The sequence below is a fragment of the Nuphar pumila genome, chromosome 5 (assembly GCF_984573655.1).
Source record: "Nuphar pumila chromosome 5, dmNupPumi1.hap1.1, whole genome shotgun sequence".
NCBI classification, from domain to species: Eukaryota; Viridiplantae; Streptophyta; class Magnoliopsida; order Nymphaeales; family Nymphaeaceae; genus Nuphar; species Nuphar pumila.
Genome location: NC_143253.1, coordinates 5,414,105 through 5,519,932, shown reverse-complemented (window position 1 = coordinate 5,519,932; position 105,828 = coordinate 5,414,105). Strand labels below are relative to the sequence as shown.

Here is a 105,828-nt window from a genome sequence, read left to right as displayed (position 1 = left end):
TTGCATCCAAAATTCAGGAAAGCAACAAGTGCTTCGCCGGAAACCTGTTATTACTCAAAATTTGTTTTTTTTTCTTTTGGATGATAGCAGAAAACTGCCTCACTCATTCTAGAGCTCATTGATGTAACAATCCCAAGTCCCCCCCTTATCCACCAAGACACGTTTGGAGTGTTGGTGAATGACCCTCTACCGATGGATTGAAGAAACAAGCACGAAAAAAACAAAAGGAGAAAACAACCATACACGAAAACAAAGATTTTATGTGGTTCGGCAAAAACTGCCTATGTCCCACTGGCGGAGCCAGGGGTGGGCGGTTGCCCACCCCAGAATTATGCGTCCATGTGTGTTTTCTTCTGACGATGGTAGTGCTAATCTTTTCCCTTAATTTTTTTCACCTTATTGAATTGTGTAAAAACCGCAGAAGAGACGGGTTATTAGTTTGTGGGAGTTGGAGTTCTCTCTTGTGAATATTCAACGAAGATCTGTGTGTTTTTCCCCAGCTTCTGCTTTTGTCATTTGTTCTTTGTGAAATCGTGTAACCTACGTTTATGGGTAACCTAGCTCCACTCATCCCTATATGATCCTCTGTGGTCGTAACTCCCTCTGGGATCTCATTGGTACTAAGTTGTTTTGATCAATCTGGCCCTATCGATGGGTTCAGCACGGTTGATTTAATAGAAGACAATCTTTTGGTAGTGTTCTTTAACAAAAAAAATATGATTTTCAATTTATTTTGACAGTGTTATTTAACAAAAAAAACCATGTTTTTATTAATGGTTATTGATTTTTGAATCAGCAAAAAGTCCTGCACATAAGTCGGATTCTGTCTATTCAAATGCCTATCTTGACTAAATGGATGATGTAGATCACATACACAGGGTCCAATTTGATGAAAACAACTTGCATCAGTGAGGTCCTAATGACAGGAATGGTGATATGGATGACTGGAACGTAAATGTGGTTATGGGTGCCATGCAAAACACTGTTTGCTTCACTAAATGGAGGAAAAGAGGGATTAAATGTGTTGTTATAGCCTGGCCACGGGCAGGCGGATGCCATGAAGGCCCTCAGAATGATGAAACCAGATGGTACCATCAACTTGATGGCCATCTCCTTCTCCAGTCAGGGAGGCCGCTTCTAGAAGAGCATGTCAGATCTAACACGCACAACCAAAATTTCTTCTGACGATGGGTGGACGAAAAAATTCTAGCTCCGTCACTGGTCCGAATAAATGAATCGTCCCCGAGACCCGAAGTCTGCCCACCCAACAAAAAACTTCCGGTTCCGCCACTGCTATGTCCACAATCAAATTGAGCCTTTTTTTTTATTGTGATGCAAAATACAGTACAAAGAGTTTAGAGTAAAATTACAAAAATACTCTCCAAAAAATCCTTCAAAAATTTAAGATTTATATTCATGTAGGAAACATGCTCTACACTCCTCCAACATGAAGATGAGAGAGGATCTAAGTTACCAATTTCATGTTTTTTTCAACTACATTGGGAACCAATTACATCCAAACTTGAAGACAGCATCAAGGCTTCCCTTTATAGAACTGAACAAATTATGTGGATATTGATTTTTTATTTAATATATAGGACACGAGGATACGTATTTTTTAATACATAATTTGGAACAAAATATGATGAAATTCAATTTTTAATTATATAGTAAATATTAAAACTCAAATTATTAAGTAAATATAAAAATCATAAATAATAATAATAAAAAATGTTTTAATACTAAAAATTGCTAATATGAATTGTGATATAGTGTGTCATGTGTCGTGTCACCATGCCATGATGTATGCCCCAAACATGTTATCCTATTGTGTTCCCATGACACAAGCAAGGATGAGTGCCTCTAAGCCAAATAATGAATAATGTTCCCTTTTAATTAATTACATTTGTCATTTACTTGCAATTTAATGCAGGAACAGGAACGAGCAGTCCGAACCTAGGATGGATAGGTGGATCTTTTTTTTTTTCAGATTGTTGGATTCAGTTTGGATATCAGATACATTTAAAATACACCATAGGAATAGGGTTTTATTTAGTTTCTCTTAAATATTTACTACGTGGGTTTGTAAATGATTGGTTGATGAATGAAATTTTGAGTATTTTCTTTCAATTTAATTGTTATTTTTTTATTAAATTTGAGTTTTCATAGTTTAATTTCGTAGTTGTAATTGGTAAAAGTAGATTTTCTTCACAATCTCTCAAAAATTAGCCTACTTTTTAAAAATTGTTTTTGCATCCTAAATAGGGGTGGCAATGGGTCGGGTTTGACCCAGACCTAAACCATATCAAACCCTGTAGGATCAAGGTTTGGTGATAAATAAGAAGGTCCGATTAGAATCCGGGTCGCACCTGAAGGACCTGATTAATACATGGAGTTGAGTATGGTTTGTGAAATTTCATACTAGACCTAGGCCTGACCCTGGTAGTTATGATCAAGATTCATAATTTTTTATTGTCCAGAATTTTATAAAAAATATTATTTTATTGGTTCTAGTTCATGTAATCTTTATAGGATCTGGGTTTGGTTTCTGTTGTGGTGGGTCCATTTGGACCCGGGTATGGACCCGATACCATCATCTCAAATTAGGTCTGGGTTTGGTTTCACTTGAGTCTGAACCAAACCTGACCCACTGACACTCCTAATCCTAAAGAATTGTATGCCATTGATATTCACTTTATAAATCTTACTTTGGATTTATGTACAACTTACTTTTTATAAGAAATTGAATTGGCTTTCTAAAATACTTTAATAAGTGAATATCATGTGATTGAACCAAACTTATCATTCCTTTGCATCGTTTTCAACAGTGTTCGAACAATAGTATTTTTTTTCAAAAGTCCTTTGTTCACCAACATTGTTTTCATCTCTCTCTCTCTCTGCATGTCTGTTGCGCATGCACGTACAGAATCCCGTGTTTGTCAAGTACTTACTCCCCACATTCTCAAAACGCCCAATCTGATTGTCTTTTCCCAAGCTTTTATCTTTTTTTTTCTCACATGTTCTGACAAAAAATCAATGCCATTATCTTGGATATATCAGTATATTCTTATTATTCGACATATCCTGCAAAAGGATTTTTGTTCTTGATTTGCAGATCGGGTACTCATCTTTTGTTATCAGTACCATTCGTGTCCACCAAGTTTGGTTCACTGTGATTCATCCTAAATCTTTGGCCCTTTTCTTTTCAATCAAACTGGTTTTTTTGTTATAGATTCTACGATTTGCTCTTAGTTCTAAAAGTTGTGTATTTCTTTCTTGGTATTACAGATCACTGACAGCAAGCGTTGCTCTCAGTCCAATAAATAATATTTCTCTTTTTTGTCTTTTAAGTATTTTTAAAAGATAAAAAAAGAGTATTCCTTTTTTCTTCTGTGGATTGATCTAACAAACTCTTATCCTATCTTAGATAGATACGGGTACGATCCGACGTAAGACTCAAGCTAAACATAAGAGTTTAATTTTTTTTTACAAATAGGATATGGTGACAAATAATTTTTTCTTTTTTTATTCGATAAAAAAAATATTTTTTTATTTTTCAATATATTAAAATGCATTTTTAATGAATTACTATTAACAAGTTTTAAAATAATGTTTGTACGTGTAGTGTATCGGACTCATATCACCCATGACACACCCTACGTGAGATATAGATCTTATCAAGTCTATTTTTTGAAAGGCAAGCTGGGGTTAGGCAGACCCTCATCAGTTATTATTCAAACGGACCATTGAGGTTTGAACCTGCAACGTCCCAAACAGAAGGAGACGTGCACTGACAGCTCCTACCAACAACGACGGAGCCCTTATCAAGTCTCTGATGACACTTTGATGCCAGAAATGAGATTTACTTTTTCTCTTTTCAGTGGGAGAATGCAGTACCTTTTAAGATTGAGAGAGGTGAGCATATTTGTGATGTTGGAAAATGCTCGTTTTCATACGAAAAGGAATCACTTTCTTGATTTCGAAACATGGACAATCAGTTGTGATGTATACATCTTGGAGAAGGATCTGTTGGTTTCAGATCTTGGTATAACCAAATTCAACCTGTGTTTTATTAAATAAAGTCGGGATTTGGCTTAAATTTTGAATCAATTATCACACGTCTAAACACATTGTATTTAGATATGATACATAATGGATTTTGGTCTGTCTTAAAATATCAAAATGGAGTTAGGATTTAACCCATTTGGGTTCAAATGCAAGATCCAATCTAATTTGTAATTTTGAAACTGGTTGAACCTAACATTTCATAGTACAAACACAAACATAAGAAATTGAATCCTACCCTGTTTTTATACAGTGGAAAACAATAATAATTCTTAGTATTCAAAATGATGCAGTTCAGTTTCATGAGGGATTCACTTGTGTTCCAATGGAATTCTGATGCCATACATTCAAGTTCTTCAAAAAACAAACAGGACAATTCTGAATTTGGTGGAATTGTGATGACAATTGATATTCTACCCAACAACAGTTATTCAAAGTTCTTCATATTTTTTTTTTTTTTTTGATATTTACACGGAGAAACCACCCTCAAGATCAGAGACCTAGCTGTGCTAGGTCTGCCTGCTGTACTTCCTATCACTATCTTGGCAGCTTTAGACTCTGTGGGCTTTACCCCTTGCCCACAAAGTGTCTCTTCAGCTTGCACGATGAGTGAAGTTCATGGGATTGGAACCTAGACTGCCACCTAGCGGCCTAGGCCACCTCCATCCCACTACGCCAAGCCCCTTCAGGGCAAGTTGTCCATAAACTGGGACAACATAACGGATACCAGTGGATGGAGACACTGTTGATGTTCCAAGCGTACTCTATAGGGTTCCCAAGCAGATGTAGGTACCCCTATTTGTAGGGTACCCTAACCCTACCAATTTTATTGAAATGAAAGTTGGCAAGAAGTAAAGGAGAAGAAACATGATCTTTATTTGCTTGATGTAGCATGTTTCTGTTTCAGCTTTGATACTATGAAATCTCACCGCTCACTGTGCCTGGGCCAAACAACTCGTGTACCATCCATCTTTAAAAACAGGAGGAATTAGTCATAACCTGACAAATATCGCAAAATTTTTCAGTATGTTAATGGAGAAACATGATAGGTTGGTAAACGTTTAAAACGCTGATAAAATCATTGATATTTTTTGGAAGGAAGATAAAATCATGCCTTGAATGAATATATCGGGATCATATTATGAGAACTGAACATATTAAGCTAAGCCTCATTTCTCCTTCTGCCCCGTTCTGACCTATAGGTTTTAAGTATTTTATGATAGATCTGAACCGTTAGATGTGTTTAGCATGATCGATTTAGTGAGAATAGACTCTTGAATCATTTTTTTTTTTTATAAAAATACATGTTTTTATGAGCCTACAAAAATTGATACCTTCATAGCCATTGATTTTGGATCACTTGAAAAACCTGTATACAGGTCAGATTCCGACGACCCAAAAGCCGGTTCCCACTAAACAAAACTTATACATCACATCTACACGTGCAAAAAAAATACTTAAAACTAATTTTTTTGAATGGGCCTAATGAGATCTAACGAAAAAGGGGCCTAAAAAAACGCATTATTCTATTATATATATATATATATACACGTTAAGATTGAGAACCTGAGAATTTTTTTTTTTATAAAACCTGACATGGTTGGGTTATTACAGACCTGATAGGATCCAGTTGGCACGGGCTCAGTTCACTTAATTAAAGGTCCCACTCGTCTTCACACTATCCAAGGATATGGATTCACCTCTTATCTGTTAACAAACAGGCAGGCAAGCCAAGACCTCTTAACCCTAGTTGGCTGGGCCACTACATTGATTACGGGTTGGGTCTGGCCATGGTGGAGTCCGTTAAGTCTTAGCAAGGGCAGAATCAGACCCGATGCATACGCTAAAACCATAATGCATTATAGATTGCTTCATCTTAAACAGATCACCCTGGTGGACCCTGCCCACTGTTGACCATTTTGGATCCATAACCGGTTCCGTAGTGGTGCATTTACCATCTGGTCGTTTTCGGACTCTCGACCCACTTAAGTTTATCCTGAGGTGGACCAATTGGAGATCCATCCGCTAACTCACCAACTAATGCCCAGAAGTCAGTCTTAGATTGATGGTGCTGAAACTCATATCGGGTCTGCTAAGGGCTCTTAATTTCGGACCCCAAACTCGGGACTGCTCCAGTTTTATCGTGTTGGCCAAGTCAACACGCACCTCCCAATGGGGTCCCGAACCTAGGGATGTCAATGGGTCGGATATTATGCGATATCTGACCTGAATCCTTATCCGATTAGTCGGTTTTGGTAGCCCGAAGTTTTATATTGAAATTCCAGTCTAGAACCGACTAAATCAAAATCTGAATGCAAGTAAATGCCAGGGTTTAATCTAGTTGGTTCTGGATTCATTTTAGCTGATTCCATCAAATCCCGAATCCGAATTCAAATCCAATTATATCAGACTCCAGTAATGCCTAGATCCGACCCGTTTAGCTGATCGCATCCGACTCCGAAGCCAAGCCAATCGTTGTTCGTGAAATGACTAAAATACCCAAGCCACTGTAAGAACTTCAAAGGTCACTACCGTCAAAGGCTTTCGGGAATCGAGGTCTGACCGAAGCAAAAAAGTTCCCATAAGTCATGAAAAGACACTCCTGCCAGGTGTGTACGACACGTTTTAGTACACGTGTCAGCTTGACGAAGGTACCACGTATCAAAATGAGACTCCAGGGACTCTGAGCCCCGGAAAGAGAGCGGCTGGTTTTACCAAAAGTGGGGACAGGAATCACATCATGCACAGAGACCGGACTCGCTGACACCGTTTTCGACGCCTTGACCACGCTACCGCGTCTGTCATCAAAAAGCCACCAACCCTCAACAAATTAAAAAGAGGCTAAAAAGCCTATAATGCAATAAAATAAATAAATAAATAAATAAATCATTTAAATCAGTTTTTTTTTTATAACACAAAGAAACCACACTCGGCACACTAGCTCAGCCTACTATACATGCGGTTGTTGTGCCAACAATGTAAAATTCTGAGGCTAGGAGTCCTACCCTTGAGCTTATTATACCCATTGGCTCGCGCAAAGAGTGATGTGCCCTACGAGAATCGAACCTTGACTGCCCGTCTAGCAGCTAAACCCCCACCCAACTAAGCAAACCCTTTTGGGGCTCATTTAAGCCAGTTGTTACTCTTAATTTAAAAAATCAGTCTCACATTTTTTTATTTCTTGAAATGAGACTTTATTTTCCTAAAACTACCAAACGGAGACCTACGTTAACTCAGGTTAAAACACAAGTCAAAATTGCTATAACAATCTTCATAATCAAATGTTTTGAAAACCAAGAAAAGATTAATGTTTTTGAAGATGGTAGGTGTTGACGGTTGACCTGAGGTGACTATTTGGTAGTTTTGACGAAACACATGGCGTCTTTTTAAAATTTTTAAAAAGGTTTGACCATCTTTTTAATTAAGGGTAAAAAGTGGCCTCTCGAATGAAATTTTGTTATAAAAATATGAGACAAGTATTTGAAATATTCTTTTTATGATAAATCGGAGATAAGTTGCTGATTTTTTTCCTTACGAGGGAAGTACAATTGGTTGACTCGTGCCTTGTTTCGTTGATGTACTATTTAAATTATTTTTTCAAACATTAATGAATATAGTGTTCGGGGTAAACTTAAGAAGATATGGATGAAGGTGATAAGAAAGGATATGAATGCTTTGAACCTCATCGAGAACATGACATTGGATAGAAATGAATGGAGGAGAAGGATTCATGTGGAAGACCCATAATGATTTTCTTTGTTGGTTCATATTGCCGACCCCAATTGTTTTGGGATGAAGGCTTAGTTGTAGTTGTTGTTGTAATTGTAATGAATATAGTGTTCAAATCATTTTTTAAAAATATTCAAACACATGAGATGGCTATTGACAAATCACGGGCCATTCAAGCTCCGATCACCTTTTTACGAGACGAGAACAAAGCCCCAAAACCTAACCTAGGCTCCGTCCACCCAAGCGAGGCTTGACCATTAGGGCCTAGCACCCTTGGCCTTCCTCTAGCTACAAGTTAAGCTTCATATATACGTCAACTCAAAAAACAAATAACACCATCTTGATGCAATTAAGCCCAAATAACATCATCTTGGTGCAATTAAGCCATTCAAGCTAGCTCTACGATAAACCACGACGGTTAACATATGAAACCTTGCAACTCAAGTTTTATAATCTCATGTGAAAACCTAATTAAGCAAGGAGACTACTTCTGACTTTTTTATGCATAATTAATATGTTCGTCAACCCCAAATAAATAATTCCATTTTGGTGCAATTAAGCGAAAATAACATCATCTTGGTGCAATTAAGTCATTCAAGCTCTACACTAAACCATGACCGTTAAAGATATGAAACCTTTCAACTCAAGTTTCTAATCTCATGTGAAAACCTAATTAAGCAAGGAGACACTTTATGCATCATTAATATGAAGGTCAACTCCAAACAAATAATACGATTTTAGTGCAATTAAGCCAAAATAACATCGTCTTGGTGCAATTAAACCATTCAAGCTTTACACTAAACCATGACGGTTAAGATATAACTCAAGTTTTCTAATCTCATGTGAAGAAGAAAGAAAAGTTAATAATCTAGTTTGCAGTTAACTTGGGTATTGTACTAAAAGTTAGTGCCATCCACGTCATTTAATCAGAAAAAGTTTAGGAGGTTGATTGTATTAATCAAAGTTCTGGTGGGGTTCATGTAATAACTAATTAATTAGCTGTTTTTTTGCAAATTTACAGAAAAAAAAACCAGAAAGAGGAGAAAGAGAGGGTGTCGATAAAATCAACGATTTGTAAGGGTGGGGATGTAGTTGGGGTGAAGGAAGCGGGCCACTCCGTCCTTCCACACCACATGTGATGGCTTCCCTGCCTCTGGGGCCTCATTCGGATGAGGGGTTGAAGGCTGCGCCCGCCCTCCCGGAGATGGCCGACGTCAAGGTAAAACCTCTCCCTCCGTCCCCTTTTTCCGGCGGCTTCGGCGTTTCCTTAGTCCATTTTCCGGGGACCTTCCCGTTGCTTGATCCGACAGGTTTAGATCTTATCCTAGGGTTTTTCAGCTCTGGAATGCCGGTTCCCGTAGAGATTAGAGTTCGACTTTCGGCTTTTTTCTTGAGTGTTTTTTCTTTTTATTTTCTTTTTCTTTTAGGACGATCGATGCGTTTGGCTCGCGAGATTTAGGTTTCTCCGTGGGCTTTTGAGGGTTTCTTGGGAGTTCTTTGCCGGTTTCCGGCTGTCCATCCGATTTTGCGTTGGTTCTCCATCAATCTGGGCCGGCGGTTGATGTTTCTTGCTCTAATCTTATCGTTTTCTTGCTGGAACGTTGCTTTTCTGGTTAGAATATCTCGGTTTCTTGTTGAAATCCGCCCATCTTTTGTTTCTACATTCATATTTTCGGTTCTGCATGTTACGTTGGCCTGATTCTGCATTGAACGTCTGTATTTATCTTGCTTTTTCTGTCGATCTTTAGTGTTTTCCGCTGGAAGTAGGCCCTTTGGTCGTCGTTCGTCTAGATCCTGCTTTTTGTCTTGGTCATCTTCCATATCCTAGACAGATCAATGTTACTGGCTGGGAATCTGGCGACGCTACATTTTCCAGAGAGTGTTCTCCTCTGCCTGATGGGGATCTGATGGATTTAGTGCTTTTCCAGTCGCTTTAGGTTATAATCGAAGGTTACAGTTTCGCGCATTCTAAGTTTTATTTCGTTCTCTCCATTTTTTTTTGTTTTAGGCGTATCTATGCGGCACTCTTGTAGTTGTCCGGCGGAGTCGTTGCTCCCTTTCCTTTTTTGTGTTATTGAGATCTTTGGGGAAGGTCGATCTACTATTCTAGGTGGCTCAGTTGCTCTTTGTTAATGCTAGGGTTTCTATTGGTTTGTTAGTGAATTTTTGTTCTGTTTTTAAGGGGTTTAGTATGCTTTGGTCTTGCTCCTGTTTATCCTAAGGATAGATTTTTAGTTCACTCTTCCCGATTTTTTTCTTGTTCTTGTGCATCGGTCCTCTTTGTGAGATTTACTGTATGTTTGAGTGCTAGCTCCTTTATTACGTCCCCTCATATTGTGTTCTTATGCTAATATTTTGTTCTTTAGCTTGAGCTTGGTTGTGTCATTGTTTCCTAAAAATGTTGCTATATTAAGATCTAAAGAAATATCTTTGATCCCTGATCAGCCACTTTGTTTCTTTTCCACTACGACCCTTTTGTATTAATTGACTTTTGTTAATGTTATTTTTGAAACACAGGATTTATCGGCTTCAATGTCTGTTGTGGAGGGGAATGACGCTGGCACCGGTCATATCATTTCCACAACTATTGGAGGCAAAAATGGTGAAATGAAACGGGTTAGTTTTAGTGGTTGTGCTCTCATAAAATTTCCTTTCCTTTATCTCTTTTTGCGTGATAATTAAATAATGATTTGTATGGTTATTGAACAGTGAATTGTAGCATGGTAGAAGCTTGATGGTTGCTGTTCACTAATACGGTTTTCCTATGCTCTTTGCCCTCAATAATAGGCATACTTGTAATAGAAAAATTGATTGATGCCGAACCTTCTGGATTGTTTGTGTTTGGTTGTAATTTTGGTTTTTATTACAAAAGTGGCTTATCTGGCTGTTAAATTAAATTGTAATATTTGTGAGCTTGATGGCTTCTGTTCATTGTCTTGCATGAGGCATGTGGCCTGCGGCCCATCATAATGGGTTGGGTTAAAACTAATATGATATTTGGCTTTCTGGATCATTTGTAATTTGTTGTTCTTTCAGTCATTGTCTTGTCTTGTTCATTTGGCCCTTCATAATGTGTTACTGAACTGATTTTCGTTTTATGGATAATTTGTAATTAGTTATTATCTTGGTTTCTACTTGAAAAGTGTCTGGTTTCATGAACGTTATTCTTGTCAGTTGATGAATCTTTCTGGCTTAAAACTTGCTAATCTTAGCATGGGGTCCATTTGTATTGATTAATTGATCATGTTTTGGCTTTTGGGATCCACTTTCCTGATAAAATTATTATCATCATTATTGTTATTGATATCATTCATTATTGTTATCATCATCATCATCATCATCATCTTTGTTATGGATATTATTATTATTATTGTATTACTGCTATTATGCTATGTGAATCATATCTTTTGCATGCTTAAACTTTAAAGCTGATAGGTACTTGAATCAATGTTTTGCAACTCTGATTAATTGTTCTTGCCCTTGCTGCTGTATATTCCATTGGCTGAACCGATGAATTAAATTATAGACATGCATGGTTCTGTTTTTCTTATCTTCCACAGATGATGTTATTCTTGTATATTCTGCTAATGTTGAAGGGTGACTAATTTGTTTGATTCTCTCATATTCCAGACTATCAGTTACATGGCAGAACGAGTTGTTGGGACTGGATCTTTTGGCATTGTCTTTCAGGTATTAAAAAATGATCAGTTTGTCCTACTTTAACGCCAGCTAGAACATTTTGCGAGTGATGCGATTCATGTCCAGGCAAAATGCTTGGAGACTGGAGAGACTGTGGCTATAAAGAAGGTCTTGCAAGATAGGCGGTACAAGAACCGTGAGTTACAGCTGATGCGCTCAATGGATCATCCTAATGTTGTTTCTTTAAAGCATTGTTTCTTCTCTACAACAAACAATAATGAGCTATTTCTAAATCTGGTTATGGAATACATCCCTGAAACTGTCTATCGAGTGCTCCGGCATTACAGTAACATGAACCAAAGAATGCCACTTATATATGTGAAACTATACACTTATCAGGTATGCTGACCTGTCTTTTTTTAGTTCTTGTCCTGCTATGTTACTGGATTCTTTTTTTTATTTTTTATTGACTGGTGTCTTTTACTCCAGATATTTAGGTCACTGGCTTATATACACAATGGTGCTGGGGTTTGTCACAGGGATGTTAAACCCCAAAATCTTCTGGTATATATTTTTGGATGTTACCTATTCTGACTTGATTTATGCTTAGTGAAGTGAATAATCTTTTCTTTCTTTTCCCCCCTCCTTTGACTATCTTGAAACATCTGCAGGTTGATCCTCTTACCCACCAGGTTAAGCTTTGTGACTTTGGAAGTGCTAAAGTTCTGGTAATTTCTTCCTTCTATTTTATTTTTGCCCTGTACTTTTTGCTGCTGTATCAGCTGGGACCTTCATCACATGCTTTAATTCATCTTTTACATAGAGTGGGTCTCTAAGATCAACCCCATGTAGATGGGACAAGCCATGTCATTGATAATAATTAATGACAGTACCATAGTAGGTTTCCTATGTTGTCTTTGCTTGCATTAACTGTGGCATATTTAAATGCATGATCTGCATGTGGTCATACATATTATGCACATGTTTCCTTGCATGTGCCTATCTCTTTTCATATGTTGTTAGTAAATAATAATCCAGATGAGATTTTCTCTTACGTCACCCTTTCGTTATGATCTCATAGTAAATGGTCTGTGAAGATGCACGTCAAAATGAAATGCATGATGCTTTTTTCTTTTTGTGTACCAAATTCTGTTGTACACTTGTCCTCTGTTTATTCAGAGAGGTCTCCTCTCTTCTGTGGTATAGATGAATGTGTGCTGTAAATATGGCTTCCAAGAGTTTTTTTGTTTGTTGTCGAGGTCCATTGGATACCACTAACTTTATTTGGTTCATGCATGCATTCACATGTTTGTATGGGACTGTATTCTATGCGTGGGACTTGTCCTGATGAACTGTTATGGGTACTCTTTTACTACCTGGAATTTTGCAGTATATGTGCCTTTAAATGTTAGAATTGAATAAATACACAAGTTGAATGCCAAAACCTGGATAGTTACTGATCATATGCAGTTTTAAGTAATGGCCATCTTTGCATAATTTAGCTACTAGGGGCTTCTTAAAATGCTATTGTCTCTTTTGAATTTGGACCTTGTTGAAGTGTCGGCTTTTGTAGATTAATAGATATTCCAAAATTTTTAGTTTTGCTTGCATCTAAGAGAATATTTTGCTTGTTAAGTACATTGTATGTTGTCTTCACGCATTAATCTCAAATTTCTATTTCTTGTTTGACAATTCACATTCTTGAAAAAGTTGACTCATGTGGCCATGGTTCTTGATCTGCATATCAGGTAAGAGGTGAAGCTAACATCTCATATATTTGTTCCCGTTACTATCGAGCTCCAGAACTCATATTCGGAGCTACAGAGTATACCACTTCCATTGATATATGGTCAGCTGGATGTGTTTTAGCCGAGTTACTTCTTGGACAGGTTAGTCAATGTCTTGTTTATTTTTTGCTTCCTGACATTATATATCTGCATTTTGACAGTTTTATTTGAATTTTCTCTGTTTAGCCACTGTTTCCTGGAGAAAGTGCAGTAGACCAGCTTGTTGAGATCATTAAGGTAGCTATTCATATTTTGTACATTAACAATCTGTCTTCCTTATACTCTATAAGTCAGACTGAGTCATCAAAACTTGTTCAGGTGCTTGGCACACCAACCCGTGAGGAAATTAGGTGCATGAACCCTAATTATACGGAGTTCAGATTTCCACAGATAAAAGCACACCCTTGGCACAAGGTATGATCATCCATTTGCATGACCTTGCTTCTCACTGAATTAGTGGGAAAGTTTCAAACATTAGCATAGATTGAACAAAGGGGTTGCTGGTCAAATATTCTTCGTGTTAAAGACAAATTATATTGAAACAGCTAAGATGTGGTGTTTTAGTAGTTGAGTTTAGTTGGTTGAAACTTGTATTCAGCTCATATTTTTGTACTGCATGCGTGCGTGCGTCGTGCATCATGCATCATGCTTGTGTGAATGCGAGCTTGCTGGCGAAAGAACATGCCTGGTGTTCTTAACAAATAATGCCCCACTTGCTGCTAAAACCTTTTTCTTGTTGAGTGTGTTTTAGTGTATATAACATCTAAAGTTTGATCCATGCCTCAACTTCACTTGGATTCAACGCAGCATCCTTGCTTTGAGCTTGAGAACTAGATCAGGCTTGTCCCATTTGCCTTTCTCTGGAGCTCAAATGGCCTCTATGAGATGCAAACTAGAGTTGCTTGAGTTGCTTTTGAGTGTCTGAGCTTGTTTGGCGATACTACAAATACGTAACTGTTCTTGGGTGATGTGGCTATGTTTTTTATGCAATTTCAACTTTTTAATCAACTGATCTTATGTTGGAATTTTCAGTATGTTTCTTGTGTTGTTTGTGTTAGGTTTTCCACAAACGGATGCCACCGGAGGCAATAGATCTGACTTCACGTCTTCTTCAATATTCCCCCAATTTCCGCTGCACTGCTGTGAGTTCAGTTACTTTTGGTTTTGTTACTTTGACAAGGTTGGATTTGGAAACTCTCTTTGCTAAATAGAAGGGTTGCTTCTCATAGCAAAAACATATTTATTTCCATATTTGTTGAATCCATTGTGGATTTTGCTGTGTAGCATGTAATGGAAACCAAAGTTGAATCCTTATATTTTGATTTGTGGAGTCAAATTGGGCATTTCTATAGAAAAGTTGTTAAATCAAGCTTGAGAAATTTTGATACATCAGCAGCATAAATTGCTGCATATCTCTGTATTTTCATTTTTCTGGTCCAAACATTTAATATCCAGTTTTTTCTTGATTTATGTACTATTGTAAATCTTTCCGTCTTGTTCTTTTCCAGGTGGATTCTTTTTCTGAATGCCCTCTATTATTTAGTTGAAACTTTAATGAGATGGTGTTAAATACTCCTTTTTGTATTTGCTGTAAAGCCGTTTCTTTTGATAGGACTGCATTCTTTGTTTGTGCTGCAGCTAGAAGCATGTGCCCATCCCTTCTTTGATGAGCTTCGGGAGCACAGTGCACGCTTACCAAATGGACGTCCCTTACCTCCACTATTTAACTTCAAGCAGGAGGTATGTCTTCCTTGGTTCTGGTGGTTTTTTCCTCTCTTGGATATTCAACTTTTGTTATCCTTTTGGTTTTTTTTTGCCTCTCAGTGTTTTGCATATTTATTTTTAGTTCTCTTTTCTTTCACCAACCATATTTGGTGTTTAATTTGAAAATTCCAACTGGCTCCTGTATTCTTCTGAATACTTGAAGTTTCTCTTTGTTAAGGTTTCCTCGAGCTTGTGACGTGCTTACATGCTATTTTGAATTAACTATTCTAAATCTCAGTTCTAGTCATCCAATTTTAAAATTATTTGGTAATTAGAAATAAGTTCTGGTACAATCTGAAATGCTCCTGAAGGTTTTGACAAGCTAGGTCTATGAGGCACTGTAATATGCTCATTTATAAGGCTGAATGAAGTGTCATGGTCTTGTTTAGCTTTCTATTTTTATTTTTTACTTGTATCTGGTGCATCTTCTGTGTGGGCTTTAATTAGTTGTCTGAAGTGCTTTATAGTTGCTCAAACACCTGTTTTGGCATGCACTTTAACTGGTTGTCAGAAGTATTTTTTGAAACAGTTTTATTTTTTTCTCAATAGTTTTTTAGTCTATTCAGTTTTGAACATGATAGTGGTTTATCTTATAATTTGAGAGGGACGTGTAGGAATTGTTTGATCTCCAGTTTATTGGGGTAAAGTAAGTCCTTTGTTTTTGAGGGAAACAAAATTTAAACGCATTTTTCAATCAGTTAACACAACCAATGTTAGTATAATTAAAATTCAATGTGATAAACCCTCTGTATGTGTGTGTATGTGTTATTTTGGAGGGAAACAAAAATTCAAACACATTTGTCAATCAGTTGAATGAATGGTTTAGATAGCACATACACACACATTCCAAATTAAAATTCAGTGTGATAAACCCTCTGTATGTGTGTGTATGTGTTTAAATGTTTTGGAATTAAACACGGCCAAGAATGAATGATTTAGATAGCCAGCAACCAAAGTAGATAGAGTTGAACCATGTGGGATCCAATCCAAGCCCTTCAAAGACTAGGACTATCCAACCTGTTGGACTACTTTGACACGAGTCAACTTTACTAAAAGAACGACTTTTGCTTACTGATATCTCAAAGAGGAAGAACCAAAAGAAAAAAAGAAAACAGTTGTAAATTCAACAGCTTCCAAATAAGGCCGGTGACAAAGACAATACATGTTTAGAATGTTATGCAGGGGCATTTTCTTAAACATTTCACGGAAATATAGTCACATGTAATTTTTGCTTAATTTAACCTACGGACAGATACAATATAAACATACATAAAAGTCTCTGTGTGTGTGTGTGTGAGAGAGAGAAGGGATCATCATGCCACCTTTTTGTTATGTGTGTGTATGTGTTATTTTGGAGGGAAACAAAAATTCAAACACATTTGTCAATCAGTTGAATGAATGGTTTAGATAGCACATACACACACATTCCAAATTAAAATTCAGTGTGATAAACCCTCTGTATGTGTGTGTATGTGTTTAAATGTTTTGGAATTAAACACGGCCAAGAATGAATGATTTAGATAGCCAGCAACCAAAGTAGATAGAGTTGAACCATGTGGGATCCAATCCAAGCCCTTCAAAGACTAGGACTATCCAACCTGTTGGACTACTTTGACACGAGTCAACTTTACTAAAAGAACGACTTTTGCTTACTGATATCTCAAAGAGGAAGAACCAAAAGAAAAAAAGAAAACAGTTGTAAATTCAACAGCTTCCAAATAAGGCCGGTGACAAAGACAATACATGTTTAGAATGTTATGCAGGGGCATTTTCTTAAACATTTCACGGAAATATAGTCACATGTAATTTTTGCTTAATTTAACCTACAGACAGATACAATATAAACACACATAAAAGTCTCTGTGTGTGTGTGTGTGAGAGAGAGAAGGGATCATCATGCCACCTTTTTGTTAGGTCGGGCATCAGGACCTTACAAAAATCACAGTTGCAATTGTTTCTTGATTGATCCGTATGCGTTTAACAATGCTTATTTAGTAAAACATGCTTTGGACAGAATTGTTCTAATGAAAACATATATTTTATCATAGAGTTTTGGTGCACTATAGAAAAAGCAGTAGTTACTGGACAATTTTATCACCTAAACGACCTAGACACTTCAGGAAAACAGTCACATGTATATTTTGCTTAATTTAAACCTATGTGTCTATCATTTGATTATTTACTAAAAATTATCATTCGCATAGAATCAATTTGACCAAAAAATTTATTTTTCTTAAGTTCTAGTGCAATATGAGCGGCTATTTTTTATTGCCCAAAAAAAACATTTATAAAAAGTGCCTCACCTAAAGTATGTCTTTTACCAAGTTAAATAGTATAAAGTACATTTACAAGTTCAAATTAGGGAAACACTCATGCATATGCTTTTTCGAAGACGTTTAGGAGATAAGATTATTTAGCCGCCCCCCCCCCCCCCCCCCCCCCCCCCCCCCAACACAACACACACACACAGGGTCTAACATCGAATTAGTCATAGTAAAGTTGGTCGTGTAAACTGATTGACAAATGTGTTTGAATTTTTGTTTCCCTCCAAAATAACACATACACACACATACAGAGGGTTTATCACATTGAATTTTAATTATACTAACGTTGGTTGTGTTAACTGATTGAAAAATGTGTTAAGTTTTGTTTCCCTCAAAAACAAAGGACTTTACCTGTAATTTTTTGTTGCAGTTGAATGGTGCTTCTCAAGAGCTCATCGAAAAGCTTCTTCCTGAGCATGTGAGGAGACAATCTGGCTTGAATTTCCTGCACCCAACTGGCACATAGACACCCAGATGCGACCATGCTGTTTCATGTCCACGGAGGCTGGAGGAGGTCTTCACGGCTATTGCTTATTTTTTTTTTCGTTCGTTAGGCGCCAGCTTCCCCTGTACAACAAAGTTTAACCATGGGCAGCCCTTGGGTTTGTAGCATGGTCCACACATCCGGAGCTTGTCTGACAAGGTGTGACCTTTGTATATTGCTCTGATCAGAAAAGATTATCTGATCGGAAAGTCGCATGTATAACAAGGTGGACAAAGAGAAAATGGTAGCTTTGGAGTTGAAAAGGACCTGTTTTTTCTGGCAAGACCTCCATAGGGGGGGAATCGGTAATCGAGGTTTGCGTTCTTTTTCCATAATTATGACCTTTGAGTTAGTGGTAGTCCCAAATCGGTTTTGAAAGTTGGCCCTCTTGATCGATTTGTGTACATGTTTTTTTCGCCTGATTTTTTAAGCTGAAGAAGCAGAAAAAATAAAGGGTTGCCCTTAGCTAATTTTTAGTTCAGAAATTGAAGCCTACTTAGAGGTATATTTGTGGGAAACGAAATACAAGTTATTTTACTTTTATTTTCATTTGCTCTGGTCTTCGTTGCCCCTGGATGCTGCATTTTATGCTGACCACCCATCGAAGGATCTTGTAGATCGTTGGTCCAAGTGGGACCCTAGTGAATCTTTTCTATGTGATTGCAACTTGCATGTTATATGCCACTGGAAAGAAGTGGGGCATCGAGCAGGCTGGCTGACCCACTTGACTTCCGTCTTTGCCGTATCTACCAACTCCTGAGCAATAAGTTAGCCCAAGGCGAAGAGCATCCTGGAAACCCACCCTGGAGGGACTCGAAAAAAGATCATGTGCAATGTGATTGCACACTTTTAGTGTGCCTCTGCACCTAATCACCCTTCATTTTGGATACGGCCTGTCAGCTGTGGGGCCCAAAAAATGATGGAGGGCAACCAGGTGTAGCGGCACACAAAGTGTGCGATCACATTGCACATGATCCTCTCTCGAGTCTGATTGTGATTGTGCTGTTCCTCTGTTTGACGCCGACACCCAATCTAAAGCCTGTCTGAACTAACTTGGTTGTGATCTAAAGGCCATCAATCCTGCATTTATTGTTGCACACCCAAGTCCGGTCTAGATACTCACCCAGGTCTGGCTGAAATCCTAGGGGGTCCAACTCGCATTTGACTTGGATAGGTCAGCGTCACTTAGGTCTTTGACTGACGCACTCGCATGTGAATGTGTGGATGGCTAACGTTTCCTTTTTCGTGGTATGTATATCAGACCTCTGGTCGCTTTCCTCTCTATTCTTGCTTTGATTAGGTGTGTCAATGTTGATCCGGTATCTTTGGCTTTTATTCTCCATGATTCCTTTACTTAGATGTGGATGCCACCCAATCCGTTTCTTACTAATCAATCTGTCGTAGAAGGGTCATAAGAAAGAGAGAGAGATTTCTTGCTGAAGTTGTTTATGCACGGTATCTCTTAGAGGGAGTTATCAAGATGGAATCCCTAAAATTTCCTTCATGTTTTGTTTGTAAATCAGGATGGAACGGCTACAATTTCTTTGGTTGCTTCCATCGCGGTTCAACATTCGAGATCTCCCATCCCATATTTGGGAATGTACCTTTCTACCTCAGATGAGCAATTGACCATGGTTTCTGAGCATATCTTTGGGTTCAAGGACATCCTCTTCCCATCCCATATTTAGGAACGTACTTGTCTAAAAACAGAGGGAAAGAATGCATATGGCATGCAGTAAAGGACAGGATCACAAAGAAAATGCACTCCTGTGACTCGAATTACCTATCCTTTCAAGCCCGCATCACTCGTGGTCTTAACCACGCTACCTCAACATATGTTATCAATCTACAAGATTCTCAAAAAACCACTTGAAAGAATCACCAGGTCCACTCTGGAATTCCTTTGGAAAGGGCACAACACCCCTTTTGTTAGGTTGGGATCTCATCACGCAGCCCTTAGACTTTGGAGACCTGGGCATTAGTGATATCGGCCTGCTCAACAGAACCCTCAAGACAAAGTGGTGGTGGTGCTTGTGCATAGTAGACAAGATGTGGACCTCATTACCAACGGGGGCGCCGCTTGTCAGCTAGTGCGTCACCTTGTGTTGGGACGTTGCAGGTTCAAAACCCAATGGTATAGTTGTGTAACTGGTAGGGATCTGCCTAACCCCAGCTTGCCTTTCGAAAAACCATAAGATTGTGGGACCTCATTGTTAAAACGTAAATACAAGCTCAGCCCCTCTCCCCGTTGTTGGACTTGGCTCAAATAGATCGAAATCAAGCTCTCTCCCCTTTGGAGGGACTGGGTCACTGTCATCGAAGATTTTAAATCCCTTATGGAGATCAGATTAGGTACAGGTGATAAATCTAGCTTCTGGTTAGACATGTGGACTGGTCAGTCCTCTCTAGCTGATTCCTTTCCTACTCTTTATTGTGCTGCAAAGAACAAAGATGATTCTGTTTTGGAGTGTTGCAACGGTAGCAATGAATGGTCTATGCAGTTCTCAAGAGACCTCTCATGATCAGAGCGACAACGGCAGCTTCTTCAGCAATCTCTGCAAGGCACGACTCTTACATCTCATCATCTGGGAAGCCAGCAAAGATGGGATTTTCTCGGTGGCCTCCTTCATTAGAGCCTTCAGCCAAGCTGGTCCTAATTAAGCCTTTCCCTCACCAATCTATATGGGCTTTTGGTCCTTAGCCTAGAGCCAAGGCTTTCGCTTGAAAATGTCACCGTGTGAGGATGGGGGGGGTGGATTGGCGCGCCTCACCTCACCCCGTTTGGACTGGGGATGAAGGCAAGGATGGAGGTTAAAATCAAAACCCGTGTGAGGATGGAGGCGAGGATGGACTTACGCTATCCCCTGCCCTGCCCCGATCCCCGCCTTTCTCCGCTCCACCTCGCCCCGTCCCCAATCCTTCTTTAGGGATGGCAATGGACTGAGGGTAAAACAAGGCCCCACCCTGCCTCGCCCTGTTTGGACCGGGGATTGAGGACATGAAATGGGGATGGAGGTTAAAATCAAAACCTGTACGAGCATGGACAGCAGGATTTTGAGACAGGGTGGAGACCTTGTCCATTGCCCCCGCCCCTGTCCACTGCCATCCCTACTCCCAAATGGCCCGGTTAATGCTTTCCCTGGGTGGGTGAGTCTCGTCTTGGTCCTACCCATTAAATAATTTCATTCTTTACCTTTTTCTCTGATGCTGCTGCTGTTCTATTATCTGGTGAGTAGAGCCCATGTCAAATTTGGCAGAAGTGATTCTTTGCCTAAATAAAGATGAAGGGAGAATTACATACTGGGACAAGATGATCAATTTGATTCTTAAGCATCTGTAAGCAAAATTTGAAGCATGAAAGGGACACAGTCACCTTAAATTCATATGAGGTCTCTTCCTACTGTTCGTGAGGAGGATCCTAACCAGCTGGAATATGAACACAGACATGAAGTATGTAGAAGATCCGTTTGGGAGTAACACAACTTGGAAAACAACAATTTAAATGTAATATTTAGTAGCATCAGTCAATGGAAGAATGGAAAATCCATCACCTTAAAACAACTAGGGCTGGGAAAACGAGATGAGCCGCTCGTGGCTCGACCTATGTTGGGCTTGTAAGGAGCTCATTCGAACTTGTGAAATAGCCTATGCAAGCTGAATACAAACAACCAATGTTAATTAATAATATATATGTTTTACATATATTTTATACCATGGAGAGTGATTAATTTCAATAACGTACCATGTACCTTGCATGTGAAAACGATTTGGATAATGTTGACGATGGTACTCTCCAGATATTTTTGATGGTTTAACAACTTACCACATAATAAATGAAAGGTGCAGGTGTCTTAATAGAGAGTCCGGATCCAGTACAATCACATGGCCTTGGGCCCCATAACTGACAGGCCCGTCCTAAAGATGGAGGGTGATCTGGTGCATAATACACAAATATTTGTGCAATCATATCGCACCTGATGTTTTCCAAAGCAGGTTATATGTCCCCCCCGACAGGGCAGTTAGCTACATCTCATGTTCGGGGGTCCCAAAGAGCACCACGTATGTAAGCATGTGCATCTCGTATCCCCATGTTTGTCAGCATTAATTAGCATTGGAGTTTGATGCGATTGCAAAGACTTAAGTACCCTCTCCTCCATTGGTGCAAAAAAAAAATGACGATTCTTGAAAAGGAGTGGTTGTGAAGATTTAAGTGCCCCGAAGATGATTATTTAAGACCCAGTCTCTGCACTGCAGGATTATCTGAGAAAGAAATCTCCCCTGGAGGAGGCCATGAACATCAACCCTCTCACACTCTCTCTCTCCCTTCTCTTTCTGCTTCTATGCACATCCAACAGAAGATCTTACATTGCTCCATCAAGCACCGGCTGACCTGCATATTGACTGTTGTGGAGTCTGATTCAGAGTTTTTACCCTTACAGGAGGAGGGTTTGGGGGCTCCTCCCAGCGTGGGTAGCATCATTCAACTAAATGAGTTGTAGATCCTGATTCAGAGTTTTTACCCTTACAGGAGGAGGGTTTGGGGGCTCCTCCCAGCGTGGGTAGCATCATTCAACTAAATGAATTGTGAAGCCTGATTCAGAGTTTTTGCCCTTACAGGAGAGGGGTCTGGGGGGGCTCCTCCCAACGTGTGTAGCATCATTCAACTTAAAGAGTTGTGGAGTCTGATTCAGAGTTTTTTCCCTTACAGAAAGGGGGGTCTGAGGGCTCCTCCCAGCGTGGATAGCATCATTCAACTTGATGAGTTGTGGAGTCTGATTCAGAGTTTTTGCCCTTATAGGAAGAGGGTTTGGGGGCTCCTCCCAGCGTGGATAACATCGTTCAACTTGATTCATTGTGGAGCTTGATTTAGAGTTTTTGCCCTTATAGGAGGGTTTGGGGGCTCCTCCCAGCGTGGGTAGCATCGTTCAACTTGATTCGTTGTGGAGCCTGATTTAGAGTTTTTGCCCTTACAGGAGGGGGGTCCGGGGGCTCCCCCCGGCACGGGTCCTGGGTGTCGTGGTCAAAAAATGCACAGGGTATCGTGGCGAGAAAGACATATTTTTGTTCCAAGCAAGGTTGAAAGAAATCAATGGAAAATCCAACAAGGAGCATGCCAGAATCAAGATGTGGATGTCAAGCGAGAATGATGTTGTGCAACTAAAATAACACAAAATAATAAGGGTCTGGCTTTTAGTTAAAATGAGGAATGAAATAAAAATAGAAATCGCTGAAAATTTACAGAAATACACTAGACTCAATAACGAAGACACCACCTTTTACGGATTTGGAATATGACCTTCGGTTAAAGAGATATGACCCTGACAAGTTTGTCCTAATTCAGGTAGCGATTTGCTTACTGAATAACACTACAAATCACTATATTGATTTGCGGAAGACACTAAAAATTGCTATAGCGATTTGCGGAAGACACTACAAATCGCTATAGCGATTTACAAAAGACACTACAAATCGCTATAGCGATTTGTAGTATCTTCCACAAATCGCTATAGCGATTTGTAGTGTCTTCCGCAAATCACTATAGCGTTTCGTTGGAGATCTGAAAATACTGCAAATTGTTGTAGGAAAAACTCTAAATCAGGCACAGAAGTAGAGAGAGAAGGGAGAGAGAGTGAGATGGTTGATGTTCATGGCCTTCTCCAGGGAGAACTCTTTGCCTCCCTTGATTTCTTCTCTAGAGAGAGAGAGAGAGAGAGAGAGAGAGAGAGAGAGAGAGAGTTTTATAATGTTTTACGGAGAAGGAAGAAGAATAAGATGGCGATGGAGCAATGTAGGATCGTTTGTTGGATGTGCACAGAAGTAGAGAGAGAAGGGAGAGGGAGTGAGAGGGTTGATGTTCATGGCCTTCTCCAGGGAGAACTCTTTGCCTCCCTTGATTTCTTCTCTAGAGAGAGAGTTTTATAATGTTTTACGGAGAAGGAAGAAGAAGAAGATGGCGATGGAGCAATGTAGGATCGTCTGTTGGATGTGCACAGAAGTAGAGAGAGAAGGGAGAGAGAGTGAGAGGGTTGATATTCATGGCCTTCTTCAGGGAGAACTCTTTGTCTCCCTTGATTTCTTCTCTAGAGAGAGAGAGGGTTTTACAGTATTTTACGGAGAAAGAAGAAGAAGACTTTGAAGAGTCAACATCATCCTCGACTTTCTGGATGGAGGACATGTTTGTCCTTTTTTTGAACTGTTTATTTTTTTTTTTGAATAAAAGGCATTTTTGTCATTTTCTCAAACCATCACTTTATTAGAAGAATAGCAAGAAAGAGTACTTAAGTCTTTGCAACAACACCAGAGTCCGATGCAAAGTTATGTCAACATACACGGGAATAAGAGCCCCATGTGCTTGTATACGTGGTGCTCATTCAAAGCCCCGAACACAAACGTGGGATTCAGTGAATCATCGGGGGCAAACATACACCACCCTCTCGATGTTTTCACCTTAATGGAAGGGTTCCTCAGATTGTTGGCAGAGAAAAATTAATTAAAAAAAAAACTCAAATTGCTTAGTTTGTCCAGGTTGGGGCAGGCATGTAAATCTGGGAATCACGCCTGAAAAGTTTATGATAATATGCAAACACACACTTAAACTGTCAGATTTTCCCCCGATCAACGCTCCAGACTCGATGTTCGTGCTAAATATGCGAGGGCGTGCTCATGTGTTCGATACTGAGTATCAAAAATTAAGAAACCACCATCCGTGTAGTTCACCGGTTCCACCGACAGAGAGAGAGAGAGAGAGAGAGAGAGAGAGAGAGAGAGAGAGAGAGAGAGATGTGCACGTTGGAGAAGCGTGGCCGGGTGTGGGTGCTCACCCTGGCCGGAGAAGCCGAGCACCGGCTGAGCCCAGGCGTCCTGGACGCGATCCAGTCGGCCCTCGACCGGGTCCGGTCTGAATCCTCATCGGGATTGGCGCTAGTCACCGCCAGCACCGGAAAGTTCTTCTCCAACGGCTTCGACCTCGCCTGGGCCCGGTCCGGTCCGGAGGGCTCAGGCTCCTTCCGTGATCGCCTCGACCTGATGATCGAGAAGCACCGATCCGTCGTCTCATCGCTCGTCTCCCTCCCGATTCCGACGATCGCCGCCATCACCGGCCACGCCGCGGCCGCCGGGTTCATGCTGGCCCTCGCGCACGACTACGTCGTGATGAGGAAGGATCGCGGGTTCCTCTACATGAGTGAGCTCGACATCGGGCTCACGTTCGTCGACTACATGATGGCGCTCATCCGGGCGAAGTCGCCGTCTCCGGCCGTTCTCCGGGACATCGTGTTGAGGTCGCGGAGGTTCACGGCCGGAGAGGCCGCGGACGCTGGGATCGTCCACGTTACGGCGGAGGATTCGAACGAGGCGGTGGCGGAGGCGGTCCGGCTCGCGGAGGAGCTCGCCAGGCGCGGTTGGGACGGGAACGTCTACTCCTCGATCCGGATGGCCGCGTTCCCGGAGCTCGCCGGAGTCCTAAGCCTGGTCAACGGTAGCGGGACGAAAGTAAACTCCCGACTTTGAACGGTTAAGATTTGACTTTATAATAACGAAATTGCCCTTGCTTGCTTGGTGCTCCTTCTCCATATACTTTTGTTAGAGTGTTACATTGTGGAGTATGGATGCTGGAACACGCAATGTATGGTTATAGTTTTCTTGCATATATATATATATATATATATATATATATATATATATATATATATATATATATATATATATATATATATATAAGGTAAGTGCTTAAAGATTAGGTGCTATCGATACATTTTAATGTTTTTTTTTCTCTTTCCAGGTTCATTTACCAGGAATTCACACCTGAATCATGTGTTTTTATGAAAAAAATGATAATCGGATTCTAAAAAATTTATTACAGATTTTAGACGGTTGATTTTTTGGACCTAACCATGTGTAGGAATCGAACACTTCAAAGCGATGTTATTAAAAAACACATCTCAAGACCCAAAAAGTGCATCTCGCCTCAAGGCAAGATGCTTTATGCCTTAAGGTGTATGGGTAAAACGCAAAAGCCTCGAGATGTGCGCCTCATATGCCTTGAGGCGCATGCCTCGAGGTGAGGTGTGCCTCAAGATGAGGCACATATGCCTCGTTAGTTTTGGTCAAATGAGGGTCAAAACCTTCATTTGACCAAAAATTAGGGCTTAAACATAAAGGGGTCGGGGGGCCTTTATGTTTAAGCCCCTCATTTTTTTCTCACCCCACTCTCTTTCTATTTTTTTCTCACAGCAGTCTCTCTCTCAGCTCTCACAACATTCTCTCTCGTGGTAGAGCCCCGAAACAGGTACGCTCTCTCTCGTTTCTAGTTTTTTTCTCTTTCTCTCTCGTTCTCCTCTTCTTCTTATCTCTTTTCATTCTTAGCACATTTACACGTCTTCCTTATGCTGCTTAAGCAGTAAAAATGAGTCAGTTGATTAATGAAATACAAATTAGTATGCACTATTGAATATTTACTTTGCAGATTACTACAATTTATATAGTATGGATTCAATGATTGATGAATATTATTGTGTTGTATGACTGACTATTTGTTTGTTTATTCTTTTGAAACCATTATCATAGTTTAAACCTTTTTTTTTGGGTAACTTTCATACTCATGCTTACCCCTAAGCTATTCAAGAGCATTGCTTGTATCATCACGGTTTATGCTTTAGACTCGCATTTTTGACCTGTCCTGGGTCAAGGCTTGTAGACTGGCAGTCTTCAGACTTGCATTTTTGCCAGTCTGTGACAAAATTTTGACCTATTGGTGGACTTAAAACATTTTTTTCTATTAGCATTCTTTATCATTGTAGTTGATCTATCATCTTGCATTGGCTGCTGGTTGCGTCTGACTTAGCCTAAGCTATGACTTTATCATATGTACGATGGGGCACAACTGGGTTATGGCTAATAACCTCATATTAGTTAGGGATGCTAATAAACATTTGGCCTAATTAATATCTGCGTGACTTGGTGTATCTGCACACAAAATGTTAAAGTATTTAAGATTTTTTACATTTAATAAATCGTGAGTGTGATAGTTGATTGAGTATAATTCAACATCCCTATAGATTAGATATTAGTTTCAGATAATCATGAGAGCTCTTGTTTGGACCACGAGTGGAATATGTATTGTCATTAGGCTGCTTTTAAAATGACTTTGTTTGTGTTGCCATGCATGTCCATTCTCTTTCAAGACCTAAATCTTGATAATGAATGCAAGTGCAATGCCGACCATGTCTCTGATGGGAAAACTCGTTGCAGAAAAAGTTTGAATCAATTAGCCTTATTCCATTTAACTCTTTTGACTTGACTTAGTTCACATTTTTTGGTTAAACAAGATCTTGTGCACTTATTGGTTTCTCATATACACAAGCATGTGTGCATTCATTATTGAGATTGCAACTGCTATTAGTTTATTGTTTGTTTGTGCATTTGTTGACTATTGAATTATTGAATCATAAAATGCAGCAAAATCTTTTTTTGTTATTTTGAATGTGTCTTTTATCAAAGAATGGTACTTGTAATCAAATTTTTGTGTGTTAATATATATTTTCTGATATGCATTTTTGCAGTTGAACAATGAGAAAATATGTAGGATGGGATCATAGAGCTAAAGTTCCAAATCCCACTAAAGATCTCAAACTCGTATGATATGTAATTTGTAATCACTGTCATAAACACACTACATGAGACATCTATAGGTTAAAGCATCACTTAGTTGACATAAAACATGGTGTAAGTATGTGCGAAGCGGTTCCACCTGATGTGAAAATATTTTTTCAGAATCATCTAAGAGATCAGAAACAAAAAAAATAAGAGAAAGAACAAAACAAGTTGAATATCAGGAGGAGTGTTTATTTTGGATCATCAACAGACGATAATATGAATAAAGAAACCAGTGGATCATGGAGTGATGCAAAAACAAACATAGGTGGTCCTATAAACCTCTTTGTGAACAAAGAAGTACAACAAACCACAATAAACACTGCTTTCAAAAGGGATGAAAGAAAAAATGTATGTCGTGCCGTTGGTAGATTTTTTTATTCAAATGCCTTATCATTTAATCTTTGCAACAATCAATATTTTGGTGCAATGATAGAAACTATTGTAAATTATGGGTGAGGGTTCAAACCACCTTCTTATCACGAGATAAGAATGCGGATTTTGAAGGACGAGGTAGATTATACTCACAAAATTTCAAAAGAGTTCAAAAAGGAATGACCAAAGGTTGGTTGCAGCATTATGATAGATGGTTGAACAAATAAAAAATGAAGAAAAATAATTTTCTTGTGAACAACTCATCTGAGACAGTATTTTTTAAGTCTGTTGACATCAGCGACATAGAAAAAACTGGTACAAATTTGTGTAAGTTGTTTGAAGAAGTTGCTAAAGAAGTTGGTTAAAGTAATGTGGTATAATTCATTATAGATAATGCACCAAATTATGTGGCAGCTGAGAATATGTTAACAATAGGGAAAACATATTTTTGCACGCCATGTGCGGTGTATTGCTTGGATCTTATGTTATAAGATATTGGAAAGATAATAATTTTTAAAGATACAGTGAAAAAGACAAAAAAAATTATAAGATATATTTATAGTCATGCATGGGTATTAAATTTGATGAGAAAGTTCATAAAGAAGAAAGAACTTCTACGCCCAGCCGTCACTCGTTTTGCCACAACACATCTCACGCTTCATAATATTGGATGTTATAAGAAAGAGTTGAAGTCGATGTTCTTATCTTCAAATTTTAGATCATCTAATTACTGTAAGAAATTTGATGCTAAGAACATTTCTTATATTGTTCTTAATGATCATAAGTTTTGGGCTGCCATATCATATGCAATTAAAGCTACATTGCCTCTCATGAAAGTCATTAGTTGATGCAGATGAACCCGCTATGTAATTTTTGTACGAGGCAATGAATAGAGCAAAGGAGAAAATTGCTTCAAACCTTGACAAGGTTGAAAGAAAATATAAATCTATTTGGGATATCATTGATAGACAATGAGACTTGCAACTTCATAAGCCTTTGCATGCAACTGCCTATTATTTAAATCCATATTTTTATTATGCTGATAACTTCAATCCAGATGAAAAAGTTATGAGTGACTTTTATGATTGTATTGAAAAATTGGTTTATGATCAAATGTTTGGTTGAAAATTACAACACAAGTCGATGCATTTAAAAAGACAAAGAGGTTGTTTGGTAGAGAGACTGTTGTTACAACAAAACAGATTAAAAAGTCTTGGTAAGTTTGCAATTATGTTGTTTGTTAATTATGACATTCTTAATGTTTTTATCAAATTTTTATTGTTTTATTTGAATGCAGCTGATTGGTGGAGTTCATTTGGGCACAAAATTCCTAAGTTGATGAATTTTGCAATTTGAATTCTAAGTTTGACATGCAGTGCATCGGGCTGTGAGAGGAACTGAAATACTTTCTCATTGGTTTGTGATTTTGTATTTTATTTTTGAAATACATTTTTATAAGTATAATTATCTTATAATTGATTATCAATGATTTGAAATTATAGGTGTATACAAAACAGAGAATTAGACTTGAACAAGAGAAGATGAATATATTGGTTTTTGTAATGTACAATATAAAATTAAGAGAGAGAAATATGAGGAGGAGGGCTACCAAAGACCCTATATGTCTAGATCATATAGACTCAAACGATGAGTGGATTGTGGAGAAAGAAGATTCAGTGTTGCCTAGTGATCTCAATTGGTTGGAGAATTCATGGTTGGATCCGAACTTCGACATAAATGCCATTTTGGATGTGCCTATTGAAAAAGTTACTTCATCTCATGATTCACAAATTGGTTCTAGGCAAGACAGGTCTTCAAGAGATCGAGGTAAAGCTAAATTCCTTTTACCTTGCTATGAATATAAATATATATTTTTAATTACATAAAATAGGTATTTAATACATAATTTTTTATGGCAGAAAAAAGAAAAGAAAAAGAAGTGACCGAGGATGTGGAAGAAAAAAGTGCAGATGATGAAGAGTCACAAAATGAAGATGAAGGAGAACCTATTTATATGAATTCCTCAGATGATGACATTGAAGACTTAGATATTGATGATAACGAGACACAAGAAGAGCTTAGGCCCTAATTCATATCATAGACTTATGACCATTTATATGTTTTTTAGGTCTTTCAATTGCAATTGTGAATGTTAACACTCTCATTTTGAAGAATTTTGGACAAATATATTAACATTTGGTTGTTAATGCTAAGATGCATTTTGTTGTTAATGTTAATTTTTTATTTAATGAATGCTCATGTTTTATTTTTTAGATGCTTACACAGATCAAGTTCTTGCATTAATGTTACTTTTACATGTTAATCTCATATTTTTTCAGTATTTATTTGAGTTTTTTTATTTTCTATTGGTTGTTGCTTCATCAATAAAGTTTTTTATTTATTTATAATTTTAGATATTATTTATAGTTTTTTTAAGTTAATTTTTTTTTAGGCTTACGCTTTACACCTTGAGGCTTACGCAAATTTTGGTAGAGCACCTCACTACGCCTCAATGCTTTTCACAACATTGCTTCAAAGAGTTGATCCCTATAAATTCAAGTAAGTAGATCACATCTATATGATCAGAATTTAAAAACAAAATAAAAAACTAAAAAATCATGAAGCAAGCACCCTCTCTCTCTCTCTCTCTCTCTCTCTCTCTATATATATATATATATATATATATATATATATATATATATATATATATATATATATATATATATATATAATGCTGGTGTTTTTACAACCATTTGTTTTTTAATCATTTAAAAACCCAGCATGCAAGTCAGCATCCAGCAATTGAAATGCGGCAAATTTCACCCAAAAACAAAGGCAAGCGTGATGTAGGAAATCTTTTATGTTCTGCCCACCCATTACCACGATTCCCAAACAAAGCTTTAAACTAGGGCCCCACTAAAATGAAATGCTACAATATACTTTTAGATCATTCTAGTGGGTGGTAGTTAGTAATCAAATAATTGTTTCAGGCAAGTTGTAAATTAGTAATCAAATAATTGTTTCAGGCTTGTAAATGTCACCAAGTTGGCCAGACGTCACAAGTTCAAAACCCAACTTGTAAATGTCACCAAGTTGACCAGACGTCACAAGTTCAAAACCCATGGGTGGCGTTCCTGGCGCAAGGTTGAGTTCGAATTATCCAAAATAATAATAATTGTTTTGATAAAAAGTCCCTGATGTAGGACCCTCGTCCACAAGTTGAAAATACTACAAAAGGCCCCACAGCATGCTTTATATCTTGCAGAAAATAGAACCAGGGTCACAACTCACTAAGGCTCTATTGCTAAAACCTAAGCCACAAATATCACTGATATTCTGAAAATAACCTGATAAAACCATGTTATTTTCAAAGGCTGATATGATGCTGAAAAAACATGGTATTTGTTTGAAATATCTCTTATTTTAAAATATCACATTTTTATCATAAAATTAAAGTGATACAAACAGATTTGTGGTACTGTTAATGTTCATTTACACTTTTATATATCTATTTTACATTTTATATATAGCTGAACAATAGGTACTCAGCTTGAACAATAGGTACTGAGCAAGCCGAACCACTCGTAGCTTGACTAATGTTTGTCTCGTAAAGAGTGCCTTTTAACTCGTAAAATATGCCCGGCAAGATGAACAATAGGTACTCAGCTCGGTTCGACCCGTATAATCACTGTTAGTTGTTAAAAAATATATATATAAGCATGTTAGTTGTTAGAATCTTATTTCTTTCTGCTCTAAACCAATGATTTTTTTCTATAAGCATGTTAGTTCGAACTTGGCCCATATTGTAACGACCTGAACCGGGACCTCTCAAGCTCGAGGTTCATGGACATTAATTTAAAAAAAAAAATTACCAAACAACCTCAAAAATCATGCCAGATATTTTTTTATAGAAAGGTCTCGTTATCAATGTTGAAACATTTATTCATCATTAACCATCCAACTTTATCAAAAGTTCAATATTCAGATTACATGTCCAAAAATAAAAGTGTAGAAATAAAAGCAAAGTACTTCCAGTATATCAATGTCCACAAGTAGCTTGTCCATGAGCCACGTTCCTTAATCTACAACAACTCATAAACCTACAGTATAACTAAGCTGAGATGAGTCTAAAGCTCAGTAAGTTCACATCTACACATAAGACACGACTATTACAACTGTAGTGAGCTCTAAACTTATATTCTTAGTTTAGTTATCTAACTAAGCACACATGTTTATATATTTTAACCCTCTTTGCTGTTTCTCTTTCCTCATTTTCAAATTAAACATTCTCAATATTGTACTCTACACTAATCAGTTATTTCAAAAATAGCTTCCTAAGGCGTAGCAACCCATGTAGACAACTCGAGAGTATACAGTGTTGGCTATACATATGAACCACTCACAACATGGTTATACATATAAACCACTCACAACATTATAGTTTAAATTGGTTCAGACTATAAACTCATAATCGCTACAGTTTTGCTCACCAACTGCAAGCTGAAGAACAAAAAATGCTTATAGGTAGCTAACCGATGAGCCTGAGAGACTATACCTGCCCTTAAGGTATTCGAGAGACTATACCTACCCCCAAGGTTTATAATTCAAGCTACATTTCATGTTATATCTTATATGTGTCTAACATGCAATGCTTTTAATCCCTAAGGGTTACCTAGGAATTTCTCAAAAAATTTGAATACAACCAAGGTACTCACACCTCAAATAAAGCCCTAGACCATGTCCTTCTTAGTAGAGTTATTTATCAACATCTGTATTGTTAACTTATGTGCATTATTCATTTCATTTCCTTTCCTTTTCTGCGTTAGTGTATTGTATAATATCAAATGTATGTTCACTAATAAACACTCAACATGCAATCACAAACACAAACCACAGTTTTAGGGATAACAATCCATCACAGAAGCACAATATAAATTCATCACGTCGCGACACTTACAATAACCCTCCCAAGGTATAATCATGACATTCACAGAATAAATCATATTTTAAGAACCCTAAAACTTTAATTTTCATTCTCAAAGCTCAGCAATCCATTTTTCACAACATATTACATGTATTCAAACATTATTCTTATTTTCATAACAAGCACATTTATAATACATGTCATATCATCTGTTAAGATTTACATGACATCATCAAATACAGAAAATAAACAAGTAATATATATTACAATACCACAATCCTCATGCATTGTATTGAAAACATCATCAACATAGATTGCTAATTATGTAACTCAGACGATCTATTCATATACATGAAATAATCTGCATACTTATAAAACACATAGAATCACTTAATAATACATTTAGGAACAAGAATGTATTTTATTTATCTAGGGAGTTATTTGCAAATGTTCACTTACTTTGAATTGCCCAAATCTCAAACTAAAATCGTTCTTAGTCTTCCTGCAATCCCTAATTTGAAATGAGCAAAAATCTCAACAATTACTAAAATATAATTGAAGTCTTTGCTTATGTAAAATTACAAAAATACCCTTAAGCCTCCTTACCAAACTTTGATCTCAAACTCTCAAAGTTTGCCATCTTGCCATATGCTAATGAATCATTCTCGAAGAGAGAAATTCAGGAGTTAAAAAATCATTCAAATATGATATCAGAGTAAAGAGTGCTCGATTTACTAAATAGGAATAACAAGGGCAAAATGGTTTTTTTACTTCTCAAACGGTTCTAGATTTATTGAACCTAACCCAGACACAGTTCGACTTGGGCTCAACCAAAACTAAACTCAAATGAATACAATCCCTAGTCTTTTCTCATATTTAAACAGACTAGATCCAGTCTCATATGTTTGGGTCCAACTTAACCTGAAATTGAGATCCATACTCTATTTTCTATACTAGATTCAGATCCAAATCTTTTTTAGTTTGGATCCCATACTTGGACAAGGATCCAGTTTCTATATCGAATATGACTGAACTGGATTCGATTTATTTTGAGTTTGGTTCCTAACAGACCTAAATCCGATCTAATATAGATTTGGATCTGAACTAAACCCAACCCCTATATATATATAGATCTAGATATGATCCAAATAATGACCCAAACTCATCTTCTAATAGTAGAAAACTGAGACAGCTACTGTCTCAAATTTCTTCATAATATATATTACTCAATATATATATATATACACCCATACTCAGTTCGAATCTCACTCAGACCGAACATGTCTGCTCCTAACTTGGTCTGGGTTTGCATCCTGAGAATCTTGACTACCTCGGTTCTAAAAAATCCTCATGTGAGCCCAGCTCGGTCAAGGTTTGGTCCCTTAGTGAGCTGACGACTCTCGATCTCACCCCTATAGACTTGACTTCGTCTTGATGAACCCAGACCGAGTCGGTCTATCTCATAAATCAAGACAAGGAGTTTGACTCCTTGTCTCGTCTGTCTATGTTAATCGACACAACGAGCTATAACTATTTGTCTCGCCCGAAATATGGTCAGACTCGGTTTGAGTCGGCTTGCACATCAAACTAAGATAGGGTGTTTTAGCCCAAAATATGGTCAGACTCCTTGTCCCGTTTCGGTTCGAGTATGCACAAACCAAGTTGATCTAATTAATCCCTAGGCTCAAGGTAGAGAACTTGATCTATCTATCTCACCCATAGGCGACCAAACTCGGTTTGACACTACAAGAAAAATGTTAATTAACGACGAAAATTTACGACAGATTTTTTTTATCACAATTTAGCGACGGATTAGCTAGAGAAAACTAGCCATCACTAAAATTGGAATTAAACATAGGATTAGCGACAAATTTTTTTTATCACAAACACCAACACCGTCGCTAATTAGCGAGGGATTAGAGACAGATTATATTCCATCGAAAACTGCATCGTAACTTAGCGACAGATGAGCGATAGAATTTTTCCATCGCTATTCCGTCTCTAAGTAGCGATGGTGTTTGCGACAAAATTTTTTCGTCGCTAATTTTCGATGTTAGCCCTTCTAACGTACGAAATTCTCTCTCTCTCTCTGATTACCCCCAAACCCTAACCCTCTGTCGCTCGCCCCTTGGACTCCGATGACCCTCCCTGCATTCGGCGACCTTCCTTGCCACCGACAACCCATGCTGAAGCCACCCCGCCACTGCTCCCTTCCCTGAGCCCCGATCCTCGCCTCAACGGAGGCCACCCCCAAATCGGGTTCTCTGTCACCGTCGCCCCCGCTCTCCGGCGAACCACTGATAGCTCTCTCCGGAGACCTCGTGTAACGCTCTGAAATTTTAACCCAGATTTGTGTGATTTTTTTTATAACAATAACAGTGGAAAGAATAACCAATGTAGGGTTAAGCATTTCAGAACATCACATATGAGAGAAAACTCAACACAGGTATTTCATTACATTATGCAATGAACATTTTAAATTACCATATCCCAAGGAATCACTGGAACAGTAAATCAACAGTCACGATCCGATGCCTCATCCCGCAACCGCTCATAAATGTACTCGTTTACCTGAAAATGGTAAAAATTATAGGAATTAGACTACCACGTCTAAGCAGGAATTTTGTACTGATAGTGCAAGTATATCGTGAATTGAGTGTGCAGTATGATTGTCATGGTTGATTTTTAATGTATATCAAGACAGGTAAGCACTATGTAACAAAGATCTAAATTCATGTACATGAGCAGATAAACAGTTATATAACCATAACAACTATGCCACATTAATATGCAATTGAGCAATTATTTAGCAATAACAAATATGCAACATGGATAAGCAATTGTATAACTATAACAACTATGCCACATTAATATGCCATTGATCAATTATTTAGCAATAACAAATATGCAACGTTGATAAGCAGGTGAGGTATGCCACAGTCAATGAAATAACATGTACACTTTCAGATAACAATTTAATTACCTCGTATCCACCAAATTAAGAGTTTTACTAATTTACAAATTGATAATATGAAGCATCTTAAATACAACTTACATATGTCTCTCTAGTGTCTCCACTAATCGTGAACCTAACTCATCTAAATGATGTTTAATTATTTTATCCCGTGGGTACACACGGGCACATGTGACCATCTCAGAAGAGAACGTTCGAAGGTATATTATTCCAGGTAATTTATTAACCCGAACATTCTAACGGAGACTAAATCCCCAAGGGAGCGACCAACAGCCGAGAGAATCTCCCAATGGCTCAACTCAAGACGGGATGCATCCCTAACTTCTGCAGAAGATGTGGAACTACCACCTAGGACACATAGGTAGTCCTGGTCCCTAACTCCGAGGACGGAGACCCACGGACCGCTTCACGCTCGTAACACAATACAAGTCCTCGAAGTTTTGTACCACCTACCCTCTCCAAGGTAAGCCTCAGAAACTTGTTTCATTATTTAGTTATTGTTCCGAAGTTCAGGGTATTTCCCTACTTCCTCTTACTACCTTAGCAGTTGATCACAACCTTAGTAATTTTACCAAGGTTTATAAACCAGTCTCAATCATTTATAGTATTGATTTCATAAACCCACTTAAAGTGTTTTAATGCCTTTAAACCAGTCAAGCACACAATATTTACACTTAAGTTTTCATCATTCGATTGCCATACCATAAGCTAATAGTCTAAGTATCCGCATTGGGTAATCCAGTCATATATTGCCCTCTTAGGCAAAGCTCATATCCATATAACACTAAATACCATCATACGTTTGGAACCCAGCTAGCAACCTCATTCCTTAAGTACATTTAACCTACTGCATACAAACAATTCAAATCGTACACTTTCTGACAAGAAGCAGTGCAGTTTAAAACACGTGGTAATTCAGGTAAATCAATCACAGTACCGGAGAAAAATGCAACTTCAAGAACTCTATAAAGTCCAACCCACAAAAGGGTACAACACATTGAACCGCACACGTTGTTTACCTGAGTAAACATGAATTGGCTAGAGAATATAGAGCAGTACATTTAAGAGAAGCAAGCACAATAAAGAAACAACATACATCAAATTACCTAAACATAAACAAATGGGCATAATATAGAGTGCATACAAATAGTTTCAAATCATGCATTTTCTGACAAATTATATATATCCATTTCTTTATGCCCAGCTAATATCTACTTGAATAGCCATTAATCTGTTCTAGAAATGTGTTAAATATCAAGTTGGTATGCAGCCCATCATGTGTTTGAATGCCCACGAAATGACCAACCATACTGACATCAAGTTACTATGCAGTTTCTCATGATCACCGAATATTCTCACAATAGGCAGCAACATCAGATCCATGTGCAAATTCATATTAAACAGCATACCCTATTTAACCGAATTTTAAAATCAAAAGAAATGTAGTACCACATGCATTTGACTGTCCAATATAAGGTGTAGTTAAGTACAGAAAATTTTAGGAAATATCGATAAAAAATCTAATACCACTGTATCAGACAATACACGATCCGTAATCATTCATACAGAAAATAAGATGGAATCTGATAACTACTCAGACATGTGCATATCCTCATTCCATCCATGAACTGGAGCAGTTTCTATGTACAATTTACATCAACTGACACAATCGGCTGTCAAGAATTATCATAAGGATGCTCTTGTTTGTCAGAATGCAACTGACACATTCGGCTAACAGTAAAGAACTTAATATGCTTATGTACAGTTTAAAAGAAACAGATGCAAGATCCAAAAATAGGGCTCTAACATAATATGATGTGTTCACCAAATGGAATTAGATACATACGGCTAACAGTAAAGAACTTAAACATGCTTATGTACGATTAAAAGAAATGGATGCAAGATCAGAAACAAGAATTTAACAAGATAAACCCCTCTCCCCAAACGAGGTGAGTAGCTATTGCCGAATTAGGGTTTATCAAGAAAACCCCCAAATCGATTTGATCTGAGGATTTACAGTCTATCAAGAAAACCCCCAAATCGATTTGATTTGGGGATTTGTGGTTTAAAAAGAAAACCCTCAAATCGATTTGATTTGGGGATTTATGTTTTAAGATTAGGCACGCAAACATCTGCCCTACCCAAGGCTATCGTTAGCCTTACCGGCAACCCCAAGCCACGGTGTTGGATCCTCATACACCCAAGAAAGAATTGGAATCTCGTACATGCGATAATAACCGAGATTTCCCTTGACCGACCCAACCCCAACATGATTCAGTCCACACCCAACCACCTCAGAGACAGAATCCTACCTGTTTTGCGGCGAATGAAGAAGGAGATGGTTGATGCCTGAAGATGCGCAAAGATGGTCGCCAACGACAGAATCCGCAGGCTTTAACGGCAGAGGTGGGCCAATGTTGTCGACGTTGATGGCTTTCAGCAGGTGCACAGGGTCATCGACGACGAGGAGAAGGGGCTCCAGCGAGGGAGGGAAGAGTCGAGAGGGAGGCGAGCGAGGTGGGTTAGGCGAGGTCCTCTCCTCCCTGTTTCGCTTCTGGCTGTTGGTTTTTCTTTACAAGAATTCTGCCAGGCATGATTCTTATATGCGATGTTTTATAATTATCGCACCGGGTTCGGGTCCGAACCGTGACCCGAAATGCCAGATTTGTTCTATCGTGGATCCGGGTCGATTCTCGGATGCTGGATCCACAAGGAACGTGTATCCGGGCCTGAATTGAATGGTGGATCCACAGGTTGGATCTATTTGGGTCCAACATGGGTCCAAACCCCAATTACCCAAATCTTTTTAATTACAACACTTTTTAAATTATTCTTTTATTAAACCTTATTATTACGTATATACCCTTAATACCCATATATATATATATATATATATATATATATATATATATATATATATATATATATATATATATATATATATATATATATATATATATATATATATATATATATATATATATATATCCTTTTGGATCCGGATAACGGATCCCGGACCCAGTATGAATAAAAAAATCACTCAAATTTTACGATTATTACACCTCGTCGGCCACCTCCCGTTCTTTTCCCTTGATCGCTCTCTCTCTGTCACCCCTTTCTCGTCGTATTCCGGCCACCCAACGCCGGCACCACCTTTCTCCTCTCTCCTTCCCTCTTGCTTGTCTGTCGATGTTGTTGCCAACACCGACACTGATGACCTCCTCCCCCAGGTACGTCTCCTCCCTTCCATTCTTCTTTTCCCTCATCTCTCTCTCGTTCTGGCCTCTATTACCCAGCGGGCCGGCGGAAGGGGTCGGGACCCCCCCCCCATTTTTTTTCTTCTTGGTCCGACAGGGGCCATTTGCCCCTGCCCCTCTTTTAATTCCCTGTAGGGGCGAATACCCCTACCCCTCTTTTATTTCTAGTAGGGGCCGATGCCCTTGCCCCTCTTTTATTTTCGGTAGGGGATGATGCCCCTGCCGCTCTCTTGCCCCGCCCTTTCTCTCACCCTTGCTTGCTTGATATAACCTCAGCCTCTGCCTTGCTCTGCAGCCGACTCGCGACTGGATCCCCTTCACCGATGAGTCTGTCAGTATATCACCTCTCTCTCTCTCTCTCTCTGCCAGGCGATGACGGAGCCCCTGCCGCCTCTTAATGAGTTGCAACTTTTGTCGTATATAAATGTGCTTTGTAGGTGCGTAGCTGAGCTAATTGCACGATGTTTAGTACTAAGCATCACATGCGACTAAAAATACAATGCAAAAAGAAATAAAAAAAATGCAAAGGCAATAGCATGCAAATCGGGTAAATACTCTTGGTGAGTAAGTGATACAAGCACATCACAGGTTATTTAATTTCTTGGATGCAACATTTTTCTGTTCACACTCACTTAGTTGTGGATATCTAGAACTGCTTTGATGGAGTTTAGAGATCATGTTGAGCATGATTTTAATATATAAAAATAAAAGTGCTCTTATTTTTGGAGTTCGAATTCCGTGCTAGTCATGGTAGTAGTTAGCGGGATATTGGAGTGTGTTTGTTGCATGTACATGTTTGACATTGTTTTGATATAAATGATTTGAATGTATTACAATGTTTGATGTAACTGTATTCATGCTTGCATGAAGTTAATTTCAATTTGATTATGCCTTCTATGTAAAATTATATCATGAAAACATGGTTCAAATAAATGTATTGTGTTATGAATAGGTTTGCACATAAAAATGAATGATAAGTTATCAATGTTTTAAACATGCTTCAAATGAATGGTTTTGTACATGAAAATATTAAGTTATCAATACATGCATCATAGTTCTTGTGATTGAATGCCATTATATATATATATATATATATATATATATATATATATATGTGTGTGTGTGTGTGTGTGTGTGATATATATTAAATCATTACATCCATCATGAATGCATGATAAATTAAATATTTTTTCATCATAACATTCTTATGATTCTCTTTTAATTGGTTAGGATAGTATCTGTAACATCCGTCGCCCAAAATGGCTGTAAATCATGAGTGAATCTATCGTAGGATAGTTGACAATGAGGTATCACATGAATCTATGGATGATGTTGACAGTTTTATTGAATTTGCAATGACAAGTGTCAGTACAGTGGATCCCACAAGTCGAATCAGGTGCCCTTGCACGATGTGTAAGAACAATCAATTTGTAGAACCTCATGTCATTAGACATCACCTGTACAGAAAGGGTTTTGTGAGTAATTATCAGAATTGAACGCTTCATGGTGAAGAATTTTGGAATAATTTTGACACATAGGTGGATGTGGTGCACGATAATTCATATGTGGATTTGATATTTGATGCCACTGGACCAGAACTAGGTTTTGCTATGGATTCTAGTGATGTACAAACTGGGGTAGAGGAAGAAGCAACAAACAATGCAACTAGTAGATTTTATGATTTACTTAGAGATGCTGATGAGCCATTTTGGAATGGTTGCGAGAGTCACACTATCTTGTCTGCAGTTCTTTAACTAATGAATTTGAAGTCCGAGTATAATTTGAGATAATAATGTTTTGACCGTTTGTGCTCTATTGTGAAGAGTATGTTGCTGAAAGATGAGAAATTGCTATAAAATTTTTATCGTTCGAAGGTTATGGTCAACGCTTTAGGTATAGGGTATCAAAAGATAGATGCTTGTCTAAATCTCTGCATGTTGTATTTCAAAGATCAAGAAAATATCAGATCATGTTTGTCTTGTGGGCATCCTCGGTTCAAGCCAAAGATAAGAGGCAATGGTAGCACGAGGTCAAAAGAAGTGTCATACAAGTCGCTTCGAATCTCACCACGAGATTGCAACAATTGTATATGTCTTCGAGAACATCTAAACACATGAGATGACATGCAAATAAAGTTCGACATGATGAAAAAAAGATCATGCATCCTGTTGACGCGAAAGCTTGAAAGTACTTTGATCGTACTCGTCAAACCTTCGCAATAGAAGTAAGAAATGTTAGACTAGGTTTATATACAGATGAATTTAATCCATTTGGGGGTAGATCAACTCCATACTCGTGTTGGCCAGTATTTGTCATCCCATACAACCTTCCTCCAAGCTTGTGTATGAAGCATCAAAATCTTTTCTTGTCTCTATTTATCCCAGGTCCAACATCTCTAGGCCAAAATCTTGATGTATATTTAAGGCCATTGATTCATGAACTGAAAATACTGTGGGATGACAGTGTTTTCACGTATGATGCCCATAATAAAACTTCAATATGAAGGTTGTTGTTCTATAGACAATCAGTGACTTCCCTGCATATGGTATGTTATGTAACGCCCCAAAATTTCGACTTGTGATTTCGAAAACCTTTTAAAGATTTAAAGTTTTAATATTTAAAAAACGACAGCGGAAGACATTTAGAAAGGAACACAAGTCAACAATCTTGGGTACGTTAGCTGGAAAACCATCATTCACATGTACACCAACTTAAAGGAATTTAAGTAATAAGGCAATAGATTAAAAATCTGCAGTTTATTACAAAATGAACATTTTATTCCAAAGTTCAATAAATCTAAGAAAACTCCAAAAAGACCCAGAGCCAAGCCATCAACAGAAAGAATATGAATCTTGATCCATGTTGCACCACGTCATCGGCCGCCAGTGAAGTCCTACTCCTCACCTGCTCATGAAATGGGTCAATTTCATAACAAACTAGTAGGTGCACGAACAGATAAGTAGAATGAAAATAAAATAGGACATTCATGAGATAAGCAGTTATGATATTGTAGTCTATTCTAACAAATGTAATAAGTGAAAGAGCTGTTAGTTGAAGCAGTGCAAGTCTTAGTCATCTACAACTATTCATGAAGATATTCCTTAAGTTCTGATATTAACTGGCCTGTGGGTACGCACAGATGCGAAACGTAGAAACAGCCGAGACCGATCCGGAGGTTTATTATGTCAGGTATTTTCATTAACCCGAATGGCTGACTGAGTCCGCTACAAGGGGACGGTCGGTGACCAAGAGAGTAAATCCCCAAAGGCATTCGTGGCCCATGGATGCATCCAACTTCTGCAGAAGTGCCTGGGAGTTACCACCTAGGATAATTTATAGTAATCCCAATTCCCCTAACTCTGATGACTGGGGAAAACCGAGTCTTTTGCCCGTGGGGTGGTTGTTAACAACCTGTCCATCGGAGTCTTCGTACCATCCATCCTCTCCCTTGATGAACCGTGAAAATCGGATGAGTACGACGAGGGTTTCTTAACCGCCGCCCCATCCTACATGCTCTGGTCCATTAGACCCACTCGAGCATCTTGCCTGTGAAAGCGAAAAGTCACCATTTATGTGATCTCAGCATTGTGCTAATTGCACTCATCGAGGTTGCTACAACCTCATCATCCCACAATCGTAACCCACATGGGGCGTACTTGTCCAAAAGTACGATCGTACCTTCCTAAAGGTACAACTACGATCAGAGGGCAACATAATGTTTTATGATTCTTTTGGTTCCTACATGACATGTTTTGCTTTTCTGAGCAATTGGCCTGTGTAGGCCGATATTATCACATCAAAATCAATAAAGTGTAGATTTCACACTTCAATATACTCCATGATCTTACACAGAATTCATACCGTACCAGACTTAAGGTTCAGTTACAATAGCAATTGCAGTGGTTTTGAGTCTATTCACAAAGTCTGTCTTTAAGTATGCAGTTTCAAAGGAATAAGCATGCATAATAGACAATTATGAGTTAAGCAATCCTACACGTAAACAGGCATGCCAAGTAAACTACTTGATTCTTTCTAGAATGAGTCTACCCAAAGAATTTACATTATGCAATTTCAAAAGAATCACAAAGAGTAAAACTTTGACCAACCAATACTTCTTCAGATACGCAAGTATGCAAAATAACTATTATATCTCAGAAGTCTTATTTTATTTTGTTCATACATACTATTTGTGCGACTTTTCCCTATCTCGGGATGTCGTGCAGCTGCGTGCGTCTACGCGTGTAGAAGATACGAGGCTCAGGCCACGAAGCCAGAGCGGAGGGTCCGATGCGAGGTCTGCAACAGTGCTACGCTAATTATTATGCGGAGAAAATAGAAGAAAACAAGCCTGCCTACAGGAAAAGAGAGCGGCACCAGGGTGTGCCCCTGCTGGCCGAAATCAGAAAAATGACAAGAGCGAGCCCTTGCCTGCAGACAGCCGTGGGGTGACAGGGCTGAGCCCTCTGTAAAAAACACCAAGGCAGCAGGGGGGTCAGCCCTTGTCAATCGCAAAGAAGCGGCAGGGGCTGAGCCCCTGCCCGCAACAGCCAAGTGGCAGGGCATGAGCCCCTGCCTGCAAAAATGAATGTGGCAGGGGCTGAGCCCCTGCCAGAACAGCCAAAGTTGCAGGGTGACGACCCCCTGCACAGTGAATAAGAAATGGCAGGGGTCTCGGCCCCTGCCTGCCACAAAAGAATGGTAAGGGCCTTGGCCCTTACTTGACGAGAATGGGGAAATGGCAGGGGCCCCAGCCCCTGCCTATCGAAAAAGTGGGGAATGGCAGGGCCCCAGCCCCTGCCTGAAGAATTAAGGGACGGCAGGGGCCTTGACCCTTGTCAGAAACACCTACGAATGGCAGGGGTCTCGACCCCTGCCTGGCAAAAATCATGGAGCCGCAGGGGTGTCCGGCCCCCTACGTGCCGAGGGTCAAGAGCAACAGGGGGGGGGGGTATTCCCTGCCCTCCAAGAGGCCAAGAGGCGGCAGGGGAAATCCCCTGCATGCCGGAGAATAGAAAATGGCAGGGGCATTGCCCCTGCCTACCGGAGATCGAGAGGCGGCAGGGGCTAACCCCTGCCAGAGAGAGAGAGAGTGTTCGGGGGTGACAGCGGGCAGCCGACCTCTTGTCGGATTCCCTATCACCCCCAGAGGTGGGGGAGTGTCGCAGGGCCATTGGTGCCCTGCCGGTACTCCGACGCACCCCCAGAGGGAAGAGGGGACGACAGGGGCCTTGCAGGCCACCTGTCGGCCCTCCGATGATTACCGGAGAGGCGGGAGGGCACGACAGGTGCTGTGCGCCGCCTGCCGGCCTCCCGACGAGGTGACAGAGAGGGGGGTGAGGAAGAGAAGAGGGAGGATGGCATACCTGGGAGCGGTGGCCGGCGTCGGCGACGTGCGCAGCAGGGAGGAGACCGACGCGGAGGGGGGGGGGGCGAGGGCTGCGAGAGGGAGGCGTGACTCCCCTCGCCCTCCAACCTCTCTCTTAAAGGCGCAGGGGGGGCACCGGAAGGGGAAACCCCTGGTGGGTTTCCCTAATCTTCCCGCAAGCGAAGGGGGAGAAGGGGGGTGGGTTGCGGCGCCCGAAAGCTCGGGTTAGGTAAAACCCTAATAAAAAAGGGGCCCGGGTCGGGTCCGGACCCGACCCGGCCCGGGTCCAATTTTTTTTTTTAAATGGGGTTTTACATCCTACCCCTCTTAAAAGAATTTCGTCCGCGAAATATTTATTACCTTGAAGAATAAAAAATACAGGTCAGGATATTGTTCCCTAATATCGCTCTCAGGTTCCCAAGTACACTCGTCAATTCCATGATGTTGCCACCGAACCTTTACAAAGGAAATGGTCTTTGATCTTAACACTTGGTCACGACGGTCGACGATCTCCACTGGTCTTTCTTCGAATGTCAAGTCCCCTCTAATGTCCACATCATCATAATGAATGATGTGCGATGGATCGTGAACATACTTACGTGAAAAACATTATGGATCTGAGCATACTGCGGAGGTAACGCCACGCGGTAAGCTGCTTCTCCAATCCGCTCCAGGATTTCGAACGGTCCGACGTATCTGGGACTTAGCTTTCCCTTCTTCCCGAACCGAAATACGCTCTTCGTCGGAGATACTTTAACAAAAACCATCTCGCCAATATCGAAAGTAAGCTCTCGTCGGCGTCTATCTGCATAGCTTTTCTGCCGACTCTGAGCGGTACGGAGTCGTTCTCGAATCATCTGCACTCGTTGAGTATAGTGTTGCAAAACTATAGGTGCCTCCAAACTTCGTTCGCCAACCTCGTCCCAGTAAACAGGTGATCGACATGGCCTCCCATACAAAGCTTCGTATGGGGCCATCCCAATGCTCGCATGATAGCTATTGTTATACGCGAATTCCGCCAAACTGATGTGGGAATCCCACTCTCCCTTCCAGTCCATCATACAGGCTCGAAGCATGTCTTTCAAGGTCTGAATCGTACGTTCCGACTGCCCGTCAGTCTGAGGGTGAAACGCAGTGCTGAACTTCAACTTTGTGCCTAACGCCAACTGAAGTTGTCCCCAAAACCTTGAAGTGAATCTAGGATCACGATCGGAGATAATCGAGACTGGAACGCCGTGCAATCTCACAATCTCTCTAACATAGAGATCAGCGAGACTATCCAACGATTGGTTGAGACAGATAGGTAGGAAGTGAGCCGACTTGGTGAGTCTATCGACGATCACCCAAATTGCGTCATGCTTTCTCCGCGTCCTCGGAAGACCGACTAGGAAGTCCATGGTAACATCTTCCCACTTCCATAGAGGGATCTCTATCTGCTACATGACCCCACCGGGTCTCTGGTGCTCGATCTTGGTTTGCTGATACGTTAAACACTTCAAGACATACTCAGCTATGTCTCGCTTCATACCGTTCCACCAATAACTGCGTTGTAGGTCCTTGAACATCTTCGTGCTACCAGGGTGAATTGTGTACCTAGACTTGTGGGCTTCTGCCAAAATTTCATCTCGAAGGACCAGGTCGTCAGGAACCCAAAGGCGCTCCTTCAACCAAATACTTCCATCCTCCTTCAGACGAAAAGGTGTATCTGCCAGTATCGCTTGAGCCTTCCACTTCTCGTAGCGTGCATCAGTTTTCTGCCCATTGATGATTCTCGCTAGCAGCTCTGGTTGAGCAACAAGGTGAGATAAGCCGATTGAACCCTAAGTGATCGCGAAAGGTTCCCATGAGGCTAGGTCTTCGACCAACCTCCATCCAGCAAATAAGGCATTAATCAAAACTTCTGGTGCTTTGCGGCTGAGGGTGTCAGCCACTACGTTCGCCTTTCCTGGGTGGTATGAGAGGGTGAAGTCGTAATCCTTGAGGAATTCAAGCCAACGCCGTTGTCTCATGTTCAATTCTTTCTGCGAGAATAGATACTTAAGACTCTTATGATCGGTGAATGCTTCAAATTGCTCCCCATACAAGTAATGTCGCCATATCTTCAGTGCGAACACCACCGCAGCTAACTCTAAATCGTGAGTTGGGTAGTTCTTTTCGTGAATTTTAAGTTGTCGAGAGGCGTATGCGATCACTTTCCCATTCTGCATCAGCACGGCCCCTAGGCCTGACCCAGAGGCATCAGTATAAATCACGAATCCGCCCTTACCAGAAGGTAAGGTCAAAATAGGAGCACTGGTAAGTCGCTCCTTCAATAACTGAAAACTCGCCTCGCACTTCTCGTCCCATAAGAATTTAGTCTCTTTCTTCAGCAACTTCGTCAGAGGTGACGCAATTTTAGAAAAATCCTGAATGAATCTTCTGTAGTAACCCGCTAGTCCAAGGAAACTTCTGATATCACGTGCGTTCTTTGGTTGCTGCCAACTAAGTACAGCCTCCACCTTAGCAGGGTCCACGGACACTCCTTCTTTAGAAATAACGTGTCCCAGAAACATGACTTCCTCGAGCCAGAATTCACATTTAGAGAACTTGGCATACATACGTTCCTTACGCAAGGTTTCCAACACAATTGTTAGGTGCTCCCGATGTTGCTCTCGACTTTCTGAGTACACCAAGATGTCGTCGATGAACACGATCACGAAGGTGTCCAAAAATGGCTTGAACACCCTATTCATTAAGTCCATAAAAGCTGCAGGGGCATTGGTCAGTCCGAACGGCATGACTGTGAACTCGTAATGTCCGTATCTCGCCCGAAAGGCCATCTTAGGAATATCCTCATTTCTAATTCTGAGTTGATGGTATCCAGACCTAAGATCGATTTTCGAGAAAACCTTAGCCTTCTGCAACTGATCGAACAAGTCTTCGATACGCGGCAAAGGGTACTTGTTTTTTATCGTGGCCTGGTTGAGCATTCGATAGTCGATGCATAAACGCAAAGTCCCGTCCTTCTTCTTCACGAAGAGCACAGGAGCTCCCCAAGGAGAAATGCTGGGGCGAATGAATCCCTGATCCAACAACTCTTGCAACTGCTTCTTCAGCTCCTCAAGCTCAGCTGACGCCATTCTGTAGGGTGCTTTAGAGATTGGCGTCGTACCTGGTAGCAATTCAATATTGAATTCTACCTCACGAGACGGAGGAAGTCCCAACAGCTCTTTAGGAAAAACGTCGGGATAATCGCGAACAACATCCAGCTCACCGATGTGAAAAGGCATTGGATCTGACTAGATAACACTAACCAAAAAGGCAGTGCATCCCTTCCGCAAGAAGTTATGTGCCTTAAGCGCTAAGATCATCCGGCTTGCTCGAACCGGTCTGGGAATTCTGAATTCTACTCTCGAAGATATGAAGCATCTACCTACTCTGATAGACAGCCTAAAATGCTAAAAACCACGAAATGATATGATTTGAATGCTAAAATTTAAAGAAAGTAATAAAAAGGGTGGATTTTGCCTATGGACCCGAACCAAATGCAATGCTTAATATGATAATGCAAGATTTACATTATGAAAACTTCTGATATTTTGCAGACTGCTAAAGGACCCGAAATGGAACATTTTTGGTTTTTACAGATTCGGGATTTGAGCCATGGTGAGTTCGGTAACATGAATTTGGTTCTGATGGAGGTAAAAATCGACCTAATCTAATATAAAATGCTAAATAAATAGAAAACAGCCATGGAAATTTCTAATATTTAACAGAGATACTCACGACACCTATATGGACAACTTTCATGTTCATGACTTTGTCATTTGATCAACATAAGCACAGATAAAAATATAACTTTTTCTGCCTAAATCAATAGGACAGACGAATGTGACAAAACAGAGGACTGACAAGAAAAATCCGAGACAGGTATCGCAGCTGTTCTAAAAATCACAAGCCTCCAAATGCAAACAGAGGACATCTCGGACATAACTTTCACTTTTTACAGTTTCGGATTTGGAGCAACACACAAAGAGAACCCGTATCCCTAAGTCAATCCAAAATCTCAGAGGCCCAAATCAGGCTCTGACACGTGTCCCAAACTCTCGGATTTTGTCAGATATTAAAAACAAAATCAGAAAAATCTGATAAAATCAGGTTAAAAACTAGACATCCTCCCAAGTTCAGAACATCTTTATGATCAAAAATCGGATCTCCCATGAGTGAGATCTCGATTTTACAAGTCAGAAAAGATATTTTAAAATGCATCCCGAGTAGTAAAACCCGCCTTACCTTTTTGAACGTTTACCATAGTAAACGAACTCAAATGCTTCCGAGCCTGGAGGTGATAAAACGATATTGCCATCAAGGCAAAATATCTTGGCATGATACTTGTACAACCAATCCATGCCTAGGATGACGTCAAATTCTGTCATCTCAAGCAGGATAGCACAAGCAGGCAAGTGCCGCTCTGCCACCACTACATCCAATTCAGGTATGTAAGTGGTGCAAATTGTGTTCTTCCCAACGGGGTTATACACGTCTAGAGCGTTATCAAGTGGTTTTATAGTTATGTGCAATTGCTTTACAATTTTTTCTGAAACAAACGAGTGTGTAGCACCACAATCAAAGAGTGCAAAAGCTGCTTGACCAGCAACAAGAATGGTACCTTGAACGAGATCCCCTTTGGTCAATTGATCGACCGTGGTTGCATAAACTCGACTCGGCTCCCTGACACTGCTTGGTTGTGCTCGTTGTTGCTGCTAATGAGGTGGTCGAGGAGGCTGAGATACGCTGCCGGTTCGCTTGAGGTCATCAGCTGCTTTCTTCCGGTAGTCGCGTATGAAATGGCCCATCTTGCCACAGTACAGGCATCCGCCAGTGTCCCGCGGACAAGATTGTCCCACGTGTGGCCTCTTGCACCTGGGGCAGTTATCGCCAGACGGTTGCCTGGACGGTGGATGGCCCTGCTGTCATTGGCGCTTTGCCGGAGGGAACTGTTTCTTCCCTCCCTCAGTCTTCACTGGAAATGGTGGTTGTTGCCCTGGCCCACCGGGAAAGGTCTTCTTCTAGTCACCACCGGACGCGGTTGACTTCTTGGCTTGCACACTTTTTGAACGCTCCCAATCCTCGTTCAGTAAGGTGGCTGCTGCTACCGCTGCAGAAAAAGACGCGGGCATACTGGTGAGAACCCTATGCCTGAGTCCTTCCTTCAGTCCGCGAATGAACTTTCCGGCCCGCTCATGATCATCCTCGAATAGGTGAAAATAATAGCGCTCCAACCGTTGAAATTTGGCGATATATTCGTTCAGGCTTAAGCTGCCTTGGCACAACTCCAAAAATTCCACCTTCTTCTTTTCCCTCGCATGAGGAGGGAAATAGTTTTCGAGGAAAACCCTTCGGAAGGCCTCCCACGGAATCACCTCAGCACCCGGAAACTGCACCTCCCGCGTAGTGTCCCACCACTCGCGAGCGTCGTCCTTCAATCGAAAGGACCCGAACATCGTCTTCTTATCATCATGGACAGACAACACTTGGAACACTCGCTCCACCTCTTTAACCCAACTCTCCGCCAAGTCAGGATCAACCTTGCCAGAGAAAGTAGGAGGGTCCAGCTTCAAAAAAATTTCATAGGTGGCGGTTGGTGCATTCCCAACAAGGGAACCCGGATCCTGATGGGGGCGACCCTGGTTACGAATCGCCTCAGCTAAGGAGTTGAGGGTATCCATCATGAATCCCCTCTGCTCACGCAAATCATCGGCCATGCTGTGGCTTGAGTTTCCCGCCATCCTTAAAAAGCAACCAAGATTAACGTCAAAATACTGAAGACGTACAAGTAGACATAAGTATAGAAGCAAAGGCAAAAACATAGATCTTTATTACGAAAGTCAAATATTTAGAATCCAGCTGTGCTGGTACATAAGCAAAGTTCTATTCTGTAATTATAAATGAGTTCACAGACTCCAACAAAACTGGGTGAGAGCTACTTCCCCTTAGGGATGGCTAGAGTACTTCCTAAGATATTCCCTTCTATTGCCTGTGCGCCTGAATCTGCGCTTAGGGGTGAAGGGAAGTGGCTCCTCGTAGGAGGGCTCCTGCCCGTAAAGGGGCATCGCCGGAGTATATTCCAGTGAGCCAAGACTATAATCTGAAGAATCCGTCGCAGATGTGTATGTGGGTGATACACCGCCCACTGGGTCTGTCGGAAATGGCGGTTGCTCGCCTGCAGTCAAAATTGCGATCTTGTTGTCATGCTCGGCCTTGTGGAGGCAAGCATCCACGGTGTGCCCAGTTTCTCCGCAGAAACCGCACTCCTCTGCTAACTCAGGGAGAACAAAATCTCCCGATGACTCCAGTGGTGTCTGATGGTGCACCCGAATGTGTGAAGGCGCAAAACCACCTTCTCGAGCATGCACTTCAGCCCACGTTGCTGCCAAGGGTATCTGGTAGGCGATTGGTAGTGGGCAGCCTTGCTCATCCGTAAAAACGGGTAGAGGAGGGCGGTTAGCCTAGTAACCAGCCCCGAACATCTCATGTCCGCCCCTCTCCCTTACGAAACGTTCATGTACTCTACGCGTGCTCCTACCGCGACCACCACTAGAACCAGTAAACGGATCCATCTATCCAACGATACTACGAATAAAACAAGAATATAATTTAGTCTAGACATGCTATAAAACATCAAAGACTTACTTACAGCGCGATGGGATACTCAATAATCAAGATTTCACCTCTTTCTGATCTGGCTCTGATACCAAGTTGTAACGCTCCAAAATTTCGACTTGTGATTTCGAAAACCTTTCAAAGATTTAAAGTTTTACCATTTAAAAAACGACAGCGGAAGACATTTATAAAGGAACACAAGTCAACAATCTTGGGTACGTTAGCTGGAAAACCATCATTCACATGTACACCAACTTAAATGAATTTAAGTAATAAGGCAATAGATTAAAAATCTGCAATTTATTACAAAATGAGCATTTTATTCCAAAGTTCAATAAATCTAAGAAAACTCCAAAAAGACCAAGAGCCAAGCCATCAGCAGAAAGAAGATGAATCTTGATCCATGTTTCACCACGCCATCGGCCGCCAGTGAAGTCCTACTCCTCACCTGCCCATGAAATGGGTCAATTTCATAACAAACTACTAGGTGCACGAACAGATAAGTAGAATGAAAATAAAATAGGACATTCGTGAGATAAGCAGTTATGATATTGTAGTCTATTCTAACAAATGTAATAAGTGAAAGAGCTGTTAGTTGAAGCAATGCAAGTCTCAGTCATCTACAACTATTCATGAAGATATTCCTTAAGTTCTGATATTAACTGGCCTGTGGGTACGCACAGACGCGAAACGTAGAAACACCCGAGACCGATCCGGGGGTTTATTATGTCAGGTGTTTTCATTAACCCGGATGGCTGACTGAGTCCGCTCCTAAGGGGACGGTCGGTGACCAAGAGAGTAAATCCCCAAAGGCATTCGTGGCCCATGGATGCATCCAACTTCTGCAGAAGTGCCTGAGAGTTACCACCTAGGATAATTTATAGTAATCCCAATTCCCCTAACTCCGATGACTGGGGAAAACCGAGTCTTTTGCCCGTGGGGTGGTTGTTAACAACCTGTCCATCAGAGTCTTTTTACCATCCATCCTCTCCCTTGATGATCCGTGAAGATCGGATGGGTACGACGAGGGTTTCTTAACCGCCGCCCCATCCTACATGCTCTGGTCCATTAGACCCACTCGAGCATCTTGCCTGTGAAGGCGAAAAGTCACCATTTATGTGATCTCAGCATTGTGCTAATTGCACTCATCGAGGTTGCTACAACCTCATCATCCCACCATCGTAACCCACATGGGACGTACTTGTTCAAAAGTACGATCGTACCTTCCTAAAGGTACAACTACGATGAGAGGGCAACATACTGTTTTATAATTCTTTTGGTTCTTACATGACATGTTTTGCTTTTCTGAGCAATTGGCCTGTGGAGACCGATATTATCACATCAAAATCAATAAAGTGTAGATTTCACACTTTAATATACTCCATGATCTTACACAGAATTCATACCGTACCAGACTTAAGGTTCAGTTACAATAGCAATTGCAGTGGTTTTGAGTCTATTCACAAAGTGTGTCTTTAAGTATGCAGTTTCAAAGGAATAAGCATGCATAATAGACAATTATGAGTTAATCAATCCTACACGTAAATAGGCATGCCAAGTAAACTACTTGATTCTTTCTAGAATGAGTCTACCCAAAGAATTTACATTATGCAATTTCAAAAGAATCACAAAGAGTAAAACTTTGACCAACCAATACTTCTTCAGATACGCAAGTATGAAAAATAACTATTATATCTCAGAAGTCTTATTTTATTTTGTTCATACATACTATTCGTGCGACTTTCCCCTACCTCGAGATGTCGTGCAGCTGCGTGCGTCTACGCGTGTAGATGATATGAGGCTCAGGCCGCGGAGCCAGAGCGGGGGGTCCGATGCGAGGTCTGCAACAGTGCTACACTAATTATTATGCGAAGAAAATAGAAGAAAACAAGCCTGCCTACAGGAAAAGAGAGAGGCAGCAGGGGTGTGCCCCTGCTGGCCGAAATAAAAAAAACGACAAAAGCGAGCCCTTGCATGCAGACAGCCGTGGGGTGACAGGGCTGAGCCCTCTGTCAAAAACACCAAGGCGGCAGGGGGGTCAGCACCTGTCAATCGCAAAGAAGCGGTAGGGGCTGAGCCCCTGCCGGCCAAATAAATGTGGCACCAGAATGCTAAAGTGGCAGGGGCTGAGCCCCTGCCTGCAAAAATGAATATGGCAGGGGCTGAGCCCCTGCACAACAAATAAGAAATGGCAGGGGTCACGGCCCCTGCCTGCCACAAAAAGAATGGTAAGGGCCTTGGCCCTTACCTGACGAGAATGGGGAAATGGCAGGGGCCCCAGCCCTTGCCTGTCAAAAAAGTGGGGAATGGCAGGGCCCCAGCCCCTGCCTGAAGAATTAAGGGACGGCAGGGGCCTCGACCCCTGCCAGAAACACCTACGAATGGCAGGGGTCTCGACCCCTGCCTGGCAAAAATCATGGAGCCGCAGGGGTGTCCGGCCCCCTGCGTGCCGAGGGTCAAGAGCAGCAGGGGGGGGGGGTATTCCCTGCCCTCCAAGAGGCCAAGAGGCGGCAGGGGAAAGCCCCTGCATGCCGGAGAATAGAAAACGACAGGGGCATTGCCCCTGCCTACCGGAGATCGAGAGGCGGCAGGGGCTAACCCCTGCCAGAGAGAGAGAGAGTGTTCGGGGGTGACAGGGGGCAGCCGACCTTCTGTCGGATTCCCTATCACCCCCGGAGGTGGGGGAGTGTCGCAGGGCCATTGATGCCCTGCCGGCACTCCGGCGCACCCCTAGAGGGAAGAGGGGACGACAGGGGCCTTGCAGGCCACCTGTCGGCCCTCCGATGATTACCGATGAGGCGGGTGGGCACGGCAGGGGCTGTGCGCCGCCTGCCGGCCTCCCGGTGAGGTGACAGAGAGGGGGGTGAGGAAGAGAAGAGGGAGGAGAAGAGAAGAGGGAGGATGGCGTACCTGGGAGCGGTGGTCGGCGTCGGCGACGTGCGCAGCAGGGAGGAGACCGGCGCGGAGGGGGGGGGGGCGAGGGCTGCGAGAGGGAGGCGTGACTCCCCTCGCCCTCCAACCTCTCTCTTAAAGGCGCAGGGGGGGCACCGGAAGGGGAAACCCCTGGTGGGTTTCCCTAATCTTCCCGCAAGCGAAGGGGGGTGGATTGCGGCGCCCGAAAGCTCGGGTGAGCTCGGGTTAGGTAAAACCCTAATAAAAAAGGGGCCCAGATCGGGTCCGGACCCGACCCGGCCCGGGTCCAATTTTTTTTCTTTTTTTTTAAATAGGGTTTTAGATGTTATCTGATTGGAGCACACATGGGAGGTTGGCATGTCTGTACTGCATGAAGGATATAAAATCTTTTAGATTGACGCATGGAAGGAAGTCATGTTGGTTTGATTGTTACCATCGATTTCTACCTAGTGACCATCCGTTCCGACGATAAAGGAATATATTCCGAGCAGGGACAACTGTAATGGAAGGTCCACCTATAAGGTTGTCTGACATAGAGATTTTAAGTCGATTACGATACTTTCCATATGGAGTGACAGATGCCCGTAGTCCAACGCCCTTCCTTGGATTTGGGAAGGATCACAATTGGATAAAGAAATCTATATTTTGGGAACTACCATATTGGTCGACCTTATTGATACGGCATAATTTGGAAGTGATGCATGTGGAGAAAAATATGTTTGATAACGTGTTCAATACATTAATGAATATCAAAGAAAAAATGAAGGATAATCTGAAGGCCCATATGGATTTAAAAGTAATATGTAAAAGACCATAATTGGAACTCAAAGAGTACAATGAAAAAGTACTGAAACCAAAGGCAAGGTACGTGCTTGGTCCAGATCAAGTAAAGCAGGTATGTAAATGATTGAGACAGTTGAGATTTTCAGATAGATACGTCTCTAACTTTGCTCGGGCTGTAAAAAAAGATGAGGGACAATTATGTAGGTTGAAGAGCCATGATTGTCATATCATTATGCAACGGTTAATTCCCCTAGTATTCCATGATATGTTAGACAAACCTATATAGGCGGTATTATTCGAGTTGAGTAGATTTTTTAAAACATTGTGCGCATCGGAAGTTGTAGTAACTGAGGTAAATAATCTCAAGGATTATATCATCACTACTATTTTTCAGCTAGAGAAAATATTTCTGCCAGCATTTTTCGATGTTATGGAACATGTGATCATACATTTGCCATAGAAACTTAGGGTTGGTGGTCCTGTGCAATATCGGTAGATGTACCCATTTGAAAGGTATTTTTTTTTATATTTTTCTCTTCAATGCTATTGGAAAATTTTCGTATTACGAGATATATATTATTGACAGATGCATGTTTGACCTCAAAAAAAAGGTTCAGAATAAAGCAAGAGTGGAGGGTTCGATTTGTGAGGCGTACACTTTAGAAGAGATTTTAAATTTCTCATTTATGTACTTTAAACCTCACATTCCAATACGTTACACTTGCCCATCTCGTAATGATGATGGTGAACAATTTATTGTAACTGACAAACTGTCGATATTTCAACCACTTGAGCATGCCTTTGGTAGTTGCCAGTCAAGACTCTTGGAAGATCGAGAGCAAGACGCATCACAAATCTATATCCTTTTTAATTGCTCAGCGATCAACCCCTACATCAAGTAAGTATACTTAATATGTAACACTCAGTTCTATACGTGCATACATGGTTCGATAATATAAATATTTGTTAAGTGCAGACGATTTGATCTGGAGTTGCGAAGAGAACTTCCACATCTTACTGATTCAGAAGTACAGAAAAAACATGAAAATAAGTTTGTGGCATGATTGAAAGAGTTGGTAAGGACACTGACATACATTCTTTTCTTGTAAACAACAATAAATTACTTAATTGGTCGTGATCACAGCCATTGTTTATGCTTGTAGGTTCGCTATGGTGATGTTAATGACCAAGGAATATGTGATTTACAAAATGGTCTGACCAAAGTTATGCAATGTTACAACGGATACATCGTAAATAGTTACCGATTTCATACAAAAGACTACAGTGTAAACAAGTCAACGATGAATAGTAGCGTGTGTGTCAAGGGTAGTAGCTATGGTGAAAATGAAAATGACTACTACGGTGTTATAGAAAAAATAATGGAGTTGACTTACTTTGGCATAAATAATAGAGTAACTTTATTAAAGTGTCATTGGTTTGATCCCACAACAACAAGAGTCGACAAAGCCTCAGGCATTGTAGAAGTGAATCATAAATCAAGGTTTTGAACATATGAACCATTCATATTAGCCTCACAAGCTCAATAAGTTTACTATACTTCATATCCGAATACAAGAAAGTCAGATAGAAATGAATGATGAGCAGTTTGCAAGGTGAAGTCTAAACTATACCCCGAGTATGATCAATTATAAGAAGACAAGATTGTTGAAGATGGTTATTACTATCAATTAGATGATATGTATGACTTTGCTTCTGGTAACGATGTCGCACATGGTATGCATGTCATATCTCCATTGCCGATAACACACATATGGAAGAATGCGATCCAAATGATATACCAAGTGGATGGGCGCCCAATAAAGAAGAAAAATAAGAGGATGAAGAGGAGGAGGAGAAAAAAGAAGAATATGAAAGTCAAACAAGTGATGAGAAAGCATACTTGAGATAGTGAAATACATCTTGTAATATATATCATATGTTTGAATGTATTGCAATCTTTTAGAGTTGTGTAACTGATCCAATTATATTGTAAGTTAAGGATAAGTTATCTATAATTAGCAAGTGATGTCATATCTTATGTTTTAATGTATTGCAATATTTGATGTGAATGATTTGAATGTATTACAATGATTTGAATGATTTGAATGTATTGCATAAAGTTATTTTTGATTTGATTGTGTATCCATGAAGATATAGAGTTGTATAACTGATCCAAATAAAATTTTTATTTGTTAGAATATGGTTCATGGATGTTATAGTGGTCGATCATCCAGTGGTAGTCAGTCTCAGCCTTCATCTTCATGGGTTGCTTTGATAAGTATATCATTTAACTAATTATATACTTGATTAGTTTAAATGTGCATTGTGTAAATTTCTAACTCATTTTTCTATAAATGATGTTTCACCTGCACATAACCCACCTACACCAACTATTCATACACGTTACAAGACAACGCTGGATGCAGGGTCTTCTCAGTCTGACACACGATGACTCATTCAAATAGTGTATATCGATAATCGACTGTAAGTATTTCAGTTTCACTTATCCAATACTTATCTTATAAATAGTGTATATCGATAGTTAATGTGTAACAATTCATGTGCAGTGCGATGTTCGAGCCATAAGAAGTAATATGAAAGATTAGACAATCACTAGTTGAAAATCTACCAGGACCGATCGCTCAATAAAAAGAGTACCCGAAGGAGGTGTTGGAATAATTGTGGTCTTCATTCATGGTATACAATCATTTATCATAGCTAATGTGTTTCATATTTAATTTTTTGTTATAGTCATGTCTACTAACTTTCTAAAATTGTTTGTAGGCTTCGAATCGCTTCGCGACTGTGATGGAGGAGAAGGACGTGAAGCGGGTGTGACAGAAGTTAGGCTGTCAGTCGATTTGCAAACATGATGCACAATATGAAGACTGCAATAATAAAAGCATATGGTGGGATAGATGATCCACTGCAGTGGAAGGGCCATGACCCTCCTACTATCAGGTGAGATTTTTGGGATGCAATGTGCGACAAGTGGGTGGGGCATGAATTTCGAAACCGCTCAGCAAAGGCTGCATAAAACTGAGTGAAGATGCACGATGTCCATCTACACACAGGTGGATCTAGGACTTTTGGGAGCCACTTGAAGGAAATGGTAACTCATTAATATATATTGTCAAATTTATAAGTATTGTTGCATACTTTTTAAATGATTTTTTTATCATTTAACATCTCAGAAAGCAAAAAAAGGAGGCATTGTGCCTTACAAGGATGTGTTTGTTGAAACACATAAACGTAAGAGCACAAGAGAGTTCGTATCAGAAAAGGCAACAACGACAACAATATATATTTATTATATTAATTAACATTGTAATATACAAGTTACCATGAACATTGTAATTGTTAATTATTAATCCATACTGTAATCATTACTTTGTAGGAGTCATACGAGCAACAGATGGTAGAGCGATTTGGCGATAACTTCACTCAGCATCTGCCTTTTGATCATGCAGTATGGGTGACTGCAACCGATGATCCCAAAAAGGGTCGTGTGTTTAGGTTTGAAAGTAATATGAACACCACACCAGTCGTTGCCTCCTCCAGCCAGGGCTCTCAAAGTTCTCCCGCCAACATCAACTCTAAGCGTCTGATTGACCCTACTAATTCTTGGGATGGTGTCCGTCAGCTTGTTAAGGACACAATGCGTGACTATTTATATGAAGCAATTTTTGACGTTGTCCGTAATGAGTTGTGCAGCTTTTTTTGGAACAGGGAAATTTTGTCTGCAACTGCCTGTCAGGTATGAAAGTTTCATGTCATTTGTTTCATGTCGATAGATTTCAAGCAAGTATATGCATAAATGCATCACATATGAATATGATTTCATCACTATGAAAGTTTTTGACTGCCTTATAACACATATATGCATGATTGAATCACTATAAAAATTTTTTGACAACATTAGAACACATATATAAGTACGATTTCATCACTATGAAATTGTTTGACTGCCTTAGAACACATATATGCATGATTGAATTACTATGAGAGTTTTTTGACAACATTATAACACATATAAGCATGATTTCATCACTATGAAAGTTTTCAACTGCCTTATAACACATATATGCATGATTGAATCACTATGAAAGTTTTTTGACAATATTAGAACACATATATGCATGATTGAATCATTATGAAAGTTTTTTGACAACCTTTGAACACATATATGCATGATTGAATCACTAGGAGAGTTTTTTGAAAACATTAGAACACATATAAGCATGATTTTATTACTATGAAAGTTTTTGACAACCTTAGAACACAAATATGCATGCTTGAAGCACTATGAGAGTTTTTTGACAATATTAGAACACATATAAGCATGATTTCATCACTATGAAAGTTTTTGACTGCCTTATAACTCATATATGCATGATTGAATCACTATGAAAGTTTTTTCATAACATTAGAACACATATAAGCATGATTTCATCACAATGAAAGTTTTTTGACTGCCTTATAACACATATATGCATGATTGAATCACTATGAAAGTTTTTTCACAACCTTTGAACACATATATGCATTATTTCATCACTATGAAAGTTTTTGACAACCTTAGAACACAAAGATTCATGCTTAAAGCACTATGAGAGTTTTTTGAAAGCATTAGAATACATATAAGCATGATTTCATCACTATGAAAGTTTTTGACTGCCTTATAACACATATATGCATAATTGAATCACTATGAAAGTTTTGTCACAACAATAGAACATATATAAGCATGATTCCATCACTATGAAAGTTTTTTTATTGCGGTTTAACACATATATAAGCATGATTTCATCACTATGAAATTGTTTGACTGCCTTAGAACTCATATATGCATGCTTAAATCACTATGAAAAATTTTTGACAACATTAGAACACATATATGCATAATTGAATTACTATGAGGGTTTTTGACAACATTAGAACACTTATAAGCATGATTGTGATACAAAAGACATTTATTTGACAACCTTATAACCCATATATGCATGTTTGAATCACTATGATATTTTTTTGACAACCTTAGAACACATATCTGCATGATTGAATCACTATGGATTTTTTTCTGTCAGTCTTAGAAGACATATCTGAATTTTGTTAATGTCCTTCACTTTATTGCTAGCTAGTCTATGTGTAATTCATTCATGTTACTTTGATTGACTTAGATTATGTGCATTGCATATAATTTATTTCATTATATTTTGTTTATCAATACTAACCTTTTTTTTCTCTTGTAGGATGCTAGAGATAATCAGCGTAGATGAGCTGATAGAGGCCTGGATGAAGGGGCAGATCGAGACAATGAAGAAGATGATGCTCAGAATTTTGGCGATAATTAGATTCATGTGTTGAATTTATTGTACCTTCTTATTGTTTCAAAAGAAACTCTTTGTAAATGTTCACTTGTAAATAATTAGAACTTGGCGAAGATTATAGTGGATCGATAAATTGTTTCAACTACTTTGTATATGTATTTTTTATGTGTACTTTATTTTTTATACACAGGATATATAAATTGTATAACGAGAAAATTTTTCTCGATATTTATATTTCAAACAATTTTTTTTTTTAGTTTTGCTATGGATTAGCGACGGATAGTATCCGTCGCTAATTAGTACCGGCCTCCAATTTAGCGACGGATTAGGAACGAATATTTATCCATCGCAAAACTAAATTGGTCGATGTTTTGAGATGGATTGTAATCCGTCGCAATTCCGTCACTACAATAGAGATGAAATTAGCGACAAATTACAATCCGTCGCAAAACCAAATCCCTGTGAATTAGTGACGGCCTTATAACGGATCATGGCATTCGCCAATCCGTCACAAATTAGCGACGAAAGTAGCGACAAATATTCTTCATCGCTAATTAGCGACTAAGAATTTGACATGAAAGTTATCCGTTGCTAGTTCATCGCTAAACTGTTTAGCGATGGATTAGCGATAAATTACGTCTGTCACTAATGCGCAGATTTTTTGTAGTTTTAGAAACCTAGATCAATTTGGTCTTATCCATGAGCCGAGACAAAGAGTTCCCACATAACCCCCTCATTAACGAGGGAGCTCTCCCTCCCACACGACTCAGCACATGGGAAGAGGAAGAGCCCTCTTAATGGAGTCGCTTCCTCTCTCCCACTTTGGGAAGAGAAAGGGACTCTCCCTTGTGGTGACCTAGCCAAACTGAGTGGCTCGAGCCCACCAAGCTTAGCTCAGTACGGGTTTTACACATAACTTGGGCTCATTATGAGCTCGAACTTGCTTAGCTCGCCACAAGAATAAGTCAAGCTTGAACACTTCAAGCTCGGCTGGTTCAGCTTGTTTACCAGCCCTTAGCATGGGACATTATTGGTTCCGTGCTCCCAGGGTTGTCCTGTGTGTACTGCTGCTGGAACGCTTTGTCCCAGCGGCGGGATTTGTCAGCATATCAATCACGCCGTTAGGGTGCGTTTGCATCATATAGAAAGAGATTCCATGTGGCTTTCAGCGCTGAGTCTCCCACCAACTGAAAGGGAGTCCGACCTACCCTTTGTTGCTGCAACATTTCAAGCTATAATTTTTTCTTTCCAAAAACATTGACTTCTCTTTTGTTAATTACAAACATGTCCTTAGTAATGGAGAGCAGATCAAGTCATATTTTATGTAACAAATCGTCTATTATATTGGGACCCACTGTGCATCTCACTTGAGAACGATGAGTGGCCTCACATTCCCATAAATTGAGATGTGCGGTGGGGATTGAATATAACCGTAGAATCAGTCATAGACAACGTCGCATGATCTGTCAACAACCATTGGCCTAACTCATTAAGGTTCAACTTGACTCAAACCGGACCAGTCAACCGGCTTGTGGCCCACGAAAGATCTGGTCATATTGTACATTGTATTCAATAGTAACCTGTCAATAGTAAGGACGCAAATCTCCTTTAAAAAAAACAGTAAGGATGGAAATGGGTCAGATCCAAGATGAAGGTTTTGCAATTTTTGGTAATTCCAATCCGAATCCACAAATATTTAAATATCGGATCCGAACCATTTGCATCACTAATCAATAGGACAGATAGCCAAAAAGACAAATAGACACAAGTGGGACCTACTCATGTTTTTCTTTAAACACAAACAACTGGTCTAAGCTGAGCATGAGCCAGGGTTTTAACTGTTTGAATATCTGATGTTCCAATGCTACCTTACTATTTGTTGTGCTGACATTTCAAAGTCACCTAACATGTACTACGACCAATGTCACAAATATTGTAAATGTCTTGTAAATTTCAATGATTGATATACTATCTGAAAAATATGATATTTTCAGAATATCACCCATTTTGAAATTGTCACATTTTTATTGTGATGTTATTGTAAAAAAACTTATTTTTTTAATTATTTATGTTTTTATTCAGACTATGTCTTTTGTATTATATATATATATATAATTTTCTTCATATTTTTCAAAAAAGAAAGAATTATGTTTGGAGTGGATTTCAAATTTTAGACTCGTTTGAAAAACACGTAGGTTATGGAGAAATAGGACTCTCAAAGCCGACTCCATGCAGTTGGGATAAGGCTTTATGATGATGATGATGCAAAAAATATAATTTCATAGGTAAGAAAAAATATACTTGAACACATTCATATCTGACCACTTTTTGGACCCGACCCAAATGGTTATATGCACTTTATACCCAAACTAGTTTGCACTCGGTTTATATATAAAACCCATTTCATATCCAACCCTAACCATTTTGGACTCGATCCATGACATGAATTGACCTCAAACCCGATCGATTATAGACAAAATGGTTTTTTCTTAAAAAAAATAGACAAAGTGGGTTTTTCCTAAAAAAAAAAGAGACAAAATGGCATTATACCCCAAATTGCCACCTACCTTTTTATATATCCATCACCAGCATTGATCCAGTTATTATCATGGTTAAAGTGAACAACAATCTTTAGGAATAATTATTCAAGAACTTATTGATTTTGATTGGTTTTGATTGATTTTTTTTTATTTTAACGTGATATATTTAATTAATCAGTATTCAAGTAATGTTTTTTTTTTCTAAATTTTGACATATTTTAGAGTAATGGTTATTATATTTTTTCAATTTGCAAATGTTCATAGGAGAGTTTTGTTAGCGTACATCCCTGTTAAGGGATACTATATAACCAGATTAAAAGCAAGTATGTTCAAGACTTCACCCTCTTATACCCACCACGATTTATACCTGAACTCTTTAACCTCATATGGGTCTACAACTTTAATTTTATACATACTTGAACCCAAACCCGAATCAAATTGAGTCAAGCTCATGTTTAACTTTTGGACTTGATTAAAAAGGAGCTTATGTAAAACCAAACCTATTTATACCTGACCCAACTTATACCCTAACCCATTAACCAATGCAGCCCTACAATTCTTGTACCCAACACAAATCCAAATCAAATTGAGTAGAGGGTGGAGTCCAATTTTTAAATCCATTTTAAAGATGAAACTAACAAAACCCAACCCGAACTGACCCAGTGACACCCCTACCTACTTGAGAGACAAGGTAGCAAAACACGATGATCAGTCACCAACGGGGGCTCCACTTGTCTGGCAGGAGCAGTTAGTGCACGTCAAAAAGTCAAGCCTGGCCGCTTGATGCTGCTAAATTTTCAAATTTTTAAGAGACTTCGACTACGGAACTGAGCTGGTAAACGAGCTTGAAGTGTTTAAGCTTGGCTCATTATTGTGGTGAGCCGAGCCAAGTTCGAGCTCATAATAAGCTCAAGCTAACGAGCCAAGTTCGAGCTGGCTTGTTTACAGAGAAAATACATTGTTTTAGGGTTGAAAGAAATAAGATTACAAAAAATGAATTTAGAGCTAAAAGTAATAAGATTTTACCATTATACATTTTTAAAAAAAAATCAGATAGTTCAATTATATGTTTTATATACATGATGTAAAATATATTTAAAATGTTTTTTACTACTTAACAAGCTTGTACGAGCCGGGCTGAACATCTATTATTCATGTTCAGCTTAGCGAGATTATTGTAAGGGTGTGAACCAACTCTTTATAAATAGGGATGGCAGTAGACCAAGGGAAAATGGGGGCCCGCCCCCACCTCACCCCGATTGGACCAGGGATGAAGGACATGAAACGGAGATGGAGGCTGAGATGAAGGACACGAAATGGAGATGGAGGTAGAGAAGGTTAAAATCAAAACCCCTATGGGATGAAGGTGGGAATGGACTTACACTTTCTCGTGCCCCACGCTGCCCCGTCTTGTATCCAATCTCCGTTAGTAAAATAACTAAAATACCTTTGAGAATGATAGTGGACCGGGGCGAAAGGGGGCCTGCCTCACCCCGTTTGGACTGAAGATGGGGAACATGAATCAGGGATGAAAGCAGGAATGAAGGTTAAAATCAAAATCCATGAAGAGATGAAGGGCAAAATTTTGAGACAGGATGGGGTGGAGTCCTTGTCCCTCCTCGGTCCCGGTCCACTGCCATCCCTATTTATTAGGGGTGGCAAAATCTGACACGACCCGCCAACCCGCTTCTTAGCCAGGTTCGGGTTTGACTTAAATGGGTTTGTGTCGTAAACGGGTTGACCCGCCTAACCCGTTTATTAAACGGGTCGGGTTTGTGTTAGGGGTATGCCAACCCGGCTGACCCGTTTAATAAACGGGTTAGGCGGGCGGGTCAACCCGCTTACCCGAACCTGCCCGCCAACCCGTTTACCCGACCCCGACCCGCCCGCCAACCTGTTTACCTATTTACTCGAAGCCGACCCGCCAACCCGTTTACCCGAACCTGACCCGTCAACCTGTTTAGCCGACCCGGCCCGTTTATTAAACGGGTTAACTGTATCATGTCGGGTTACCCGTTTAATAAATGGGTCAGATTCGTGTTTGCCACAGCCGACCCGTTTAATAAACGGGTCGGGTTCGTGTTGAGGTATGCTAACCCGCCGACCCGACCCACCAACCCGACCCGATTGCCACCCCTACTGTTTATAAACCGAACATGAGGTGAGACACTAGCAGCTCGGCTTGTTTCACCGCCCGAAATAAAAGGACTTCAAAATTCAAATTGACGTCAAGACTTAATTTTACAACTCACCACTGGGTCAAGGAACAGTTTTCAAATTCACATATGGAAACCACCCGTGGTTTTCCTTGCTCCAGCGAGGGTTCCACGTCATAAAAAAATCACATATGGAAAGAACAATTAGGGTAAGTTCAAGTAATCTAGTAAAGGGCAAAAAAGTAAAAGACTCCAACTACGGCATCAAAGCCGTCTATTCTCATGTCCAACGGTCCAGATTTTCATGTCATCAGAGCTGTACAAGTTACACGGCCTTCAGACAAATTTTTTTCCTTGTAGCTTGAGTCACAAATGGCGTGTCCTTAGTGACACGATAAGACACGATCGAACACGTGATCAGGACACCGACACGTATAGACAATATTCTAATATTATTTTATTATTTTTCGTGTTTTAAGGTTTCATTTCAATAAAAAATGTATTTTTACAATAATATATAAAAAACTAACTTTTATATATTAAAAAATAAAAAAACTCGTGTCCTCGTATCTTATTTTCTCAAAAAAATCGAACTTGCAAGTCGAACCCCCGTCACGTGTCCTTGTGTCCACGTGGCATAGCTTCAGAATTTGACTCCGCACTCCGTATACATACTGACATACACGTTGTGAAGGTTTGGAACGGCAGACAGCAGGGGGGAGTCTTCCCCCACTCTCTCTCTCTCTCTCTCTGAGGGGAGTCTTCGATCCAATTGTCTAATAAGGAACGGGGCGGGGAAGTCGAGGGTCGCGGCGGGAGATTGGAAGGAGAAGGAAGACGAAGGCTCGGCGAGCCAGCGAGGTCACCGACTCAGTCTCTCTACCTCATTATTTTATTGATTTTACCCTCTCGTCTTCCAAAAATGTCTACGTCGAGTGGGGTGCGATGGCCCTGGGGATCGATCTCGGCGTTTCCATATGATGTCTCATCTCAGACTCCTCCAAACTCATCACCGTAGTAAACGCGCGAGAGAGACCTTGAAATTCCTTCCGAGGATGCCGAATGAGGCGTAGAAATAAACGGAAAGAGAAAGCCAAATCCTGTATATAAACGGCAGGGAAAAACCCGTAAAAACTTCGGTTTTTCGTTCGGGAGTGCTCGATCTGGAGGAGCGCGAAGTGCGTGCTTCTGGATCTGGGAAGATCGGGGAGTTCCAGGCGAGAGATGAAGCGGATGCCGAGGGGAATCGAGATTCGAGGAGTTTGATTCTCGGTTTGAGTGAATGTTGAAGATTTTCGAGGGATCAGGAGTGAGATTGTGGGGTGTAGGGTTTATCAGGAGTGAGTTTGGCTCTAGGAAGTCTCTGACCGGCCATCGGATGAAGGTTTGAGGTTAGAAAGTTGAAGGATCAGTTTTCTTTTCTTTCTTTTGAGAAAATTTGAAGAAGTTTGGAAAATATCTGAAACGTTTCGAAGATATTTTATCTTTTCTGTTAGATTTGGAAGCTGTAGTGTACCTCAGATTTTAAGAATTAAGGAAACTTCGCTAAACTTCCCGAATTGTTAAACCTACGTTTTCCTGCGTGTTTTAGTTTAGGTGCATTTGGCTAGCAGAAGTTCTGGATTTGAAGAATTTGAGGTTTTTCTTTTTTCTTTTTGAAATTTTCTGTCTGCCTCTTCTTTTCAACTTTCTAGCGGAGATGAATGAACTTTTATGACCGTGGAAGCTTTTCCTGTGAAGTTCGTTTTTCAAAATTTAAGAAGACGTATATTTATCTGTGTTTTGAGTAAAATCAAAAGAAAGTCGGAAAATTTCTTGAAAATTTTGTAAGGATTGCCGAGTATGCTTCTGAATGTTATATCATTTACGAAATCTTGAAGATTTTCTCAGAAGCACGAAGGATGTTTTCTTATAAGGTGAAGTATATGATATCTTTGGAAACGATTGATTTTTGTTAATAATCATTTTGAAATTTTGAGTTATTAGAACAAGTAGCTTGAAAATTTTAGTTACGGTCAGGAATTTAGGATAGTTCAATGGAGGATCAAGCAGAAGTTCATGATGCTCATGATCTCCAAGAAATTAAGCCAAATACAACGGTTTCAGTGATAGTGGTGACTGTAAGTGCTTCAACTGAACGTGAAGATGGTCTAATCCCTGAACAAGGGAATTCCGAAAATCTTTCAAACGAGAGAGCGTTAAATTTGGAAGAGAAAACTCCAAAGGCCTTGAATGTGGTGGAAGCAAACAAGGATGTTTGTGTCATTGATATAAAATGTGATGAAGTGGAGAAGGGTGGATTAAGTAGCAGAGATTTGGATAAGGAAAAGGCTTGCAGGATTTGTCAATTGACTTCAGAGCACCATAATTCTTCAGAGGTGATTGAGCTTGGTTGTGAATGCAAGGATGACCTCGGTACTGCTCATCGTCACTGTGCAGAAGCTTGGTTTAAGATCAAAGGCAACACGTAAGAATTCTTTTGTCCTCTACATGTTAGCTTGCTTTGTCAATTTCCAGCTTGAAGTTGTTAATTTCCCGTATAATCATTCTGGTTGATCCATTTGTCCTGTTCTTGGATGGAATCAAGATTACCGTGTTTATTAAACTTATAGTTGCTGTAAAAAAACAGATTATATGATTCATGTGTCTGACCCCATGTAGATGGGACAAGGTATGAAAACAGTGACGATCTAACCAATCAACCATTCCTTGATTGATTATTGCAATCACGAATATTTTATCTTCATTTCCATGTGCAGTCAGGTTAACTCTGCTTTTACCACGGGAAAAAGGAAAGCAGATTCAAGTTCAAAATCATGGGGTCGGGGATTTAGTTTGATGAGTCAGGCAGAGTTGTCTGAGCTCTGATTCGAGTCAATTTATATATCGATGTGCTTTTGTTTACTTGTAACTTGTGATGAGCAATCCAATTTGTCTTACAAACCAATTCAAGTTTACTCTGGTTACTATCCTTGAACTTCTTTGACGGAGTACCTAATATGTCTGAGACATGTTTCATCTTTTAAATATTAGTGAGATATAAGCGACAAATCTTACTGTTATATGACATGGTTGGTATTTTTGTATACTGTGTTTCTCATTATACTTGTTGTCCGGTAACCATCATTAACACTGTTGGCTTCATTCTTGTATATGATTTTGTTCATTGTCCATCCAGGAAAGACTCTTCTATGCTATCAATTTCTCTATCCATCTTTTATACTGCTTTCTTGGCCTATTAATCAATAACACATATTGATGATGTGCTTTTTCTATATGGATTTAATAGAACATCAGTAAGAAGTTGTGGTTGTTTCAAATCTGGTCAATTGTGATATATAGTTGTTTTGCGAGACCCAATGAGCAAATACTATATCATTCAAATTAACTTGCTGAATCTGTGTAGTGTCTGCCCAATGTTACTAGTTGTCATTTGGGTTTTCTTCAAGACTTGACAGACCTTGATGTTTTAGTTGCAAACACAATCTATTTTGTTTGTGACATGATTTTACTTCCAATATTTTTGAGAAATTAGAGAATGATGGATAGGCTTTATTTAGATGTCAATGCTGAGGGGCATTGACTAACCTGAGGATCGTACTTGATTGTCACTACAATCGAGGAAATTTTTCCTTTTGCTTATGTTTGAATTATGTGCAAGTTGGCATATTCATCTCATTGCTTTACGTGGTTTAAAAGTTTGTGTAGCCAACACATGACTACTTTAACATAGTTCTGTAAAAGTATCTTTTAATTGCTATTGCTAGGATAATTTCAAAGCTTCTATGCAGGAATATGAAATATCCATCACACCAGCTTCGGTAGACAGCTACTCTAAATGCAGACAATGTAAACTCCAAAGCCTGAAAGGCCTGCTTGGGCAAATAGCTGTTCTAAGTGCAGAAAATGTAAAATCTGAAACCAAAAAGTTAAAACAGAATGGTAGAGAATAGGTCCAGATAGCTGACCTCGTTTCTTACTAATTTGTCATTTTTCTGTTTAGAAAAGTTGTGTGTGTGTGTGAATGTCCCAAAGATTCATTGGCGGTACTGTGTAGGGCTGCAGAATGTTAAAATGTAAACTGTAATATATATATATATATATATATATATAAATATTATTATATTTTCTTTTATTATTTTCTTTTTCTATTTTTCTTTATTTTCTTTTTTAGCATCTAGTTCAATAGAAACTAGATATTTGATCCAGTCAAGTTCCTGTTGGAACTTGACTGTGCAAATAGCTGTTGGACTGTAGTCCAACAGCTATAATAAATGTTGTTGGACTGTAGTCCAACAGCTATACAGTCCAACGTCTCTTTTGGAGAGCTCAAAATGAGCTCTCCTCTCTCTTCCACTTTTTTGTATATATAGGGGTGAACCCCTTCAATGTAAATTACTATGCTTCTTAAGCATTTTGTTCATGAATAAAGTATTATTTATTTTTCAAGTGTTCTTCCTTTTATACCCTTTCAAGGCTCATGCTTGTAGTGTCTCCAATAGACACTTGTTTGTGAGTTATTCGTGCATTTATTGAAGACCACCATTTCATTACATGGTATCAAAGCTACGAAATCCTTAGATCTTGAAGTGCTTCCGCCTCGATTTTCGTGCCACATTTACAAAAGGTGTTTCATCACCTTGTTCTTGGCTCAAGAAGATTTGTTTGAAGAAAGGCGAACTTGTGCTACAAAAAAATTTGGTTTTGTATCCTCTCTTATTCCCTTGTCTACTCTTTTTCTTTTCTTTTTATTTTTCTCTCTCTCTCTCCTCCTATTTATTCGTCTCTTACCCTTGTAAAAGATGGATGACAATGATAAGATCACCATCATTCCTATGAAGCTAAATAATACTAACTATGTAATGTGGGCTTCGATTATGAAGCACCACATTTGCGGAAAAGGTTTATGGGGTATAGTGGATGGTTCCGATTTGGAACCTAAACTATCTCTTACCAATAAAGAGGGTGATAAAGAGGTTCCTCTAACGAAAGAAGAGAAGAGTAAGGCGTTAGCCACTTATGAAAAGAAATGGAAAGAATGGAGGGTAGGGCATGCAAAAATTATGTCATGGCTCATCAATAGCATAGACATTAAAAAATGCTCTAGTCTAGCTAAGTTTGAGCATACCGATAAGGCTTGGGAATACCTCAAAAACATGTATTCCCTTAAAGATATTGCACATGTATGCAATTTACAAGACAAAGTTCGGACAATGACTCAAAAAGATAAAACTATTCGAGAATATTATAATGAGTTGTCTGAACTTTGGGAAGAGTTGGCTCTTCTTGAGCCCAAATGGCATTGTGCCGAAGATATCGAGCTTCGCCAAAAGCAACTCGATATGAAACATTTCTATCAATTTGTGTCTAAGGCCGGAGTTTGAATCCACCAAATCGGCCCTATTACATCGTGGAAAAATTCCTTCTATTGTTGATACTATAGAAGAGCTCACTATGGAAGAAAATAGACTTACAAAAAGTACTCCAAAAGTTGATGATGACTCAGTTTTAGCTGTATCTAGACCGGGGAATCATACTCGTACTTACAAGCCGCCTCATTTTGGAAGGCAAAACGGTGACTTTGATAAAAGAAAAGTTATTTGTCATCATTGTCATGAACCGGGGCACTATAGGCCTCAATGTCCAAAGTTAAAAAGAAGAGAAGAAAAAAGAGTTGCATCTGTTGAATCCGAGTCAAAAGATCAAGATGCACCTGTGTCTATGGCTCAACTGATGGAAATCCTTCAACCTCTTCTCAAAGGGGTATCCTCCTCAACCGAAGCCTCAACTGGAGCGGCAGTTGCATCTTTCTCTAGTCCAGGTAACTTTCCTTGGCTTTTAGATTCTGGTGCTTCTTTTCACATGACCCCAAATGTTAATAGTCTATCCGAATGTCTTAAAAATAACTCAAGTGTGTCAAAGGTTTTTACAGCCGATGGCACATCTCTTGAAGTAAAAGGAATAGGATGTTTTGAAAATCTTCAAAAATCCAAAAAAAAAAATTATCCCAGAAGTTAGATATATCCCTAAACTTAATTTGAATCTCTTATCTGTCTCGCAAATATCTGATTATGGATGTAATATATCCTTCTCTTCTCATGCTTGTTGGGTACACACTACAAGAAAATTGTGGATTAGCGATGGCCTCTATCCATCGCTAATCCGTCGCTAAGCCGTCACTAAACTGTTTAGCGACGGATTAGCGATGGATAGAGGCCATCACGAATTTTTGCTCGCTAATTGGCGAAAAACTTATCTGTCGTTAATTTCGTCGCAAATTTGCGATAGATTAGCGACGAACATTATCCGTCGCTAATCTGTCGCTAAATTTAAAAAAAAAAAATTTAATCCTTGTCGGGCGGTATTCCGGCAGCAATAAGCCTGACTTATACTGCACCCGACAGGCATTGCACAGAACGATCGCTCAGCCTCGTCGCCGGACTTGTATCGTCCTCCGTGAACCGGCGTCGCCGTCCTCCAGCAATCGCTCAGCCTCGTCGCCATCCTCTGGCGTCGCCGTCCTCCGTGAAACTGCGTCCTCCGAAATCATCGCCGTCCTCCGTGAAACTGCGTCCTCCGAAGTCGTCGCCGTCTTCCATCGTCGTCGTCCTCCGTCGTCGCCGTCCTCCATGAAACTGCGTCCTCCGAAGTCGTCGCCATCCTCCGTCGTCGCCGTCCTTCGGCGTCGTCGTCCGCCGGTGTCGCCGTCATGCTCTCCAGCGCGCTCTTCGACGGGGAGAGAGTGGTTTAAATCGTGCGCGGTCGATTTAAATTTCGAACGGGGAGAGAGAGAAAATTTCGCGCTCGGTTTATATCGAAAATTAGCGAGGGATTTAGCGAGAGAATTTTTCCGTCACTAATTAGCGACAGATTAGCGACGGAAAAATTCCCTCGCTAAATCTCTCGTTAAAATGGTTTTCTTGTATTGAGAATTAGCGACGAAAAATTTTTGTCGTTAATCTGTCGCTAATTAGCGACTGATTCATGAAGAAAGTTTTCTCTAGCTAATCTGTCGCTAATTTGCGACGAAAAAAATCCGTCGCAAATTTCCGTCGCTAATTAACAATTTTCTTGTAGTAACAGGATCGCCAGTCAGGGAAGCTGATTGGGGAAGGCCATAGAGAAGGAGGACTTTATTACATGGACTTTTTGGAATTACCCAAGAATGCATTTTGTTATAATATTCAGAAATTAGAATTGGATTTATGGCACAAAAGACTTGGCCATTCTCATATCTCTAAAATTCAATATTTTCCAAGTTTGGAAAAATTTTGTAATTCTAAAAATTTTTCTTGTAAAGACTGCATTCTTGGCAAAATGAAAAGGTTACCATTTCTTAGTAGAACTTTTGTTTCCTCACGACCACTTGAGTTAATACATTCGGATGTTTGGGGCCCCGCACCAGTTATTTCCAAAGGTGGTTATACATATTATGTCATTTTTGTTGATGACTTTTCTAGACATACTTGGATTTATTTTCTTAAACATAAATTTGATGTCTTTGCTAACTTCCAAATATTTCATAAAATGGTTAAAAATAAGTTTCAAAATGATATTTTCGTTTTTCGCACTGATTCAGGGGGAGAGTTTATGTCCAACGAATTCAAAGACTATCTCAATTTACATGGTATTACACATCAAAGATCATGTCCACACACTCCACAGCAGAATGGCCTAGCCGAACGCAAACATCAACACATTATGGAAACTACTAGGACATTGCTAATTGCAAATCAAGTTCCAAAAAGTTTTTGGGCTGAAGCGATCCTAACTGCCACCTACCTCACTAATAGGATGCCATCTTCCTCATTAAAGAATACAACTCTAATAGAAAAGCTTGTTAATTTAACTCCAGATTATTCTAGATTAAGAGTCTTTGGATGCAAATGTTTTGTTTTCACCAACAAAAATGACAAAACTCTCTCTTCGTGCAATCCCATGTGCCTTTTTAGGATATGCTGATAATAAAAAAGGCTACAGGTGTTTCGATTTTCAAAATGACAAATTATATGTGTCAAGAAATGTATCTTTTTTGGAAAAAGAAAGCTTCTTTGAATTTGAAAAATCCAAGGATGCCACTGAATACTCGTTTTTAATTGATCCAACTTCAAAATCCAATGAATGTGATGTTGGATGTGACTCTGACAATGATCAAAGTCCTATTGTTGTTAAAAATGATGATAATAAAGAGCAAATCCATAGGGATGTTAGTCTACAATATTCAAGACGTAGAGAGCAAAATCTTCCATGTGCATTACAAAAATACTCTGAAGTCTCACCTAGAAGAACGTCTAGAATCTCTAGACCTCCAGAAAAACTTGTGTCTTATGAATCTTTTTCACCCACGTATAGGGCCGCCATTACATTAATACAATCATATGTTGAACCAACATCCTATTCTCAAGCCAAAAATCATATAGAATGGATAGAAGCCATGAAAATAGAATTGGATGCACTAGAAAAGGCCAATACTTGGACGATCCTAGATATCCCTCCAGGTAAGAAACCTATAGGCTGTAGGTGGGTATACAAAGTCAAAACCAAAAGTGATGGGACCCTGAAAAGATATAAGGCCCGTTTAGTAGCAAAATGATATGCCCAAGAGTATGACATCGATTATAAAAAAACATTTGCTCCTGTGGCACGTATGACCACTGTTAGAACTTTAATAGCCTTGGCCTTCATTAGAACATGACCTATCTTTCAATTAGATGTCAAAAATGCTTTCCTAAATGAGAATCTCGTTGAAGAAGTATACATGGAAGCCCCACCTTGTATTAGTATCTCTAAGGGTAAAGCTCTTCGTCTAGAAAAAGCTCTTTATGGTTTTAAACAGGCTCCAAAAGCCTGGTATGACCGATTTAGTCATGTTATGTTTGATATTGGTTTTCAACCTTGTTTAACTAACACTGCTTTGTTTGTTAAGAAATCTGATGCAAGCATCATTATTCTTCTTCTCTATGTGGACGATATGATCATCACCAGAGGCGACAAACAGGGAGTTGCAAATATCAAATCTCTTCTTAAAACTCACTTTGAAATGACTGACTTAGGTTTATTAAGATATTTTTTAGGCATTGAAGTTGCTTATTCCCCTCGGGGGTATTTGATATCTCAATCTAAATTTGCTCTTGATATCGTTTCCAGGTCTGGAATTATAGATGATAAGAAAGTAGACACTCCAGAAGTTGTCAATGTTAAAATGAAAATTGATGATGGAGAACTTCTTGATGATCCTACTCCTTATAGACAGCTTGTTGGAGCTCTTTCTTATGTTTCCATTACTAAGCCAGATATAACTCATGCGGTTCATACAGCCAGTCAGTTTCAGCATGCTCCCACCTCCGTGCATATGGGAGCAATTTTGCGTATTATTAGATACTTAAAATCCTCTCTTTCACGAGGACTCTTCTTGTCTGCTTCATCTTCATTAAATTTAATTGCATATACTGATGCTGACTGGGGAGGTGATCCCAATAATAGACATTCAACTACTGGTTTTTGTGTGTTCCTAGGTGAAGCCTTAATTTCGTGGAGGTGCAAGAAGCAGCAGAAAGTCTCTCTTTCCTCCACCGAAGCTGAATACAGAGCCATGGCAACCACCACTATGGAGGTTGTTTGGCTCAGACGATTGCTAGCAGATATGGGAGCTAAAGCAACGCAAGCTTCAAAGATGTGCTGTGACAACAAAAGCGCGATCTACATTGCAAGCAACCAGACATTCCATGAGCGCACTAAACACATTGAGATGGACTGTCACTATGTCAGAGAGGAATACTTACATGAAACCATTGATCTGCCATATGTTACATCAGAATATCAATTAGCAGACTTCTTCACGAAGCCTCTCGCTGCTCCCAGATTTCACTTCCTCTTAGACAAACTTTCGCTCATTGTACCGTAAGTTTGAGGGGGAGTGTTAAAATGTAAACTATAATATATATATATATATATATATATAATTTAATATTATTATATTTTCTTTTATTATTTTTTTTCTATTTTTCTTTATTTTCTTTTTTAGCATCTAGTTCAATAGAAACTAGATATTTGATCCAGTCAAGTTCCAACGGAACTTGACTGTGCAAATAGCTGTTGGACTGTAGTCCAACAACTATAATAAATGTTGTTGGACTGTAGTCCAACAGCTATAATAAGAGACGTTGGACTACGTCTCTTTTGGAGAGCTCAAAATGAGCTCTCCTCTCTCTTCCACTTTTTTGTATATATAGGGGTGAACCCCTTCAATGTAAATTACTATGCTTCTTAAGCATTTTGTTCATGAATAAAGTATTATTTATTTTTCAAGTGTTCTTCCTTTTATACCCTTTCAAGGCTCATGCTTGTAGTGTCTCCAATAGACACTTGTTTGTGAGTTATTCGTGCTTTTGTTGAAGACCACCATTTCATTACACAGAAGCCAAGGTCAAGCAGATACTAGGCTGTTTGAGTTAGGTCCGGATAGCTGACCAGTTTCAAGCCAAGCTCAAGCTTGAGCTGAGCTTCAAAGTCATGTTCAGCGTTGGCTCCTGTTGAGCTTGAGTGAGCTGGAACTTGGCTGGCTAATCTTAATCCTAGATGAGACAACGTATAATTTTTTTCAGTGTTGAGAGAGACGGTGGAATTGATGGGGTTCAAACACATCACCTCCTAAGCAAAGGAACAATGACCTAACCTTTGCAACAAAATCCACTTTTATTGTCATTCATGCACCATGCAATTTATGTAACTGTAAAATAAGTATGTTGTGCCAAGAAAACAAACGAGCCTTAATGTGTCCAAGCTTAGTGCTCGGGCTCAGATTGTTTGAGTAAACCAGCCTAAGTCTAGGCTCGGGCTTGGCTTGTTTATGTAAATGAGCATGCCTGGTATGAGGCTGAGCTTTTTGCGAAGGCTCACTTATACAGGTGTAGCACTGCCTAACCCAAAAGAATGGAAATGCATAAAGTTCTGTAACTTTTTAGTTCTGTAAATTTTTCTTTTCCAAATATTTCAACGCACGAATGCCATAAACTTTGTTGGTGTTGTAGAGCACGGCTCATAGGATATGATGTGATGGTCCTTTAACATCCCACATATTTGTCCATTCCTTTAAGTGTTCTATTGAATCAATTGAAACATCAGCTTTTGCCATCTATAAGGTGATTTTGTGATCCCTTCACTTTGTGAGAATTCTGAGAGGGAGAAAGTTGGAATGTTGTTTTCGGTGAAATCAAGCATAATTCATGAATAATAATTTATTTGTGTTGCAATTCACATGAACGACCTTTACTCTTTAGACTTGCTTCCATATTGCATCCAAGTTGCACACTCAAGTCTCAGCCTTTAACATAATGCAGGCGTTGTGAGATTTGTAGCAAGCCTGCAAAGAATGTCACGGGCTTTGGAGATAAGGGGTTTATGGAAGAATGGAATGAGAGGGAGGTCAGCAGCAGCAATCCTCCGCTTGAAAGGGGTAGTTGCTGGAGAGGTCAGCTATTTTGTAACTTTTTAATGGGTTGCATGGTGATAGCTTTCATACTTCCATTGTTTCTCCATGTAAATATGTTTTGAGAGTGGTGATTGCATGAGTGGATAGTGTCTGTTTGGATGCATAGATGATGTGTGCTCAACATTGTGTGCTATTTGCTTAGTGGGAACTAATAAGATGGGCTTTAATGCTAAATCAAGAACAGGCAAGATCTTGGTTGTTTGCATCTTTAAATGATGAAATTGTCTCCAAGACATATCTATATGCAATGTTCTGAAACTAATGTATGTATGCAATTAATAGGGCGTTTTTAAGCCATTTAGGTGAGTGGAAAGTTAATACATGTTTCTTCTTTCAATTCGTATGGAGAATTCTTGTATCTTTTGTAGTGTGTTTTCATTATGGTTTGTGCAATACCATAAGGGATCCGTGCATTTTTTTTTGAAAGAAAAACAATATAAGGGATCCGTGCATTATGTTCTTGATAATACTTGTACAGCTTTCTTTTTGCTTTTCCACTGTTTTGTATATGTTAACTGGATCTTTGTCACCTTTTGGTGCTTATAGTGTTGCAGGGTAAGTGCTTCTCATTGGGTGAAGTATGAACCCGCTTTGATAGGAACGATGCTTTTTGCATTTATTACGTGGGCCCATCACATATTTCTTATGGAGATGTTTGTTTCCCCTCATTTAGGAAAAGCGGCCATCTTTCTTATGAAAGAGAGCCGCATTTGTAGGAAACATGAAATAAACTTAAATGAATATTTGTGTTGTATCACGAAAAGTACATGCTGCAACTGACTTTTGAAAGATAATATGGGGAGAGATACGTGGAGCGTCTGGAACCTAAAGCTCCTTGTGCCACTTGCTCAGGCACACATGGTGGTGATCAAGAATCCAGTTGGATTTAGTTTTATTATTAAGAAAGTTCTTTTCCATTGCCAAAAGGCCCAAAACTGCTGGACCTTTCAAGATAATGCTAATTTTAAAAATATCTAGTGTTTCCTAGAGTGGAAGGAATTCTTAGGCGTCGTTTGAAGAGTTAAATACTTGGAGGGTCAATTTTTTGAATCATCGAAAGTCGTATTAGATGCCTCGAGGTTGAATGAGGTAGTAACCGAGGGGTCTTGGGTTCGAAGCCCATGTGGATATGCCCAGATAAGGCCTCCTTATCAAAACTTTGTCTTGGAATGCACGGTCAAATATGATAGTTTTATTGCCAATCTCACTAACAGTCTAACACCAACCTACCCTAAAGGGAAAACCTCCTTTGAGAAATATGGTTCAATGCTTTTCCAAAAAAATGATTGAAATAAAAGTAATGAAATGAGATAAAACATAAATCAAGTGATGTGTAGCTTTCAGACCACATCTCAAACCCTTTTAGAAAACATACTTGCATGTGTTTTTTGTTTAATTTAAACCGTAGATGTGATTTTTATGCTTTATTTAGTAGAAAACATGTATCAGTTTGAGATTTTTTTTATGTACATGTGTTTTTAGTTCAATAAAAAAATCAATAGAATGTAGTTCAAGCATTTTTGTTTAATTGATTTGATCTAAAGCATGGTTTTTAGTAAATAAGTAATGATAAAACATCTATAAGTTTAGATTAAGCAAAAAAACTTGATGTTTTTTAAAGAGGTCTGAGATGGTTTGAGAGATAAATGCCCTGAAAGCTACACATTACTCATCCATAAGCGCTCACAGTGGAATTACATATTCTTTATTTTTTTTGTTACGGAGAAAAAAGGTTTGATCATAATTGCCCATAAGTCTGACCGAAGAAAGGGGGATGAGAGAGAAGCGGAGGAATGACAGACATCATATCTCTCTCTCTCTCTCTCTCTCTCTCTCTCTCTCTCTCTCTCTCATCAATTTTGAACCCAATTCAACCCAAACTAAATATGACCAGATCCAACCTGACCCATTGCTAGTTTAGTTATTGTTGTATGTGTGACTTGTGTTTTTGTGAACATGAATCTTACAATAGCTAAGGGGGATCCACACTAGCTGTGGATCCACTTGTGTCCTATTGGCATATATATTTTCAAAAAAATATATTAAAATGGGATGGGCATAAGGGTGGCAATCGTGTCGGGTTGGTGGGTCAGAACACCTCAACACGAACTCGACCTGTTTATTAAACGGGTCGGATGTGGCAAACACGAGCGCAACCCATTTATTAAACGGGTAACCCGACCCGACACGGTTAACCCGTTTAATAGTCGTGTCGGGTCAACCCGACACGACTATATCTCTCCGTTAAAAGATGTTGCAAGCAAGAAATAAGAAGGGAGGGTTATTTTAAAAAGAGTTATACTTTTAGCTTGATTTGATGTTAAAAAAAAATTAACATTTTTTTCATATGAGAACATTTAATGTTATTGCTTTCAAGTCTTGTCATTTCTGTAGTGGGATTTCACTGATTAACTTTTCACCTCTTTCTCTCTCTCACATTTAATGCTATTGCTTTAAAGTCTTATCTGCAGAGCGGGTTTTAAATATTTAAAAGTGTCGTGTATATTTAAAACGGGTCGACACGATTACCAATTTGGATTACAAATGGGTTGCGGATTTAATCATCTCAAAGAACCATTTTAAATATAAACGGGTTGACAGGTTTATGTAAACGGGTTGACCCGCTCGCCTAACCCGTTTATTAAACGAGTAAAATGGGTTGGCATACCCCTAACACGAACCTGACCCATTTAATAAATGAGTTAGGCGGGTCGACCCGTTTACGACACGAACCCGTTGAAGCCAAACCCGAACCTGGCTAAGAAGCGGGTCGTGTCAGATTTTGCCACCCCTAGATGGGCATACGTTGGACTATTGTGCTATAATCTGGGACAAGTGCTCGCGTATACCAAACATAACCTGTTCATCACAAATGGATGCAGATATGGATCGACCTCGACCAGTTCCTATCTGAACTGCTTACAGCCTGCTTTAGTCCAACCACAACCTGTTGCAGATCACTTTAAACGTGACTTTTCAATAAAGTGCTAATTCCTCATACCGAACTTTAAAGATTTGGATGTGGTGTGAAGCGAGCACAATTTGACAGCTCATGTGTGGCGTAAGTCCAATTTTTGCAACTAAATTGTGTTAGTTGGTGATTCACTATCAGCCCCATCATGTCAGTGGTACCTTACATGTGGACTATGTTTTTTTTTTGGATAGGCAAGCTTGGGTTAGGCAGACCCCTACCAGATATCTCTTAAGCCCTATGTGGCAGAGGGATTTGAACCCGAGCCTTCAGCTTGGCACAGGACCCTGCTTACCACATGGGATACCACCTTGGTGGTTATATAAATTTTCTTTCATTCGAAAAGAAAAAACAAAATTATCTATTCGATGCTTGTTCGTGAAGGAACCACTCTACCACAGAACTGCGGCAGCGACCTTTTTATGTTAGAAAAAATGCTTCTTAGCGGGTGTTTATTTCACTCTTATTAATCTCCGGATTACCAGGCACTGCAGTGAAACAAAAAGAGGACCCTACTGATAGCTAGCCTGGAGGCTAGTTTCAAACTCAATATCGGTATGGTTCATGCTACATTCTAACCATGATGGCTTTCAACCATCCATGGTCGTCTAGAGTCCCAAATACGGTGTGTATATAACCTTAAGTTACATTTTAAGTTCATTACATTGAACTTTATTCTCAAGTTTGTGTTTCACTTGTTCTCTCATGAGTGATATCGTAAAATGATCATGAATAATCTCACTCTCAATCTCAAGATAACATTAGGGTTTACACTTGTATCATATTAAGCATGCAACAATGTAGGGTCTCTACGTCGTTAAATCACTAGTGGCCCACTCTCTATGATGGTTGCACTCTTGTCACTTGCCACTTTCAGAATTTAAAAGGTTATGCATGATAATCTTAATGTAAAAATTCATATGACATGCTTAAAATAAAGGAATTCAAGTTTAATCACAATCTCATCATGGTGCATGTTATTTGCAAATTATAACATAGATATGCTATTATAAAAATATTTTTTTTCTAATATGCATGGCATATCATGACTAACATGTATATGTAATCATCTCATTGCAATAATTTCATGCATGATCATTTTATGCATATCATGTTCACACTCAAAAGCTATCTTTTTAGTCATGCTAATACATAACATCAACATGCAATGCAAAATAATTTATTCACAACTAAGATTACTTATAACGTCCCTTACCTCGAATATGAATGTTGTACTCTAGTTACATTCAAGTCTCAAGAGGCTCTAGCAGTAGGATCTGATCATCACACATGTATGGTGGTATTAATACCCATAATTTTTTATATTTTGACAAAATTACCAAAATACCCACCTTGAGTTGACTCATCAAACCTTGATTTTTTGTACCCCTGGTTTGACCAGAACCAGAGGACAAAAAGATTTTTCTCTATGATACAAGTCTAACTCACCAAACCTCACTCATTTCTGAGTTCGAAATGCAAAGTTACACCCATTTTATTTAATCGAATCTTAGGTACACACAAGGGTAATTTGGTCATTTCAATTCTTATGATTTGACCTGACTCATCCTTCTAAGTTTAAAGTACTAGGTTTATTGAACCTAGTCTCAACCCATCTAGATTTGGTTCAAAAACTCAATTAGATTCTCAAAATTCAAAACTAATCATTTACTAGATCCACATCCATTTATGATTTGGATTCAAAATTGTCAGATTGGATCCAGACCCAATTCTGATCTAGATCTATAACTATTAGACTAAATCCAGACCCAGTTCTGATATTGATCTAGATCTAGAACTGTCACACTAAATCCAGACCCAGTTCTGATCTTGATCTAGATCTGATCCATCCAGTTATGAGTTGGATCTGAATTCAACTCTCATTCAAAAGTAGAATTGCCAAACTAGATTCAAACCAAATTTTGATCTAGATCCAGCATTGATCTGAATCAGATTTAGTTTTGTTCTGAATCCAACATTGATCCAAACAAAATCCCGTTCTGATCTGAATCAAGATCTGTCAGACATGATCCAAACCCAGATTTATCTAGATCCAATTCCATTTGGATCGATCCAGACTGAATAGATCAAATTGGACCCAGATTTGGTCTGGTCCAGATCAGACCGGATCCAAACAGAGAATCGAGACCTAGTCAGACCTGACTCGATCTGGTTCACACCCAAACCAGTTCAGTCTAAGAACCGGTTTGATTTGATACCTTCTTCTTCTTTTTTACTTACCTGGTTTGGTCTAGCTGCAATCTAGACTGACTCGGTCTTATAATGTATAAAAAAATGAAAGGGGTCCTGCAGCCACATCCGACTCTCACCCTTTCTCTCTGTTGCATAGGGACAAGAAGTCGGAGTTGGTGGTCTCTCTCTCCCTCTCTGTTGTAGAGGTATCGGTTGGCCGGTCCTCTCTCTCACTCTCTATCTCTCTCTCTCTATTGCAAAGTTTTTTTTTTCCTGTAACTCGCTAGCAGACATGGCTACCGATCCTCGGATCGATCGAAAAATCATGAAAAAGAAGGATTTGTACCTGCGGTGTCGTCGACGGTAGTTCAGATAAGCTTTCCCCTCTCTCTGTAACTTTCTTAAATTTTTTTCACCTCTCTCTCTCTCTCTTGCTTGATTGACAGGTGGAGGAGAAAGGATAAACCTCACTTCCACTCGTCGATCATAAAGGGTGAGGTTTATCCTCGTCCCCCTCTTTTCCTTCCCCCCACGATAAAGGGGAAGGCGGATCCTGATTTTAGGAGAACCATCTTTCCCAATTTGTTTTTGTTTTTGTTTTTGTTTTTTCTTTCTCTCACTTGACGATTTCATTGGGGTGGTTTTACAACATTCAACTTATTACAACAACAAACAACAACAACTACGCCTTCATCCCAAAACAATTGGGGTCAGCGATATGAACCAAAAAAGAAATTCATTTTGGGTCTTCCACATGAATCCTTTTCCTCCAATCATTTCTATCCAACGCCATGTCCTCGGTGAGGTTCAAAGCATTCATATCCTTTCCTATCATCTCCATCCAAGTCTTCCTAGGCCTACCCCGACCTCTTTTAACTAATATATTTTCCCATTTCTCCAACCTTCTAACTGGAGCATCATTAGGCCTTCGCCGAATATGTCCAAACCACCGTAAACGATTCTCTCGCATCTTATTTTCAATGGGTGCAACACCTACCTTCTTACGTATCTCTTCGTTCCGAATCTTATCTTTTATTGTATTTCCACACATCCATCTAAGCATCCGCATCTCAGCTACACTCATTTTTTGAATATGATGTCTCTTGGCAGCCCAACATTCCGTACCATATAGTAAAGCGGGTCTAATAGTCGTCCTATAAAACTTTCCCTTCAACCGCAATGGCATTCTACGATCGCACAGCACTCCAGTAGCACTTTTCCATTTCATCCACCCAACCTTTATCCTATGATTTACATCTCCATCAATTTCTCCATACTTTTGAATGATGGATCCCAAATATTTGAAATAATCATTCACCGGTATATCTTGCTCACCAAGCTTCACTACACTCCCATCACTACTTCGTTGCTTACTAAACCGACATTCCATATATTCAGTCTTACTCTTACTCAACTTAAAACCTCTAGCTTCCAATGTCTGTCTCCATAATTCTAACTTAGCATTAACCCCAGCTCTAGACTCATCAATCAAAACAATATCATCAGCAAACAACATACACCACGGTACATTTTCTTGAATTGATCTCGTAAGCTCATCCATCACTATCGCAAATAGGAAAGGGCTTAAAGCAGATCCTTGATGTAACCCAACCGTTATCGGAAAATTGGTTGTCACCCCTCCACAAGTGCGGACATTGGTTACTACTCCTTCATACATATCTTTAATTATACTAATGTACTTGAGAGAAACACCTTTCTTCATCATTGTCCACCAGAGAACGTCCCTAGGTACTCTATCGTATGCCTTCTCTAAATCAATAAAAACCATATGAAAATCTTTGTTCCTCTCTCTATATCTTTCAATAAGTTGTCTAAGAAGATGTATAGCTTCCATAGTTGATCTTTCAGGCATAAAACCAAATTGATTCTCCGATATCATGACAACCTTCCTCAACCTAGACTCAATCACCCTCTCCCAAAGTTTCATAGTATGACTCATGAGTTTTATACCACGATAGTTTGTGCAATCTTGTATATCACCCTTATTCTTATATAAAGGCACCAAAGTACTCTTCCTCCACTCATTAGGCATCTTATTTGTTCGCCAAATCAAGTTAAAAAGATTTGTCAACCATTCTAAACCTTTCTCTCCCAAGCATTTCCAAGCCTCGATAGGTATACCATCTGGGCCAACTGCCCTTCTTGATTTCATTTTCTTCAAAGCCTCTGCAATTTCTTTCTTTTGAATCTTGCGCATGAAGTCACGATTTATCTCATGAAAAGGAATGGAGAAGTCTCCAAGATCTTGAGCATGACTATCATTAAATAGCTTATCAAAATAATCTTTCCATCTCTCCTTAATCTCCTCATCTTTGACTAAAACCCTTTGCGTTTCATCTTTGATACATCTAACCATACCCAAATCCTTCGATTTCCTATCTCTCATCTTTGCAAGCCTATAAATATCCTTCTCGCCTTCTTTGGTATCCAACTTGTCATAAACCTCCTTATATACCTTAGCCCTCGCGTTTCGAACAACTTTTTTAGCTTCCTTCTTTGCTATCATATACTTCTCCAAATTCTCATTATCACGACTCTTACTTAGATTTCTATAACACTCTCTTTTAACCTTAATAGCTAATTTGACATCCTCGTTCCACCATGATGTATCCTTACCTAGTGGTGCACCGCCTTTAGACTCACCCAATACCTCCTTAGCTACTTTTCTCATACCACCCGCTATCTTATTCCACATTGATTCTGAATCCTCCTCGAGACACCAATCAACTTCCTTAACTACCTGCTCTACAAACATTCCTTGTTTAGCTCCTTTCAGTGCCCACCACTTAATTCTAGGATCTATCCTATGTCTATCCCTTTTGCGGCATTGTCTAATTCTAAGATCTAAAATTAAGACTCTATGTTGTGTAGCTACACTTTCTCCTGGTATAACCTTACAATCGATGCAACAACCCCTATCTCTCTTTCTAAGTAGGAAAAAATCTATCTGACTCGTATTAACCCCACTTTTAAATGTTACTAGGTGAGACTCCCTCTTCCTAAACCAAGTGTTTGCTAAGATCATATCATAGGACAAACAAAAATCTAAAATCCTTTCTCCACTTTCATTTCTTTCTCCTATACCATAGCCTCCATGGATATTCTCAAATCCATCCCTACTAATGCCTACATGTCCATTAAGGTCACCGCCGATGAAAAGCTTTTCTCCATAAGATGTCTCTTGTACTACTCCATCTAAATCTTTCCAAAATTGATGCTTAATGGAATCATCTAAACCTACTTGAGGTGCATAAACACTAATAATATTAATAATATCCGTACCTAATACTAATTTAATAAGTAAAATTCTATCACCCTTCCTACGGACCTCAACTACATTATCTATAAACTGACGACTCATAACAATCCCTACTCCATTCCTATTCCTATTTATTCCTGTATACCAAATCTTATATCCCCAAGGTTCTATCACTTTAGCTTTCTCACCTACCCATTTGGTCTCTTGAAGACATAAAATATCAATCTTTCTCCTACACATAACATCTACTAACTCTACCAACTTACCAGTTAAAGACCCTATGTTCCAAGTGGCTAACCTAATTTTATGGTCTTGGACTAACTTCTTTACCCCCACCCGTCCAACAAAGTGAGGGAACCCTTGCCTATTACAACATTCAACTTATTAGCTAATTAAAATTTACAGCACTAGTCTTGAAAGCTTTGAAATGCTTGATATTTTGAAAATACTCTTTTTCAAGAATATGTCTTCTTTAAAGAAAGGATAGAATATTATAAGTAAAAGCTAATACAAATACAAATATAAATACAAATACAAATACAAATATAAATACACAATAATCGACGAGGTATCACTTGTTGTTGATTAGAACTAGAGAAGTTGAAAAATAGTAAATATAAAAAAAATAGAATACATTAGAGAGAAAAAGCAAGCAACACATTAAATTTAGTTTGTCCCAAATTCATAGCTGACCGAACAGTGTCTACCTGAAGCAACACCAAATGATAACAGTCCCATCCAAATGCCTTGCTAAATGCGTCTAGAATGAGCAAACTTGGAAATGGGCCAGCAACAAGTGGTAGTTGGGCAACTCCAAATCCGGCAATAGAAAAGTCCGACCACTTATGACGAACATGACCTAAAACCTCCCACCGCAACTGTGGATCTAGATTCTGCAGAAGGAAAACAATTGCAAACTGTAAACAGTTTAGAAACAGAAACACCTTTCGTAGAGGAAAGAGTAGAAGCCGCTGACATTCCAGCTATGATGACAATCAGTAGTCGAAAGCTCAGATCCTGCAGAAAAGACTATAGCCCTCTGGAAGGGAAAATAGATTGTTTCGTTTCCCCATAATGTAGCTGCAGGTTTGTAGAGGAGGAGACTGATGCAACAACTACAACGAGTAAGGAATAAAGCACGCCATAGCAAAGGATCGACATTGAACCCAAAGCCCCACCCTCTTGGACAAACATCACACACACACTCTTCTACCTGCACACACATAGACTCTCACCAATGTGGATGCACATAGACCAGTTCGCAAACACACACTTGCCCCTGCCCACACAAATGTTGGGAAAAAACTGGCTTTCCCACAAGTGTGAATCGATGGAGGCAATACAACGATGACAGTGGCAGAAAGGTAAACCAATAGCGGAAACAAAAACATCACACAAATTTATGTGGTTCCCTCTCAAACTGAGGTATGTCTACGGCGACCAATAGGTCAGCACCTTCCATTATTTTCAAACAGAGATTATAAAGTGGCCAAAAGGCATAAGCCTTACAAACACACACGGTGTAACAAACAATAAATAAAGAGGATATACCTCACTAAAGAATAAAGAACGAATGTTCTGAAGATCCAGCCTCACGAAGCTGTCTTGAAAGAAGTGTAGCAACACTTCTTGCTTTGTTCTCTTCACACCCTTTCAGTGCCCTAAAAAGTGTTTCTCACACTTTCTTTCTGCTTTTTAGCTCTCTCTTTCTCTCTCTCATCCATCTCTTAAATAGAGGATGAGACTCACATTTAATGCGGAAGACTAAACGTCTTGCACAACTTACAATGTGCCTGAATCGCCTTATCATAAATCACTATCAAGCGAGTACTACAAATCGCTATCCAGCGAGTACTGAAACAAATCGCTATCCAGCGAATACTATAAATCGCCATCCAGCGAGTACTGAAACAAATCGCTATCCAACGAATACTATAAATCGCCATCCAGCGAGTACTGAAACAAATTGCTATCCAGCGAATACTGCAAATTGCTATTCAGCAAGTACTGAAACAAATCACTATCCAGCGAATACTGCAAATCTTTATCCAGCAAGTACTGAAACAAATCGCTATGCAGCTTAAAGCACTAACCACAAATCGACATTGACAAATCGTTGATCCTTAAAACTCTAAATAGCTAAATCGTCATTCAGCTGTGAGGACTTCTACAAATCTCTATTCAGTGAATACTTTAAATCATCCTCGAGGAGATCAAACATCGTGCTTGGGAATTCTGTCGCGATAATGAATATGCATCAAACTACTGATGATGCCATAAATGATCAGTTATCAGACGATCCATTTCCAAGATAGATTCGTCTCATAAGGAGGGAAACCCAACAATTTCCCCACTTCCCGACTTATGAGGAGGCTTCTACCATTTCTGCTAGTAATCGACACTTCTCAGGCTTGTCCTTGGGGAATGCCTTAGTCAACATATCTGATGTATTATCATCAGTGTGAACTTTCTCAAGTTGCAACAATTTGTCATTCAAGACATCTTGAATCCAGTGGTATCGAACATCAATATGTTTTGATCTTGAATAAAATAAGGAATTCTTACTCAAGTGAATTGCACTTTGGCTATCATAGTGGAGAACATACATTTTTTGCTTCAAGCCCAACTCTTGCAAGAATTTCCTCAACCACAATAATTCTTTACTTGCTTTTGTAATGGTGATGAACTCAGCTTCTGTGGTGGAGAGAGCTACACATTTTTGTAATTTCAACTGTCATGCAACTGTTCCTCCTGCAAAAGTAATCAAATACCCAAAAGTAGATTTTCTACTATCGACATCACCAGCCAAATCAAAATTTGTGAACCCATCGAGAATAGGTTCATCATTTCCAAAACACAGACTCATCTTTGAAGTGCTCTGAAGATACCTTAGAATCCATTTCACTGCCGCCTGGTGTTCTTTCCCTGGATTTGATAGAAATCAACAAACAACTCCAACAACATGAGCTATGTCTGGTCGAGTACAGACCATAGCATACATCAAAGAACCTACTGCCGAAGCATAAGAAATTTTCTGCATCTCGATTTCTTCTTCATCATTTGCAGGATATTGACTTGAGCTAAGTTTGAAATGCCCTGCAAGAGGACAATTGACAGGCTTTGCTTTATCCATGTTGAACCACTCAAGAACATTTTTGATATAGTTCTCTTGAGATAACCATATCTGTCACGAACGATTCTCATCCCAAGAATCTGCTTTGCTGGACCTAAATCCTTCATGGCAAAGGTCTCACTTATCTCCAACTTCAGCTTGCTTATCCTGCTAATGTCTTGGCCTACAATCAACATATCATCCACATAAAGCAAGAGAATGATAAAATTTTCATCTGAATTTTTTTTCATAAACACACAATGGTTTGTGGAGGTTCTTGAATATCCATGCTTAGTCATAAAAGAATTAAACTTCTTATACCACTGCCTTGATGTTTGCTTTAATCCATACACGCTCTTCTTCAGCTTGCAGACAAGGTGTTTTTTGTCCTTGTCAATGAAGCCTTCAGGTTGCTTCATATAAATTTCTTCTTCCAAGTCACCATGCAGAAATGCAGTCTTTACATCAAGCTGCTCAACTTCTAAGTTCATTGTTACTGCTATACCGAGCACAGTTCGAATGGAGGACATCTTCACAACTGGTGAGAAGATCTTATCAAAGTCAACTCCCTTTTTCTGACCAAAACCTTTCACGACAAGCCGTGCCTTGAATCTAGGTTGAGAGACATTCCCATCAGTCTTCTGCTTGAAGACCCACTTGTTCTTCAACACCTTCTTCCCTTTAAGTGGCTTTACCAGATCAAATGTGTGATTCTCATGCAATGAATTCATTTTCTCTTTCATTGCCTTGAGCCACTCAGACTTGTTTTCATTCTCTAAAACTTCTTGAAAAGTTTCTGGCTCTCCTTGATCTGTAATCATTACATACTCATTTGATGAGTATTTTCTAAATGGTTGTTTCTCTCTAGTGGACCTCCTTACCAGAGTCTGAGGAAGTGACTCTTGGGGTGTTGGCTCTCTCTCAATTTCTGTCTCAGCACTTCCTTCCTATGCATCATTATGAGGAGGTGACATCTCCTCCACGAAATCATGAATAGCCAGTGCATCAAGGGGATCTAAGTCAACAAGATCACCTTTACTAGAGTCTAATGGCTCAGACTTACCAATGTCTTCAATGGTCTGATCTTCTAAGAAGACAACATCTCGACTTCTGACCACCTTCTTATTAAAAGGGTCATACAGTCTGTAGTCAAATTCTTCATGGCCATAGCCAAGAAATATGCACTGGTTGGCCTTTGGATCAAGCTTGGACCTATCTTCCTTTGAAACATGAACAAAAGCTCTGCAGGCGAACACTCTTAAGTGATTATAGAAAGCTTCTTTCCCAGTCCAAACTTTCTCTGGAACATCTCGCATCAAGGGAATAGAAGGAGACAAGTTGATAAGATCAACTGATGTCCTCATTGCCTCACCCCAGAAAGATTTTGGCAATTTAGAGTGTTACAGCAAACATCTAACTCTCTCAAGAATGGTGCGATTCATTCTCTCAGCAACCCCATTCTGTTGAGGCATCATCCTCATTGTCCTTTCATGCTTGATGCTATGATTGATGCAATACTGATCAAATGGCCAAATGTATTCGCCACTATTATCCGAGCGAAAACATTTCAATTGTCTGTCAGTTTCTCTTTCAATCATGGCATGAAAATGCTTGAATACATCTAGAACTTGGTCTTTAGTTCTCAGTGTATAAGCCCAGACTTTTCTAGAGTGATCATCTATGAAAGTCATAAAATATAATGCACCATCAAGTGTCTTGACTTTCAAAGGTCTACACACATCAGAATGTACAAGATCTAGAATATGAGATTTTTTAGATGCAATGCTTCTATAGAAAGAAACCATATTTTGTTTACCATGAAAGCAATGAACACATGGTTCCAAAGATGTATAATTTGCCCTTGCTAAGAGCTCTTTCTTGGCCAAGACTTGCAGCCTCTTCTCGCTCATATGTCTAAGCCTTTTATGCCATAACTCTATGGACGAGTCATTCTCCACAACATTCACAACACTCTTGCAGATCTTCGCTTGCAAAGTGTAGAGGGAGCAGGTCTTTGTTCCTCTTGCTACCACCAAGGAGCTTTTGTTTAGCTTCCACCTTCCGTCACTGAAGGTATTGTTGTAGCCTTTATCGTCCAACTTTCCGACAGAGATCAGACTCAGTCGGATGTCTGGTTCATGCCTAACATCTTTGAGCAACAATTTGCAGCCAATGTTTGTTTCCAAGCAAATATCGTATATGCCAACAATCTTTGACACATCTTTATTTCTCATTCGAACATTTCTTAAATCACCTTGCGAATAGGAAGTGAAGAAATCAACCCACGAGGTAACATGAAATGAAGCTCCAGAATTGATTATCCAATCAATCTCTTGATCAATCAAATTGATGCTAGTACTATCACAAATAATCATGAGATTTCATCTGTAACTGTTGTTGTAGCACTTTCCTTTTCTTCTGAGCTTTTCTATTTGTTCTACTCCTTGAGCTTTCTACACTCCTGCTTCATGTGTCCTTTCTTGTGGCAATAATAATACTTGGCGTCTTTCTTTGAACTCGAGCGTGAGTGACCTCTGGATTTCTCACGATAGTGTAGAGTTTTGCTCTTACTCCTTCTTTTCTCATGATTTTCAATCACAAGTGCCTCAAAGAGGGAAGGACCTGATGATTTTCTTTTAGTTTCTTCATTCAACAGATTGTTGGTATCTTAGCTCATCGTTGTCGTTCCATCAGGTGCGGAGTTACTAACTGTGACCACCAAGGTTTCCCAACTCTCAGAAAGGGAACTAAGGAGCAACAAGGCTTGCAACTTATCATCAAAAGTGATTTTCATTGTAGCCAAGTGATTTACAATGCTTTTGATCTCATTTAGATGCTCTGCAATAGAGCTGCCCTCTTTATATTTGAGGTTCACAAGCTTTCGAAACAGAAAGGCCTTATTCACTGTCGTCTTTCTATCATAAAGACTTTCAAGTTTGGTTTAAAGACCATGCGCAGAAGTTTTTATGGATACATAATGAAAAACACTATCATCGATCCATTGCCGAATGAAACCGATAATTTTCCTGTCTAGCTTTTTTCACTCATCATCTTTCATCTCTTCTGGTTTGCCGCTATCACCCTCTATAGGTCCATCCAAATCTTTACAAACTAAGAGGTCTTTCATTTTTGTTTTTTAGGTCAACCAGTTTGTGCTATTCAAACTCATCATAAGACCGACGTTGTTCTTCATGACTTCACACACAAATATAACGAGCTGAGACTAGAGCAACCCAGGCTTTGATACCAGATGCTGAGAAAAAACTGGCCTTCCCACAAGTGTGAATTGATAAAGGCAATACAATGATGACAGTGAAAGAAAGGTAAACCAACAACGGAAACAAAAACAACACACAAATTTACGTGGTTCTCTCTCAAACTGAGGTACGTCCACGGCGACCACTAGGTCAGCACCTTTTACTATTTTCAAGCAGAGATTACAAAGTGGGCAAAGGGCATAAGCCTTACAAACACATACGGTGTAACGAAGAATAAACAAAGAGGATATACCTCACTAAAGAACAAATAATGAATGTTTTGAAGATCCAGCCTCACGACATTGTCCTGAAAGAAGTGTAGCAATACTTATTGCTTTGTTCTCTTCACACCCTTTCGGTGCCTTAAAAAGTGTTTCTCACACTTTCATCCTGCTTTTCAGCTCTCTCTTTCTCTCTCTCATCCATCTTTTAAATAGAGGACGAGACCCGTATTTAATGCGGAAGACTAAACGTCTTGCATAACTTACAATACGCCTGAATCGCCTTATCACAAATCGTTATTCAGTGAGCACTACAAATTGCTATCTAGTGAGTACTATAAATAGCTATCCAGCGAGTACTGAAATAAATCGATATCCAACGAATACTATAAATCGACATCCAGCGAGTACTGAGACAAATCGCTATCCAGCGAATACTGCAAATCGTTATCCAACGAGTACTGAAACAAATCGCTATCCAGCAAATACTATAAATCGCTATCCAGCGAGTACTGAAACAAGTCGCTATGCAGCTTAAAGCACTAACCACAAATCGCTGATCCTCAAAACTCTGAACAGCTAAATCGTCATTTAGCTGTGAGGACTTCTACAAATCGCTATCCAGTGAATACTCCAAATCGTCCTCGAGAAGATCATGCATCGTGCTTAGAAATTCTGTTGCGATAATGAATATGCATCAAACCACTGATGATGTCATAAATGATCAGTTATCAGAAAATCAATTTTCAAGATAGATGGGTCCCATAAGGAGGAAAACCCAACAACAAACACACACCCACACTCACGTGAAAGAATACACACGCCTCATCACACCCACATTGACACAACAACAACTGAAATGTGCAATATGTTACTCGAACCATCAATTACTAGCAAAACTAACCCACATCACAAGGCAAGAGCGTTTCTTTGGCGAACTTGGCTTTTGACGTCTTGACACATAGTTGGTTTGGATAGAAAGGAATCACCGTATATTTCATGAAAAGTAAGAGGATTTGGAAGGTTTTTACTATCACCTGAGATGAGAAACTGGATTCGTCTTGAGTGAACGAGCCTCTCCACGGACTGGATTGGGGCATAAATAACATGACAAAAGTATCTTCTAGCTCACATATTAAAGGCCACTTGGTTTATATGCTTCTTTCTAATTAAAGCAAGTCTTCATTCTTTATTCACGGTGGGCCCAATCTCATGCATGCAACTTGATAGGTTCGAAAATATCATAATTGACTATGTGTCACTTCTGGCTCTATAAATTCGATCAAAGCCCAACCATAGCAAGCCATCTCTCTCTCAAAGACAAAACACAATGCGAGCTGTTGTAGAAGTGGGTGACAAATGTAGGAGTCACATGTACGGAGAAGAAGAGAAGGAGACACGGTGGAGGCATGGAGGTCCTCCCAACTACCACCTTGTTAACACACTCTTAGAGGAGGGCCGAACCAACGTGTGGATCCATTGACCCTGTTGCACAAGCTGTTCTGCTAAGCTCGAGTCAAGCTTATGCGGGTTCCAAGTGCCCAGCTAATAAACTTAGCCATGTCGAGCCTAGTTGCACTCATGAGGACTTGATAGCTCATAGAATGAAAATAGGGTTTGTCAGGAGATGCAGACATGTAAGAAGTCTCTCTCTCTCTCTCAGGAAAACAGAGTATTGTGGCTCAAATTTTTAAATTTGGAGACCTACCTTTTCTCTGACATTTCAAAAAAAAGTCTAATATTCTTCGAAAAAGGCATTTCAGAACCCACGCTTCACTAACCCTCTTCACTAGAGAGACCTTAGTTGAAGTCAGTTGGTTCCACTAATCCCCTATCTTCATACCATCTTACACCTAGTTGTTTTGATCAAATCTGACCTTATGTATGGATCCAGTAACGTTACTGCAAGTGACAAAATAAGGATTTAAGAAAATGGAGATCTCAAACCTAGAAGCATGTTCTTAAGATCGCAATCTTTAGAACTTCAATCGCCCCACTCCGAAAATTTTGAAGATGCGAAAAGGGTTTTGTTATGACTGAGTTCCCAGGATACAACTAGGCTTGAACCTCAAGAGAGTCACTACTTCGCAAGAACAGATGACCTCTCCCACACTTGAACTCTACAAGCCAAATTGGGAAAAAAGAAAGGAGAAAAGTAGAGAGTTAGAAATTCAGATGCCTCAAAAGATGAAAAGCAAAGAGATTTATAGACTTTTAGAAAGGCCAAAACGTTTTGCGATAAATGATATTAATGGCCATAAATCTGACGGATTGAAATTAGGATGAAAAGGTCCATGAACAATCACCCACCTTTGACTATTGATTAAAGGCCTTCAAAACCGTCCAACGGGCACAATGCACCATAATCTCTATATAAATGCATTTTAAAGCCTTTCAAACGGCCAGACAACTTGAAAACCGAAAAGTCAAAATGGACCTTTGCACCTCGTGCCGCTGCGAGCGAATGCGGCATTGCACCATCAAAATGTCACGTTGCCCCTCAAGCACTCTTGCGCATACGCGCGCGAACGACGCATCCATTGTTGCACGATGCACAACAACGTCCGCAAGCCACCTAAAGACTCAAGGATTACCAAAGTAAAGAATAGACAACAAACCCTCCATTTACACCACCAGAAAAGCTTCTCTCTCTTAGATATGAGACTAAACATTTTCAAAGCACTTTTGGTGGGAAACGATAAATCACCAAGACTTTGCAATTAAGTTATATTTTAAAACTTTTTTCTAGCATTCAGCATGGTAGATTTAATAAGAATAGACTCATGAATCATACTTTTTTTACTAATGATTTTTAAAATTATAATTTTTTACTTATTTTTTCAACCATTGATTTTTGAATCGTCAAAAAATCCTGCACAGAAGTTAGATTTTGGTGATTTAAATATCAACCTTCAATAAATAAATAATGCAGATCGCATTTGTGGAGTCCAATTTAATCAAAACAATTTGCATCAATAAAATCTCAAATAGAGATATGTAGGGAATGAGTGAAACCGATTTGGAAGTCATTTCAAGCAACACGTGTGACTGGGGTGTCAACGGGTCGGTTTACCCGGACCCGACCCGTACCAAACCCTATAGGGTCCAGATATGGTAATAAATAAGAAGACTCTGGTCCAGACCCGAAGGTCCGATTAATACATGGAGCCGGGTATAGTTTGTGAAATTTTATACCAGACCCGGCCTGACCAGAGTTCCAATTAAGACTTGAAAATTTTCAATGTAAAAATGATAAAAATATTATTTTACTAGGTATCGCCCGGATCTGATTCATTTAGCTCTTATCGGATCTGGATATGGTTTCTTTTATGGTGGATCCGATTAGACCTGGGTCTAGACCTGATAACATACCCAAAAATCAGGGCCAGGTCTGGTTCCACCTGGGTCCCAACAGAACCCGACCTGTTGACACTCCTATGTGTGAGTTAAAGCATAATAAAATTAGTGAACTTTCTTTCTTTTCTTTCGTGGGGCTATCCGTTGCATAAGCCTAAGCCCACCATAGGCCCTAGGGAAAAGGGTCCTAGATGGAGGGCCGATCTAAGATTTACCTGCAATCTGAGCCCAGATTTCTCTATGTAACAAATAAAATAAAAAACTAAAATAGGCCTTGCTGGTCTTAGTTTGTCATACCTAAAGTCTCCATTTTTATAGCGTAAAACACTGTTGGTGGCCCCTCGACTCTCAAGGAGCCTCTTACTTTGCCTTACACAAGGGGTAGGGAGAGACCTCTCCATCCGCAAGCTTGAGATCACATGGGCAACCTCTTGAGGTCGACATACCTTCATTACATAATAAAATAATTAAAGACAGAGCTTTACAAAGTAAAGGCTAGACATCATAGCTTAAATTAGTTTTAAAAGTAAAATTAACAGTCAAATCTCTGTTTGGCAGTTTTAGTGAAAAAGTTGTGTCATGAAAACATGGAATTCCTTTTGATATATCAGGCAAAGGGTGAGACAATGGAATCTTCCCAAAACTTATTCTCTTCTTCTTAGTTTATATGATGAAGTCGCCTTTCAAAAAAAAAAAATCAAATGCCTTTCAAAGAAAAGTTTATATGATGAAGTGGGGAAGATTATGAAATAAATGGCAGGACACCAATTAACATATATACATAATTTTTTTTACCATGAACGAACCCTTACCGAGAACCGGGCCACTTATTGAGTCTGCTTTTGATGCAAATCGAATCCTAGTTTCACGAAAAAAAAAATAAACAATGTTACGCTACTTCTATGCACTAAAACCGAGAGAAAGCATGAAAATACAAGAAAGTTGCATAAAAATTAGGAAAAAATAGCACTGATCTCCCTTCCTAAGTAACAAGTATATAAAAAATAAAACCTTAATCTTCTTAGATCTAATATTGGAATGCAAAGATTCAAAAACTAAAATGAATCCAAATAGATCTTTATAAACTTAAGTCCTATGCTCCACTCTTGCATCAGCCTCAACATGAGATAAAACTCTGGGTTAATGACACGCCCACCCAGCCCTACACACCCCAACCGTGATAAAGCAACAGCATCTCTCATGTGCCAGCTGAATTCAATACCTAGCCTTCAGTTTGACACAGGATCTCGGTGATCATGTGACCTGATATTAGGCTTTCTGGCCTTACGACGTTCATAATTATATTCAAAATATTTTTTTGCTGCACAAGTTTAACCCAACTCTTGCCTGATAAAGCCGGTTCCTGATATTATTTTCCTTCACTAAGCATTGATTACGAGGGTCTGATTTGGTCCAATAGGTCCCAATTACTTGAGATCGCTCTTCATTTTGTTATGAGTGAGGGAGGAAAACAACAGGTGGGGGCCCACGACCATCCTGCCTTACGCACCTCTAAAAACTAGAGATGTTAGAATTTTAAATTCATCGTTAACTTGTTCGTGTTAAATCATTGAAAATAATATAATCTAAAACTTGATGTGGAAGCATACTTTAATCCATTGGTGCTCTTATAGATCTTTACAAGTATAATCTTTTAGAACCTCTATACGTGGCTTTGCTTTCTTTTTTAAACTTAATGAGAGAGGTACAGAGGTCTATACACATAATACGATCATACCATATGAGATATCATATAACCTAACCATATGTGATCATTTTATATGAGCTTTAATCTTAGACAACATATAATGTGTGATTAAATATATGTAGGCCCACACGATTTATCTAACAACAGATACACCCGTGCCACACAGGGACAACCCTGCGGTGGAAGTATACCCTTTTGTTTGCATGACTCTAGCCACAAAATGTTTGGTCTAATTGTATGGATGCGTTTAACATGATTTATTTAAATTTCGTCATCTCTAAGGTTCTATGAGACATTGGTGAAAAAGCCATGACTCAAGTCCCAAGCGGTGATGATAAAATAGTTTAAAGTGGTATCATACATCATTTTGAGTTAACTTTAACACATGAAAATAATAAATAAAAATATGCAAAACATGATTCAAATATTAAGTTGTTGGCTAGATCCATCCAAACAAAAGCCCATACCACCTCTTGGGTCTCATATCTTACAAATGATCCCATATATATGAGTTTAATATTTGGTGGTATTGGTCATTACATTTCTTTTTGTATTTTTGAGAATTTTTTATGGATTGGACCACGTAGGTGTGATCTATAGAAAATGAGTTTTTTTTATATGACGTGGTTGTGACATGTAAAGAGGTTTTTTAAAATCTTCAAAAATCAATGACCCACAATACACTAAAATTTTATGATTAAAAAACATTTTTAAATTGAAATAACACTATCTAAAGTTTGATTTTTAGCAAACAAATCATGTTGAACTATGTGGTATGGATGAATTAATAAACTTGAACCTATGACTTTCAGTTCAATTATGCCTTCAGTAACACCAAATATTAACCATATATATAATCTGCCTATTTTATCACTGGCAGGGCAATTTGTATGACAATTTTTTTTCCAATGCCAAAATGTTACTGCTGTACGGAACAACGTGGATTGTCTACACTTGACATGTCACAATGCCAAGGGACACCCAAGGCACGACCACTTTGCGAAACTTTACGTAGAGTGAGTACAGTAATAATCCTATAGTATTAAATGAGATCACTTGATTGTTCTATCCTTCTTTATGTTTGATTTACTTGAAGTTTACGTTCTTTATAAAAAAATAGAAGAAAATTTACCATGATGATGTTGATGAGGGGGATGGCTTTGTAGGAAGGAAAGAGTTGTCAGCAGAAGAAACTCTGCGTCAGGGAAGCTACAACGCTCTGTTGGACAACTCTATCGGAGGAGTATCAGTACTACAAGGCCAAGGTGGAAAACTTGGAGTCCTCTCACGACATATTCAGGACGGCATTCCCTGGTGGGTTCGCGTGGGAAGTGCTGGAGCTGTACTTGGTCCCGCCCGTGATAGTCTTCAAGTACACGCATTGGGATTACCTGAAAGGGCCTTTCAAAGGTCATGCCCCTACCAGAGAGATGGTTGAATTCACAGGCCTCGCAGTTCTCAAGGTAAATGCTATAAGCCTCCCTCCACTACCTTTTTTGGATTTGTGAACCCAAAAAACCGCAGCCGATACTAAGATCTGGTCATGCTGGCTCAGCCTGTCATACCTACAATCATCCGCAGTGTAAAACTGGAGGGCTGGGACCCCTGCCCCAGGGCCTATGCTATGAGTGGGCAAACCCAAAAAAGGCGATGCCCATGAGAATCGAATCTTGACTGCCCATCTAGCAGACAAGGCTCTACCGCACTACGCCAACCCCCCGGGGCCCTCTCTTCACTACCTCGAGAGGAGGTTCAGGAATCCCTTAACTGACTCCTTATGTGCATTACATGGGCCCCACAGAAACAGATTGCAGCCCCCACTTTAATTGTTGTCATGTGATTGGCTCATGTACATAAGTGATTGGTAATACAGTGCGTGTTCTGGGGTCCCGACCAAGCACCGTGTGGCTCTCAGTCGGGTGTACGGGCACACCATACACTTGCCTGCGAGATGTAGGGGGTGAACGGGCGTGCCTGTACACCCGACTGAGCGCCACGTGGTGCTCAGTCAGGACTCCGGAACATGCACTGTAGCTACAATGCATGTTGGGGGGGGGGGGGGGGCATATAACATGCCCCACAGTCCCACACATACAATTCCCAAGCACTCCATTGTTCTAGGCCGAATGATGGACCGCACCTTTTAAAATTCACTCATAGGTCTAAAAGCCTACTAGGGAAGCTGCAAAAATTTTCTTTTTTCAGGAATTTTTTTTTAAAAGTTTACTTAGAGAAACCGTCCCATAGACCTAGCTGTGCTGGCTCAACCTACCTTACTATAGTCTCTGTTCATGTCGGCATAAAACTCAAAGGGCTTGCCCCTCGACTATAAGGAGTCACCAAGTTTTGGTTTACACGGGGGTGACGCCCATGGGATTTGAACATATACTTCCCGTCTAACAGTCTAGGCGCCATCCCACTACCCCTAACCCCCTACTAGAGAAGCTGCAAAATTTTTCTTCTTTGAGCATTATTATTGTCGACAGTGAATACAAAACATAGAGAATATCAATAACCATGTAAATACAAAAGAGAGAACCAAAATAAACTATAAAAAATACCAACTATACTCTACCCCAATCATCTTCAATCGCCTAAGACCCCACCAATGCATGTAGTCAAACTACAGATCTGTCATGCCTATCACAGCACCCAAAAGATGCAACCTCTTTTTCAATACCAAGAGATAACAACCACTAAGAAAGCTCGTTCTCTCTCTCTCGCGCTCTGTCTCTCTCTGGACTTTAATTGCCTTTTGTCTATTCAGGATTTTAATAACCTCATTCTTCCCAATCCATCTATAAGAGGTTTTCAAGATTTTGTTCATCGGCATCACCTTTACCCAATTCCTTTTATTGGGGAGCGTTACTCTTGGTCGAATAGGCGGATTCGCCCATGTTGCAGAGTTCTTGACAGGGTTTTTGTCACTCCAAATTTGCTGGATCTTATTCCCGATGTCAAGTGTGTCTTGATGACTCATTCTATCTCGGACTATGGTCAGTTAATCACTATTTAGGAGGATGGTTTTAAATACGCCAGGAATTTTGTGTTTGAACAATGGTGGCTCCAGGAGCCAGACTTTCACACTATTATTTCAGACTCTTGGAACAAGCCCTCCAATGAGCAGTGGGCAGCTATCCGGTGTCATGAGAAGTTGTCTTGTCTCGCTAAGGATATCAAAGCTTGGCTCCATAATCGAGACGTGGTTAAATTTCAGCAAATGGCTACTTGGGAGCAAGAGATTTCAGCATTGTATCAAACTATGTCTTCCTCGGAGTCTCTATCTGATTCACACTTGCAGAGTTTGCACGCCAGATCTATTGAGTTATCAACGCTTTTGAAGAACTGGAGGGTCAAAGAGGAAATTAGATGGAAGCAACGGGCAAGGGTGAAATGGCTTGCGGTCGGAGACGGTAATACTAAATTTTTTCACTCATATGCTTCTTGTCGTCATAGGAGAAATGTTGTCCCATCAATCACCATTGGGAGTGTTTTGTACCTTAATCAACACGTTATTTCAGTTGTCACTCAGTATTTTAAAGATTTATATTTTGCTTCACTTACTGCGAAGGGTGTCATTGGTCTTGATTATGTTGGTTCGATTCAGCAAGATCCAGCTAGAATTATGCAAATGAAGTTCTCTGAAAATGAGATTTTTAGGGCCATCAAAGGTTTGTCGGGGTGGAAAGCTCCAGGTTCTGATGGGTTTCATGTGGGTTTCTTTAGAATTTTTTGGTCTTATGTGAAGCCTAATGTTATTAACATGTTTGATGAATTCTATCGCAACTCCAAATTGCTTATTCAAACCCACTTGGCAATTATTTCTTTAATTCTGAAAGATGCTGCTGCAACTGATATCTCTAGGTTTAGCCCGATTTCTGTTATGAGTGCCCTTTATCGAATGATTGCCAAGGTATTGGCCAATAGGTTGAAGGTCGTGGCTCACCAAATTTTTTCAAACTCTCAGTTCGCCTTTATCCACAATAAGAGAATTCACCATTCATTCATCTTGGCCTCTGAAGTCATTCACTCCTTACATCTTAGTGGTCAGCCCTATTTTTCTCTTAAATTAGATTTTCATAAAGCCTTTGATTTTGTGCACTGGCCCTTCTTATTTTAAATGTTATTCAATTTTGGCATTGGTCATCGTTTTTCTGGGTGGGTGAAGGAATTGGTCTCTAATGCTCAAGCCATTATTAAGATTAACGACACTAGAGGTGGCCTGATCAAATTGGGGCATGAATTAAGGCAAGGTTGCCCTCTCTCGCCTTTGTTGTTCAATGCCATTGCTAAGGGTCTCGTGGTGTTGCTCAAGCGTACTGCGGAGAAGTGCCTGATAGATCTTCTAGATGTTTCAGATTTTTTGGACCATACTCTTATTTATGCTGATGATATGATTATTTTTGGGCGAGCAAACGTGCAGCAGATGCTTAGATTCAAGCTTATTCTCCAGTTCTTTCTTTCTCTTTCTGGACTTTCCCTAAATAATAGCAAATGCTCTCTTACTATGTTAAATATTCAGTCTTCTATGCTTGCAGCGGGTCAACGGATTTTTAATTGTGCAATCTCTGAGTTGTCGATGACGTATTTGGGCCTGTCGTTACAAGTGAAACGCTTCTCTTCCGCTGTTTGGGCTCCAACTATTCAAAAAGTGAAAAACAAGTTTTTTTCGTGGCAGGCGTCTTATCTCTCCATTGCTGGTTTTCTGACTTTAATCAGACATGTTCTTTCTTCTATCCCTGAATCCTTCATGTCAATGATCGTGATGCATGTGGGTGTGGAGAAGCAGATTTATCGTTTAATGACAGATTTTCTTTGGTCTGGGTGTCAACTTAAGAGTAAGCGCCATTTGGTTGGTTGGCGAACGGTAGTGTTACCTAGGCGTATGGCTAACTTAGGTGTTTTTGCTCCAAGACAGAGGAGTATTGCTCCTGTGACCAAGCAATGTTGGATGGCCCATCAACCAGGTTCTCCAGTGCTCGTTTGCTTCAAGCTAAATATGGTGCTCCTGATTTATCTCATTTTCGTCATAGAACCCGGGGGCTGGCGATCTCGCACTTGCGAAGTATGTGGCTGAGAGCCTTATCATCCTTCAGAGATCAAATTGGGGATGCAGGAAATTATGATCAGTGGTTGCAATGGGCGATTGCACCAAATGGTGCGTTCCACACCCACAAAGTGTATAGATCGTTGCTCCCCTCAGGGGCAGATTGGTTCCCTGAGTGTGCGTTATGGGGTAAGGGCTCTTCCCAAGGATCTTGGGTCTTGGCTTGGTTAATTTTGCATGATAGGGTTCAGACTCACAGTTATTTGAAGAAGTTGGGCTTTCAATTTCCAAGTTGGTGTGTGTTGTGTCAAGCTGCTGAAGAAACTACTTTTCATTTATTCTGGTCCTGCCCAATCTTCGTGGCCCTATTTAATAGCATGTGGAGATCTCTGAACGTAATTGTCAAAAAAGAGTCTTTTGCGCTTGATCTGCTCCTAGGCCCTATTGAAATTAGACGATGCAAGCGGTGGAGACTGATCTGAAAGACATGGTTGCTTACTACTTGGTGATTTGTTTGGATGGCACACAATGATGCTACTTTTCGTCAAATTTCGGTCATCCTTAATAATCTTGTCCATAAAATCCTGGTTGATGTATATGCGATTCTACGTATGCATCTTAGAGACCTCTTTTTCCGTCTGAACAATGTTCACTCATCAGTGGTTTCTTCTAATTCAGAGGATCCTGGTTGAGCTTGGCTTTGTTGTTTGTTGCTAGCTGGTTGTAGTTTCTTTTTCTTTAGCTTTTGTTTTTCTATATTTTAGTTTTGTTTTCTATTTTGTTCGGTTCATGGGTTCAACATTTTGTTGATCTTCATGAGTGATAATGTTGATCCTCTCTCTCTCTCTCTCTCTCTCTCTCTCTCTCTCTCTCTCTCTCTCTCTCTCTCTCTCTCTCTCTCTCTCTCTCTCTCAGCCTACGTACTATCCTTCCAAGACTCGTCGCCTCTATCTTTATTTAAAACTATCCTAAAAGAAAGAATCGCTTTCTTTCTTTCTTAATGTTCAAAAAAATCCCTAGTATGGGTTCCTTTTCAAACTCACTGTCATGAGTTACCAAAAGATCATATCAAGGAAGAGTCTTCATGTATACCTATGTTCAAGCTACAAATTAACATTCTCCCAAGCTTTGAACAGCACTCCAACAACACTTTTCCTTCTCGGGTTTCGAGTAACCTAACTTATGATGAGCTAAGTCTAAGCTGAAAGAAAGTTAAGACCAAAGAAACGAGAACTTATTCTATTTTTTTTTTACTCAAAGCTTATTTACTGGGTACAACCAATATTCGTGTTTGATCAGATTAGAGAAAAAACATTTACAATGAACCATCCATTGGATGTCGACAACAAAGATAACCGCATTATGATAACATTGATCTTCATGTTTGATCATATCAAGTAAATCCTTATCTTCTCAATTAACGTCCTTGATAACGTCTTCATAGTTGATCCTCATTTCCTGATAATGCCCTTCATGTTTTGACCAGATCAAGTAAATCTTTATCTTCTCAATTAACGTCCTTGATAATGTCTTCACAGTTGATCATCATCTCCTGATAACTTCCTTCACGTTTGACCAGATCAAGTAAAACCTTATCTTCTCAATTAACGTCCTTGATAACGTCTTCAGAGTTGATCCTCATCTCCTAGTTGATCCTCATCTCTTGATAATGTCCTTCACATTTCACGTAGTCCCTTGAGGATAATATCAATAATCAAGGATACAATTATTCTTGATTATCAATCTCATGATCTTCACATTTGATAATGTAAATGATCATGTAAATCCTTTACTCTCCCTCAAGATGGGGCGTAGTGATTGAGAACGCCCAACTTGGTTTTGAGACGAGAAAATGGTTGATGACTAGTGCCTTAATGAAAAGGTCTACATACTGAGAGTGTGAAGGAATAAAATATGTTTCAATGAGACCACTTTGAATTTTTTTCACGCACGAGGTGGCAGTCGATCTTGATATATTTAGTGCGCTTGTGATAAACTGGATCGATTTGCGACAATGTGAAGGGTTGTTTGATTATCAAAATACAACATCATGGGTTGAGGATGATTAATGCCGAAGTCTATCAGCAGGTACTTGATCCATGTGAGTTCACAACATGCTAGGGCCATGGATCGATATTCGGCTTCGGCCGATGATCGTGATACGGTGGATTACTTTTTAGTCTTCCAAGAAATCAAGTTGTCTCTGATCATGGTGCAATAACAATATGTAGATCGATGAGTCATTGGGTAGGAGGCCCAATCTGAATCATAATAACCAACCACTTTGATCTGACTTATAGAAGACATTAGAATTTCTTATCCTGGGCAACTTTTGATATATCGAAGGACCCGGATGGCAGCATCCATATGAGGTTGTTGTGGCTGACTACTGAATTGATTTAGAATATTGGCCGCGAAAACAAAATCGGTCAGATTATTGTAAGGTATAACAACCGACCCACTAAATGCCTATACGGCCTTGGATCTTCCAATAAAACTCCATCTTCATTATTAAGCTTGATGTGCAGTTTCATGGGGAATTGACTTGCCTTGGCTCCAAGAAAACCCATGCCCTGTAGAATATCAAGAGCATATTTACGCTGAGATAAGAAAATACCATTTTTGGATCTTGCAACTTCAATGCTAAGAAAATATTTTAATCGTCCAAGGTCCTTCAATCAGAATTATTGATTAATGTGAATCTTAAGTTGCTCAATGTATATAATGTTATCTCCTGCAATAATGATATCATCAACGTAAACTAGAACAAAGACGTGTGCCCCATTAGTAGCCTTTGAAAAATGAGAATAATCAGCTTTAGATTGAGTGAAATCTTCTTGAAGTAGATAATGTGAAAGCTTAGCAAACTAGTTTCTAGAGGATTGTTGGAGTTCATACAATAATTTGTATAACTTGCAAACCTTATGCTCCCCCTGAACCAAAAAAGCATGTGGCAAGTCCATATACACCTCTCATTAAGGTCCCCGTAGAGAAAGGCATTGTTAACATCTATTTGGTAGAGATGCCAATTATTTATCGTTGCAATAGCTATCAAGCATCGCATTGTTACCAACTTGGTGACAAGGGCAAAAGTCTCATTATAATCCAATCCTTCAATTTGGGCGTAACCCTTGGCCACTAGTCATGCTTTATATCTTTCAACGAGGCCATCATAATGATATTTAATTTTGTATACCCACTTGCATCCAACTGGGTGTTTGCCCATGGGTAAATCTACAATTGACCAAGTGTGATTCTCTTCAAATACCCTAATCTCTGCAATCATAGCATCACTCCAATACTATAACTTCATGGCATGGAAAAAGGTTTTGGGTTTTGGATGTTGAGAAATGGCACTTAAGAAAGCACGGTGTCCTTTGAAAAAATGATCATATTTTATGACTTTGAATAGCTCATGATTTGGGTTGTGGACCTCTTCTCTTGTGTCGGCTGATTGGAGTATAGGAGCAATCAATTAACAACTTTAGTCTTTGAGATGCAATGGTGGTTGATGGTTTCTTTCAGATCTTCGGAGGTGAACTTGAGTAGGCTCAACGATTTCAGGATTTGAATCAAGGTGAATGGGGTTAGAGATCTCATTGACTAGACTGTCATTGGGTTCTTGAATCTCATAAGACTGAGGCTCAAATATGGAAATTGGTAGGATACGCCCCTCCCCTTTATCCAGAGTGTTGTGATCTTGAAAAGGAAATACGTTTTCATAAAACTTTACATCCCTACTTACAAAAATCTTTTTTGCTTCAAGATCATATACATGATATCCTACTTGACCATATAGATATCTTATGAAAACTCCTTTGTGTGCATGATTATCACTTATGAGAGTAATATATAAATGTGGTCATAAACTGGGTTCTTCCCATGAAGTAACTCGTAAGGTGTTTTGCCCATTAATGGTTTGCAAGGAATGTGATTAATGATATATGCAGTTGTTAAAGCGCATTCTCTCCAAAACTTAATGGGTAAAGAGGCTTGAAATCTCAAGGCTCTCGCAATATTGAGTAGATCTTTATGCTTACGCTTGACTACGCCATTTTGTTAGGGGGGCGCAACACAACTATGTTGGTGCTCAACACCCTTTTCTCTTAAAAATTTTACATGTCATTCAAGAAAAAATCAATTCCATTGTCATATTTGAGACTCAAAATTTTGTTGTTGAATTGATTTTCAACAATCAAAAAGAAATTTTTAATCTAAACTATGGCTTCTTATTTGTGCCGCATAAGCTGAACCTATGTAGTTCTAGAATAATCGTCCACTATAGTCGAAAAATATTGTGCTCTGAATAATGAGGTGGTTTGGTATCCTCCTCATATGTCACAATGGATTAGTTAAAAAGGTTTTGACAAAGAAATCGATTCGCTAGGAAAGAAAAACCGAGTTTTCTTGGCCATGTAACATATATCGCAATGATTGTGAGGAACACAATCACGTAATTTATTATTTTTTATAAGAGTTTGCAATCTAG

General features: G+C 39.5%; 3 protein-coding genes and 1 pseudogene across 4 annotated transcripts; all 4 read left to right on the top strand.

Annotated features, from left to right (window-relative positions):
- Positions 1-8,877: 8,877 nt before the first annotated feature.
- On the top strand, positions 8,878-18,170 carry LOC149836574 (shaggy-related protein kinase eta-like). The gene is made up of 12 exons (XM_090005446.1): positions 8,878-9,013; positions 10,312-10,410; positions 11,425-11,484; positions 11,560-11,832; positions 11,923-11,997; positions 12,105-12,161; positions 13,182-13,322; positions 13,407-13,457; positions 13,539-13,634; positions 14,279-14,362; positions 14,859-14,960; positions 17,679-18,170. Exons 1-12 carry the CDS (start codon positions 8,933-8,935, stop codon positions 17,772-17,774), a joined length of 1,215 nt encoding a protein of 404 aa, XP_089861572.1. The 5' UTR covers positions 8,878-8,932; the 3' UTR covers positions 17,775-18,170.
- Positions 18,171-24,529: 6,359 nt separating this feature from the next.
- LOC149836573 (enoyl-CoA delta isomerase 2, peroxisomal-like) lies at positions 24,530-60,132 on the top strand. Of its 2 annotated transcripts, XM_090007046.1 has the most exons (3): positions 24,530-25,283; positions 26,040-26,079; positions 59,929-60,132. In XM_090007046.1, exons 1-2 carry the CDS (start codon positions 24,573-24,575, stop codon positions 26,064-26,066), a joined length of 738 nt encoding a protein of 245 aa, XP_089863172.1. In that variant the 5' UTR covers positions 24,530-24,572; the 3' UTR covers positions 26,067-26,079; positions 59,929-60,132. The 2 variants fall into 2 exon arrangements, with proteins under 2 accessions (XP_089863172.1, XP_089863171.1); XM_090007045.1 differs by lacking the exon at positions 26,040-26,079.
- Positions 60,133-65,398: 5,266 nt separating this feature from the next.
- Positions 65,399-76,530, top strand: LOC149836572 (uncharacterized). Its single transcript, XM_090007044.1, has 2 exons — positions 65,399-67,169; positions 76,042-76,530. The coding sequence occupies exons 1-2, from the start codon at positions 66,739-66,741 to the stop codon at positions 76,253-76,255; spliced, it is 645 nt and encodes a 214-aa protein (XP_089863170.1). The 5' UTR covers positions 65,399-66,738; the 3' UTR covers positions 76,256-76,530.
- Positions 76,531-92,557: 16,027 nt separating this feature from the next.
- Positions 92,558-97,800, top strand: LOC149836571 (pathogen-related protein pseudogene; annotated as a pseudogene).
- The last annotated feature ends 8,028 nt before the right edge of the window (positions 97,801-105,828 follow it).

Bases quoted from the DNA above. Each gene is read 5' to 3' on its own strand.
- LOC149836573 (XM_090007045.1), top strand. From the start codon at position 24,573: ATGTGCACGTTGGAGAAGCGTGGCCGGGTGTGGGTGCTCACCCTGGCC. The intron at 25,284-59,928 runs GTAAACTCCCGA...TTTCTCTTGTAG, and splicing joins TCAACGGTAGCGGGACGAAA to GATGCTAGAGATAATCAGCG.
- LOC149836574 (XM_090005446.1), top strand. From the start codon at position 8,933: ATGGCTTCCCTGCCTCTGGGGCCTCATTCGGATGAGGGGTTGAAGGCT. The intron at 13,323-13,406 runs GTTAGTCAATGT...TTCTCTGTTTAG, and splicing joins CCGAGTTACTTCTTGGACAG to CCACTGTTTCCTGGAGAAAG. The intron at 13,635-14,278 runs GTATGATCATCC...TGTTTGTGTTAG, and splicing joins AAGCACACCCTTGGCACAAG to GTTTTCCACAAACGGATGCC.
- LOC149836572 (XM_090007044.1), top strand. From the start codon at position 66,739: ATGGAGGATCAAGCAGAAGTTCATGATGCTCATGATCTCCAAGAAATT. The intron at 67,170-76,041 runs GTAAGAATTCTT...AACATAATGCAG, and splicing joins TTTAAGATCAAAGGCAACAC to GCGTTGTGAGATTTGTAGCA.